The 144,179-nt window shown below is 37.8% G+C and overlaps 2 protein-coding genes across 3 annotated transcripts; one reads left to right on the plus strand and one right to left on the minus strand.

The window, feature by feature from the left end:
• Positions 1-7,010: 7,010 nt before the first annotated feature.
• Positions 7,011-93,443, minus strand: ITGAV (integrin subunit alpha V). 2 transcript variants are annotated; one of them, XM_082631096.1, is made up of 30 exons: positions 92,938-93,443; positions 83,371-83,498; positions 60,844-60,935; positions 58,281-58,395; positions 52,362-52,423; positions 50,322-50,367; positions 47,620-47,745; positions 46,711-46,755; positions 45,913-45,956; positions 45,769-45,825; positions 43,242-43,294; positions 42,638-42,840; positions 37,664-37,855; positions 36,105-36,150; positions 34,419-34,526; positions 31,268-31,326; positions 29,570-29,724; positions 26,269-26,406; positions 22,710-22,777; positions 21,955-22,102; positions 21,335-21,427; positions 19,176-19,255; positions 18,717-18,797; positions 18,103-18,208; positions 17,306-17,464; positions 16,231-16,344; positions 12,037-12,150; positions 11,827-11,934; positions 11,070-11,192; positions 7,011-10,810 (listed from the first exon to the last, which is right to left on the minus strand). In XM_082631096.1, the coding sequence occupies exons 1-30, from the start codon at positions 93,120-93,122 to the stop codon at positions 10,715-10,717; spliced, it is 3,144 nt and encodes a 1,047-aa protein (XP_082487222.1). In that variant the 5' UTR covers positions 93,123-93,443; the 3' UTR covers positions 7,011-10,714. The 2 variants fall into 2 exon arrangements, with proteins under 2 accessions (XP_082487222.1, XP_082487221.1); XM_082631095.1 differs by having other exon boundaries at positions 83,371-83,501.
• Positions 93,444-116,781: 23,338 nt separating this feature from the next.
• On the plus strand, positions 116,782-117,147 carry LOC309809363 (large ribosomal subunit protein eL31-like; the record flags this gene model as incomplete). Its single annotated transcript, XM_082630420.1, has 1 exon — positions 116,782-117,147. The coding sequence occupies one exon, from the start codon at positions 116,782-116,784 to the stop codon at positions 117,145-117,147; it is 366 nt and encodes a 121-aa protein (XP_082486546.1).
• Between the last annotated feature and the right edge of the window lie 27,032 nt (positions 117,148-144,179).

The raw sequence follows: 144,179 nt of genomic DNA on the forward strand, positions 1-144,179 counted from the left end.
ATAATTTTTTGAAGAGAGATGCCAAAGTGAGGTCCCTCACACTAAACACCACTATTCCATCATGGCTTTGCCTCGCCTGTGTGAGCAGGAATTATTGGGGGGAGGCTGAATGCAGAGAGTCTTCATTAGTTTCATCAAGCTGTTTTTGTTGCATTTTCCTCCAATTTACCTCTGCTCCTGGAGAGAAGAAAGGAGAAAATGGAAATGGCTCCAGAATCCTGACTGGCAGATCAGAAGGAAAGGAATGCTGCCAGTATTTCTGTCATCCTGCCTTACGGTGGCCAAATCATCTTTAATATATTAGAAGCTGACCTTCCAGAGGCAAAGTTGCTGATTTCACAGCCCTCAGTGGAGGGTAGATGTGAAATCCTTCAATACTACAGACTGTTTAAAGAAATAAGCTTTGCTAATCAAGATGGGTTTTAGATGGTTTTTAAATGCTCCGTTACTCATATAGTTTATGCTTAATTTCTGTGCAATATACAAAAGCCATATTATTGGATGCAATCAGGGTTAGTATTTGGTGAATCAAAAAAGTAGGTCGAGACAAAAAAATCAATATATTTTAAATATATTTTATGCTGCTTATTTTATCTTAAAATAGGCAAATATATATTCATTTACCAACCTTTTGACATAGGGCCAATAATTTTTTTTAAATCTAACCACATCCTAGGGTTTGAAGTAGTAAACCACAATTACAATGCATCCCTATTATTTGCAGTTTTCGATTAAGTGGAAGGAGTTCTTAAAAACTCTTGACAAACAATTCGAATGCCAAATGCTTCTATTTTCAATTTTTCCCCAATTTTACCATTTTCTCACCCACTTAGTATTAAACTTAGTTTTCATAGAAAAATATACTTCATTTAAATTTATATTTCTTCCATACCTTATAACACATAGAACTGCCAAAAACAACTGTGAAAACAAACATAAGTGACTTTCGGCACAGACACAGACCAACTGGTGGGGGCAAAACCAAGCAGATGTTCAGGAAAGGGTATCGTGCTAATTTCATGTACTTTACATGTCAGCCAGTGTGTTTTACAAAGGAATGGAAGATGCCGGTTGATCTAGGAAGTTATTTTCAGGTTCCTAATCCATGATACTGTTCATGCTTAATATAATGTAATCATTAATGTTAGAATGTCTTCATTTTTATAAATATACTGCAAGAGCCATCGGAAAGCAGGTTGTAATACCATACATATATAATAATTCTTCCCTGCTTAAGATCTACTGGTACCTCCTCATTGCTCTTAGCATAACATCCAAAATCTCCAACAGATTTACAAAGCCCTTTACAATATATCCTCTGACTATGCAGGCTCATCTTTTGATATTTCCTACATAAACACAGAGACGGGGGTTGGTGGGGGGAGGGAAGGGAAGGGAAAGGAAGGATTTCTTTTATGCCCTTGAACTAGACTTATTCCGGTTGCACATACTGATTTCCTCTCCTGGAACTACTCCCTCATCTCTAACTGACAGGCTCCCACAGAGCCTCAAGGTTAGCTTAGGTATTACTTCCTCTAGGGTACTTTCCCTGACACCCTTGGCTTTGATTAGGAGCCCTTGCTATGAACTTTCATGACCCTCGTATTTCCCCTTAGGACTCTGTTACTTAAAATGGATAGTTTCTTGCCTGTATCCTCACCAGTGTAGGCTCCACAAGGGTCAGGGCCATCACGTTCACAGCTGTATCTCCAGCTCCTGCCACAACACCCAACAGTGGCTGTCTGATTACTTGGTTGATTAAATCAACAAATCGATTTTAAGAGGCAGAAATGTTGGTTAATGGAGAAGACCCCAGAGTCAGACGGCTCTGGAATCCACCCCTCACAGCTACGTGATTTACAGGAGATTCTTGGCCTCAGTTTTCTCAACTGTATAGTGGGAGAAATAACAGAGCCTAAAGGAGATAACAAAATAAGATATAAATACTTAGAGCTTCTTGCTATAGGAACTGTTCAGAAAATGTCAGCCATTACTTCTTTTGTTAATGTTATGTAGTATTGTTCTTTCATTTGTGTATTTTTACAATGTATATAAAATTTTATTTTATATGTAATCAATTCTTATTTTTCTTGTTATATTCTATATAGTCACTGCAAACACTCAATTAGCAAATACTGAACCATTGTTCCTAGAGGAAGAGTGAGTTAGATTTAATAACATATTAAATATATTAGATATATATTTATGTAAGGGGTAAGAACGTTTACCTTTTTGGAAATATGATTTGCAAGGTTTAGTAATTGACCGTTTCCTTAAATTATGACTCCTCCTCCAACACTGCTGCCTTCATTTGATAGTAAGCCATTTAATTTGAGTTTGAAAACCAAAGGACTAACTGTTAAAGAGGGTTGAACAAGTTCAAATTTGTATTTCTTTGACTAAGAATCATTTATCCAGGTAGGGTTATCCATACAGATAGGGACAGTTTGGGATTATTAACCAAAGTGGGTCATATGGTTCAAATAGTCACTAAACTCTGGGTTTAGAGGTCCTTCTCAGGTACAGGCATGTAAATCATTAAGACTCTCCGGGGTCAGCATGCATGGATTACCTGCTGTGCAATTTTATCCATGGCATTTTAGGTACCTTCCACCTTCACCCCCAACAAGTTTGCTCCAAATATGGTGGCTCGGTAGAAAAGAGTTCATTAGGCACTCCAGCTAGGACGGCCCAATGTGTAGTGGGAAGTGATGGAGCCAGCTCAATCCAGATTAAAAGGCTCAAGCCAAAGTTTACTCCAAGACCAGATCTAGATTTTCAAAAGCTTGGATTATTTTAGGGACAAGACTGTTGAGGGCCGATGTGCCAAGCCCTCTGACCCCACTCTTGTGTGTCTTGACCTTAACTATCTAAATTCATTAAATAGATATGAATCTTTAAAAAAGAGAACCCAGGAAGCCAGGACTTTATGATCTGGGAAATTTTCAACATATCCAGATTGCAGAAGATGCTAAAATTAAGAGATTTAGAGATTTACTTTAAAGAGAGTTTGCTCTATAAAGAACACAGAGACTGTACAAACATTTGCTAAAATCTCAGAAATTTTTCTTTGAAGAGATTAAGTGTGTGACTCATAGATTCTCCTCACACAACCCAACAGAAGCCAAAAATAGAGATGAGATTATTTAGGAAAGCTCTGTGGAGTAGCCTCTAGTCTAATGGAGTGAAATATCCTTGACATACACAAGCGATCCGCAAGGTTCCTGCGAATTTTGTATCAGCAGAAACACTGCCAGCTCAGTCTAAAGGGATAGTGTACAAAATGAAAAAGCATACTGAATCCACACAGTCTTATCAGTAGGAAGATAAGCTGTAAACAGCTGTAAACATTTGCTACATTTCATGGGGGGAGAAATGATGACTCATACGGTGAAGCCATGAGCCACAGAGTTTGAGAACCACAGAGTTTGAAACCACAGAAATTCATAGACTTTGAAACCAAATATAGATTGCTCAGCTGGATTCTGGAATTGCTTGGGACCAGTGACTTCTTTTATTTTCCTTCTATTTCTTCCCTTTTTTAAAACCAGAATGTCTATAATTGTTATCATGTGCTTGTCTTACTGTGATATGTTGGGAGCAGAAAACTTGTTTCTTTAGTTTCACATGTTCACATATAGAGACAAATTGGACCCCTGGAGGGATCATACCCAAACCTTGCCCATAATTTAGATGATGAGATTTGGGACATTCGAGCTGCTGAGATTAAGAAGTCGTTTTGGACTCTGAGTTGATGTTGCAGTGGTTTGACTTTGGGGGGCTTTAGGAATGGGTTGAATGTATTTTGTGTGTGGGATTGATGTGAATCTTTGAGGGCCAGACCATGGACTGTGGTAGACGTAATAATGCCCTCCAAAAGATGTTCATGATCTAATGCCAGATTCTGTGAATATGTTACCTATCACGACAAAAAGGCTGCAATAATTTAAAACGAATTCACTATCCAAGGCATGAGGTCACTAGCCTCATGCAATGACCAAGTCTGCGTGGATCTAGGAAAGGCTATGGAGTAGATAATGTTAAGAACTGGATTTGGAGAGTTAGAGGTGAGAAGAGGGGACTATTTCTGTACAGTGTGTAAACCAGATTCTCAGCTCTGTCATTAAATCACTCCTATACTGCCGCTGTTTTAGGGTCCCCTTGAGAGGCTAGGGCTGTTCAGTGGGAATATGGTAAAAGTAGTTTCTGTTCTGTCATCTCTGTTACTTGGTAATCACTAAATACCTGTGGAGTGATTGAGAAAAGAAACTTCAGGTTCAATTTTTGCTAGTAATTTAGTACCACATGATAGTGAAGTGCTTCGCTCTGGTTTAGTAGTAAAGGTTCAGGTCAGAAAGTCAAAACTGGCATTACTAAGTAGGAAATTTGCTTATTCTTTAATAAACTCTTCCCTTTCATTTCCTCACTAACGTGTACTGAAAAATTCAAAATCATTCACTTGTCTGCCAACCAGGTGATGATATTTCTGAATTTTAAAGGGGTTTATGTCACTTATAATCTCAAAAAAGAACTTTAACTGCACTGTTGAAAGATGAGAAAATTTATAAGCCACCAGAACTTTCTTGCTTTCTATGGTAAACTTCCCATGACCCTATCCAAAATCAAGAATCACTTCTATTACTCAAGTGGAGAGCCTAATTCTCCACATTAAATACTGCTACATTTGTACATTACTTAGTGCTTTTTTGTGAATAACTTTGTAACGAGTAATTAATATTCTGACTACAAGATTGACTAAAAAGTAACCCTAAAGATTCCATTTCAACACTCTAATATCTGAGAAATGATGTAGAAGAACTTTGAGAATTGCTTCGAAAAAAATTAGGTTAATAACATGAAGGTAAGTTACTGTGTGAAGTTCAAAATCTAAGTCCTCCTATTAAAACAACACCAATTTATGTATTTGCTATGCTTCAGGAAGTGAGGTTGACAAGGAAGGTGAACCTGAGTGTAAAAGGGAATCTAACTATATAATTCTCTAGGCAATTCAGGACAGATTAGAAAATGAGTAAAAATATTCTGGTTGACCCTTGAACACAGGGGTTAGGGGCTACGACTCTCTGCGAAAATCAAGTATAATTTATAGTCAGTGCTCTGTATCTGTGGTTCCTCCATATCCAAAGTTCCACATTTGGGGATTCAACCAACCAAGGATCAGGCAGTACAACAGTATTTACTATTGAAAATACCCATGTAGAGGCGGAACCATGCAGTTCAAATCCTGTTGCTCAGGAGTCAGCTGTAATTGGAAAAGCACTGGTGGTGCATCAACTGATAGGCATCCCAACCTATCGCCTAGATAATAACAAACCTATTTTATAGACTGTGACCAGTGTTGCACAGCAGAATGCATAACGTACTAGGTGTTTGAATATGCAAGCTTTAGTCCCAATCCTGCGGTAACTTCTTTAGACAAGTAATGAACCCTCTGGGCATGGTTAACAGTACGAAGGGAGTGAGGTAAACCCCTTCCAATGTGTGCTTTTTAGCAATCTGACCATGACCTGCATAGATGGTGTTTTCTGCAATTGTCCTGTTTAGGGCTTGTTGAATTGCAGGTTGCTCTTTTTGATGAAATTTGGAAACTTTTTGGCTTCGAGTATTTTGTCTGTCCCATTTTTCTCTCTCCTCTCCAAGACTCCTTTTGCACCTAGATTTGTCCCACAGATCACTGAGGCTGTTTTTTGGTGTTTTTTGCCATCTGTGCTTCAGTTTGGATAAGTCCTATTGATCTAAGTTCATTGATCCTTTCTTCTGTCCTACCCAATCTACTTGTAATCCCCCTCCAATGAATTTCTGACTTCAGATATATTTTTTCAGTCTAAAGATTTCCACTTGAGTCTCTTTTGTTAGTTTCCAAACCTCTCTTGAAATGCCTGTCTTTTCATCCATAATTTTCATGTGTTCCTATAGACTCTTTAACATATTTATCATAGTTATTTAAAGTCATACCTGCTAAATTGTTTGTGGGTCTGTTTCTATTAACTATTTCTTCTCAAAGCCAAGCATCACATTTTCCTTTCTTCCCATTTACACACACACACGACCTTATGAATGATACACTGCAGTCTTTTGGTTGTGTTACTTTCCTCTGAAACTAACTGCCTTTATGAGCAGACAATTAAATTTCAGGTGGATCACCTTAAACTTGTGGAAGCTTGGTTACATGCTTTGTTAGGGTGGGACACTGGTTTTACCCTTCATCCTAGGGTGAATCAATCAACCTTGGGATGTAGTATTTATTCCCAAGGAATAGATCCTCTGGGGTTTCAATGGAAAGACTGGGGTGTTTCCAAGACTCTGTCACTGGGTAAGACTTGAACTCCGGTCTCTTGTTTCTCCTGCATTGGACAGTAGCTGGAATAACTGCTCAGTTCTTTCAAACTTCCATCTGCTGTTTTCCTTTTGGGCCCTCACTAGAGCAGAGTCAGGGTCAGCCAAGGCTTTGAGGGGAAAATGTTCCCCTTTCCCACAAAGTGGCTTCTCCCTCCCCCCATCCCTCAATTCCTAGCCATGATGGCAGTCCCATCATTCTAGGAAATGAGGGGGCACTTTTCCGCTTGCATTCCATCCACACAACAGAGAGTAAACTCAGGGAAAAGTGTGGTTCCCTTCCTTGAGACCAATTCCCTCCAGTTTCTGCCTGCTTTTAGTATCTGCAGTGTCTTTAAAGGTTTCTTTTTTGCTTCTTATTCCTCATTTCATTCATTGTTATCTGATACAAGCTACTTTGCCATTATTGAAATTGCAAGCCCCTTTAAAATTTTTAATGTCTATGATACTATGATTTGTAATTGGTGTATTTTAACATTAGTTTCCTTTTGCTCTGTTTGTGACACCTTTTTTCAAATAACTAACACTCCCAAGAATGCGGACTTTTAAAGAGGTATGTCACCTCTTTAAGGTCATCCTTTTAGTGCACTACTGCTAGCTCATGTGATCAAAAAACAAAACAACATAATAGAAGGAAAATATAAAGTCCTTGCACATAAGTGGCACCATATGCTCAAGTTTATTGAACAGACACAAGTTACACACTGGAGACTAATAAGCAGAACACTGTACCAGTTTTCACTAACTCAAATCAAGTTAGCAAATGACAGATTTTAGAAGACACTCATTTTATGTCTCACCCAATGTGGGTGATCACAAGAGAGCTAAATAAAGAAAATTACTTTCTATGTTACTCAGGTAGGAAATTAACTGATATACACAGCTTCCAAGTTACTTTAAGATATTGCAAAGTGTTTCAAAACTAGCGGGGAATAGTTCACGTCCAGCCTGAAATAAAGTGTAAAATGGACCTTTTAGGGGTAAATAACTTCATTTGTATATCCATCTCAGAATCATTCCTTCCTGCTAACAAAAATACTAATAAATCTCTGTTTTGATTAGGTTTACTAAGTTAATAATGACTTTGAAATATCTAGGTTTGGTTACATTGTTATATTGCACTTGAGAAGAATGACAAGAAAAATCAAAGATTCAGTACCTCTCCCAAGAAATTCATTATATGTCAGAAATTACAATGAAATACAAGCATATATGCATGCTACATGTCCATAGGTTCATCGTTCAAACTAGCCTACCAACAGGTTAAAAGAAATACTCTCCAAAACACTGAGTATTAAGTCATTTCATTCACCATTTTGGATCCTATATTCGATTTTCAAATTTTATACTTTTTTCTTATTAATCAAACTATCACATATACAAGCTATCCAAGAGCACTAACACAGTGACACTGAGATAAGCAACAGTCATACACAAGTATTCCACGAATGACTTATTCTTTGCTAAGCTCAACACTACATTCTGTAACACAGGAACATCAATCAACTTACAGTTGTTTGCCTTATAAAAAACCAGCAGATCTATTTATTATATACTACACTTTTGCCACATACATCTCTCTTAGGGTCATGATTCACTACGAAAAATCTTTCACATCCTCTTAAGGAAGCCAGTACAGTCTCTAATACTTGAATTTTCTCTTTATATAAAGTATCAATGAGAATTGACTATGACTAAGTAGTTTCATAACAGGTAGAATTGTGGCACTAATTTGATTAATTGTTTTACAATTCAGCATTAAGAACTTAATCAGAATTACAATAATCACCAATTACAAGAAAAAGGTAAAGGGAAGAAAAGGAAAGCGCCTCCCTCACACAAATGTTTCTCAAAATATCAAGTCTGAAATAAATGCCTATTTAAGAAATCAACAACAGCATCAATATTTCTTACCAATATCAAATGTTTTAAATATTCTCAACCCCAACCATGTGTATTTTCTTAAACTGAATCAGATTATAAGAATTTTACACTCAAAATCGCTTTCAATTCTCAATAAATCACAAACACAGCAGTGACTATTTTTTGACATTTTAACTAAAACATTCACATGCTACTTTAGGGTAAAAAGAAACTCAGCATTTCCCAAATATTTTCCTCAAGGACAAGGTTTTAAATTATACCCCTACCATATTTTTGTACCGATATAAATCTTCATTTTTCTTAAAGAAAATACTATTGCTTTAAACTACATTCCATAAGGGCAATTTAAAGCATCACGTTAATTTCCATGACAACACCCTTCAATCTCCTCCAGTCTCATGCTCTCCCAACTGAGCTATTTTGGCTCCTCCTTCAATCTCCGGTAAAAGATTATACCTTGAGATAAGAGGCCATAAAAGCAACAGACTGTGCAAAAGCGAATAGTAACATTTTTTTAAAAGAGTGACTTTCTACCCAACAGATAGTTTCAGGAATGACTGCTATTAGGTGGGAAAACAGGTAAGGTGAACATTGTTCTAGACCAACTCAGTGACTGTCTGGTGGCAGGCCCTAGGATAAAAATATTTTTTTCTTAAAAAACTTTAAATTTATTGGTAATAAAAATACTTACTGCATATGACTAAGATCTTTTGAGCTATTAATAAAATCTATATTACAACACCTATTAATTTTGAAAATCACTAAAGCTAAATATAGGGTCTTGTCAACGTTCTAACTTGTATAACTCACCTACATATGCCTCTATTTTATGAATATATTCTAGCGTAGGCACTTGTGAGGGAGTTATAACACAAGACATGGCAAGATAAATTTCAATTATTTTTAAAACACAGAAAAATATTCAGTTATTTAAGTGAAATATTTATCATTGCCTAATGAAGACAGTAGTTAAAAAGCTATCAAACTCTCAATTTCTAATGTACAACATGATGTAATTGCACAAAAATTGGTATAACTAATAGTTATCCCCAGGCCTGGAGGAACTGTGAATAATTCACATATCCCTCTAGAAGATTCATCACCCTACAGACTTATAAAACTACAACTTGCCACCTGTGCAGCTTTTATTTAAAAATCCTAGAAAAGTAATTTATATTAATAAACCTAAGAAAGTTTAAAAAGGTTTCCAATAACTTGAATTGCTTATAAAATAACCTCTAAGAAGTCATTTTGATAGCTGAGACTGGTTTTACGTGTTACACCTGGCTTCAACTGAGGTAATATCCATCTGAGCAGCACCACACTATTGCTAGAAGTAAACCAGTGAGCTACTTTAAGACTTTCAATTCCAAGCATTTCTTGCAGGGTTGGGAGGTTGAGTGCAGGTTCCTCTAAGTTGTAAAGATTCCTCATTGATCTTGACACATTCTCAGTAACAGTTTTGGAAACGTAAGGAAAAATACATATATAGGAGGAAAATAAATTAATCCCAACTAAAAACTCTTGCTTTAATCTAAGAACAAACTATTAATAAGCAACTCTGTCAAAGAACTATAAACATAGTCTTTTAATTTAAATGCTCCTTTTTCTTCTTTTGTATTGTATTGTATATAGCCAGACTAATGCAATGGAATAAATGTACTTTGGAAATGACTTCCAACTGCATATGGCTTCAAGCATCATGATGTTTACCAGAAATTAAATGACTACACAGAAGAGGCATTTTTGATTATAAAACTAATTTTTAGTATAAGGTGACTTAAAGGATTCGAAATAGAACTTAAACTTATACAAAATAAAATGTAATCAAATGGACTGTGGATAAAAATATAAATAAAACTTTAATAGCATGTACTCAATCTTCAGATTAAAACAAAAAACTGTACCGTTGCTATTACAGGAAAGAGTTTTGATGGGATCCTGCTTTTTTCTTTTTTTAAAGTTCTACCATATAGGTAATATTAAAATCCAAGTTTATGCAGTTATAAAGTTAGCTTGAAAACTCAACTGTAGTGTAATGTGTATTAACAGTAAGTATCTCTACAAAAGATGTGGATCCTAAGGTCCAAATTTGGATTGCTTTAAAACAACAAAAACAACAACAAACAAAATCCAACACACAAAATCAGAAACAATAATTGTAGGAGGTACTATTTTAGATAAAGTGGTAACTCAGGCACTACCTGTCTTATGTACATTGAAGAAGATCTATCACTTGAAATGTTATTATTTAAATACCTAAAAATACAAGTCAGTGGATGTGTATTAAATGTAGGTCTGAACTTAATTATAATGAAAAGGTTGACAAATATTGCTCTCACTTTGTGGTTAACACCAATGGGTACCATCAGCAGTACAGTCTTGGAACTTTATTCCTCATGAAGGAAATTTTAAAATCTATAGTGAAGTTGGTACTTCTAATGGGACAGGATGTAGCACAACTTGAAAATCACAGTTAAGTTTCTGAGTTTCCTTCACCATTTTCATGAGGTTGAAGCTGTTCCCTTTCTTGTTCTTCTTGAGGTGGCCGGACACGTTTAAAGAAGCCCATCTGCCAGTTGAAAAAAAAAAAAAACTCACATTACTGCCACATCAATGAAGAATACTGAAAGTATTCTGAGTGACCATATTATGACCAAGAAAATTTAAATGGCACTTAGTTGAATTTTTCTTCCTTCAAATGATAAGGAGTGCTCATCATGCATCATCATTAAAGGTCCCTTTCCTCTTTCCCTCCCTTCTTTTGCTCCCTCCCTTCTCCTTTTTTTCTGCTTCCCCTCTCTCCCTCTCTTCCTAAGTCCATCACTTACCCTGTACATTACAAACACCAAAACAGCCAGTAACAACAATCCTGCTAGAACTGCTAAAATGATCACCCACACAGGTACAGGCATGGGTGCTGGCTGAATGCCCCAGGTGACATTAGTGGTAACCTGTTGGGGGAAAAAGTTCTTGAGTTTTAAAAATAGTTCACTGAATCATTCAACAAATATCTGAATGTCTACTATATTTTATGTCAATGTTACTCACATTATTTTGTTTTCTAGTACATGATAATTTATGATTACACATTTGGTATCAATAGCATACACACACACACACACACACACACACACACACACACACACACACGAAACTCTCAACAGGTTAACCTCTGACTGACTCTGAAATGATTTTTAAATAATCCAACCCGGTTTATGATGTGTTGATCCCATTTTAATCCTCAAATTAAAGATTTATAAAATGCCCTCACTTACTGCAGTTAATTTCCAACTTTCTAACTCTGTGGGGAGAAATTCCCAAAATTTTCCCTCATGAAATTTAGTGATGCTAAGTATCTTACATAGGACAAGATGCTAAAGTAAAAGGTCTACCTCTAATAATTCTGGGATGGGGGGAGGAAAATAGTAATATTAAACTAGTTTATACTAGGTTATAATCCATTCAAATAACTCAAGTTACTTTAAATTATCAAAATAATTAACTGCCATTATTTAAAATAAAATAAAAATATCTATGGTATTGAACTGAGTGCATTTATTCCACTTCCCCAAATCAATGACTTACCAATGTGGAGTTGAAGAGGTCCTCAATTGGAAGGTTCTTATAAGGAAACTCTATGACATTAAATGAAGCAGATGACTTCAGAGAATATGAATGATTCTGGTTTTCCTTCTATATGGGAATAACAATAAAATGATTTTCTATATGTCAGGCCTTTTTAATTTCTTCGAAAAAAATGGATAAGTTCGCTGAATGCTGCATCTGCCCACTTACATTCATAAAGGTCTCAGTCCACAGCAGAGACTTTACATACAGGATTGCACTCTTTCCTCTGTCCAGTCGCCCCACCTGGCAGACAATCTTCAAGCATTCAGCAATTCCACAACCCTGCCAAAAAATTACTTACTTAAAAGAAAAGATCATTCTATCATCTCTTCAACATATGAAAAGCAGACAATTGACTTGTTTTATGTGAAGGCTAAAGAGATGATCTAGATTCTTTTGCCTTAACAGCAGTAACGTTTAAAATGAGTAGGTTAATAGTTGAATCTATGAATGCTTCTTGTTATGAAGGGGTTGGTTTTAATGTGATTTGTTATGGAAGGATAAGTGCTATAATATTAAAATATTTATTGTTATAGCTAGAACTCAACATTCTTTAGGCAAACCCAGAGCATGGTGATTTTAGTAATACATGAAAATCAGATCACAATATGCCTGTGGAAAAGAAAAAGAAACAGAGTGAATCTTTAATAGCTATTCCACATCAGACCTGTAGAAATCAAGTGGCATGCATGGTTTTTTTTTTTTTTTTTTTGCATTACGTGGGCCTCTCACTGCTGTGGCCTCTCCCGCTGCGGAGCACAGGCTCCGGACGCGCAGGCTCAGCGGCCATGGCTAACGGGCCCAGCTGCTCCGCGGCATGTGGGATCTTCCCGGACCGGGTCACGAACCCGTGTCCCCTGCATTGGCAGGTGGACTCTCAACCACTGCGCCACCAGGGAAGCCCTGGCATGAGTGTTTTTATCAGTAACCTGAAGGCAGACAGTCAAAAGTAATAAATATTCACCACCTTCTACGTGCTGGTCAAACTGCATTAGACATGTCATATGCATATACCTCACAACAGTGTTATCCAGTAAGTGATACCTCCAGTTGATGAATAGGAGTAGAAGTGAACTCCCTTGACCTGGTAAGGGGCATCTATGAAAAGCCCACAGCTAACATCATACTTACTGGTGAAAGAATGGATGCTTTTCTCCTAAGATCAGGAACTGGACAACAGTGCCCACTCATGACACTTCTATTCTACAGTGTTCAGAAGGTTCTAGCCAGTGCAATTAAGCAAGAAAAAAATTAAATAAACGGTATCCAGATTGGAAAGAAAGAAGTAAAGCTATCTCTATTCAAAGATGATACAGTCTTACTTACAGAAAACTTTAAAGAATCCACAATAAAACTATTAAAGCTAATAAACAAGTACAGAAAAGGTATAAAATACAAGATCAGTATACAAATATGAATTGTTTTTCTATACATTAGCAATGAAAAATATGAAAATGAAATTTAAAAAACAATTCTATTTTAAATAGCATTTAACAAGAATAAAATACATAACTAAGGAAGTGCATGACTTGTGCACTGAAAACTACAAAATGTTTTTGAAAGAAATTAAAGAAGACCTAAATAAACAGAAGACAGCTCATGTTCAAGGACCAAAAGACTTAATATTAAGATGGCAATATTACCAAAATGATGGACAGATCCAATAAAATTGCTATCAAAATTCCAAAAAAAAAATTCCAACTACCATTTTTGTAGAAATGGACAAGCTAATCCTAAAATTCATATGGAATTGCCAGGAACCCCAACTAGCCAAAACAATCTTGAAAAAGATGAAAACACTGCAGGGCTCACACTCCCCAGTTTCAAAACTTACTGCAGAAGGACAAAATCAAAAAAAATAGGATGCATGTATAGATCAATGGAATAGAACTGAGAGTCCAGAAATAAACCCATACATTCACAGTCAATTCATTTTCAACAACGGAGCCAAGACCATTTAAAGGGAAGAGACAGGTCTTTCCAACAAATGATGCAGGGAGAACTAGAAAACCACATGCAAAAGAATGAATCTGGGCCTCTACTTCACACCATATACAAAAATTAACTCTATATGGATCAGAGATATAAAAGTAAGAGCTAAAAGTATAAAACTTAGAAAACCAGGGACTTCCCTGGTGGTCCAGTAGTTAAGACTCCATGCTCCCAACGCAGGGGGCCTGGGGTTTGATCTTTGGTCAGGGAACTAGAGCCCACGTGCCACAACTAAAGATCCTGCATGCCACAACTAAAGATCCCACACGGCACAACTAAAAGATCCTGCATGCAGCAATGAAGATCCCACACACGGCAACGAAGATTGCGCGTGCACAACTAAGACGCAGCCTAGCCAAATAAATAAATAAATATTAAAAAAAAAAAAAACCTTAGAAAAACAGAAAACTTGTGTGTAAATCTCCAGGACTTTGGGTTAGGCAATGGATTTTAAAATATGACAGTAAAAATATAAGCAACACAAGAAGAGATAGACTTGAGAAAAGAAATTTGGACTTCTTTAAATTTAAAACCTTTTTTCCATCAACAAATACTATCAAGAAAGTAAAAAAGACAACTTACAGAATGAGAGAAAATATGTGCAGTAACAGCTCTGATAAAGGCAGTATCCAGAATGTATAAAGAACTCCTCATGACTCAACAACAAAAGGCAAACGACCCAATTTAAATATGGGCAAAAGGTTTGAATAGAGATTTTTCGAAAGAAGATATACAAATCAAAAGACGCTCACCATCATTAGTCATTAGGGAAATCCAAATAAAACTACAATGAGATGCTACTTCACTCTGATGAGGATGACTACAAAAAAAAATTTTTTTTAAAGGCAATAGCCTTTAAAAAAAGGCTTGTGACCTGTTGGGCTTGAAGGCTTTGCAGGCTCTTGGTTTTCTCTCTGAGCTAGACAGGAAGACACTGGAGTGACATGACCTGACCTACTTTTAAAAGGATCATTATGGCTTCTATGTGGCAAATAGTCTGTCGTGGTGACAGGGGCAGAAATATGGAGTCCAACTGGAGGTTTGGCAATAGTTCAAGTGAGAGAGGAAGGTGGTCTAGGTTAGGTCGTGGCAGTGGTAGAGACGGCAAGAAGGGGCCACATTCTGGCTATTTTGAAAGTAGATAATGACAGAATTTGCTGATATGTAGGATTATGAAGTTTGAGAGAAAGAGGAGAGTCAAGCCCCATGCCAAGGTTTGGGACAGAGAACAGAGTTGATATTTACTAAAATGAGGAACACCATAGAAAGATCAGAGTTGAGAAAACTCAAGGATATGTTCTTAGAATTAAGTTTAAGATTCCTATTAAATATTTAAGAGGAGTTCCAGAGGATAATGGAGTCTGGAGTTCAATGCAGAGGATCAGGTTGGAAATATTAATCAAAGTCATCTACATAGAAATGATACTTACCAGCCATACAAATGATTAAGATCATCTCATATGGCACTGTCAGACAGAACCTTCTACAATGACAGAAATCATCAGTGTGGAGATACCTGTGCTTCCTGAAGTGGTAGCCACTAGCCACATGTGGCTACTGAACACTTGAAATGTAGCTGGTGTCTACAACGCTGGACTGCACAGATCTAATGAATGACCATAGGTGGAGCAGATGAGAACTCTGAGATCTGAGCCCTGGAATACTCTCTAGAGCTTAAAGGTCTGGAAATGGAGATTGAGACAAAGTAGCCAGTTGTGGTAGGTGGACAACCAAGAGAGTAGTGCCCGAGAAGTGAGAGAGGAGTGTTTCACAAAGGAGGAAGTGATTAATTGTGCCAAAAAGTCACTGTGCAGTTGAACTGAATGAGAACTAAGAAGAACCATGGAATCTGGAGATGTGAAAGTAACTGGTGATCACTAATGAACATAAACACTATACCAGGTTCTCTGTTAGTTGATGGTTTGCAGATCCGTTAAATTTTAAAAACTTAAGTGACAAACCTCTTTATAACATTATAGTCATTAGATAGGCTGACTCAACAAAAGTTGATCATAATGCTAATTATTCTTATATTTCTGTTGAGCCCTTCTGTTTTTTTCTGCAATACTGAACATAAGCTTCAAAGGTTAGGGTGAGACCAAGAAAGAGGTCAGTTAAAGGAGTGCAGTCAGAGAAATAAGTTAGAACATAAAATATTTTTATTAGTAATCTACACAAAGACAGATCATGTGAAGAAAATGTGGCATTAATTCAATTAGGAACAAGGAAAGTAAGAGGAGTGAATGGTATAAAAATATACAGAGTTCTTTCCAGCACAGCTGTTGTTACTTTTGAAATGTTCTTTGGCATCAGTTCTATAATCACATATTTTAAAATATTTAAAGTGCTTGTTGTTGAAACTCCACTTACCAAAGTGTGCACATCTCCTTCACTGAGGGTGAGATCCCGCTTAGTGATGAGATGGTTCCGGTCACCTTGCCCACCAATTGTGTCATTCTTTTCAGTTGTTTGCGAATTTGAGATCTAGGATTACATAAATAAACTGGTGGTAAATAACAATGGAAAATATTTTGCACTGACATTTTGGCATAAACTGTTATACATGATTAAAATATAGTGACTAAAAATTTGGTATGACAGAAAATTCACCACTTAATATATGGCTAAAACTAAGCAAAGGAAATAAAGATTAGAGTCCTTAATATGTGGGAAAAAAATTACCTCTACCTAGCCATCATTTTCTCCCCTTGCATAGCTAGAGGGGAAACTGATAAAATACTGAGAAACAGCTTGAAATTTCACAGTATACATCTGTGATGTATGTCAATCATGAGTATACATTTTTTGCTTTGTTTTCTTAACTTTCCTTACTCCAAACTGTGAATAGCTTCTTATCCAAACATATATGCTAGGATGGAGAAGACTATATCCAAGTAGAATTCCATAAAATGACATTCTTCTAGGTCAAGTCAAAAGAGCCAAGAGTAAAATGTTATATTTTATCCCAAAGACAAAAATTTCACATCCAAACACCCTTGACACATATTACATGTGGATAAACCACTCTGCGATAAAACCAAAGTCAAATTGGGTCACTTAAGAATATCTCCGGATGGGAATTCCCTGGCGGTCCAGTGGTTAGGACTCCACGCTTTCACTGCCGAGAGCGTGGGTTCGATCCCTGGTCAGGGAACTAAGAACCCGCAAGCTGCGAGACACGGCCAGAAAAAAAAACAAAGAGTATCTCCGGAGGCTCACTAAACACTACATAAATAAATGGTTTACTAGGACTTCACAGAATTCATCCTTACTCACTACACAAATAAACAATTTAATTCATAGTGTACTGGTTATGAACTAAAATATTTTCGCAGAATAGATTTATTATTAAAACAATTGTTTATTTCATGCATTTCTTTTATAGATTTAGAAAGAAAAGCAATAAAATATCATCATAATAAATGGTTGCTATTAAGTACATTACCTTAATTCTCAAAGGGTTGATCTCCATATCTGAAGTGCAGTTCATTGGCCCATCAATATCATATTGAAGGATGTACAACAAAGTGTTATTGTTATATTTGTAAGGCCACTGAAGATTTAGCATTGCCTTGCTGAATGAACTCGGACCGTTATTTCTCAGCTAATGAGGAGAAGGAAATGTAAATACTTAGGGCAAAAATCTATTCTATAATCCTTCCCCTACAACTTTAGGAATCATTAAGCAACACGATTTGAATAACAGTTTGAATAACAGTTTCCATAGTTACTCTAATATTACAACATGATCATTATTATGCAAAAGAATCAAACTCAACATCTGCCTCTGCGTAGGGCAGTATAAGTCAGGATGAATATATAAACAAAAGAGGAAAACGTGAAAAAGTTACTGATAAGTGGCATAGAAAATTTTCTTCCTGCAGAACCAAAATTTTACTCAGTGACCTATTCCTTTTACTCAAGTAGAACTAACTGGTTTTATTTTATTATTAAAATAATAATAATAAAATTACTTTTAAGTTAATTTTTATTATTATTTTTTTTACTAATTGGTTTTAAACAACAATTTGTATAAACAGCTTTCTTTTACTACTGGAAGCTACTTGTCTAATAAAAATGAACTTAAGAATAGGGAAAAAATTCAAAGAAATCTCTGGTACATACTTAAATTATGCAGAGTTTACATAAAAGTTAAATAGACTTGTTTTTTAAAAAGAGCCTATCTCTTCCTCTCTTTGTTGGCTGTCTACCAGGTATCAGTTAAATCCAACAGCTGCAAACCTCGTAGATGTGCTGAACAACTGGCCCAACGTCTTCTTCAGTCTCAGGGTTCTCCTTGTGCTCCCAATTTGGAATCGGAAGAAAGATATGATCAGGACTTGAGACTCTAAACAATGACCAAAGAAAACCTACCATGAATATCAAAATGATATGGTCAGTTCATTTTCAAAAATACCTAGTGTCCAAATGAATAAAATCAGAATTAATTTAAAAAAAACCCATACATTTAACAGACAAAACAAAAACAGAAACTATACTTGTATGTGTACATGCACAGATGGACACACAAACTACTCTTTATTGAATCTAATGTAATAGGTGAATTGATAACAGGTGAACTTTTGCATAAAAGTTCAATAAATTTATTTTGTGCCACTTTTGCCATGTCTGGTTTATTTCCAAAGGATTATCAAATAAATATTTGGGGCTTTGGAATACACCCAGGAACTTCTTCTTTCTACAGAAGCTACAGCTCTAGTAAAACGACACCGAAACATGGAGTGTCTACTGTCCAAAAGAAGCTAGGGGCCCTAGGACTTACTTTTAAGAAGTAACTACTTTTAAAGTAGTTTAAATCATGAGAATGAGATACTCAACTGGGTAATCATACTGACCCTCTTATCTCAACAGCAGCTAAAACAGCAAGGTCAACTTTGTAAGATACAACCGGGCTTACTTTGTCAAAAAGATTGGAGCTGAAAAAGAAAAAATTATATTTAGGACTGACTTGAGCATAATGGTCATCAATAGCATACAGAGGCAAATGCAGTGAAACTAAAAGTAAACAAATTAAAAGCAGTAAAGAAATGACAAACTACAAATCAAAATAATTATTTTCATTAGCATTTAATTCCAAGAAGATGATTTTTATTTAAGTTTTAGTTTTGTTTTACAAACTCAAAAGCAACATAAATTATTCTTATGATGTAAATATTGATTTTAAAATGCTATAATTAAGTACTAAAATTTTAGTCTATCCTATTCCAGAATATTTAAGTATATTGCATAATATATTTATAACAAATAATATTTCCTCCATAGTTATTATAAACGGGGAAAAGTTGTTTTCATACCTTTGGATTTGTAAGTCAAATTTCACGGAAGTATCCATCTCTGATTGCTGGTGCACACTGAAACGAAGACCAGCTAGGAGCTGAAGGAGGGAAAGATGGCAATGTTAGTTAGAACAGTGTCAAATTCGTGAAATTCCAAATCCAGCGTCCAAAGAAAAAAGAATAGTGTTTCTCTGAACTTACAATAAAACTGAAAGTACTCTAGCAAAGGTAATTAAGTCTGATCTTCTATCAAATCTCTATTATTTCAGATACTTGGGCCAATCCATAATGGAGCCTGTTTAACAATGATCAACCATAATTATATCTCCTTATAATATTAACTAATTATCTCCTTATTATATTAACTAATATTAACTTTCTGAAAAATGCAAGAGGAATTGTTTGTTGACCCAATGACAGTATAGAAGTTATGCACAATCATTTGGTGACAGGAAGTTAACACATGAACTTGTGTTAATGGGGCAGGAAGGAAGAAACAGATGGCTTATAAGAGTGAGAGAACTTGGCTAAAAAGGACAGATGTGGGGCCAGAAGCAGAATTTCTCCACGTCACCCACAACTCCATCAATAACAAACATCTTAACTTCTGCAGGAGGAAAACTGTTATTTTAAAGAAAAAACTGAGCTACAAGGTAAGGGAAAGCAGCCTTCTTGGGGGGTCACATAAATGACATCTAAAAATGGCCCTTCTAGGGGACCTTGTGAAACTGCCTCCCACTTTACAAAGTTTGGAGCCGGCCACAAGAATCAACCTGGAATTATCTATACTGAGTGAGCAGTGAGTGAGAAAGAGAGAGAGAATGAGAATATAAGGAAATAAAAAGCACGCTCACTTGTTAATGAAACATTGTAGTTAAACACTGTGTTAAATACATGTGAAAAAATGCAACTCTGGGTACTTTGTTCAAGCCCTTTTCCCTAAGAGACCTTATATCTAGAAATAATAATGACTTTTAATGGAAAACATATTTAAAGAAATATGAAATATTTATTTTTATTGAAATATATTTGACATATAACACTGTAAATTTAAGGTTGATTTGATACATTTATACACTGTTATATGATTGCCACTGTGGCAATAATTGCACCTCTGTCACATTACATAATTATCATTTCTTTTTTCTGGTTGGAATTATTAAGACCTAGTCTCTTGCAAGTTTGATGATTATAATATGTTACTGTTGTCTATAATCACTATACTGCACATTAGAGCTTTAGACTCACTTGCAAGTCTGTACCCTTAAACAACATCTAATAGGAGAGATGTTGTTTATATGGGTAGATATGGGATATTCAGCCCCATATTATCATAGATCTTCAAATTACTAATATCTATGTGCTTATTAAATTAAATTCTATTGAAAAGGTGACATGAAATATACTGCTGTTTTTTTTTTTCCTTGATAATAGGAATTCTACAAGGTATATTTTTGTTTCCTTTTTAGAGGATTTGGGAAGCAACGCACTGAGTGCTTCTTCTCAAGCTCCTGGGCTCCCTTCTCCACCCCCGAAGGGGAGCCTGATCCAACCACTGTGCTCTTAGATCCTATTGGGGTGACCATATAGGTTTCAAGTTAATGAGATCATTCTAACTCACTTAAGAATGACAGTCTTGGTATCTGTCAGAGTAGCTTTGAGGATGCATTAAAGTGTTAGTTGAAAACATCAAAGTTACAATCTCAGTCCTTAGTTTCAACCATGTTCTCATCCATTCACCAAATTGAAGGTGAAGAGTAGCTGACTGAATACAGGTAATAACACAACCCATTACTTTAGTATCTTAATCAAAACTAAACTCTGATAATCATTACATTCTAAATCAAAGCCAGTTTAGACACTATTTTGAAGTGCTTATAAAAAAAATTACTATGGGGCTTCCCTGGTGGCGCAGTGGTTGAGAGTCCGCCTGCCGATGCGGGGGACACGGGTTCGTGCCCCGGTCCGGGAAGATCCCACATGCCGCGGAGCGGCTGGGCCCGTGAGCCATGGCCGCTGAGCCTGTACGTCCGGAGCCTGTGCTCCACAACGGGAGAGGCCACAACGGTGAGAGGCCCGCGTACCGCAAAAAAAACAAAAATTACTATGGACAAACCCACAGAAAAATATGCTATTCTCTATAAAAGAAAAAAAATCCATTTTATTAAATGTCTTACTTGAGTTCCAGCCTTCATTGGGTTTCCAAGGTCACACACCACCTGGCGTGTTTGGTTTTCTGTCTTAAAAGCACAGGAAAGTCTTGCTAAAGCCTTTGATAGACAAAGAAAAAGGATTGAAAGGAAAATAAATTAATGACCAAAAAAATGCAGAAGCCATAATAAGACTTTAAAGTTCCTAGACAATATCATGCAGTTGGATGTTTAGGTTTCTCGCTTTACAAAGCAAATGCATCTATTTGAGCAACGAGGGGTACAGGGGAAACCAGAATTGTGTACAGTTACCACATGTAAAGTCCAAGTGTTTCTGAACGATCCCTAGAGGACACAGATACATAACCATATTACCTCTGAAAAATTATCTGATGGCCAGGCTTAGACACTTTATCCATCTGACCCTGTTTCAGGCACGTAGCTAGCAGTTTTTTAAATGTCCTATCAATGCATTATGCAAAGTTATTAGGCTTGAAAGGAATTATGTAAGATAGGCACTCTATTGTCTAGCAATTTAGCCTTAGGTAGAACGGCTAAGCTTGTACGACACTAAATGGGGGAGCAGCTCATTAATGTTACTGAGAACTATGAGTGCATTTCGATTTTTGAAGAGGCAGCTTGCTTACTTCACTGTTGCGGACCACCCCGATGAAATCGGCCTGCGGTGGGATGGAAACGATGAGCTCAGCTTCATAGGCACCTTCCCCCTGATTCTGAGCCTTAACAATCAAGGTCAGAGGGTTGTCGTCCCCAATATAGATCTTCTTTTGATCACTACGAGTTAATACAAATCTAGACAATGAAAAAGGACTGCACGGCGAGAGCATGACTATTCAAAGCACTGACATGTTCAACAGCGTCTCGAGATCTGTTAAGACTACTCTACAGCTCAACAGAAAACTGGAAATAGCACACTGGGTGCAAATCCAATGCTTCTCCCAGTAAAAGAACACTGATGCCTTTAGCATATCACTATCTCTCATATGTATTAAGGAAGTAATTTTATATCCCTTTGTACTTATTAATCCCCTGATTTTTTTCTAAAGGCTGAATTAATCCTTTGTCATGATACTCAACAATATTCGCTATAATTTATACATCATATAAAATGGTAATGAGTCCTTTAGTTAAGAGTATCTTTAAGAGGATATAATGTTACTTTGTGACGCTACTCAATGCTGAATAGGAAGAGATCTGTTAACCTAGGTAGCTAGTGAAAACATAGCACCTATTTTTTTAAAGCTCAATATTTATAGCTTTACTGAAAACCATGCATTATCCTCTAACATAACTAATTCTCATTACTATTACTTTAATAGAAAAATGTGTTCTTTCATTTAAATTTCTTATTACACAGTCTATTATTTGGAGCAAAACTTACCTATCTACAGAAACTTCCAGTTTGGGTTTACAGACATTGTCTTCACCACAGTCAAGCAGAATATGAGCCTAGAAAAAAATTTTATTTTTCTCTACATGGATAAATACCAGTACAGGTCACACATGCAGTGTATACCAATATACGTGTGGATGTATATGAATATATATTTATGCACACATGTATATATTTATATATACTCTAATTGTATATATACCTGAATTCAAAAGGGATCATGGCTGCCTGTTTTTAAATAGGTCAGTCTTAGCTAGTAAGAATGAAAAGGAAGGAAAAGATTTATAGGGTATAATACAATTAGTTGGAACCTTTTAGTTCTACCTCAAATTAAGCTGTTATGATTTTGGAATGAAGTATAGAAGAGAAAGTAATATTCAAGAAATGAGGGTTCTACTTTACTCAGCTGCTGCTAGCTAAGCTGTGTGATCTTAGAGGGATCAAGAGGGATCTTAAAGGGAAAAAACAGTGACAGGCTTTCTTAAAAAACAAAACAGAACAAAACAAAAACTGTATGTTTCCAAGTCACAAGGGAGGCACAGCTCCCCAGAATAGAATTGTATGGTAGAGATCTTAACTGTCACCTTAATTGGGATGAAACCCAACAGTACACGTAAACTAATTCAATGACCTAGATGTAAACAGTTGCTATGCGCTTCAAGAAGATGTGGGGAAAGGCCAGGACCAGTAGAAGAAATCTGAGGTAACTCCATAAGTGATACCAAATACAATCACTGCTAATTTAGTTCATGAACAAAGAACGGATTTAATGATATGTGATATGGTGTGTGTTAAAAGTCCCAGTTAGAATGATGAGCATCTGAAGTTTGGAATGAAAAGTATTTTGAAATATTTTTTTCAACATCTTTATTGGAGTATAATTGCTTTACAATGGTGTGTTAGTTTCTGCTGTACAACAAAGTGAATCAGCTATACATATATCCCCATATCCCCTCCCTCTGTGTCTCCCTCCCACCCTCCCTATCCCACCCCTCTAGGTGAACACAAATCACTGAGCTTTTGTGTATATATGTCAACACAACTCTCTCACTTTCTCCCAGCTTACCCTTTACTATGAAATATTAATAAACTATGCTAAAGGGATATCTGACTAACTACCACTCTACATTGAAGAGAGAGGATTAAACTGGCATTGGTGCAGCTATAGCCTTACAATATGCTATCAGGAAAGATAGTTTCAGAGATGGAAAAGACAAAGCAATGTCTTCCATTCACAGAGAACTAAATCTCTACAGTTACATACTTAATATCTTGTACAGAGTAAGAACTTAATACAAATTTGAATGAATAAATGGAGGGTGGGAAAAACAAAACTCTCTTTCTTCAGGAAGCATGAAATCTCTAACTCCAAAGGATTAGGGTACAGAAAGGGAAACTCAAAAGCTGCCCTGTCTGATATAGTAGCCACTAGTGAGCCACACGTGGCTTTTGAGCACTTGAAATGTATCTAACGCCACTGGGGAACTGAGTTTTATATTTCATTTAATATTAATTAATTTAAATTTAAAAACTGATACTTGATTCTGCTACTGAAAAACTTTTAGTATGTTTAGAACAACTTGGCTATGTGAATCTACTTCTTCAATTATAAATTATATGAGTTCTAAATATAGAAAAAATATTTCTGATGAAGCTTTAGCATCTGAATTGAGATGTGTTGTAAGTATATAATACACTCTGGATTTTGAAGACCGTAAAAAACAGAACTTAAAAAATTTCACAGAAAATATGACTATTTGGAAATATGATCTTAAAGAAGTAATTAAGTTAAAATGACATCATTAGGGCGGGCCCTAATCCAATACGACTGGCACTTCATAAGGAGATCAGGACATAGACACAGAGGGGAAACGATGTGAAGACACAGGGAGAAGATGACCACCTACAAGCCAATGGGAGAGGCCTCAGAGGAAACCAACCCTGCAGACACCTTCATCTCAGACTTTAAGCCTCCAGAATTGTGAGAAAATAAATTTCTATTATTTAAGCCACCTGTAGTATTTTGTTATGGCAGTCCTAGCAGACTAATACAGATATATTATTAAAATTAATGTCACCAGTTTTCTATGTTTTTTTTAATGTTACTGACCAGTATATTTAAAATTACAAATGTGGCTAACATTATATTTCTAACAGACAGCAGTACTTCGTAGAGAGAGTACAGTAAAAAAGTTTGTAATATGACCAGTGAAATAAAGGGCCATTTTAGAGAGAAGTAAATAAGAATGATGGGATAGGTAATTAACATCAAAATGAGAGTACATAATAAAGCTAAGAAAACAGAAAAAAAGATGCCTAAGAGTAGGTAATGTCAGTGCTGAAACAAATGTAGAACACAAAGGAAACAAAGATTCAAATAATGAAGAAAGTGGGATGGGGACAGGGAAGAAAACCAAATATTACTGAAGTTATTATTCCCTCAAAGTGGTTTCAAAAGTTAACCAATTTGATTAGCTGGCTTTAAACTGTATTGGTATTAAAGAGATTGGTGATCTCAGTAAACTAAACAAAAGTCATGTTAACACTAATAAATAGTTTCCAAAAAATTCTAAAATTATAAAGAAAATAATCATAACTCCTATAACAAAACACATAATGTAAAAGGACAAGTAACAATTAACTTTTCTAAAAAATGTAAAATTGAATGACAGACTCTAAGAGGCTCAGCTGTTCATTATTAAATTATTAATCAACATAATATTGTATATCCCCTAAAAATAAAAAATGTAAGAAATATAAACAGAGCTATGTTTTAAAGTTCTATATTAATGGGTAGTAGAAAGTAGCACGTATACTATTCATGTGCAAAATGAAATATAAAATAAATTGTTAAAATATAAAAATTACAAAAGACTTAAAAAAATTTTAATTTGCCTTATGCTGCTGTCATTTATAGTCTTCTCAAATTACGAAAAAAAAATAGTTTATGAGATCTTAGCAAGTTAGACAAAGAAGTAACAACCTAAATATAGGGTAAAGCATTCTATGACAGCAGAAATATTAATCTAAAAATATGAATATGTAATAAAAGAGGAAAAAATAGGAAATACAATAACATTTGAATGCATGGGTTTTACATAGGATTTTCTAAAAATATTTTAATATAGCCTTTATAAAATTTTATGTTGCTATATTTGGTTTTATGAAAAGAATGATTATGTACTATATATGCATATATGTGTGTACATATACTATTTTTTACAATTAAAATATAAGTCAAAGGTAATATAAATAAACTTGTTTAGCAAAATATAAAATACTATGTAAGTAAATTGGCATTTTGTTGTTTTCCTTGAATTATTTTACTGTTTTATGTGTATGAAATGCGACCCTGTCTTCCTCTGCATATCTCTAAGTTCTGTGTGGCTTTAAATGTCTTTGACCTGAAAATCCAGATTCCTTCTCCTCTGACTTCTCTGACCCAACATTATAAAAGCAATCCCTTATGCTATTTAACAATATGAACTGTAAGACTTTAAAAAAGATAAAAGTATAAAATTAATGATAAATTAATAAAGTACAGTACCTGTCGACTAATATTGGCAGGAGTGAATTGGTTAAGAATAGGCTGCAAGCCTGTCCCATCAGCAGCTGTTCTATAATCCAACTGATACTCCATAAAAATAGTAATTGGAGTGAGTTTGTCTCTAAATTCAGATTCATCCTAAAAATGGAAAAGCTTTGAATTAATGTTGACATCAACCTATGACATCAAGCTATCTGGAGAAATCCATAAGTGCACAATACAAAGCCAGCTGTATTCACCCCTTGATCAAATTCTACAAAAACTCTTTGAAAAACTACACTTACATAAGAATAGAATATCCAAAAAGAAGATTATCATTATCCAGTGAGAACCCTTAATCAACTTTGTTTTATAATATTTGGTTCACACAAAAATATGAGGCATGTTAATAAAATGAGCACTCAAACACACACCCAATATAAATAATAACTAGGACATAACCTATATTGCTAAAGCTACCCACATGCTCTTTTCTCTTTTCATCCCTTTGTCTTCCTTCCAGAGGTAACCATTCCCTTGCTTGCTTTCAGCAGTTTTACTCTAGTGTGTGTGTCCCTGAACAATATGTTCTTCAGATTGCTTTTCCTGTTTATTTTAATTGATTTCTCACATGAGATTAGCCTTGGCCATCCCCATTTTTTTTTTTTTTTTTTTTTTTGCAGTACGCAGGCCTCTCACTGTTGTGGCCTCTCCCGTTGCAGAGCACAGGCTCCAGACACACAGGCTCAGCAGCCATGGCTCACGGGCCCAGCCGCTCCGCAGCATGTGGGAGCTTCCCAGACCGGGGCACAAACTCGTGTCCTCCGCATCGGCAGGCGGACTCTCAACCACTGCGCCACCAGGGAAGCCCGTTCCTGTTTATTTTAAAATGAGACTATACGTATTCTTCTGTCATTTGCTCTCTCTGTTCAATACTTTTTAAGATTCATTCATGCTGTTGCATGTAGTGAGGTTAATTTTTACTGTTGAGTAATATTTATCATATAATAATTTATTTACAATTTATTTATCAATTCTTCTGTCAAAGGTTATTTGGACTGTTTTGGGTTTTTGGTTTATTTTTGCTATTACAAAAAAAAATGTTGTAATGTATTGTTCTACATAGTGGCAAGGAGATTTGTCAGCTCTGTAAGATACAATATTATTTTCCAAATTCTTCATATTGGCAATTTACACCACCATGAGCAATGTGTAAGAATTCTGATTAACTCACATCTTGACCAAGCAATAGATACTGGCAGACTTTGAGTGTAAAATGGTATTTCTTCATAATTGTAACTTGAGGTATTTGTCTTGTTTGCTCACATCATGAATAGTTATTTAATTTCATCAAAAACCTTTCCCTGCACTTAAGTAAGATGGCCATGTTTTCAGTCTATTCATGTGTAAAGTTACATTTCTATACTTTCAATATTAACCCACCCTAGGATACATCCAAGTTGGTCTGTTTTTTAATCTTTTTTATAAACTCCTAGGATTTAGTTTGCTTATATTTGGTTAGTAATTTTACATCTGTGTCTTTGTATAACACTGTCATGAATTCTCCTTGCTTATACTAGCCTCTGTCAGTCTGGGTATCAGTTACACTACCTTCACAGAATAAGTTGGAAATATATTTTATTTTTCTATTCTAAGAGTTTAACATTGGAATGTCTCATTCTTGACAGTTTGGTAGATGTTGCCTATAAAACCATCTAGGTCTTGTGATTCCTTTGTGTAAAGATTTTTAACTGCCAGTTAAATTTTTTTTAATGGCTTATATGGTTAAATGAATTGTTCGGGTTCTTCAAATGACAGCTGTGTTGTGTTTTTCTAAGAATGTCTGCTTTCTCTCAGTTTTTCTATGTCTTAGCACAAGGTTATTCATAATATTTTATTACTTTAATTTCTCCATTATCTATAGGTACATCCTTTTTCAATTCCTAGTTTTGTGGAGGTTTCTGGGGGTTTGTTTTTCCTTCATCTTTTTCTCAATCTTTCATTTAAATTAAATAGCATTTAAGGCTATACATTTACCTTTACATTCTGCTTCTGGGACATCCTACACATTTTGATATGTAGTAGTTTCATTATAATTTACTTCTAAGTAAATTCCTAATATGATCTCTTTTTTGATCAGTAAGTTACTTAAAATCACAATTCCTAATTCCCAATTTATCTTTGTTATTGATTTCTAAAAATTGCACTGTAATCAAATAGCATATTTTCTATGATTCCAATTGTTTCAGATTTGTTCAGACTTCCTTTATATGTATATATGGGGAAATTTTATATTCTCTAATTGTTGGATGCCAAGTTCTATATAGGTATATAGGTCTACTAAATTGAGCTTGTTAATTATGTTGTTTTCTAAATCTTTACTGATGTTTTTGGTCTTTTTTTTTTTGCCATACCATGGGGCATGCAGGATCTTAGTTCCCCAACCAGGGATCGAACCTGCGCCCCCTGCAGTGGAAGCATGAAGTGTTAACCACTGGACCACCAGAGAAGTCCTGATGTTTTTGTCTTTTAAAAAAAATTTCATCCTTCATTTCATTAAACATTTTATACACACATATTTTGTAACTGATAATTCTAACATCTCAAGCTTTTGCAGGACTAAGATTTATTTGCTGTGTCTTCTAATGGCTTATTTCCTGGTGTGTTTAGTACTTTTTTAAGAAATGAATTCCTATTTGATTGAACTTAACCTATGGGACCCATACTAGATTGCTCCAGTGAGACCTTGTATTTACTCTTGCAGGAGTCAGGGCACATCTTTGTTTTGGGAACACTTTAGCCTTGTGGAAGACTCTGGACCTAATGCAGGAGGCTCAGGTCAGACCCCTGGTTTGCAGAAGGCCCCAGGAGAGCCTGAACCCCTGTGCTGGTGTCTGCAAGTACAGCTCACCCTCCGCCCAGACTCCATCCCTCCCTCCCTAGCCATCCTGGCTCACACACTTGTTTACAACTCCCAAGTCAGGTTTAGCCAATGTAGTTTTTTCATTGATTGCTTATGGTGGGGGGCGGGGGGGTGGGGTGGATTTCTTTTACTGTCTCGAGAGTCCAGCAATATTTAAGAAATATGTTTGTCATAATTTATTCAGTAGCATTGTTGTGGAAAGGCCACGTGTAATATCCAGTCTGACAAGCGTAGAAGTCCATTACTCAAGTTTGACTCTTTAAAAAGCCCAATTTCCTCAAATGCATTTCTCTGTCTTCTTTTTGATTTACTACCAAAAAAATTTACAGAAAGTGAAAATCATTTAGATGAAAAGAAAAAATAATAAGTAGAAAGAAGAGATAATGGATAATCTCTTACCCGCAGATATGCTATTAGTTCTTCACATTGCATCTGTCCCCCCCTTGAGATGGTCATGTTCTTGGGGTGACCCGGGGACCTGTTATGGAGAAACAGTGCTCGTCGAATGGCTCCTTTTTGCTTGAGTTTATCCAAAAGAAGCTCCACCTGGAAGTCTATACAAACCAAAGGATTTATAACCAACATAATCTTTATGGACACCTATCTGTCCTAAATATCTCAAGTTTTCATTTAAACAGAGATACATATTTATCCCTTAAGAAGTAATCTGCTTCTAATTCGTTAAAAATGTCTATACATTGTAGTGAGATGACAACATATTAATTCTGAATAAATATCTAATAATTAAATAACTGATCCAACTATCCCCAAATTAATGTCATCTATTAAATTGAGACAATAGATAATGATGGTAATAAAACAACTATCAGATAGAGGGGAAATTTTTTCTTTTAATTTAAGCTGAGAGGAGGAAGTTCAGAAATAAAATGTATGAATTAAGACTTTTATCACTAATGCAGGTAGCAGGACTCTTGCTGACTGTGATTAAGAAATGTTTACTAATATGCACCCATACCCCATACCATTACATTCACCATTACGACGAATGAGCGGTTTGCATCACTTGCAACTCCTACTTCTAATGAAGCTACTGTATCAAACTATCAGGTAAATATGTCCCTCATGAAGCAAATGACCAAATATAGCTGACTGGGTCAAGAATCACCTTAAAATGAATGTGCAGCCAGTGAACAGTCTGAAGCACAGTTGCTAGACTACTGCCTGCTAACATCAGTTCTTCTTTAAATAGCTTCTTCAAAGGAGATACGAGTGCAGATCTTTAAAACCACAAATCTCTTTCTAAGTTTCTCTAAATGTTGAACTTCATGTCAAATTTGAGTGAAAAGCCAGGGTCATTTTGCTTCTCGTTCTGTTTCACCCACCCTGTGAGAAACAGCAAGCTCCTGCTTCTGGCCTCTTGAAATTGCCATTTCGCCTGTGCAAAATACTCCTCCAGACATCGTTTAGCTCCTTCATTTCCTTCAGGTCTTTACTGAAAAGTTACCTTCCAGAGAGACCCTTTCTTGCTACTCTATGTGAACTTTCATGCACAAACACACCCCCAGCAGACTCAGTCCTCTGTCCGGAGCTTTACTGTTATTCCTTAGCACATATACCGACAAATCTCCACAACAGTTACTTAACTCTCCTACCTTGATCTCAGAATCACATAAACCATTTTCTGGAATGGAAGAGTCAAGTTAGAATTTGCTGCGTGTGCTAAATTTAGTGGTCTAACTTTCCTTCTCTCTATTTCTAAACCACCTCTACTCTGGAGATTACTGGGGCTTCTCTAAGACATAAAGTATAAACTTTTCAGTAGGTCATTGACTTATAAACAATGATACTTATTTCTCCTAGAGTTCATCTGTCTCACAATGATAACTGTTTATCTTTGTGAAGGCCATATTTACCACTAATTGTTCACAATGTCAATAAATGTATTATTTCTGAATTGGCTTAAGAGTTGCCAAACACAATAATTACGTTGCAATATTAAATGTCTTTAAGCATAAACATTCAAATAAAAAAGCAATAACAACTATTTGAATAGCTATTCAAATGTCCTAAAACATTTTTTAAGTGCTGTGTATGCAGCATCATTAAAATAATATAATTTTTCCATAGAACACTTACTAAGTTTCGTGGGAAGTGCTCCTTTGCCATCTGCCTTTAAGCAGAACCTGACATTAAAACTGTAGAAAAATAAAAAATACATACAAATCCCATAATCCAGGTTAGACATTTTTCCCATTTATATAGCATTATTTATTTATTTGTTTGGTTGTTTATTTATTTATCTTGGAATTGGAATTACAATTCGAACTTTTTGGTATTTTAAAGTCTCATCACAATGCCTACAATTAATTTTTTTAAAAAGACAGTAGGGCTTCCCTGGTGGCGCAGTGGTTGAGAGTCCGCCTGCCGATGCAGGGGACACGGGTTCGTGCCCCGATCCCGGAAGATCCCACATGCCGCGGAGCGGCTGGGCCCGCGAGCCATGGCCGCGGAGCCTGTGTGTCCGGAGCCTGTGCTCCGCAACGGGAGGGGCCACAGCAGTGAGAGGCCCGCGTACAGCAAAAAAAAAAAAAAAAAAAGACAGTAAAAGAGATTATCTATGCCTCTCTTATTCTCTTATTTATTATTTGAAAAACTCACTATAGGTGACATAATCTGATATTACCATGTAACAGTTTCTCCCTTTCCCCCCAAAATACACAACGTAGATGAAATTATAGTATATTGCTTAAAAAATTAAATATTTACACTATGCCAGTTTAGGATACCTAATACACTCTCATTCTTCATAATAACCTATTAGATAAGCTATCATCCCTATATTACAGATTGAAAAACTGAGGCTTGGATGGTATTAATTTTCCCATTTTCATGGAACACATATTGAATAGAATTCGAATACAAACTCTGGTCTGTACGATTCTAAAACTTTTGTTGTTGTTACACTTTTGTTACACTGATAATATTTATTTTTTGTTGTTGTTGTTACACTTTTGTTACACTGATAATATTTATTTAGCTAGACATTTTTTTATTATCACCTAAATCTCACATTTCTTTTTTTTTAAATCTCATATTTCTAATACTTAGTTCACATTGTGAAACCTTATATCTTTCTTTATGTCTTAATATTATTTTTAAAACATGAAGCTATACAGAATAATCTAATTCATCCTTCAGTAATTTAGGCATGTTTCCTTTCATGGAAAGGAATGAGACAAAAAAAAAAAGAGAGAAAGAAAAGAATTTCTTAACCTCCTCTCAAGCTTACAGAATCTTTTGATAAATTTAAATGGGGGAAATGACAATCCAGATTTAAAATAAATGTCTCACTTATGAAAAAGCCCCATAGGGCTTCCCTGGTGGTGCAGTGGTTGGGAGTCCGCCTGCTGATGCAGGGGACGCGGGTTCGTGCCCCGGTCTGGGAGGATCCCACGTGCTGCGGAGCGGCTGGGCCCGTGAGCCATGGCCGCTGGGCCTGCGGGTCCGGAGCCTGTGCTCCGCAGCGGGAGAGGCCACAACAGTGAGAGGCCCGCGTACCACAAAAAAAAAAAAAAAAAAAATAGCTCCCCTGTTGGCACAGTGGTTGAGAGTCCGCCTGCCGATGCAGGGGACACGGTTTCATGCCCCGGTCCAGGAGGATCCCACATTCCGCGGAGCGGCTGGGCCAGTGAGCCATGGCCGCTGAGCCTGCGCGTCCGGGGCCTGTGCTCCACAACGGGAGAGGGCACAGCAGTGATAGGCCCGAGTACCGCAAAAAAAAAAAAACCCATAAAGCTACCTCTAATTAGCAAGCTCCTCTAGAACAGTATTTTCACAATTTATTACTAGGTTATGACATCAGTTTAATGGGTGTGTCCAGCATCTTAAAAAAATGAATATGTAAAATTGACTTAAGTATCAAGGGTAAGATTTCATGAAACTTTTGTTTTAATTACATGCACGTGTTTACTGGATTATGATGTAAAATGTATTTCATCCTACACGCCATATTCGAAAACATATGAAAGCTACTGCTCTAGTTAGTGTATTCAAAGCCTCCACCTTGTTGCCATAATCATAAGCACATCATCAGCAATGTGCAGCAACTTCACCAGGACACAAAGGGTGAGTGAAGGGATGAAAGTCAGTAAAACTTACAAAATCTTGAAAACAACTTCACTGCCAGTCAATGAAAATGAAGACTAAATATTACTGAATTTTTAATGCAATCCAATGAAAGAAATAAATTTTTTATTATATACATGTTTTTTATTTAATATATTTTATTATAAACAAAATTTTGAAAAATGATTTTAATAATAATACATAATTCAAAAACAAAATCAGAAAAATATCTTTTCATTAGCTCTTCTGAAGGAAAATTTTCCCAGCTTCCAATCAGTTTACCCTTCTTATGTAAGTTCTCTCTGATTTTTCTATGTGAGCAAGGAACATGAAGTGAACAGTGTTTCCGCCATGCGGCTTGCGGGATCTTAGTTCCCCGAGCAGGGATTGAACCAGGGTCCGTGGCAGTGAAAGCGCAGAGTCCTAACCACTGTACCACCAGGGAATTCCCCATGGTGAGTTTATATATGGGTTAAGACTTTTCATTATTAACTTTATGTTTATTTTAACACGTATGAGAAAGACACTGGTTTCTCTATTTTATTTTAATATGTTTTAAAGTAAATCACGAGTCAGTTTAAAGAAAAAAGCCTTAAGAAAATTATAAATACAGGGAGAATGAAAACATAGCAAAAAATCATACAACATAGAGAAAAGTAACATACAAATAATGGAAACTTAAATACTGGACTAGAGAAGAATTCAGACCTGAAGCTTACAAAAACTATATTTTTCTTTAGAAACTAGTAAAAGAACAAATAGAAGACCAACATGTTAAAGCAAACTTTTTTCGTACAGTTAGTCACAGATATCAAATCTGAAAAAGACCATTAGTTTTTAAAAATTAAAATCAAAATGTTCACAGGCTTGTTTAGCATTTAAATGAGTTCTAAAATCTTACTGGCTTTATTTTTGAATATATTCACTGAGCATGCATAATTTTTTAAAATTAGCTTTATACTAGTTTAGAGCATATTTCTAGAGCCTTCTACATATCTTCTTTGGAACAGTATTTCTATAATTCAGTCTATGACAAGAAAATAGAGTGTACCCACAGAAACTGCTTTAGCAATATTTCAGCCTCCCCCTCCATTTTCAGTTGTTTTTATAATGACTGAACCAATAATCACAATAATAACTATTACGAAACAAACATCCTTACCAGGAAACTTTGAGATCTGTCCCAGGCAGTGGGCAGGTTTTATTGTCTTGATTTAAAATGCTAGGATACACTTCAAGGCCAGCGTTTACAGTGATAACTGGCCTGGCCCTGGTTTAAAAAAAAAGAAAAGAAAAAAAAGTTATTTAAAATGTTAGATTGATCTAAGCATTTCAGGTTCACATTCATTGCATACACAGTGTGATGTTCACTAAAGCAGTGTTTATAATAGCAAAAAGAATAGAAACAACCTAAACTTAGCATGACCAAATATTCCAGTTTGCCCAGGACTGTCTTGACTTTTATCAGTGAAAGTCCCATGACCTGGTAAATTCCCCTCAGTTCCAGGCAAAGCAGGACCACTGGTCACAACCTATCTGAACGCAGCCCATTAAAGCAAGATGGTTAAACAAGTTGTGGGATATCTACCTAATGCAGTGCAATACAGTGGGGGAAATGAGTGCTGTAAAGCCATCTGTGCTAATATAGGATGATATTAGCCAAGACATGAGAGGAAAAAAAACACCATGTACAAAGGATGTATACACACACACACACATAATTTTTTAATGCACAGAATATTTGTGACAGGATATACTAATAAAACTAGTAACTGCTGTGAGAGGAAGTATATTTCTCTTATTGTATGCCCTTTTTACATTGCTTGAATTTTTACCACATGTATGTATTACTTTGTTAATAGCAATTTTAAAAACTGAAACAATAAATTAAAATAGTTTCCAAAGTTCAGATGCACAGGTTTACGCTCTGTACAAAAATACAGTAGCCTCAGGGCAGTGTATTTGTCTCAATCATGATAAATCCTGGAATCTGTACAGACACAAGCTGCCCCGAGAGGCACAATCAAGTTGACCCATCACAACCTCCACTACACAGTACCAGTGTTAGTTTTCCTGCCATGTATAAGCACAGTCCATAGAGGTGTAAACATCTTAATCTACTTGGGATGTTAGTTGATATTGTAAGGCATGAGGAATTGATGAAATTCAGATAAATACTGGGATTATGTATGAAGCTGGGAAATGGAGATATGGGGATTTATACATATTGCTCTAATAAAAATATTCATTTGGGGAATCATTACATACTGCCCTTGTGGTCACAGAATGCTGTGGCACAAACACCAAGTTCTTGTCTCTTAGAAGAAAATGTAAACTCCTATAATTTTAAACTCATATAATCTAAAACACAGGAGAGCATCTTTGAACATAATTTAAAGAACAAAAAGGGAAAATTCTGAATGCTTTCCTAAATAAAAAAATCTAGGGCTTCCCTGGTGGCGCAAGTGGCTGAGAGTCTGCCTGCGGATGCAGGGGACACGGGTTCGTGCCCTGGTCAGGGAAGATCCCACATGCCGCAGAGCGGCTGGGTCCGTGAGCCATGGCCGCTGAGCCTGCGCGTCTGGAGCCTGTGCTCCGCAACGGGAGAGGCCACAACAGTGAGAGGCCCGCGTACCACAGAAAAAAGAAAAAAAAAAAATCTATAGCTTTCTCTACTTTGGGATCTCCTTGTATCATTACTACTTGCCTGAAGCAAATCTTGAATAGAAAGAACAAATTTTATCATTACTTCAAGAAAATTAAACTGAAATTCAAATACTGGTACTTAACTATAAAACTTTCATATAATTCATAATATTCCTATATTACTAGATATGGAAACGCTTACCTGTATAATACAGCTCTATCTACACCGAAAGCTCCTACAATTAAGTCTTAAAAGAGAGCAGAAAAATATGTTAATAATAATTATTTTTTAATTCACATATCATTCCATAAAGCTCTCAGTGTGTATAATAAAGATATAGACATAGTCTCAAAACTATTCTTCATTAAGTGGTTGTAAGACAACATCTAAAAGGCTAAAATGTATATGAAAACTTTAAATATGCTATCATCAATGGCAAACACTCATCATAAAACTAATTTTTTCATCCATCCAGGTAGACAAGACTCTTTTTAATGGATACATAGTAAAAATCAGCAACAATAAGGAAGTGTATACCATGCAAACACACACATCCCCAAAGGAAAAAGCTTTATAGATGCCTGTGGATTTTACAATTTCATTGTAAAATTTCTTTTTTTTCATTTACTTATTTTGTTTCAAAAACAAAACAAAACAAAAAAAGCACAATACATATACACTTGATCCTTGAACAACATAGGTCTGAACTGCGCGGGTCTAGAACTGAGCGGGTCTACTTATAAGTGGACATTTTTCCGCACTGAATACATACTATAGCACTACACAACCTGAGGTTGGCTGAATCCGCAGAGGTGGAACTGTGGATAGAGGACCAAGTGTACAGTTAGTTATATGTGGATTTTTGACTGTGCAGAAGGTTGGCACCCCTAACCCTCACGTTGTCCAAGGGTCAACTGTACTTAGAATGCTTAGAATGACAGCAGATAGCATCCAAATCAACAAAAATAGAATGCATTAGTTTTTATACGTAGCTGGTACCACTGGTTCACAACTAGGAAAAAATGAAATCAGAACTCTCTCTCTCAGTATACCCAAGCTAAATTTGACGAAGCCCTTTCTAAGCAGAAAAGTACATGAGAAACCATAAAGACAGGTACAACGGATTACATAAAAATTAAGAATTTCTTTATGCCCAAAAAGAAAACATGACAAAACTGAGAAATATACGTAAGAGTTAAGGAGTTAAAACCCTCAGTATCTAAGGAACTGCCACAAGTTAAAAAAAAATGAATGAAAGAAAAGAAAAACAACATTCCAATAGAAATGGAGAAAAAAAGATGTAGAAAGGAAATTCACAAAAGTAAATATATATATGCAAGTAAACAAGCCTTATTGTGAGAATTTACTGAGATAATATATTTCATAAAAATCATGATGATTAGTCAAGTCCATAAAACTGCTAGACCATTAAAAACAAAAAGAGATGGCTGACATTTGAAAACTTAGACTGAGCTTTTGTTTATAGCTTCCACATTCTGACATTTCATTACAGACTTCAAGACAATAAAAGAAGAACTACGAGTACGTGCTTTATATTGGAAGCTCCCAGGAAACAGCTGTCTGTGCTTTGTATCCCCTCAATGACGAGAACAGTGCCTTGAACAACGGCAAGGGCTTGAACAGTAGTTGAAATATTGAATTTAAATGATTTATAACAGAAATCAAGAGAGCAGTAACTAATACTACTTGCTATTAGGACCGAAAAATCTAAGACGCTCTTTGTATTTCTAGGAAAGCACCTGGATATCCATTCTTGTCTATATCCGTGGCTCCTTTCATTGAATAGCCGAAGCTTGGTGGCATGCTCCGAGCAGCCCACTTCCCTTCAAGGATCTGAGATGGTACCGCATTCAAGCCTGTAGGTCTTCCATTGAAAATATAAACAATTCCTTTTTTATCTTCACCCCCATATGGAGCAGCGATTGCAATATCTGAGGGGGAAAAGGAAGAGGGGAAGAGGGAGGAGAGGGAAATGAGGGAGGGGAGAAGGTGAGGAATAAAGGAGGAAAGCAGAGTGGGAGGGAGGAGGGCAAGGATGGAGAGAAGGAAGTCTTAGTGCTCGTCATTATTTCTGTGGAAAAGGTCTTAACATCTTTAGAACCCATGTATCATGTTTATCAATTCCAAGTTCAGTAGGGTACTCTTTTTTCTTTTCTTTTTTTTTTTTTTAACCAATGCCATAAAGCCTTTATTTCCACGGGCATCGCATGTACAATTCTCTTCTCTTTCTGGGAAAGAACTTTTCCCATTCCCCATTCCAGGACACATCCTGGCCATTCTCTCCTCTCCCTTTGGCTGGACTACTCCATGGGACCTAGGAAACTTCCTGTGGCGGGGAGTTGCATGGGAAGCAGAGGCAGCTGTGGTCCCACGGCACCCTCATGTGGTGCTGTCCAAGATGACAGCCTGCTACTCAAAGTAGGAAGCCCTCCCAAGAAGGAATGAGTCCTCTGGGCAGCCAGGCTCTCTACTTCAGGCAAAGCAGCCATGCGTGGTGGCAGTAGGGTACTCTTAATTCAAAAGCAACAACCAAATTCAAGGAGATTCAAGCAAAACTGTATGGAAATGACATTAAAATTTGGAGCCAGATATTCCGGGTATGACCTTGGACAAATCACTTAACCTTTCTGGACCTCAAATGCCTCATCCTTAAAATAGAGGGGAAGGGACATGTAAAAAGATTCATCTAAGGTTCATTCTAGCTCTTAAAATTCTAGTTAATTTAGTTGGGCATGGTTTTCAGGTTTTTTTGAGAAGTCAACCTGACTCAGAAAGTTGAAAGTTATGATTTCATCTCTATCTTGCTCAACTTACACTGAAATGAAATAAACAAATAAAAAGTTTGAAATGCTTTAAAAACAAAACAGTACACCAAATAGTCACTATGATCTTTCCTAACTCTAGAATATATTACAAATAACTATGCCCACTTCCTTCTACCTTTGCTGGTCCCACCCTGGACAAGGCCATTCTCATTCTTTGCCTGGACCCCTAAAGCAGCCTAAGGGGCCTCCCACTTCTACTCTTGCCCCTATAATCCATTCTCTTCAAAACTGCCAAATGTTGGGTTTCCCTGGTGGCGCAGTGGTTGAGAGTCCGTCTGCCGATGCAGGGGACGCGGGTTCGTGCCCCAGTCCGGGAAGATCCCACATGCCGCGGAGCAGCTGGGCCCGTGAGCCATGGCCACTGAGCCTGCGTGTCCGGAGCCTGCGCTCCGCAACGGGAGAGGCCACAACAGTGAGAGGCCCGCGTACTGCAAAAAAAACAAAAAACAAAAAACAAAAACCCTGCCAAATGTTAATATCATGTTATCTTCCTTCTTAAAATCCTTATTTCCCAAAGCATTTACGTGTTACCTGGTTTGTCCATTCATCACCCCACTCCCAACCCCAAGTCTACCCTCACTCACTCTTCCTACCAATCCTGGCCCTTTTCTCTGTTTCTTAAACTCAGCAAGCGAGTCCGCATCTCTGGATTTATACTTGCTGTTCCCTCTGCCTTAACAGTTCTTGCTCCAGAGCTTTTCAAGCTTTGCTCCTTCTGTTTGTCCAAATCACAGTTCAAATGTCATCTTGTCAGAGAGGTCTTCCCTGGCCATGCTATGGAGCAATGCACTCTCCCCTCTCCATCTAGGTACTCTCTATCATGTTACCTTGCCTTTTTTTGTTTAAACGCACAGCCTTTATCACTATCTGAATTTCCCCTTGATGTGTTTACTCTATGGCTCCTCCACAAAACATAAATTTCATGAGAGCAAGGATGTGTCCATCTTGCCTATGACAGCCCCTATGTACCAGCCATTCCAAACTGACTCAATTTACTTAATATACCCGAAATGTTTTCAGCCCCCTCAATGCTGCAACCCCTGAGACATCAAACATACCTTGGTCACTCATCTTTTCTTTAAGACCATTATGCCCAAGAATATCTCAAACACTGTGATGACTACATTCCAGTGTTTACTTGTTCACATTAAATTTGCTCCTACTCATGCTAAATTCCTTAAGGACATGGATGGGCTCTAAGTTATCCTCTCATTTTTAGCAGTTAGAACAGTGCTTGGCCTGCAGTAAGCGCCAACTAAGAATTTGTTATCCTTAAATAAAAAGTAGTATTTAAATTATGTAAGAGTCCTTCCTTATCTTTTTTAAGTTTCAAAAGATAAATATAACTTCTAAATTGACAAGTGCATTAAGAAAGTTTTTATTAAAATACAATTTTCCAACAGAATATGGCTCTACTGTTGAGAGATGGTTTTAAAAAATTCTCCTTACCTTTTCTAAACCTTTCATTATTTTGTACATTCTAATCATCTTTTCTCTTGGCTGGTATCTGTCTAGTCTGGAGAGCCCTACTTTTCCATGTCATCAGTCTCTTCCTTTGATCATTTTAGTTTCTCTTTTCTGTGTTTTTTCCCTCTGCCTTTCTGGAGAAGTATTGACAAAAACTCCACATAATTGTGGAACATAATTTTATTGTTTTGTTTTCGGCAACCCTCTTGATGATATCTAGGGTTTTTCCAGAGGGTGTAAGTGGAAAGGGAGGAAAACAGCAGCAAAGACATAACAGAGAGTCAATGTCATCAGGTCTGAACAAGGAAAAGATCCAGGTTACAACCAATACTTCATTATATGTATATATAAACTATATATACATATAAACTATAAATACATATATATACACATATAAACTATATAAATATAGTTACATAAATAACAGCTCAGATCATTTTCTCCTGAAGACACTGTCATTCACAATCTACTCTTTGGGACAATAAGACCCCAGGAGACACTTTGGAAGAATAAAATCATCCTCTATGGTATCTATCTCTAAAAGTAAAATCTCTTTGTAAAATCGTTGTAAAACTTCGATATTTTTTAGCTGTCACTGCTTATAATTTTTGTGTTCACAGATAATACATTTTAATAGAAATAGGGAAAACAGGATGAGATGTTATCTGGATCCTGATATTAAAGAAACATTCTTTAAAGTGTGTGGAATATCCTCAAGACAAGGTGACAGCAAACACGTCCAGGCTTTACCAAAACACCTGGAGACAGGCCCAGCTATAGCAACGAACTCAAATGTGTTCAAGGTAGAACCTCGAATCTGGCCCTGTGTTTTCTAGGTAGTCTTTGTTATCAATAAGTAGTGATTTGGTCTGTTCTATAGTATTCTTTTACAGTTCTATGTTGAACTTTATACCAGAATTCCATTTGATTTATGTTAAGTTCTCTTGGTGGTAAAAAATCTTTAAGACTATTTTAGGAAGCAAAATGTCCCCTTGAGTAGTTTTTCACTAACAATGAAAACTTCTAGGGTGAGAGATGACACATCTAGTGTGACATAAAACTACCCACAAGGCAGGAGTGGGGTCTTGAGGCCAAACAAACATTTCCCTTTTCTACTACTAACTGGGAGATTTGAGAGTCATCTGCATTTCTGAAGGTTTCATCTTAATTTATAACTTTCTTTACATTTTCAGGGGCATATCCCTATATATTGTTGATTATACAAACACACCAACAGTTCAATTCTTCATTTTGTGACCTCTAGAAAGGTTTTTAGCAGTATTCTTTTAAAAAAAAAAAAAAAACTTGGTAATCTTTAAAAAAAAAAACTTGGTAATTCGTAATCTATATTTCACTCTATAGTAGAAGCCAACTTTGATTTTTAAAGATATCTACAGCTATTAATTAAATTTTTAAATGGGACTATTATAAAACACTGAGCTTATACCTTTTTACTTGTCCCCATGAAGGGAGATATAACCTCCCTCAGAATATTCTGGACAGCCACAACAATAAAATATTAGTGGCAAATAATACCTTTGAGGGATGCATTAGGGTCAGCATTGCCTTGACAATTTGCCCGGGAGCATTTTTTACACTTGTATCCAAATGGACAGCAGAGGGCACTGCCGCTAAGCAGGACAGAGACACAGAAAATCACCAGCTCACACTGGGCTCCCTGGGAATGCAAGCTCCTTTCTAAAATGAAACACTTTGATAAACTGGGAGATTGGGATTGACATATACACACTACTGTATATATAATAGATAACTAATAAGGACCTACTATATAGCACAGGGAACTCTACTCAGTACTCTGTAATGAACTATATGGGAAAAGAATCTAAAAAAGAGTGCATAAATGTGTATGTATAACTGATTCACTTTGCTGTACAGCAGAAATTAACACAACATTGTAAATCAATTATACTCCAATAAAAATTTTTTTTAAATTAACCACTCTGACGCTCTAATTTGAGGCTGCATGAATAATAACTCATGAGAATCAATTTTTGAAAAGTTTGCTCTGATTTTTTTTTTTTTTTTTTTTTTTGCGGTACGCGGGCCTCTCACTGTCGTGGCCTCTCCCGTTGCAGAGCACAGGCTCCGGATGCGCAGGCTCAGCGGCCATGGCTCACGGGCCCAGCCGCTCCGCGGCACGTGGGATCCTCCCGGACCGGGGCACGAACCCGTGTCCCCTACATCGGCAGGCGGACTCTCAACCACTGCGCCACCAGGGAAGCCCTTTTGCTCTGATTTTTAAGGAAAACGAGCAACTTGTCATTGAACCTGGTGCGTCACTCAAATCCCTCTTTCCAGGAAGGAGGTTTGCTCATGTGAACTTCTACGGGTGGGGTACAGGACTTTTCCAGGCGGACACAGAAAATCAGGACACACAGCTGTTATAAACTTTGACCTTACCATTGAAGCCGTCCTGGTCCAGATCTCCCAAAGGGGCTATGGCGCTGCCGAACCTTGCAAAGACCTCAAACCCATTCAGTTTGGTTGTCTGGAAGTCTCCCGAAGCTCTTTGGAGAGACACTGAGACCTGCCCCACTTCCTGGAGTTTGCCATCGGAACCACGATCCATGAAGAGAGGCGCTCCAATAAATACGTCTGCGTAACTGAAAAACATAATCTGTTTCACCAAAAGCAAGATCGAATTCCATGTGATTACTAATAATCATTTTCTTTCTTATTAAAACTCAGGTTTTCCTCTTTCTACAGCTCGCATAGCCACACTTGAAATGATCATTTCTAATTCAAACCTGCCTTCAGCTCTTTTAAGAAACTATGAGTAATTCATAAAGTTACTTTATTCCTTCATATTATAAAAGCTATTGAAAGAAATTATTAACAACATAAAGGTTTTCTAGTATTCGTGATTAAGGTTGCTTCAAATTGGTTCCTTAAATAGAAAGCTTAGCAGGAAGGGGAGCGAGAAACAGAAGAAAAAAATGTTTAGTTTTAGTAAAGCTCATAAACACAGAGGAAACTGTTTCTGGAAACATTTTGTTAAACTTACTCATCCCCATTAATGTCAGTGGCAGCGACAGAAAATCCAAAATATGCGGCCATCTGGATAATAAGATGAAAATGAAATGTTTACATTTCATCCAACTCGTTGAGACAGTTAATATTTGTTGTATATTTATCAAATAGAAAGGGTTATTTTTTTTCTCTGCATATAGTGCTTCAATCTAAATTTCTTCTTTTGCTTATCCTACCAAAACAATGACAATCAGTTAATGAGGCTTGTATACTCTCCTAGATTTACTGGCAAGACATAGCCCATGGATATCATTTCGGTGTCTTCAGCACATGCCATTTAAGTCCAAGTACAATCAAGCTTCCTTCCAGGGCCCCACCTACTGTCTCCCTTCCTCTCCATTTACCCAAAGCATGCCAGACAAACACACTACCGGAAAGAGAGACAGTCACAAACAGCCGTTTCAACTGAACCCAAGAAGTTATAAATGACGCCTATGCAGTAAAAATAATAAATAATAATTATTAATAGGTCATAAATGGTTCTTCCTATGTGAAACCACTATAACTCTAAAGAAATTACTGTTCGGAAAGATAGAGACTGGAATTCATTTTTGTTTCACATCTCAATCAACTATGTGCCAGTGGTTTTGCTTTTGAATTACACACAGTACAAATGTACTTGGTTTTATCCTGGGCTTGTTTTGCAGAGGGAGAAAGAATGTCCTCTCCCCACCACAGGAGACTGCTGGCCATCACAGACAGAGCAGCCTGGCTGGAAATACACGTGAAAAAGGAAAGTTCTAAAGAGACTCTGACATACAAAACTAGGAGAGGTGACAGACTAAAGACAAACTAAAATGAAGGATGAGTCAACAAACCAAAAAAAGTAAAGTTAGCAAAGCTTCCAAAATCTGATTAGCTGAGCTATCAGGAGAGAATGATATGGGAGATTAATATGTTAACCTATTTTGAATTTATACAGTGTAATTGAGAAAATGAAAAGTGCAATCTGTGTTCAATCACAACGTAATCAAGTGCATTCTATTTGGGGTACCATGATGAAGTGCTGACTGGAATTTAACAGAATACTATTCTTGGGCCTTGGGCTCTCAGGGCATCAGGTCTGAAACTGTAAAGAAAGGATGGCATTTACTGAGCCAAGTCTTGGCCTGGGTATTATCACTAAAATATTTTCCTTTGATTCTCACCACAACCCCATGAGCAAGGTACCAGTATCCCTATTTTTATACATGAGCCACCAGATTTACAGTGGGAGACACCTTGCCCAATGTAGCAGTGAGTAGTGAGAGGCCAGGTCTGTCCTAATGGAAAGCCCGCGCTTCCCCCCACAAAAGAGCTGAGGAGGAACAGAGAAAGCATCAAGGATCAAGTACAATGAGATCCAGAGACACACGTGGTCATCTGACAGGAGAAGCTGCTTGAGATGAAGAAGTCACAACAGCACAAAGGGACAGCCACCCCTGCCACAAGCCTAATGGCTGTCAACTGCAGGTGTCAACCCTGACCACCACACAAACGGGAAGAGGTTTACTGGGGACCTCGGGTCTAGTTTCCCATCCTATCAATCCTCTCACAAAGCCCAACAGAGTCAACTGAACAAGAAGTGGGCTTAAATCCCAGATACGCAAACTAGGAGACTTTTTTCTCTACCTATTGATTAATTTTTCCTTTATCATTACAGGTGTACCTCGGAGATATTGCAGGTTCAGTTCCAGACCACCACAACAAATCAAATAGCCTAATAAAGTGAGTCACACAAATTTTTTGGTTTCCCATACATATAAAATTTACATTTACACTATACTATATAGTCTGTTAAGTGTGCAATAGCATGATGTCTAAAAAAACAATGTACATATCTTAATTTAAAAATACTTTATTGCTAAAAAATACTAACCATCATCTGACCACTCAGGGTTGCCACAAACCTTCAATTTGTAAAAAATGCAGAATCTATGAAGCGTAATAAAACGAAACGCAATAAAACAAGGTATGTCTGTACTAATTTACCACTTCAATCTTTGAGTCATACAATACAGAATATTATAAAATGCCTGTAATTGTAGAGAATGTCTAGTACTAAGTTTTAACTGAAGAATGTTTTATTTCTTGTAGCACAAATGAAGTTTACTTGTAATATCTATAGTAAACATATCTGGGCCATGCTTTGTTTTACATCTAATAAAATTAAAAGGCATAGATCATTCTTTAAAAGAGAATTTAATGTCATCAGCAAGGAAAAAGGAATTTTTTGGTTTTGTATGTGTGCAATTTGATTCTGCATTTCCTTTAAAAAAAAAAAGCTACTAGGGCAATTACAAAAGTCTTTACCTCAACAAATCACTTCGGTTAAAACAAAGGAGAAATATTTAAAGCTTATTTTACATCTATAATATCAAATATTAAACAGGTACTATATATTGACTATTAAACCATCAGAATATTACCAAGAAAAGTTTTAAAGACATTAGGAAGTGCTGGTGTTAAAATGTTAAGTGAGAAAACAAAACAAAACACAACACAACACTTTAAAAGCATACCTGTTCTCCAGTAAAATTGTGTAAGGAGGACATGTTTTTCCCATCATAAATGTAAACCTGCGCAGGAAAAACAAAAGCATATGAAATAGAGTAAAATATAAAACAACCCAGATATTTTTAGAAAACACCTTTTAACTTTCCTACCATTCCCAAAGTCCTTGCTGCTCTTGGAACTCCTGAAACAAAGTCTGAAAAGAAAAAACTTAATTACTCATTTTTAAGGTCAGTATTGGCAACTGCAGGAATAAGTGGTTATGTCAGAAAGCTTTAAGTGTTATTTCAGTAGACAATGAGCAAGAGATTTTTAAAACTTGGTACTCCATAATAAATGACCCCAGCATTTTTTAACCACAAAATCAAATCTTTACGAAACATGGAAAGATTCTTGAGAACCTCAAATAAATACATGTGTGCCCTCAAGGCATTCACAGCCTTGTGAAAGAGAAGAGACAAGAGAAAAGGGCTTAAGAATGAAGAAAAGCTAAACATACAGTAATGAAAGATAATTCAGAGCAAAGTGAAACAGGGTAGAGGTGGCACAGAAATGTGATTAAAATCAGGTAGAGTCTAGGATCCCCAGATTGAGCTCTGAAGATGAACAGAGAGAGGATGGGGTAACAGCCTTACTGACAGAGCTTGGAAGGATACAAATTACGGGCCTGAAGAAAGAAGAAACTATTAAACTATGCCTCTCCAAGAGAACTGAATCTGCTGAAATCAAGAATGAAGGAGCTGAAGAAATAACTGAAGTGCTGGGGGCTGGCAAGGAGCAGACAAGAGGTCACTGAGGCCCTCAGCCCCCTTGGCTGCTAGAGAAAGTTTACCAGAGAATAAGCTCAATTTCAAAATTCTTTAATTGCTGAAATTTTTCTATGCCACTTGTTTCAAATGCTTAGTCTAATTTTTTTAAAGAGGATTAAATATAGTTCAAGTGCGTCATACCATCTATGCCATCACCATTGAAATCTCCGACGGCCACTGAGTAACCTAAGGGGAACCAAAGGTAAGACACCATCAGGGCAGGACTGGTTATCTTCAGCGTACTTGCTGACTAAGCTTTCCTGGAAAATATCTTCAAGTAATTCCTTTAATTATGTAATATTTTGTCCTCTAGAAGTAATAGATTCATATGTGTATGGTAAATACATCTTAAAGAAAATAATGGAGTTAAATACTTAAACAGTATATCTCTGTTAGAAATATAAACCTGTTTTATCAACTTTACAAAGGAGTCAGTTAAAAACAGGGTAAATCTGCATTCATCATAAAGAAGCAACAAATAACAGGTTTTCTCAATCAGCAAAATACTACTTCTGTCATGTATATTTGGTTTAATGAATATGAGAAATTTAAAGAGAGAGAACAAAAGTTAATAAATCCTAAACCAAAACTGTAGTTTAACATAGTGAATAAAAGTTCAGGAGTCAGACTGCCTGTGTTGGAATCTCAGAAAAGCAAGTTACAAATGAGGGGCTTTAGGCAAATTATCTTGCCTCTCTGTGCCTGTTTCTTTATCTATAAAATGGGAGTAAAACAGTAGTACACTTTCATAGACCTGTTGTGAGGATTAAATGAGTTAATACAAGTAAGCACTTAGAACAATGCCCAGGATGGACCAAGCGTATCTTAAAGGTTATCTATTATTATTATCATTGTGTTAATAATCATGCTCTTAAATTTCAGTTACTGACATACAACATAACCTAAGTACTCATAACAAATATGTTCCTTATATTTTAAGAAAATCTCAATCTATTTCACATAAAAGATTTTCCTACTGAAAGCAGCATATGTAAATACAGGACAAATCCACCACACCAGAAAATGAATCCATATTTTGATTTTACCTACCCAAGTAACTGTCATCAAAAATAGCTTGTGCAGTCCGAGTTGCTAACTGGTTATTATACTTGATGCTATAAACTTTGGGGTCATATTTAGATACAATTTCTGCTATTTGATCTGAAATGAGCTGACCTGAAATAAATACATAAAATAAATTATAATGTGAAATGTGTGGACCTGAAAAAAATATATAAAATAAATGACAAGTTTCTAATGGGAACTTTATGACGTAGATGATGGATAGCACCTCCATGAAAGAAAATAGATTAGATATGTCTTTCTAATTATTAGCCTTAAATAACTCTTTTCATAATACTAAAACTGAAATTTGATTATTTTTTAAGTCACAATTATTTCTATTCAAGCTAGTACTTAAAATTAGTCTCTGCCAAAAAACAAAATTTATAAATGCAGAATTAGTTTTAATTCACTCAAAATCAATAAATCAATAAATCAATAAATGGAATCATAAAATCAAAGATTGTTTCCAAACCAAATTTCAAATTAGAACTTGAAAAATCTACTGAAATAATTACTTTTACCTTCATAATAATTTGTTAAACTGATTTTTTTAACAAGTTATTTGGACACTTTTATGAAAGCAGCCTGAATGAGTGAGTTCACTTTTCTTCTCAACCTTAAGTTATTAAGTACACAAGAAATCCAGACAACTACATAAAAATCGACTGCCTCCCTGCCCCAAGAAAGGTTGATTTATCAAATGCCATCTCCATAACATATGAAAAATAATCTCTTCATTTCTGCTATTTCAGAAAGAAAATCATAATAGCTAAAGATATTAATCTTGTTCCAATTTTTCCAGTCACATAAGCCGAGTTTGTAGGGCAGAAACACTTTCGTCTGGGTCACTACTTTACCCTGTGTGCCTAAACAGTACCTAACACATAGGAGGGATTCATTAAATATTTCTTGAATCAAAGAACACAGGAAAATTTATCATGTCTTTGGAATAAAACACCATTATCATTTTCTCTATTCTTACAGAGACAATTCTGAGATCTATAGAAAAATTCATCCTAATATCTTACCTATTCACGGTGAAACGTGCTGATTTTAATCTTATTAAAACAAAATATTCTCCGCCCAGTCACTGAGTTTTCAGTTACATATTATATACCATTTATAATAAATCTCTAGTGAATATTAATAGTATATGTCCTAATTTATAATAAACAGGAATGCATACATTGTGCATACTCAAGGTATTAAAAGAACAAGTCATTTAAACATATTCACAGCTGTGTCTCTTAAAAAGGCAGAGTTAACAAGGAGTCCTGACTGAGAATCACAAAATCTATCTTTGGTTCCCTCACATGCTCATCAGACACTTCCCTCCCTTCCACTGAATGACGTACCTAGCAGTAAAGAAGAAAAATAAATCCATGTTTTATAGCTAATTAGAAAGTATTAATATCTATTTTCTTACACAGAGTCAGAACTGCTATTTTAATTTTTATTGTAAAACTGTAAAACTCAAGTATAATTTTCCTAAATCATTGCATTTTCCAATAGAGGTACAATTCACAGAAATTCAAAATTTTCAGTTTTAGTATGTTTCTCATACTGATCCTCTTTGCCTGATTTTTCTTTTTCTCCTTTGCCATCCCTTCCAGTTTTTCACTTATTCCCATTTCTCATTACTTCATATTTTCCTTCCATCCTGTTTTCCTTCAGCAAATCTCTTTTTTTAGTTTCCCTTTCTATAAAGCAAAAGCATGGGTTTTCCTACAAGGAAGCAAGTAAAGAAAGCAGAGTGCAGAATACAGAAGTAAAATTCAGAATCAGAAAGTACTTGCAAATCAATATAGTCATAGATTTTCCAGTTCTTCCAAATATTGCCAATGCTTGAATAACAGAATCTGGTAAATGGCACTTTTTAGAAGAAAATAAACATGTGACTATGTTGACTAAATAAATGTGTCTCTAATGATAAATGAATCATAAATTAAGAAAATAAGCAGATATAGTTACCTATTTTCAAACTGTCAGAAAATAATGATCTGTTATACATTTGTTCAAATGGTAATTTTATTAGTCCTCAGAAAATGACTAAAGAATGTAGTGTTTTATCTTTACATCAATCGTCAATGCCAGTTTAATATATTCTTTTGAAACTTAATAAGATCCTCTATTTTAAAAACTCCCCAAACACAAAGAAATCATTCTTGATGTCCGTGATTAATGAGAAAATAACCATTTAAATATTGTAATGTGCAAATTCAAATTAAGTTTAAAACCATGAGCTTCTGGAAGGCCACAATTCACCTATTACAAATCAGTTCCACACACTTCCTAATGCTTAATTACATCATTTCCTCTAAAGTACAGAGATGAAAAAGTACATATCATAAACAATAAAAATAAATTATTTTATTAATTTACTTTATAATTTACTTTTAAACTATTCAGTTTATTTTCTACTAGGAATATATATATATATAATATAGGTTATATATTATGTTATATATTTATATATTTTATATACACCTTATATGATGTTATAGTCCTTTTAAAAAAAAACTGTATACAATTTTTATACAATTTATACAAAGATAGTGATTATACATTTAAATTTTATTTTTCCATTTCTTTGTTTAAAATAATTTGAAAAGTCTCATAGGCACATGATAAGCCAGATGAGTCTGAAACACAGTCATTATTGGGTAGTTTTTGAAAGATTAACCTACCTTGCCAATAAAAGCTACCAGGACCACCAAGAAGTACTCTGTCAGCCTAGATTAAATCAAACAAAAAGATACATATTTTAAAACAGGTAGCTTTAAAAATGGAGAGCAATGTAATAAACATAAAAGCTACATATACAAGTATATATGTATATATGACATATATATGCAAATATTATATGCATATATTAAACATATATATATTAAAGCAAACAAAATTATAAGTCTTAAACTCATCTAATTCAGTAATTTTCACTATACTTTTTCTAAAACACAATGCAATAAATATCAAAAAGGAAACTTATAATATGTTCACTTAATATGTGAAAATATACAAACATATATATACATATAGATTTGTAGGTCTTGGCTGCTTCACACACTCGGTATGAAGTGCCATCAGCATAGTATTATTGGTTACAGTAAGAAAAAAAGTCACTCCTTAATTCTGTATATTACCTTTGTGACTACACAGGCAAATTTCCTTTCTAATAATCATTAAAAATTTTTCAGCTAAAGGAAAAATTTTAGTGTCCTGCATATCTAAACAAGAGTGAGGTTAGAGGGTAAAATTTTCAGGGTATATTATATATACAAATTATACTTGACTAGCATTTCTTACATCTGTAACAAACTATAAGTATCTAATTCAAGGTAGTTAGTGTTTGAACATAATATTTTTAAAATTTCCTCTTGCTGGAGGTAAGAGAAAATTTTTCTCTCTCCAAATGGACATATAGCCTTTCAAGTTTTCAACAACCTCTGGCCATGGCTATGTAAAAGATATTTCTAAGTTGTCTGCTTTAAAATGACACCATTTTTCAGAAATGAGTTGAAGAAAGCAAACAGTTAATATAGCAATGACTGTTCACAGTATGGGAATATTTCTGGGGTTATAGTTGTACTGGCGTAAGTACAGAAAATAAGGACACTTTTTGCTTTAATACAACACCTATTTGAAAACACATCATATGAGTTGAAACCTAATATGCATTAATATACTTTACCTCTCTTTGTTTTGCTTCCTTAAATTTTAAATTATAAGTAATTATGAATAAGTTTTGAATTATGAATTTCAAATTGAGTGAATTAAAATCAATTACTTAATAAGGAGAGTGAACTATAATTACCAGTACCTAATCTAGAAAAAAATTTTTAATAGAGATAAAATACAAATTTAAAAAAATAAAATGCTTTATTAGTTTTTCTGAATCATGATTATAGTTTCTGTTGTTTTAATAAATTTAAGGCACTTCTGTTTGCATTTCCTAAGAAAGCCATATTAAGCTTTCTAAGGAAGCTCTACTTTTAACCAAGCAATGTATTTTTGAGACTTCTCTAGGAGTAATTAATAGTCTCAATTTGATATTCAAAATGTGCATATATCCCACAAAAAAAAAACCCCACACACAAAAGAAAATTACATAAAGAAAAGTACTTAAGAAAAATTTCCTTTGAAAATATAAATGGAATTCTTATTTTTAAAAAATAGATTAAAAACTATCAACTCTAGAGAACATATCAGCTTAGTTAAAAATACATAGAGCCCTACATATGAGATTTCTTACAATAATTAAATTGCTTCAACTTTACTTGTTGCCTGTAGGCACATAATAGATGGCAAATAAGCATGTTTTTCAACTTTTATGTAACTAAACTCTGATTTTATAAGAAAGCTCCCATTGCTAGCTTTTACAAAAACTCAATTTCAGTCAAAAATAGAAAGGTTTAATAGTCTATAAATTTATCCAACTGGAAATTCTAATATTAATATTAAGTCATAACAGCTATCTATCTTCTACTCAGGAGATTTTCTACTGTCTTTCATTCCATTTTGATGTCTATTTCAAACAAGCAATGTCTCCTAGGGAGAGAATAATATAAAGCAACGGATATCAAAATGCATGGGTCATTTTTATTAGCTGTTTTCATAAAACAGGTAATAGTTATAGAGAATCTGAAGTAGTAACCAGTTAATTTTTAACCATGTAATTAGATAATAAGGTAGATCTGAATCTCATTCAGTCTTAAATGAGAACTTACTTTAGTAAAATCAATGCTGAATCCTCCTTGACAAAATCCCTGTCCATCAGCATCAATATTTTCTAAAATAAAAAGATTGGAAATATACACAAACCCCAAGACAAACACCACAAAACAAAACATGAGAAAAATCTGATATCACTGTAACTGTAAGCTAATGTACTGGCCTCTGAGAGTGTTCATTCTCTCAGGCACTTAATGAGTTATTAACACATTCTAAAAAAGTTAGTATGCATGTTTACCAGCACCCATCAATCAGAAATGGCAACAGAGAGAGATTAAAGTACCTGGACCAGTCAGCAGGGGACAGAAAGATCACCTAAGATGGTGGATTTCAAACTTTTTATTTTTAACCACAACCCACAAGATTATAGTTTATATCATAGCCCACACAACCCAACATACACACATTTCATTCCATTTTTAAAAAATTACTGGTTATGACTCATACTTCGATTTCATAAAACAATGATGAGTTGTAATCTTTGAGTTAAAAACTCCAATCTGAAATTTCTATTTCTTACTATTACTCTCCTACAGTTGTTAGGTCTTCACTAAGTTATTATGAATACTTATAAGGAGATACCTACATTCCTGATACATACATTTCCTATATATACATTTATATCCAACAACAACAACAAACCTGAAAAAAAGTAGTTCAGAATTTTGGGAGATGGCCAGACCCTAATTTAATATTCTGCAATGAGCAAAATACGAAAACTACTCTCACAACACATTTAGAAAGTCAACTTTTTTAAACATGACACTTTTAAGTATTCTCCAAATGATAATAGACTCAATTGTTTTACTCCTTTATACTCAATTATTAAATTGGCCAATAATAATTAACTCTAATTAATAATAAATTAACTCTAATCACGAGTAATACTGTACCTAGAAGTAACAGTGAGCCTGAAGACTCTTCCTCGTTTTATTTTGAGGATAATAAGCAACAATGAATAGCAGCTGTTCTTCAGTCATCAAGGAATTCTTGTAGTCAATGTCACAATACCGAAATAATTTTGCTATAGTATTCCTGTATTTGCCACCCAAATACAGGAACCAAAAATATCTACTTTCAGTCATGAGGACAACTTGCAAGAATTTTTGTCAAATACTCCCATCTAAAATTTTGAACCCATTTAAAAACCTGGGAACTGCCCCAAGATTACACACTTAATATCTAAATTTAGAATTTTTTTTTAGAAAATAGCCTCAAGAGTATAATGCTACCCCAATGTAAATTTTTCTAACCAAGAGGCAATGGGAAAATGCAGGGCTGGGGCTTCCAGTGTCTGGTGAATCATACTAAGGAATTCTGCTCTGACCTCAAGTCAGCCGTTTATTTCCTTTATTCGAGTTGCCTCTGGGGAACTATTTCAAGCTATTTATAAAGACATCCTTTTTTGATTAGCATACTGTACAATTATCTACTTTATTTGGTTTCCCAGAACATCCAGTTAGAAACATAACCGTCCTTTAAAATTTTAACAGGTACCTATTAAACGGTGCGAATGTAAAGAATTTTATGTTGACTATAATCTATTTCAGTGAAGGCTTTTGTTTTTATTTCTATGGACAATTAATATTTCTGCTATTTGTTAAGCCTGACAATATTATAAATAATGTTATTGGTTATGATAGTAAGAACAGCTAATGTTTATTAAGCCCTTACTGTGAGCCCAGTACTCTACTAAAGCATTTAAAATCTTTTAAAATCTATACAGCAATTCTATGAGAGATACTATTATTAGTCACAATTTACATATAAGAAAACTGAGGCTCACAGAAATTAAGGAACTTGACTATGGTAAACCACCTAGTAAATAAAAGAGCATGGATCTGAGGTGAGGAGTGTCTACACCACCAGGCTGCACTACCTCAAGCTAGCAGTGCATTTATAATTCCCTAAGCAACCATCAAGGGGAAGAAAAAACAAACTAGAAATCATAACTGAGAAAAATCTATGTGCAAATAACATTATCATCAGGAAGTTGACAGAAAGAACAAAGACTCAGTCTGAGCATGGAGATGAAAGAGTATTTAAATCATATGATTTGTGGTTCAGGCACTTTTAGAACAGAAAGACATTTAGCCTATTGTATAATGCCAAGAATGGTCATAGATACAGTAATGAGAAGCCAAAAGCAAACATAATCAGTAATAAGGTAAATTTTTATAGAGTGACGTTCCACAGATCCATATAGGTCACATTAAAAACAAAAGCACAAGGTGGATGGACCCAGAGTCTGTCATACAGAGTGAAGTAAGTCAGAAAGAGAAAAACAAATACTGTATGCTAACACATATATATGGAATCTAAAAAAAAAAAAAAAATTGGTTATGAAGAACCTAGGGGCAGGACAGGAATTAAGACACAGACATAGAGAATGGACTTGAGGACACAGGGAGGGTTAAGGGTAAGCTGAGATGAAATGAGAGAGTGGCATGGACTTATATATACTACTAAACGTAAAATAGACAGCTAGTGGGAAGCAGCTGCATAGCACAGGGAGATCAGCTCAGTGCTCTGTGACCACCTAGAGCGATAGGGAGGGTGGGAGGGAGACCCAAGAGGGAGGAGATATGGGGATATATGTATATGTATATGTATAGCTGATTCATTTTGTTATAAAGCAGAACCTAACACACCATTGTAAAGCAATTATATTCCAATAAAGGTGTTAAAAAAAAGAAAGCAAACAACAGACAAATGAACAACAACAAAACCCACAAACTACCACCACCAAAACAGGCAGTTATCAAGAAGTTGGCAATGTAGCCCTACAAAACTGGCAGCCTCAGGTAAAATCAGCCATTGGGTTACACAATTTATTGAAGTATGAAGAAGACATAAAATACAAAAATTGCACCTCTGAAGTCTTTTGCCTAAATCAGCATTTTACCAGTGATGAATCACCCATGACTACAGATACACAGGTTGTTGGCAGCGTGCAAGAATATAACCCAAGTTCTGAGATTCCCACTCTTGAGTGTTCTTCTCTGGGCAGGTTGCCCCTTGCACTTTGGGCCTGCAGGTAGCTTAATACTTCAAAGGTTGAGCCCTAAAGTACATACAATGATCAAGAGATATCGAAAGCCAGCTTATTAGGAAGAAAGGCATTCACTTTGATTTTTTTAAGATTGTTCTCTCTTCTTTTTCTAATATTTGAGGTATTACTATTGAGATCAGGGATCAGCAAGCATCTTCTGTAAAGGGCCAGGTAATAAATGTTTTAGGCTTAGGGGCTAGACAGTCTCTGTGGCAAGGACTCAACTCTCCCTTCAGAGATAACATGTAAACAAATGGGTGTGGCTATGTTCCAATAAAACTTTATTTACAAAAACAGACTCACAAGCCATAGTTTGCTGATCTGATTTGGATGTTAAATACTTCAGAAAATAAGGTTAAAATGTCTGTGCTTAAACCAAATAAGTGAAAGTGTTATGAGCAGCTACATCACGCAGTCTTAATCCTTTAAATACATGTTAAGAAGAGAACTGGTCGTTACTGAAGAGGCAAAATGATGAAAAATACTAGCTGAACATGGCAGTATATCCTCAAGGGATCATCGTAGAATGCTTGTTTTCAGAAGGGTTCTTGTCCTCTTACATCAGGAATTATCCAAACCTGCATTTTTTCTTTTTTTTTTTTTTTAAAGTGTTTCCCTTTTAATGTTTAGCAATTTTCATGACATGTGCATAGTATTCTAAGCTGTTAAACTGTAGAATGGGAGCTGCCTTGTCCTGTGACTTTTTTTTTAATAAATGTATTTATTTATTTTTGCTGTGCTGGGTCTTCGTTTCTGTGCGACGGCCCTCTCTAGTTGCAGCGAGCGGGGGCCAGTCTTAATCGCGGTGCGCGGGCCTCTCACTATCTCGGCCTCTCTTGTTGTGGAGCACAGGCTCCAGACGCGCAGGCTCAGTAGTTGTGGCTCACGGGCCCAATTGCTCCACGGCATGTGGGATCTTCCCAGACCAGGGCTCGAACCCGTGTCCCCTGCATTGGCAGGCAGACTCTCAACCACTGTGCCACGACGGAAGCCCCAAACCTGCACTTTTGAAAGCAGTATTCTCTGTAGAAAAGTTTTGCTTAATACAGAGGAAATAGAAATGGAAAACATTTTCTATTGTTAGTAATACAGGGAAAAGATTCCTTTGGAGTAAGACAGACCTGGGTTAAAATCCTCATTCGATCACTCACTACCATAAGATGTAGGGAAAAAAATGACTTCAATTGTCTGGATCTCAGTTCCCATATGTATCAGAAAAGAATAAAGGTGATTTTACAGGTGTGTCCATCACATAAACAATAGGTTACAAGCCTGGCACACAAGGGTTAGCTCATCCTTCAGAGCTACGAAATTATCTTCTCACCATAGGAACATTTTTGCAATACAGAAATTAAAAACACAAATTTAGTCCTCACATTTTCCACATGCCATCAAAGACAACAGTACTATGAGAAAAACACCAACAGAAGGTGGTGTGGTCAGACACCAAGGATACAGCTGCCCACCTCCTCCCTTCTCGCAGGGTGTGCTTTCTGACCTACTCTAATAAAGTGGTTATGGGTATGTATCATTCTTTTCATGTCTACCTCCCACTTACAACAAGTAGGGCCAGGGCAGTGGGCTAAGAAATAAGTGTTTAATGAAATCATTTTGTAATTTCTCAGAGGTTCAACTGCTTAGAATTTTGAAGACTAAATAGATCCTTTGGTGTCACAAGTTGCCTAACATGGAAAAAAAGTCTAGCAATAAGAGTCTTACATGTTGTACTTTTGTTATTAATTCTCTCTACTACACTACCTGTTGACCAGTGGAACAGAAAAAGTAATGGCCTAAAAAGTGCTCCAAGTATAAACACCACACTGCATTTCAAGAAGCTATTTTATGTTTCTGATATAAAGAGGATCTGGAGTGGTGGCCAATTCAACAATAGTGGAGAAGCAAAAGGACTGCTATCTCCAAGAAGGAAAAAGTATACAGAGTTTGGAAAAGCTTAAACAGAATTACAAGTGCTCAAAATCATCATTAGTCACAATATAAATTTCATTGGAAATTTCAAATAATATTAGAGAACAGGGTGAGATCTTTTAGATCAAGAGGAGTGAGCTTAGTCGACAGACTGACAAAGAGACAGATTAAAAGCAAGGAAATTCAGACTCCGACTCCTGAGCCCAATGTCTCACCTTCCTATAAAAACTCTGGCTCCTTATGACAATTATTTTTTTACTTTTAACATCATTATTAATATAGAGCTGCAGTTCTCAAATTTTGGTATCCATCAGAATTACCTTGTAGAGTCTGTTAAAAATGAAGGTAGGGCTTCCCTGGTGGCGCAGTGGTTGAGAGTCCGCCTGCCGATGCAGGGGACACGGGTTTGTGCCCTGGTCCGGGAAGATCCCACGTGCCGCTGAGCGGCTGGGCCCGTGAGCCATGGCCGCTGAGCCTGCGTGTCCGGAGCCTGTGCTCCGCAACGGGAGAGGCCACAACAGTGAGAGGCCCGCGTACCGCAAAAAAAAAAAAAAAAAAATGAAGGTAGCTAGGCCTGACCCAGACCTGCTGAATCAGAATCGTTAGCTGTGGGGTCTGCATCTCTGTTAGAGAAGCTCAAGGGAGCACCTTTTGACTAACAGTGACTAAAAATGCAGATTTCCAAAATGAAATATTAATTATTACTGACCAAGGAAGATGAAAACTAGTTCTTAGGGAGAAAGATAAGCCTGTTGACTGCATATTCTAAATTTCTTTACATTAATAAAATTGCCTTCATTTTGCTATCATCAAACAGCACCGTATGTCTACAAATTTTAACACACACACACACACACACACACACACACACACACTTTTTTAACAGCCTAGGCTTCCCAAACCTCTTTGTAGAAGCTGGTCAATTTCCTATACATACTTGATCTGCATGGAGCATACTCAACAGTCTTTGTACCATCCTGAAGAAAGCATGTTCCAACAGGCTCTCTCTCCTGTTTCATTTCAGTCCTCCAGTGGTACAGCGGGGCACAGGCCTGAAATCAAAGGGGATAGTCCACACATAAAAATTCTCTGAAAAAAATTAGTGTTTCATATAATCTATACTACCTCAGATTACAATATCCCTTTATAAGCATTTATAAAATTAATCAAACCTATCCTTTACCTTAAATTCCTTATCACAGTAGTGGATAAAGGTTTTTAAAGTACTCTTCTCATATGCTTCTAAAGGCCATATTTGTAGTCTAGGTATTTTTTTTTTTCAAAATAGCAAAATCATTATTTTGAGTAGCACCCTTCTTGACGTTAGGTGCTAAACTGAAGGGCACAGACCAAATCAATATTTTAACTAACTAACACTCTCATGTGTGTAGAGTATACCCCTAAGTTATAAAGCAAATAATTTATCAAGTAAGAAGAGAGTAAAAGAATTTGCAGTGCTTATTTATTTACTTTCCAAATAAACTATGACCTTTTTACTTTCAGAGTTATAGTTATAACACCATGTAAAAATGGTAGAATACATGTTTTTTAACAGCATAGTAATCTACCAAAGTATAATGATTTAATTTGCTGGAAAAAATTCCATGAATTTTCTATAATATCCTTTGAAGCAAAACATTTTAATACAAACACGCAGATAACACTGGGCTATTTTATATTTACCCTAAAAACTAAAAGTAAGAAATCACTGCCACTTCTCTACATGTACCTGATGTTCCAGAGTGGAGTATTTGCCACTTCTGCATATTTTTGCTTCCTTGTACCTCCTTCTGCCCAGAATGCCACCATTCTCAACCTCTCCCTTCACCTCCAATTGCTAAAATTTGACACATTGTTTGAAGCTCTGCCGAAATTTCACTTCCTAAACAAATCCTTCCCCGATGCCCCACAATCCGATGGAAAAAAGAAGAAAATAATAAATATTATGCAAGTAGTTAAAATAGGGAAGGGCTCTCTGAGGAAGTGAAAGTAGAGCTGAAATCAGAATGACAAGGAGCCAGCCCAAGTGAAAAGCAGTAAGATGAGCATAAGATAGGCAGAGGGACAAACACTAAGGATCTAACTGAAATGACTTGGTATGGAAGGAATAAAAAGACTAGTATAGCTACACATGTGAGGTGGAGTGAGATGATACCAAAGAGACAGCAGCTGGTGACTGGATTATGCAGATGCTTATAAAAACCAGGATGAGCATGAGATTTGTACCCTGAGAGTGATGAAAAGCTGCTTGACTGTTTGAATCAGGCAGGTGAAATGCTCTGGTTCACTCTGGTCCTTCTATAAAGAATGGGTTGTACCTGGGGCAAGAGAGGAAGCAGAGAGATGAGAACAGCCACTGCACTGACCCAGGTGAGGAACGATGGCTTGGTACAGGGTAGAAATAGTGGAGATGATGGTTTACTGAGGGCCGTGGGACATATTCCGGAAGCTGGAGACAGAACTGACAGGGCTTGCTGGTGTTTGGGGTAGAGAGTTGTGCCTCTAAGACGGGAAAGTTTATATGGAAATACTTATTTTTGTGGTTTTTCCTTTATGATGGAGGGTAACAGTTCCATTTTGGCCCACATTCATTTTGAATCATATATGAGATACACAAATGGAAATGTCAAATTGGTAGTTTGGAAATACAACTTCTAAAGATCCAAGAATTAAGAGCTAGAGCTATAGATTTGGGGATTATGATATATAGATTGTATTCAGAGCCACAGGATAGGATAGGAGCAGCTAGGAAAAGGTGTAGTTGAAGACAAGGGCCCAGAACAAAGCTCAGACACACCTCAACATTTAGAAGCTGAGCAGTAGAGCTATTAAAGGAGATGGCAAAAGAGCAAACAGCGGTAAAGGGGAAAACCAGAAAAGTACAGAGTCCCAGGAGGCAAGGAAAGAAAAGTATTTCAAAAAGCATGGGTCAAATGACCTTGTTGAATGGTTTTGAGGGGGCAAGAAAAGTATTCTTGACCCGCAAGTCAAGAATGACCTTGCCCATGCCTACCTGAGCCTGACAGGAGGGGTTGGGAAGAGGATGGGAAGTGAGGAAGTGGAGATGGTTACTATAGAAACCACTTTCAACAAGTGTTTGAAAAGGGGAGCAAAGGAAGGGGACTGTAGCAGAGGGGACGATGAGGCAAAGGCAGGGGTGTTTTATTCGTAAGAAGAGGAGGTACAAGGGCATTTGATTAACAAAGGCACACTATTCCTAAATCTGGCTGGATAGAAACAAACTGATGGGAACCATCGAGTAGGGCAAAAAAAAAATGGACAATGTAGGAATGAAGGTGAAAGTAGCAAAAGCCAAGTCTGTGAAGGGTGAGAGAGAGGGTATCCTTAGAAGGGGTGGCCTTTAATCAGAGCTAAGTTACCTGATTAAACTCTCTGCCCTTTAGCACACTGAATTTTACTATCAGCTTTCAAGCATAAAACTTCCTGTTTTCCCACATAAATTGACTAAAGTTAACTTATTAAATATCTAAAACACTTACCAAAATTTTATCCTGTTTTGACCTCACAGATGCTCCAAACCACTGATGGGACTTAAACTCCAACGGATCATCCTTGGCATAATCTCTATTGCCTAAAATAAAATAAATTAAGTTAAAAAATAATTTAAAAAAAAACTGTGAGGGGTGAGAAACAAAATATTCTTACTTAGTATAACATAGTTTCTTTCAATCCAACTGGGTTTATGACTAGTGTGCCTTTGATTAATCAAATAGTACACTGGCTATTTATCTCATATACTTTACACACATCGGGGATTTTCAACTAATCAGAAAAAATAAAGTACAGGATGACTTAGAAGTGTCTCAGATTTGTTAGTAATACTACCAATTATCATAATGCAGAAGTGAAAGAGTATGTGAAATTGTCCAGTTGCTAAATTGTAAGAAAATTAACTATTAAACAAACACTTATGATTACCTTCTGTACTCCCAGAAGTTCTTTCTGTGGCATGAAGATATTTACAAAAATAGAAGGCTATGAAACACCTTTACAGAACACTAGCTAACACTTAGTAAAAGACTAAAGACTTAGTAAAACACTTAGCTAACACTACACTATCACTTAGTAAAAGACTAAGATCTTACCAATGACATTATAACGTGAGTCAGAATCCAGAAGACATTATTTGGCTGGTTGGAAAAAGAATTCGATTTGGCACACTACATGCAAACATTTATTTTTCAGCCTACATTATTGAGGAAATTATTCCTGATATACCAGGTACTCATGTAAAGCACTGTAGATTTAAAAAGATAAAGATAAAAATCTTTTCCAGGGCTTCCCTGGTGGCGCACTGGTTGAGAGTCCGCCTGCCGATGCAGGGGACACGGGTTTGTGCCCCGGTCCGGGAGGATCCCACGTGCCGTGGAGCAGCTGGGTCCGTGAGCCATGGCCGCTGAGCCTGCGCGTCCGGAGCCTGTGCTCCACAGCGGGAGGGGACACAACAGTGAGAGGCCCGCGTACCGCAAAAAAAAAAAAAAAAAAAAAAACTTTTCTATGAGAAAGCTCTTGATCTGGTCAATGAAAAAATTACAGAAATATATGCATAAAGTATTTGGGGAAGGAGAGACTATTTTTAAAGTCCAGTCTGTTCCTCTTAAAATCTGTTTATAATAATCATTCCTTATAAACATATATTTCAATAACTGTATTGGACAAATACATCAGACAAGTGTCAATTTTAAGAATGCCAGACAACATGTTAATATCATCAAAAGGTTTGGTTAAATCTACTCCCTAAACCCCACCCATCTAAGGTAGTGCTTATGGTTATTCATTTCCATTCTGAGGACTTAAGACCAACTGAAGAGTTATACATAATTAATGATCATTTCAATAATGCCAGACGTCATCTAGGCAAGATGCAAGGTGTTAACATATTAGTTGTGCTATTCTTTGAACATTTTCATTGTTTTGCAAAAAAATTTTAACATGTCTATTTCCAAAGTCCTCTATCTGTAGTCTAAACACCACTCACTGTTTTTTGTCAGTGGTCACAAAGGCACCATTTACTAGTAAAGGGAGGGAGGAAGGAGGAACAAATTAGCTAGTACTTGCCTTTTACCATGTGAATCAAGGTTTCCCAACAGTAGCTGGCTTGCCTTTGAAGCCTGTGTTCACATGCCGACCTCACACATCAGTGACCTATAGATCACCTAACAGTTCACGTGCTCCCTTACATTTCCCATCCTCCCATAGTTAGGTTAAAGCCACATAACTCATTTTTATCAATAAAATGAGTTCTGCTAAGAGCAGAAGTGGCATGTCTCCCTTCCAATTCAAGTCAGTTAAGAGTGGATATGAGTTCAGTAGTCATCAAGGAAATGCAAATCAAAACCACAATAAGATATCATCTCATATCGATTAAGAAGGCTATTATCAGAAGATGTGGAGAAAAGGGAATCCTGATACACTGTTGGCTGGCAATGTAAATTGGTGCAGCCATTATGGAAAACAGTAGGGAGGCTACTCAAGAAATTAAAGACAGAACTATTGTATGATCCAGCAATCCCACTCCAGGTATATATCTGAAGGAAATGATACCACTACCTTGAAGAGATCTCTGTACTACCATGTTCACTGAAGCATTATTCACAATAGTCAAGGTGTGAAGCAACCTAAATGTCTATGGTCAACTGAATGAAAAAAAGAAAATGTGGTATATAATTAAAATGGAATATTATTCAACCTTAAGAAAAGAAATCCTACCATGTGCACCAACATGGATGGACCTAGAAGACATTATGCTAAGTGAAATAAGCCAGACACAGAAAGACAAACACTTCATTATATCACTTATATGTGAAATCTCAAATTGTAATTTCATTTTAAAAAACAAAATAAAACAAAAACAGTGGATATGTTTTCTCCATGTTTTCTTTCTCCCAGCCATGAGGTTGAAAGAATAGATGGTGTGGAATCCCTTAATGGAAGTAGCCTCAGTCCAAGTTTCTAAACCACCAAGAATAGCCAAATGACCCACACAAGATGATGACATGAGCAAGAAATTATCCTTTTTTAAGTGATTGAGATCTGGGTATTTGTTTGTATATTAAAAAACAAAACAAAACCATGTTGCTACTGCAGTATAGCCTAGCACAGTTTGAGTAATGTATGTTCTAAAAACAAAATGCTATATCCAAAATGGACTAACCTACAACTACAAAGAAGCTCAGCCCTTGGAAGAATTGGATTCAATTAATAGTTTTTTCAAGGATTTTAGCCATAAAATATACGCTTACAAGTTATTTAATAGGATTTTTAAAAAATTCCACTGCAAGCTAACTGTGTTCTCTCACTGTGTTACTGGCTTTCTATTCTATTCTTTTCTACAAAGGAAATAAAGGCATTTCCCCCCCCCCGCTTACATTAATGAAGCAGGAGAAATACAGTGAAACAGTCGGTGCTTGGAGGGATTCACTTCTATTCATTGTCCCTTGAGACCATAAGCATCATGATAAACTCAGGTAAGCTTAGCCTGAGGGAACTGACTTTATGATCTAATGTATCTGAACAAAAAGTACAGCATTATCACAACTGCTACCTCCTGCTTCTGCTTTCATTTAAAACAGCCTTTTCAGCAAGACCCTAAAGATGTCAAAGCAGAAGCAAAACTTTTCTACATTAGAGGAAATCTTCCATGAATGAAAGTACCATATTAGAGAGGTGGTACTCAAACTAATTTAAGACTCCATGTATTTCCTCATACTCTAAAACTTCGATTCAGAAAAAAGAGAGAGACATGTAGGGACTTCCCTGGTGGCACAGTGGTTAAGAATCCACCTGCCAATGCAGGGCACACGGGTTCGATCCCTGGTCTGGCAAGATCCCACATGCCGTGGAGCAACTAAGCCCATGCACCACAACTACTGACCCTGCGCTCTAGAGTCCGCGTGCCACAACTACTGAACCCACACGCTGCAACTACTGAAGCCTGCGCACCTGGAGCCCGTGCTCCGCAACAAGAGAAGCCACCGCAATCAGAAGCCCATGCACCACAACGAAGAGTAGCCCCCGCTTGCCGCAACTAGAGAGAGCCCGTGCACAACAACGAAGACCCAACACAGCCATAAATAAATAAACAAATAAATAAATAAATAATAAACAAACAAATAAATAAATTTATTTGTTAAAAAAAAAAAAGACACGCAGACCCAACATCACTATATTCTTGCCAATACAATATTCCTGCCTACAAGACACCTGGTATAGTTTCCTCAAAAATATCAATGTCATGAAAGACAAAAAAAGTAAGATTCACAATTAAAAGAGAACAATCTATGGCAACCCAATGCAAGATGTGATCCTTGATTGAATCTTGTGTCTGAAGAAATTTTTCAAGTTACAATGGACTTTATTAGATAACAGTATTGTAATAATGACATATTTCTAGTATGTGATGATGATAGTACTGTGGTTATATAAGGGGAAGTCCCAGTTATGAGGAACTGCCTGCTGAAGTGTTTTGAGGGAAAGTTTCACAATGTCTGCAAGAACACTTGAATCTAGGTGAAGGGTATATTGTTCATTGTATTACAGTTTCAAATTTTCTGTAAGTTTAAAATTTTTCAAGATAAAAGTACAGCAGTTAGCAAGTACAGATATTATGTACTATAAGGCCAACAACAGAATATCTTCTATTTCTCTTTATTTGCACTCTTTATTATACTTACTCTAATAATAATCATTAAAAATATTACAAAACAAATGAAAACATAAAACACAAAATAAAGCCATATGTAAAGATGAATCTAAATACCACCATCCCACCATAAAGAAATATCCTCTGCTCACATTTTGGTGTCTATTCTTAAACACTTGTTTTAGGAATACATGCATATCCTTTTATGCAAAGTAGATATTTTAAGCCAATATTAACAAAAATTCAAGCTATTACTATATATATAAATGTATATACTTTTTTCCCTGTAACAATATGTCAGTAAGAGTAGACCTACAGCACCGTTTTCATTGTTGTTGAGTACAACATTACATAGCTGTACAGCAGTTTATTTAATCAACCCCCTGTATCTCCTTCAGTTTCAAGTTTAGGAATATTTCTATTTTGATTTAAGAGACTTACATATTCCCTCAAAGTCACATCTACTTCCTCTTCCAATATACATGGAAGTTCATCATAAGCTATCTGAGCATGAGCTCTTTGCTAAATGATGATGATAAACCTTCTGGAAAATGGTATGTAATAAAGAATATTATTCTAATGGCTAAATTTTAATCAAGGTTCCAAGATAAACTTATTTCTATATGTAAGAGTTCCCTTACCCTGAGTCCCCAGTCCCTTACACAAGCCCTGCTCATTCCCACCTGTAGGCCTCTGTACCCAAGGGCCTCTGACCTCGAAAACCTTATTGCTTCCATGTTTGATCCAAACCCTAACTGAAAAGTCAGGTGTAGCTGTCCATGACCCTAACGCATGATGAAATGGTAGTCCACCCCAGAAGGAAATATCTGATACAAGGGACAGTCATGGGAACAAGTAATTACAGTGGAGCAATGGTAAAGGACTGTGTAAAGAGTAATGGGAAAAGGGTGGCAGAGTACAAGTGAGGGAATGCTTTCTGAGCCAAGAGAAGATCCTGTGCAAAGAAACAAAGGAGTGGATACTCTTGGATTTTTTAGAGACTTGTGAGTTGTTCACTGTGACTAGAGAAAAGGGTCTAGAGGGGAACAGTTGTCAAGAGCTTTCATGCAACGCTAAGAGTGGACTTTATGGCATTTCTGAATTGCCCTCTATGCTAAGCAATTTTTCTTCAATTATGTTTCTGAAAGGAGGAAGAGAAGTTTCCTCTGTAAAATGTTATCCCGTTCTCTTCCTACTACTTTGAAAAATTGCTTCCATAGATTTTCTTTTTTCCTAAACAAATGGACTTTTCTCTAAATTTGTAAGTGGTGGCATAGGACGCTGCTATGCATGGTCAAGTAGTATGTGCTTCTCATTGCTACCATGTTCTATGTCCTGTTTTTTTTAAAAAAGCATCAAAAACATCCCCTACCATTATGATTATGGTTATCTGCCTTTGTGGACATCAGGTTTAGCTTAAGCTAAAAAAATGTCCTGGAAAATAAGTAGAAATTTTACATATATTTTGGTTTTATTTTTATCATCAAGTATTATGGAGCACAAAAATCCATAGTTCTTTCCAACATGGCAAGCAATTTACCCACAGCATTTAAGAAAAATGAAGCAGCACCAGTCAAAGGTGAAAAAGCACCAGGCAATATGGCTCTTTTTGATTAAAAAGTACATTTGAAAAACCAAGACAACAGCCATATCTTATAGCATCAAGTGATTAAAGGTGTTTTCAATTACATTAACAAACACAAGAAGTCAAATGTACTTGGCTATAACGCGTTGGCATATATTGGCATCCAAAACTTAGTCAACAGTTTTCCAAAAAATATGTCATCATCACCCATTGCTTTGAACGCCTTCAGCTTCAACAGGGTCACAACCTCAAATTACCATCTTTTTAAGAAGTTTGCTCAATGGGAAGTTCTTCTTTACCAATCAGAACTTTTTTTCCAGAGACCAAGCCTTAAAATACCCAATTCAACCTCAGGCAGAAGTTTCACTCAGAGGAAGTGTGAATAGAGGTGGGTGGGGAGAAAGAAAAGGAAAGCCTGTTCTCCAAACACACTGACAAGAAGTTCATTCATGACCTGGCTAAAACTGGCAGCTAATCCAGGGCACATGACGGAAGTAAATATTTTGAGTCACAGCCCTGAGTCACCATTTCGAGTGATGCTGGAACTCCCCAGGCTGCTTGGACCACGCCACCAACCTTGAAAGGGATACAGAATACAGACAACTGAAGAAATTCCAGTGCTGAAGGAAATTCTTCCTCAGGGAACAGTCAAGAAAGAACAACGATTTCTGTCCATAATTCTGTAAAACACCTTCAAATATTAGCTGTGATCTCCCAAGTAAATTAAAAGGAAAAAGAGTGTCTCACACAATGGCAGAATTGAGAAGAAATTGCCCCCTATTACGTAAATTAACATAAGACTCCATACTATCACTTTCAGAAATTCATAGAAGAAAATGCTGCTAGAGAATCTTAAACTTAATTAGCAAGTACATCACCAGAGACTTGAAAATTTAACACCTATTTTGGTCGGCTTTTAAACTTGCCAGTTGCACTTTATCAGACTCCCATGATTGAAGACTTCAGGACAGAAGCATATTGGATAACGCAAACTGTCTTAGCTTTAGACTCTGTCCGCTGATTAGTGACCAACTCCTCTCATTTTTTTCTCATTTCCTCCAAAGTGTTTGAAAAGATACTGTTGAACATTCAACTTGCTGGAGAATTACAGGAGGTGCTTATTTTTAAGACAAAGTTACCTTATCATCCTAAAGCTACATTTTTTTTATTTCTTCTTTTCATGCCTAAAGAATATCCTTGGGGGCTTCCCTGGTGGCGCAGTGGTTGAGAGTCCGCCTGCCAATGCAGGGGACGCGGGTTCATGCCCCGGTCGGGGAAGATCCCACATGCCGCGAAGCGGCTTGGGCCCGTGAGCCATGGCTGCTGGGCCTGCGCGTCCGGAGCCTGTGCTCCGCCACGGGAGAGGCCACAGCAGTGAGAGGCCCGCGTAATGCAAAAAAAAAAAAAAAAAAAAAAAAAAAAAGAGTATCCTTGGGAACAAGAAGACTATGTCACCTTTTTTGAAAAGTCCAAAGGCCAGAAGAATGCCAAAACATTAGAAAAGCAAAACAGTAAACTTTTATTTGGAAGTGACCTGTGTATCAGTCATTCAGCTCCCATTTGTTACTTTACAAATAATGATGTAGGTCCTCAGAGGGCTTATATTTTGCCCCCAAAAAGTGGCTATTAAAATGATGTAATGTACAGCATGGTGACTATAGTTAATAATACTGTATTGCATATTTGAAAGTGGCTGAGAGCAGATCTCAAAAGTTCTCACCACAAGAAAAAATATTTTGTAACTATGTACGATGATAGATGTTAATTGACTTATTGTGCTCATCATATTGCAATATATATGAATATCAAATCATGATGTTGTATACCTGAAACTAGTATGTCAATTATACCTCAATTAAAAAAAATGCCATCCTATATTCACCCTTTAATAAAATAGACAATTTGCAGTCTTCCTTAAGCAGCTTTTTACCTCAAACATCACTTTTGCTCAGTCACACTTCCTATAACAAATTTGCCTGAAAGAAAAATCTCCCAATGTGGTTTACTTATTTATGTGAAAATTAACAGGACAGAGAAAGAAATCTCTTTGATCATTCATTTAAATAAATAAATCATGGGTAACTCCTATGTCTAAATGAATGGAATATAGCAGTTCAATGAGACAGATAAGGTCCCTGCTTTCAAGGGAGAGAAATAATAAACAATTACATAAGATATTTTCAGAGAATTACAAATACTATAAAAGAAATATGAGAGAAAATGAAAAAGTAGTCAGACAGCTGCTAGTATCATGTATTTGTAATATAATGCTATTGTGAAATAATGTATTTCATTGACTCAGCTGCAAATATTCAGATATCAACATCTTTGAAATATGAATGTGTATTACAGTCAATGGTGACATAATTATAACTAGCAGCATTTTTCAGTAGTACCTAAATAGCACATTTTAACATCAGTGGGGGTGTAATTGGGTAGTGGCTGGCATTGAACATGAGGTTTCTTTTTAGAGAGTGATAGAAATGCTCTGGAATTAGATTATAATAATATCTGCAAACCTCTATAATTATGTAGCCTTAAAACAGGTGAATATTATGTTTTTAAAAAATGACAAACCTGTCAGGTAGAAAAGTAGCTGCCACATAACAGAAATGCATATATATAATAAAGACTTTTTCAAAATTAACAAAAAAAATAAACATATGCATTCAGAAGGGAAACAGACCAAGAATACAAATAGACAATACAAAACAAAAACACAGAAAGAGCTAATAAACATATGAGAAAAGACTTAACCTCATTAGAAATCAGAAATGCAAGTTAAGACAAGATAAATGTTTCACCCGCCAAACTAAGAAAGATTATATCAAGTTTGGTTCAGAGATAGGTTGTATCAATGTTTTCCTACTTCGCAAATATTTATCAAATGTACGTTAAAAAACACACATCCCTTTGACTTCCAAATTTCATTTTTAGAAATTAATCCTAATAATTTAAAATATGAACAAACACTTAATAAACATGTTCAAAGCACTGTTATAATAGATTTTAAAAACAGCAAAAAAAATCTATCTCCAACACAATAGGGCATAAATTGAGTGAATTATAATTTTACATATTTATACACACAGACGCACACACACACACAAACAGTATATACAAAGGCCACAAGGTACGTGCACAAACACGTTATACACACCCATCCAAATATATCTTATGGCCATTGATTTCCTGGGTGATGGGATTTGGGAGATTTTTATTTCCTTTTGGCCCCTCGAAGTTTTCTCATTTTTTCAATCAATGAATATGCATTATTTGCATGTTTTAAAAGGTAAAAAAAAAAGTAGTGTGGATACGTATCCAATAATCTTCTACAAAAGCTTAGTTATGAGCTTCCACATCCCCTCTTAATTAACTTTGTTTACATTTTCATCTCCCACACATAAAAGAGTTTTAGTTCATGAAATTCAAGAACATTTAAATTGAGCAAGCTCCTCCTAGCAATTTTTATAAGCATTATTCTTCCTATATTCAATAAGCATTATACTTCCTAGTACTCAAACTACTAGAGTAGAATACCGTGAAAAATAATTCATTAAAAAAATCAAAATTCCAGATATTACTGAAGATCAAAATGGAGGTTAATAACTTCTTTAACTTAGTAAGAAAATACAGTTTCTTAATTTAAGAAACTCTGAAAGACAATATGCAGTGGTTAGGTATCAGTATTAATGCAACGATGATTTGCTGTATAACTTTAAAGTGTCTTTAAATGTCTCTAGAAACATAATTGCATTGACTTAAGATAAGAGATAAAGGACATCTTTTATATAAAATTAGATATAACTGTTTTCTAAAAGCAAACAAGAAGAGTCAGAAAAGTAGAGCCAGAAGAAAATATGATGAAGCTCACTTCACTGGGGACTGGCATTTATTTATTTACTGAATTATTACCACCACAGGGAACAGAGAATCAAAATCTCCCTCTCCTTCCGTGAGCAATTCTGATGCTTCTCATGGAGCCAGCACAAAGAATACAGGCCCTTTGAAAACACTCACTGCTCCATCAATGCTGGTTTGTTTCCTCCTAGTGATGAGAAGGAAATGATCCTGAAAGCATCTAACATTTTAAAACAAAAACTCTTTACTAAAGTTGAAAAAAAAAAAAAACCCAAGTCAATGTTAAGTCTTAAAATAATGGGTGTGAGTCAGGTCAAAATGGGCCAGGAAGAGGATGAGTTTAAAGGAATATATGAACTCAGTGTTGGTAATACATTTAAAATGTTAAAATACCAACTAACTGCATGAGTTAAAATAACAACTAACTAGTAATAAAGGAATTGGATTAACTGATTTCTAGGTTGCCTGCCAGTTCTCCAATTGTATAATTCTCTACTGGGGAACAACAGATTATATCAGGAGAAACAGTTTCATTAAAAAAGCACACATATATATAATTCTTTAGTATAAATTTATTTTGTATTAACAAGGGAAGGGAGACTATTTTTCTCTGTGTTCTTTAACTTTCTAATTTGCAGGACTGTTGCAACTGGACAGACATCTAGACACCACTCTGAAAGACAGAAAATTCACCTAGAGGACAAAAGCAAACTTCGGAGGCTGTTTTTGAGATGGTCTGATTGTTTTAATTGCAATGAGCTGGCAACTGTATGGCAGAGAGGCCAGAGAGCAGCTAAGTTTTCTATTTTCTATTAAATACAAAGCGCAGTAATATCCAGAAAATACTCCACAGCATTTTTCTTGACTGGAAAATTGGCATGGCCAGGGTTTGCCCAGCCTATGGCCAAGCCCTTAGGGGAACAGGTAATAAGTGTTCCAGCAAGCCATTCGGGTGGCAGGGCAGTGATCTGACTTCTGACCTTCTCTAGAACAGATATTGTGGGAGAGAAGGGACATCCATTCACTGAATTTGGAACATAAACATAGGTGCTTCTCCTTTTATTAAGGGACATATTTAACAATCATGCAGGCAAGCCCGTCTTTCTACACAAAGAGACTTTGACCGTGCCAGGTGCTACATGTTCTCCTCTGTCAGTGCACGTCATCAGTCTACCTTTTGAGAAAAGACTTACTATTAAGAAAACTGGGCAATGGTCAGTCTGTTAGGAACATCTGCTCCCTAAAAAAGGAAAGCATGCTGCAAGGAGAAGATTTTCCCAAATGCCACCATAACAGAGGTTACAACACAAACCAAGATATAATCCATTTAAGAATATCCACAATTATCTTTAGTTTTTTTCCTTTTCCATAATCATTCACTTCCCCACAACTGTAGTATGGGCATGATGTAAACTATCCTTTCTTCATTTGTACACTGCTTCATCGCTTATAAAGTACCTTCATAGACATTATCTCATTAAACGCACATGACAAACTTGAAGGGTAGGTATTATGCTTATTTGACAAATGGGAAAAAGTGAGGCTGCCAAACTTAAATCACTTGCCCAAGGTCGCATCTAGTACGTGTCAGAGCTTGAATCTGAGCCTTCACCTTCTAGTTTGCATTCCCCATAACCACACAACCAAAGCAAAAACAACAAGAGAGGGAACAAGGCCGACTTACATAAGCATGGTTGTGCCTAAAGTAGCTTATAGTATAACCAATATCAAACAAAATATTTAAAAGAGCACTGTGGTAACAGAATAATCCCCCCCTCCACCCCGCCACCCAAAGATGTCCAAGTCCTAACCCCTGGAAACTTACATTTGAATATGTGACCTTACATGGCAAGAGGGACATTGCAGGTGTGATTAAATTAAGGGGCTTGAAATGGAAGGTTACTCCAGATTTTCTCGGGAGGTCTCATATAGTCACAACAGGGAGGTAGAAGAGTCAGTGTCAGAGTGGTGTAGCCTGAGAAAGATTCAACCAGCTACTGCTGGCTTTAACAACAGAGGAAGGGGCTACAAGCCAAGGAAGGTGGGTGGCCTCTAGAAGTTAGAAAAGGCATGAAAACAGATTCTTCCCTAGAGACCCCAAGAGGAATGCAGCACTGCAGACATCTTGATTTTGGCCCAATGAGACAGCTGACATTCAGAACTGAAGATAATAAATTTGTGTTGTTTTTAAGCCTCCAAGATTATAGTAACTTGTTATGACAACAATAAGAAACTAATTGAGGCATGAAGACAAAATTGAGATAACAGACTACCCCTAGCCTGCTACATAAATATTCTTGATATTGTTTTGCATACCAACATAATACAGTTTTAGAATATTTTTACTTCCTAAAATACATAGATCATTAATCCTTAAACTAAAGCAGATTTGCTTAAGTTCTACTTTTCCACATCTACATTCAGATAAATTGTGTTTTCTACATGACAATCATCTTTTTTTTTAGGAGTAGGGGAAATATGATACAACCAACTATGTATAAAATAAATAAGCTATAAGGATATATTGTACAGCATGGTGAATATTGCCAATATTTTATAATAACTATAAATGGAGTATGATCTTTAAAAATTGTGAATCACTGTTATACACCCGAAACGTATATAATATTGTAAATCAACTATACCTTAATTTTTTAAAAAAAAATCATCTTAGTACAAAACAAACAAATCATACTCTAAAATGACCTTTTAATTTTCACTAATTCAACAATGTTTCCAAGTTCAGATTATTCTGTCAATTTAGGGGAAAATCAGTTTTCAGCCATTATGCAAACCTTGGTTAAAACCTACAAATTTTGTGGAGTCACTAGATGAAGGGGTTTAAAAATCCAAGTGGGCAACTAGTATTTTGAAGCAAGATATAATATTTCAATCACTATACAGGCATGTAAAATAAGACACTAGGTTTTCCTTTTTACATCCTAGTTGTGGTTTTCTGTACACATTACATCAAGAAAGTCAGCAGGAAAAAGAAAAAGAAGACAAGTCACACAAAAGGACACAACTAGAAATATAATAAAGTTTATGTTTAGAAGTTAACAAAACAAAACAAAGAAGATAAGCAAAAGTCAAAAGCTTGAAAGAAAATTAACAGAGAGTATGTCTGGGAACTAAGTTTCACAAATCCATGAAATAAGAAATTTTAGACTGAGGTTTCCTTTTGTTCCTGCAGACTCAGTAATGCACAAATACCATTCAAACATCAAAGCACTAAGTAAGCTTACCATCTTGGATTGAATTTTCTGCTAAATTAAACTGTTCGTCGCAGAACCCTACATTTTCCCTTAATTGTTTAAAAGGCATGTCTACAATATTTTGGAGATATCCATATGATAATATTCATTATTTCATGTAACTTGCATAATTCTACCAGAAATAATGACTAAGAAAATTAAAAGAATGGGTACTGAAAGTGTTACTTTCTCTGTAAGGTCACATCAAATCTACTTAGCATGGCAAGGAACCAAGATCTACCCAGAGCTCTAGATCCTTTTATTTTTAATACAATGTTCTTATGTGCGTTAGGCTTGACGGTGAATTTATTTGATTGGACTGCTGGTTTAGAATATCTCTTTAAAGTTCATTTAGATCTTCCCTCAGTTTACTTCCAGCTTCATTTCTCAACATGCTCTCAACTCCCTCACATTGCACATATAAATCTTATAGGTAGATGCATATATGCAGGTCACATGGAATTATTGATTTTCCTTCATAAACATCTTTTACTAATCTATGCATACATTGTTTCCTCTGCCTGGAACCCTCTTCCACATCTGGTGAATTCTACCTCATCTTTTATTAGCTACCTAAAATATCACCAACCAATCTGGGAAGCCTTCCTCAAAGGCCCCAAGCAGAGTTAGATACTTTCCAGGTATGCCTCCTTTATTTTGGTATAAATCTATTTGTGTCTACTTCTCAGAGTTAAAATGAAGTAAATTTAGATTGGTCTTCCAAACATATTTCTGAAATCTTCCTTCCTCTCCCTCTACCCAAAATCATGCCCTGGAGTCAGAAGAAAAGCACACTGAAAGTATTCATCTTTCCTCTTTAAGAGCTAAGAAACTAAGTGTTACACTATCCTAATACCAAAATCCAGACTTTCTTCCTTAGCTACTACTACATGTCTTAATGCATGTGACGACCCACAGTACAATGGCCTAATAAATTATACATCGTCTAATATCTAGGTATATCTTTGGTAAACAGAACATAAAATTGGTCCATGAATTATTGATCAGTAACAGATACACACTGGATTTGTAAAGGATGTTTTCTGACTATTATCTTTTTTTCCAGCCCAAAAGAGAAAAAGGTACTCTCTTACTACTATTCATTTTCTTCTTTTGAAGGACCCTAAGTTTTAGTTCTCTAAACAAGCTCTAATCTATCATTTCTTAGCTGTGCCAGATAAGATAGACTTTCTCTGACTTTCACAGGCATATGGCTTAGACTCAGTCAGATACTACCGTAAAAGCTTTGAATCTCTAGCAAGTGATGCAGAGAGCCAGGGATGGGTAAGAAATTATTCCCATGGTGTTGCCCCATAGTCAGTAACAGCAATTCCAATAGCAATAAAACCCTACACTACTGGTCCCTGTTAGCTTCTCTTGCCCATTTTTCAGAAAGCTATCGAGTTACCAATATCCTGCCAATATATTCCTATTCGGCAAAATTTAGCCAAAGTCACTTTTTATTGCTTTGCACGAAGAACCCAACACCTGCATGCAATAAACACACATATACAACCTACCATATGCCAGGCGCTTCTCCATACACTAGCACACAATGGTGAGCAGAAACACATCTGCTCCCTCCCTGGAGAGTTTACAGTCTAATCAGGAAAACAAACACATCATAAGATAACCAGAAAAAAAAAAAAAAAAAAAGAAAAGAAAACGAGTGTAAATTTCAGCTAAGTGAAGAAAAAGAGCTGTACTTAGTGCACAGAACCTGATCTAAAAGGAAGAAGAAGGAAATGGGAAAGGACATTGATAATACACTATTTAACGCCAAGCATTTATAGTATCTCCAAAAAGTACCTTACTGTAAAAAATTTTATTGTGATCCTGGAGCTAGCTGAAGTTTGTTCTTTTTACAGGAAGGGATAAAGTCATTATTCTGTTTTTTCTAAAGAGAAATAGCCCAAGAAACAAATGAGCCTAGAGCAGTACTTCGAACAGTTACAAACTTCAAATGTTGATGCAACAACTATCAGGAAGGCTTCTCGGGGCTCAACTAAACTTTCAGACTCACAAAACTACCAAAGGCCACACACAGCACCAGTCTATTTAGAGGCTATAGGACAGAACCAGGCATAAACCTCCCTGATGAGAGTCCTTACATGAACTTCCCTGTGCAGCAGAACACACAGCTGTCCAGAGCTCTTCTCTCTGCCTCATCAGGAGACAGCTCAGATATGCAGAAACAAGACCTGGTGGGTACAGCAGCTACCCATGCTTCAAAGCCTCCTGCCCCAAAGGAATGGTATCTCTTGTAATGACCCCATAGCCAGAGCTTTTAGAGTTCCCACAAAGGACATGCCAGTTGTAAGAGTCACTGCACTCAGGGAACTCCAAAGCTATGGCTTCCCCATCAGGTATTTATTAGTCTATTTACAGTTTCTTTCAGTCTAAATGCAATATACCAACCAGGGGCTTATTCTTAGCATAAGCAATGATACCTAGTCACTTAGCCACTCAGGACCCGGTAAAACAGAACAAGAAACTTAACAGAAGATCGAGTTGGCATACAGAATAGGAAAGGGTTTTAATAACCATTTTCCAAAAGCTGACTACTGATAATTTTACTCAACTTTAATATCCCTACGAGTATTATTCAGTTAGGCTGCATTACACTATAGTAACAAGCATCCCCAATACCTATTAGTCAAAAATAACAAAGGATTATTTTATGCAAATACATTGTGGGTCAGTAAGAGTCTAACCTTCATGTCTTCCTCACTCAGGGACCCAGGCTGAGGGAGGTTCTATTATTTACACTATCACTACTCACATGGCATCTGGTAAGAGAAGAAGCAGAACAATGCCCCGACTCCTAAACACCTCCACCCATAAATGACACACTTCTGCTCATGTTTCATTGGCTAGCAAAAGTCACAGGGGCTTACCTAAATTCGAGGTTATTCCCAGAAATATGATACTAATGAATAGTTGTAATAGCTACCATATCATGTAAGAGCTAATTTAAATAAAATAATTTTATAAATTTTACTTCCCAAATACTAAAAACATAAGGATGGAGCCCTTTTAAGCACTAAAGTCTCCTCTGGACTCAGAAACACAATAAAGTAGAGAAAATAAAATAACTAATTGAAACTTTTCATGATCACCCTGGGAATGTAGTACAGCTGTGAAAAGGTAGGTAATTTTCCCAAGGTAACATTGGAAGAATGGCAGAGTCTGGATTTGAACTCAGGCCTGTGTGACTCCATGGCCTATTTCTTTTTCATGACACAACAATGCATAGCAAATATGGATGGAGTGAATGAAGAAAGAAGAGTTAAAGGGTAAACTCCACAAGAGTATCAAGAAGGTTAGGAGGCAGGGAACTATATTCAGTATCCTGTGACAAACCATAATGGAAAAGAATATGAAAAAGAATACATACATATGTATAACTGGGTCACTTTGCTGTACAGAAGAAATTAACACAATATTGTAAATCAACTAAACTTCAATAAAAATTTTTTTAAAAAGGTTGGGAGGGGGCTTCCCTGGTGGCGCAGTGGTTGAGAGTCCGCCTGCCGATGCAGGGGACACAGGTTCGTGCCCCGGTCCAGGAAGATACCACATGCGGCGGAGCGGCTGGGCCCGTGAGCCATGGCCGCTGAGCCTGTGCGTCCGGAGCCTGTGCTCTGCAACGGGAGAGGCCACAAAGGTGAGAGGCCCGCGTACCACACACACACACACAAAAAACAGCTTATACTAAGTGAGCCATGATAGTGTGCCAGTCCCTACACTAAGCACTTTACATGTCTTAACACATGTAAATCAACTCATTCCATTTAACGCATTCCTATGGAGCAGGGTTGATGCGTCAGTCAGGGAGAGGGTAGTAACCTGTTAGTAACTTGTGCAAGTTAAACAGCTGTAAAGGACAGGGCTGGGGCTTAAGTCCCAGGCAGTTTGCCTTCAGAAACCACATTTATCCACTCAGCTACTGTCTCCCAACACAAGACAGGGGTGAGGGAGAGAAAGAGGGAAAAGCCACTATCTCCCTCGAGATAACTGAGAAGATAAAAGGCATCAGTGGGGCAGAGATGTTTATGTGTTTGGGCTCAGATGGGACAGAGGTGTGAGAAAAGTTCAGGTGGATTCTGTAAGTTGTAATCATTTCTTCCACAGTCAAGACACAGTCTAATGGTGCTGTGTCCAGATATATGTACATGTTCATGACTAGATTATTGAAAACTATATTCTCCTCTTAAATTCAAACACTATTTGGATAAAAAATCCAATGTAAAAAATGCAGTCAATTTGTATATTCTTTTCATAAGAGAAGTCTCAGAGGTTATACAAAATGATTAGAGAAATATCATAAGGACAAAAAGAGAATAGAACAAAAAATCCATATTTGTAAACATATAACGAAAGGACTTTAGTTATTTCCTCACTATAGAAAAAGCTCTTATGATTCATTCATCCATCTATTCAATTTATTGGGTACCACTTGTGCCAGGCACCGGGCATTGTTCTAGGCCCTGGGATTTCAGCAGTGAACAAAACAGATAAAAACTATCCCGGTGGAATACATATCCTAATTGAAAGAAAGAGGCATTAACTAAAAATAAATAACTTCTATAGCAATGTGAATACTAAGGAAAAAATAAAGCTGAAAAGTGGATGGAAGCACAAAGTGGGAAAGGGGGAACTGGCATTTTAAATAAGCTGGTCAGAGCATTACTAAGAAGATGACACTTGAGTAATTCCCACGTTGGCGGCGGGGGGGGGGGGGGGGGGGGGGCGGGGCAGTCAATGCTCCAGGCACTGGGAACAGTCCAGGGCAAGGCGAGTGGGAATGTGCCTACTGTTCACAAGCCACTGCAAAGAGGTCCAGTGAGGCTGGAAGAGCATGAAGGAGGGGGGAACACTAGAAGATGAAGGTAAAGACAGAAATGGTGGGCTGGAATACTCAGTCCTCTCGGCTACTGCGGGACAGATGGGGAGATATTAGGGGAATCTGAATGGGAGTGTCATAATCTGAATATTTTAAAAGAATCACTCTGGCTGCTCCAGAGAACAAACAGCAGGGGGTACCCAGGGCAGAATCGGGGAGAACTGCGAGGCGGGTGCCGGCTCTCTTCCCTCTGCCCCTCCAGGTCTCCTCTCCACCATTCCCCACCCTGCTCTTTGCCCAGGACGCTGACCAGTGTGAACTCATGGGCAGCCGGGCCCGCTGGCTCCCACTTGGATTCAGCCAGTGGGGAGCACGCACAGAGATGAAAGGGAGGAAGGAGAGTGAGGCCAGGGTTTTATTCCCATGTTCCTTCCAGTCACCTTGGGCTGGCTACTGTCCTCTGACAAAAGCCACAGTTCCCTCACGTGGCTCTCCCCACTGCCTGGATTCTGGTAACTGCTCCCTTCCCTTTCTCCCTTCAGGCTCAGAGGCCAAATTTTAACTAGTGCCCACTTACTTTGTAAATAGTCCCCTTATTAAAAGCTCCTCAAACTATCCCAATTTAAGTGTGCCATCTCTTTCCTTTACTAATTCAGGAGCCCAGGGCAACAGTCCAGGTGAAAGACAATGGTGACTTGAACTAGGATGTTAGAAGCAGAAGGACAAAGAAGCAGTTAGACTTTGACTTGCTGAGATTTTATGTCAAGCATGGCTCCAAATTTTGGCCTAACTAACCAAAAGGATGGAGTGCCATCAACTGAGATTCATTTTTTTTAATCCACTAATCAACAGAAAATACGTGCAAATATATTAAAAGTGGCTCAGAGGAAAAGGAATACTATGGCTTACAAACAAATGCAAAGATAAGTCTTACTGTTAATTAAAGGAATACAAATTAATATAATATAAAATAATATAATAATACATTACATATATAAATTATACATATATAATACATAGAATAATGATATGATATATAATATAAAATTGACAAAGATAAAAAATATGGTGATAAATGGTATTGGCATGGATGTCAGAAAACACTGGAGGGGTGTAAACTTCTGTGAAAAATAATTTGCAACTTCTATCAAAACAGTACATGTACTTCTTTTTTCATTGAAGTATAGCTGATTTACAGTGTTGTGCCAATCTCTACTATACATACAGCAAAGTGACTCAGTTCTACACATGTAGACATTCCTTTTTTTATATTCTTTCCCATTATGGTTTATCACAGGATAACGAATACAGTTCCTTGTGTTATACAGTAGGGCCTTGTTGTTTATCCATCCTATATATAACAGTTTACACCTGCTAATCCCACACTCCCAGTCCTTCCCTCCCCCAGCCCCCTCCCCCTTGGCAACCACAAGTCTGTTCTCTATGTCTATGAGTCTGTTTCTGTTTTGTAGATAGGTTCATTTGTGCCATATTTTAAATTCCACATAAAAGTGATATCATATGGTATTGGTCTTTCTCCTTCTGACTTAACTTCACTTAGTATCATAATCTCTAGTTGCATCCATCTTGCTGCAATTATTATTTCATTCTTTTTCATGGCTGAGTAGTATTCCATTGCATATGTGTACCACATCTTCTTTATCCATTCATCTGTTGATGGACATTTAGGTTGTTTCCATGTTTTGGCTATTAAGAATAGTACTGCTATGAACATGGGGGGGGTGTGTATCTTTTTGAATTAAAGTTTTGTCCAGGTATATGCCCAGGAGTGGGATTGCTGGATCATATGGTAATTCTGTTTTTGGTTTTCTGAGGAACCTCCACACTGCTTTCCATAGTGGCTGCACCAACTTACATCCCCACCAACAGTGTAGGAGGTTTCCCTTTTCTCCACACCCTCTCCAGCATTTGTTATTTGTAGACTTTTTAATGATGGCCAATCTGACCAATGTGAGGTGGTACCTCATTGTAGTTTTGATTTGCATTTCTCTAATAATTAATAATGTTGAGCATCTTTTCATGTGCCTACTGGCCATCTGTGTATCTTCTCTGGAGAAATGTCTATTAAGGTCTTCTGTCCATTTTTCAATTGGGTTGTTTGTTTTTTTGTTGTTGAGTTGTATGAGCTGTTTGTATATTTTGGAGATTAGGCCCTTGTTGTCGCATCATTTGCAAATATTTTCTCCCATTCTGTAGGTTGTCTTTTTTCTTTTTTTTATGGTTTCCTTTGCTATGCAAAAGCTTGTAAGTTTGATTAGGTCCCATTTGTTTATTTTTGTTTTTACTTATATTGCCTTGGGAGACTGACCTAAGAAAACACTTGTACGATTTATGTCAGAGAATGTTTTGCCTATGTTCTCTTCTAGGGGTTTTATGGTGTCATGTCTTATGCTGAAGTCTTTAAGCCATTTTGAGTTTATTTTTGTGCATGGTTTGAGGGTGTGTTTTAACTTCATTGATTTACATGCAGCTGTCCAACTTTCCCAGCAACACTTGCTGAAGAGACTGTCTTTTTCCCATTTTACATTCTTGCCACCTTTGTCGAAGATGAATTGACTGTAGGTGTGTGGGTTTATTTCTGGGCTCTCTATTCTGTTCCATTGATCCATGTCTGTTTTTGTACCAATACCACACTGTTTTGATTACTGTAGCTTTGTAGTATTAAAACAATACATATACTTTGATCTAAAAGATCCTGCTAGGACTTTATCATACATATTCACACACTTGCACAAATACCTGTGTATAAGATTTTCACTATAGCAGTGTTTAAAATTACAAAAAACCCAGAAACAATCTAAATGTCCATCAACAGGAAATATGAGTTAAATAATTTAGGCTATATATACTATAAAACAGAATACTATCAGTGGTTTTCAAAGAATGAGGTAAATCTATATATGTCTACGAGAGATTATATTGGGCAGGGAGGGGCGGGGGCTGAGTCAGGTACCTAATAGTAATATTTAGTATATTCCTATTTGTGAGTTGTTTTTTTTTTAAGGATATACAGATATATAGGAATAAGAAAATTCTAGGAAGATCAAAGAAACTATTTAAAGTGATTGCCTCTAAGCAGGCTAATGTGAGCAAGTCCTATTTTTTCATTGTCTACCCTCTTGGACTGTCTGAAATTTTTTCAATAAAAATAATACTAAAGCCAAATTTCAAAAAAGACCAGTAATAAATTATCTGGCACTGCACAAAATCTGTGGTGTTGAATACAGAAATATATCTGAACAGTTCAACATTTTTTTTATTACTGTTCACATGTTGTTAGAAGATATAAATGCCCTGACCCATAATATCCTGAATCACAGGTATATTTCTCTATTTGTGGTAAAATTGAGCCTATTTACATTCTCTTGGGGTTTTCCAAATGCCGGCCATATATGGAAAAAACAACAAAGTTTAATGTAGACAGTTTCAAATGGAAAAAAGCAAACATGTGACCCAACCCCTATGAAGAACTGGCTTAACAACACTCATTTTGGTACTGGTCATGATATCAAATGTCCACAACAGTCCACAACATGATTTCTGTTTCACTGGTATTATAATTCCCAGAATGAATATGTTTTAGAACTAGCAGGAAATAACAATATGGAAAAAAATATTAATTTTCTTCAGGCTTATCTTAAAATATTTTGTCAAAGCCAGCAAATCAAAAATGGTAAAAAATTTTGCAGAACTATTGTACCAGAAGAATGTCACACTATTTCTTTGAGGAGTCTCTAAACTTTCACAAATGTAGATAAATATATCAATACAAATGTATACAGGATTACATATATTTTATTTTACTGATGTAAATGTAAAACTTATTTCTTATTTCTCATCTTCCTTATGCTATTTTCCTCCTTACCACCACAATCTGACACTGGAATTTATCTCTGTTAGATAAAACTTTAATGTTATCAGAACCATAACATATTATTTTCCCAATAAATCTTGGATAAGAATTTGTTTTTTAAGTCAACCAAATCTACTTGAATACAAAATATTCCTCAACTGGTTTTGACAGCACAACCCAAGACTTTAGATTATTTCACGATTAAGGAGTCAGTGAGTCAATTTTGCTGACAAGAGAAAGGACAAAAGCCTTTCTCAGAAGAGGTGCAAAAACATTTTAACAGATTTTCCCCAGACTTTTGCAGATTGACATTATCAGGGAAGTTGAAGACATCCAAAGCAGTGTGGAAACACAATATACTTTTAAGGCTTTTATATGCCACGAAACTGTACAAAAAAATCATATAATAAGTCATTTGTCTTTATATAACTTTCTCTGGGGATCTGAAGTGCTTACACATATTATTTCACTAAATTGTTACATTTAAGCTAAAGCAAGCACTTTGAAAAATTAAATCATATTTTGAAACATATCAAATGGGGAGGGACTTCCCTGGTGGCGCAGTGGTTAACAATCTGCCTGCCAATGCAGGGGACACGGGTTCAAGCTCTGCTCTGGGAAGATCCCACATGCTGCGGAGCGACTAAGCCCGTGCACCACAACTACTGAGCCTGTGCTCTAGAGCCTGCGAGCACAACTACTGAGCCCACGTGCCACAACTATTGAAGCCCACAAGCCTAGAGCCTGTGCTCCACAACAAGAGAAGCTACTGCAATGAGAAGCCCGCGCACTGCACCACAACGAAGACCCAACACAGCCAAAAATAAATAAATAAATAAATTTATTAAAAAAATAAAATTCTATTCAAATGGGGAGAGGCAAAGGTAGGGGGAAAATATCAAATAACAGAAATTAAGAAAAGGGACCACTGCATCAACATTTACCTGTTGCATCAAATTCAATCGGCTGGCACCCACGGTGAGAAGACCAGTCACACTTGAGGACTTGCCCTCCTTCCACGATCCCAGGCTGGGTAGTGTTTGCTTTGGGAGCTCCCACCAGAAGAAACATCCTGCTAAAATACAAAAGGCAAGACAAGACTTTAAGCGACACAAAGCATAAACAATATCTTATGATTTAGGAAGAGCAATCATTCTCTTGATTTTATCCACAAATATTCTTTAAAAACCACTCACTAAGAGCATAATCCACCTTCATTACTCATTTGGTGCTCTTTTACATACATACATTATTCAATATAGTTTACTCATCCTAGTAACACATTATAAGTCAACTTCAGGGTTACATGTCATTTAAAAATTTATGCTGGGGCTTCCCTGGTGGCGCAGTGGTTGAAAGTCCACCTGTTGATGCAGGGGACATGGGTTCATGCCCCGGTCCGGGAAGATCCCACATGCCGCGGAGCGGCTGGGCCCGTGAGCCATGGCCGCTGAGCCTGCGCATCCGGAGCCTGTGCTCCACAACGGGAGAGGCCACAAAGGTGAGAGGCCTGCGTACCGCAAAAAAAAAAAAAAAGAAAGAAAGAAAAAAAAAGAAAAGCGAGAGACTTTGAGCACCTGAGGGAGGAGGTGACGGTAAACTAGGTGGTTTTTAAAGAATATTTGTGGATAAAATCATCAGTAAACTAGGTTGGGAGGACAGATGGGGAAAGAGATGGATGGGCAGATTGGGGAAGTATCTGGAGTAGAATGAACAGGAACAGCTGGACGCTTGAATGTGGCAGAAAGGGAAGATTAGAATAAAACACGTCACCTAGGTTTCTTTCTGGAGTGCAGGGATGGGAGAACCACTTACTGTGCTAGAAAAGCCCAGAGAGTAGGGAAGCAGAAGGCAGACTAAGTATTTACAGGAAAACCAAGAGTTCAGTTCCCAACATGTTAGCTTGAAATACCTGTGAGACACCTCACTGGCGGTCTGTTGCTCTGAGCAGAGTTCTGCCCTGAGAGATAACGTGTTGAGAATGTCAACTTGGAACGGATGGGTTCACACAGGGAGAGGCTTCAGAGAGAAGAGGAGGAAAGAGAGGAAGCAACAACATTTAAGAGTCAGAGAAAGAGGACAGAGAAAAAGAGGCTGAGAAGAAGGTAACTGAAACATAGGAGAAGAAAGCAGGATACAGACAGACACAGAAGGCCCTCAATAAATGCTACCGCCATTATCATTTCATTTCCTTGTTAAACACTAAGCCACTTACATTCTTCTAGCAAAGAAAATACTCATAATTGCTTTTCACTTTTTTGTGAAGTTATGAACAAACCTACATCTTAAATATGGAATGCTTTCGTTTTAACTTTTATTTATCAATTTCATTTCTTCTGGATGTATCTGCTAAATCATATTTAGACCAGTCGAAAGACGGCTGCATGAAATGCTGGAACCCTGTTTTCGTACACTTATCTTAAAACTCCATACTCAAAATAAAGACAAAACTCCCAACCAAACCACACCCTGTTTAATAAAGCTTTATGCAGTCATAGTTGGCATCAGTAAAACACCAATGCTGGCTCTTTCTCCTCATAGCCAACTTAGTTTTCATTCAGCAAGGAAGAAAATAAAGCTGAGTAAGACAGCCCTCAGCCCCCATGAATAAGAGAGCAGCAGAGCTGGTTAACAGCTAAATTATACACACACACACACACACACACACACACACACACACACACATATGAAATTTACCTTTTTCAACAGGTCAAAAATTTGGCCACAAAATCACAAAACTGCCCCTCCTCATCTGGATTAAATGATTTTTTAGTACATGATAGGCAAAAAAAAATATTTCAGATAAGTATACTTTTCAGGTCTACATCTGAAGAGACATAGGCTCATTCCTGCAATAGCCCTAATAAGGGTAATACGAGCACAGGCATGTGTATGATTTTCATATTGTGGATAACGGCCAGTTCTAGAAGATCAGGACAGAGGAGCTGATTCTCAGAATTTGCCTAGAAACCTACAAGCAAACTCATTTCTGGACTGTCCTCACATAGCACACTACAGAATCTTTAATAATTTTTTGTCAAAGCACTTCTTCCTACCTTATGATAAACTGCTTCCTTGAATGGAGGGGACCCTCAGTCATCTTTGTGCTGCCACATAACAAGCACTCAGGAAAAGCTTTTTAAATTGACAACTGAGTAGCAAGTAAATTTGATAGTTATAAGTCTCAGTCAAAACAGCCATACATAGGGGCTTCCCTGGTGGCACAGTGGTTGAGAGTCTGCCTGCCGATACAGGGGACACGGGTTCGTGCCCCGGTCTGGGAAGATCCCACATGCCGCGGAGCGGCTGGGCCCGTGAGCCATGGCCGCTGAGCCTGCGCATCTGGAGCCTGTGCTCCGCAACGGGAGAGACCACAACAGTGAGAGGACCGCGTACCGCAAAAAAAGAAAAAAAAACAGCCATACATAAAAAGCCATCTCCACTACCACCAACCCCTGTAGAATGCAGAAATCATCCTCTAATAAACGTCTGATTATTTAAATTATCCTTAAAATAATTTCTTTCTGTAACGTTTCTCTTCTTAATTTTGGATTTCAGATACTTTCTTTACTTGGCACTAAAGACAGAGAGGGCTGGAAAGTTATTAGGGGGCATGGACTTCAGCAAAGACAGAAAAAAGGGCGTCGCAGGAGAGTTCTGAATGGAAAGTGCACTCACTATTGGCAGCACAGAGCTCTAGTTCCTTGGACAGGATCAGGAACAAGGCTGCTGCTTTTCATCAGACCATTTGCACATTATAGGCATGAAATGATGGTAATTAGATGTACTAATATGGGTGTTCATCAAGTTTTCCTAAGCATACCTTCATGTGCAGTCTTGCACATTGGTGAAATGCCACAGAAATGGTAGAATAATATAAAAGGAATGTGTGAGCATTCTCAGTTTCGAAGTGCTATAGGTTAATGAGGGGAAAAGCTGAGAAATAAAGTTCTTCGTGCGAAGTGTCAACATGATATTTAAGCTCCTTTTACGAGTGTTACAGAAAGTTTTAAAAGAGAAAAATGGAGAGATAAAGACAGTAAGACTGCTTAGACAAATGTTAAGTCCTAAGAGGGAGGTGTGGAGAGAAAAATTAAGTATTTGTAGAGATTAAAGAGTACGGAATGGTAAAAGATGCTATATGAGAAAATTAAGGACTATAAAAGCAACACATATTACAGAAAACAAAAGCCTGTTAATGTGTTGGGAGGGTGAATTTTAAGTCTTGTGTCTTTCTGCCACAATAGCAAAAAACAGCCTGTTAATGAAACGCCTTACAAAAATATTAAATCATTACGACTTGAAGTTCATCTAGGAATGTCTAATGAATGTCTACAACAGCTTAATTAAAGTAAAAGAAGTGACAGACCAGAAAAAATTTCCCAATATAAGCAGCATTGTCTAATAGGCAGTTTGGGACTAAAGTTTCCAGTCACCATATAAATCAATTGAGAAAGTCACATAAAATCTCTGAGCCTCAGTTTCCTGTTCTATTGAATGGAAATAACAATGCCCACTATAATTACTTAAAAAAGAAAATTTCTGAATGTGGATAGTATAGATAAAAGTAAACTTAGAAAATGTGAACGCATCATAAAAATACTAGATGATGACAGCAGAACTAAAAACAATAAAATACTCCTTAATAAAGTAGGAATAAAAGTTAAAATCTGTTTTCAAGGGCCATTAATTAACCCAAACGCAAGCTCTCAAGAAAGAAAAAAAAGAAGAAAAAAAAAAAGGATAGGTAATAGTTGGCTTGCAACATTTCCTGACAATGGTGGAGAGTTGGGGAAGATACACAGAGTTAGCTGAGGCTGACAGAGATTTCTCTGGGACGCAGCAAAAATCTGAAGCTGAGCAACTTAGTTTCATATGCTTGCAACTTCCTCCTGACAGAATCCATCTCCCTTCCAAAAAGTTTGCCCAAGAACAATATCAGGATCCCCATCCTCACCATTCTTTTTAAATGATTCGAATCATTTTCATTAAATGACTTTAAAATTAAGGTTTACATATATGAGCAAGCCATTAATATCATGCCAAGAAATTCTGAAAGATAAAGAGTAGCAACGTGTGTTTGGGGGAAGAGGGGGGTAAGAGAAGAAGAAAGAGGGAGGGAGGGAAAGTGGGGGAGAAGGGAGAGAGGGAGGAACAGAATGATGGAGGGAGGAGAGGTAGAGGAGCAAGGGCAAGGGAGGGGGAAGGAGAGAAGAAAGGGGAGGTGGTAAGGGAGAGGGGGAGGAGGGGGAAGAGGATGGGAGAGACAAGAGGACTCAAAAAGCCAACCAGGAGGATGCCCTTCGGATGCACTTTCAACCAAAGTGTACTTTAAGGGCAGCTGCTTCAGGGAACATGACCTTGACTACCAAGGAGAGACAACCAGCCAAACAATGACAAGTACATTTTTTAAACTCTCCAAATGAACTAAGTTATTTGGCTGCTTTCAGCACTGACTTTTCCAAGATAAAGCATGGTTAATATATTTTGGCTGACTCTGGCTGACCAGTGAGGCTTCACCAAAAGGAAATTCTGAAAAATTATCATATACGTACATAGAAAGAAACATGTTACTGAATATTACTTAAGAGCTATAATTCGTCTCATTTACCTTTCACTAAAAAACAAAAGCTACAGTCAACATTTATGTGATGTAAAACAGATGCATTAACTATAAATCCTATACATTTTCCCTTCTCTTGTATAATATCCTATAAACCTTGGGCCTTAAGCAGGAGAAATCAACCTAGGATTTGCCTTCTAAATATATAATGATGATAGAATCTATGCATATATATTATTTATGATAAGAAAAAAGAACGAGGGGCTTCCCTGGTGGTGCAGTGGTTAAGAATCCGCCTGCCAATGCAGGGGACACGGGTTCGATCGCTGGTCCGGGAAGATCCCACATGCCGCAGAGCAACTAAGCCCGTGCACCACAACTACTGAGCCTGCACTCTAGAGCCCCCGAGCCACAACTACTGAGCCCACAAGCCACAACTACCGAAGCCCATGTGCCTAGACCCCGTGCTCCACAACAAGAGAAGCCACCACCCAGCAGTGCAACTAAGAGAAGCCCCCGTTCTCCACAACTTGAGAAAGCCCGCGTGTAGCAAGGAAGACCCAACGCAGGCAAAAATAAATAAATAAATTTTTTAAAAAAAAGAAAGAAGAACCAATATAGCCAGAGCCACAGTAAAATAAGCTGGTGTTGCCTTGTAAAGGGTTGTGAAGATAGTTACAAAGGTGAAGAGAGAAACGGGACATAAGCTTTTAAAAGTAGATGCAGACCGGGACAGACTGAAAGGGGCCTTCATCCAGTTTAAGCAGTTTGGACTTTATCTCTGGACATGAGAACATTTTCGAGGAAATTTTAGCAGCAGAATACCAGGATCAAAAGATGCTTCAGAAAGATAAAACAATTAGAAACATGTAAGACGTTTTGCAGGTCTGAGAGCTAAATGATGGGCAGAGGGGTGATGACCTGAGTGCCACAGACTACGCTTGTAACGACTGGTCAAACTACAAGTGGAAAGCAGAGATGGATGCAAGAAACATTAACAAGGGCTTCCCTGGTGGCACAGTGGTTAAGAATCTGCCTGCCAGTGCAGGGGATACAGGTTCGAGCCCCGGTCCAGGAAGATCCCACATGCCGCGGAGCAACTAAGCCCATGCGCCACAACTACTGAGCCTGTGCTCTAGAGCCCTCGAGCCACAACTACTGAAGCCCGCGTGCCTAGAGCCCGTGCTCCGCAACAAGAGAAGCCACTGCAATGAGAAGCCTGCGCACCGCAACGAAGAGTAGCCCCCGCTCTCTGCAACTAGAGAAAGCTGCACCCAGCAACAAAGCCCCAATGCAGCCAAAAATAAATAATAAATAAATTAATTTAAAAAAAAAAAGAAACATTAACAAGGAAGAATTTCTAGGACCTTCTGCCTGGTGACTAATCACTGACTAATATTAGGGGTGTCCAGTAGGAGAGACAAAGAAAAATAGAAAATGAGAGGGAGGAATATGAAATTATTTCCAGGGCGACAGAGAAAATGATGGTACCATTAATAGAAACAGAGGTACAACTGACATCACTTGGTGAAAGAGTTCATTTTTTGTCAAATTGAGGTAAGACAGGCTGGTCAAGAAGAAATGATCCACAGGCTGTTGAATATAAAGTTAGAGCTCTACTTTTAGATCGAAGATGAAGCCAGGGCAGCAGTATCGTTTTAAAAGCTCTCCAAGTGTTGCAAATAGGAAGTTAGGATTGAGAACCATTGTATGTTCTGTGGGACCTTCTGAGACCAGGGCACACTCACCCACACCTTGTCTTTGGGGTCATATGACATGAAGTAACTGTAAATAAGGCTCCAATAGTGTTTAACAGGGGAAAAAGCAAGCCTTGTAATCCAGTGCTGCTCACTATAGCATTATTTTAAAATAAATATATACGTAAAATGAGAACTGTATAACATATCTTAAGAGTAAGAAAATTATTCATTTTCTTCTTAAAATTTTAAAATCTGAATACAAAAATTAAACGGAATTTGAATTTCATTTCCTCTGCGCTTTGTTCCCATCTTTTCCCTTACCCCACACCATCCCACTCAAACAACTAAAGGCTGCAAACTCTTCTGGCCTCAGTTTCCTGTTCTGTAAGAGTGAATTTATCTGCTTCCCTATTTCCCCTGATGGTCTGTGGTGTAGAGTAAAATGAGATATCACAAGTAAAAGTGCTTTGTAAATTATAAAATAGGTCAAGCAATGTAAGATATCATTGTTATAACTAAGCCTAGGGTGTAATTTTTAATTTCTCCAATTATTCTCCACAAGAAAAACATGCCTTTACTTCTTTGCCTGTATACAGTATTTAAATTTTATGTAAGTTTGGCAATATAGTCACCATAAATTAATTCATACAGGAAAAATAATAGGGAGTGCTAATGTTTTATTTTTCACAATTTTTTTCCTTTTTTAAGTATAGCTAATTTACAGTGTTGTGTTAGTTTCTGGTGTACAGCAAAGTGATTCAGTTATACATACATATTCATATACATATATATGTTCTTTTTCATATTCTTTTCCATTATAGCTTATTACAGGATATTGAATATAGTTTCCTGTGCTATACAGTAAATCCTTGTTGTTTATTTATTTTATATATAGTAGTTTGTATCTTCTAATCTCCAAATCCTAATTTATCCCCCCCCCCACTTTTCTTCTTTGGTAACCATGTTTGTTTTCTATATTTTTCAAATCATAATTTTTGTGACTTTTCACTTCAAACCTAAGACTCATTTCTGGAGGAATTTTATTGTGGAGTCACCTTAATATTTTTGCTTAGTACTTTCTTTTTCCTTCTTTTTAATTAACATTGATTCATTCGTTTTCACAACAATATGGAGATAATTCAATAACAATTTTCTGTAACAAGAAAAATGAGACAGAAAACAGTTCTATAGCTTGCCAGAGGTATTTAGACACCTATAGAAACCGGAAGCAGCAGGAGACCTCATTACTCTTGCTTCCTCATTAATGCAGGCACTCTTCCTTCCGAAGAAAGGAAACTTTAATTAGCACTTTTCTATTATGTGAATTTTTTTTCCCTTTAGAAGTTTATTATCACACCAAACAACAACAATAAATGCAGCTGGTAATATTGTAAATGGCATCCCCATGCACCCTGGATTCCAATGCTTGTTAACTTTAAAAGTACCCTTTTACAAAATTAAGCATAAGTTTGTATTAATCTTTGTTAAATCTGAAAAGCTCAGAAGTAGAAACCTTTGTTTACATATATTTCGGGGTTTTTTAATCTCAAAGTTGATTTATATTTTTTATCTTAGGCTATACCTAGACCTCACTAGTGTATCAGTAACAAAGTCACTGAATAAAGTTTCAAAATGTTATATGACACCAAACCAAGTTCAATTTTACCTTACCATTAAAGGCCCACGTGGGAGGTCATGTAAACAAACCTGTGAGGTCATAGTATATTCAACAACCACAATGACTAATCACAAATTAGCCATCCAGCCTCGCAACCAAAAATAGGAAATATCTCATGCTAACAGCTCAGTATTACTGCATTTTCCACAGTAAAAACACTTAAAGTTTATCATTTTGTCATGTATCTTTACACTACAGAACTCAGAGGGTTGCCACCGAATTAAGAGCAACATTTGCAAACCACTCCATCAACTTGGAAGTATTTAAGTGCTACTCTGGCTACTCTAAGTACCAACTCTTGACAAAAGACAATATATATTTTCAAAATTATTACAATTTCTGTAGAAATTAAATCCGAAAGAGTACCCTTGGAAGCAACTAAAATCCTCTGCACTATAAAGGCATACATCCTGCCGAATGTTTTAACAGTCATGGAAAAATATTTAGATTATCCTCAAATTAGGCATGTATGAATAGGAAAAATAGTACTAAAAAGTACTGACCATTAAAATTATCCTCCCCCTCCCCCCCAAAAAACAATACTTTAAAGTATAGAAAAAAATTAAAAACAAAAATACGTTGTTACAATTTCTAAGAGCTTAGAAAGAACTCTAAGAACAGTTCTCCCTCTTGGAAACAAGATTTAAACATCAGAAGACATCCAGGGAACACATTAAATCAGTATTCCTAACGCTAAAAAAGGGGGTGGTGTGGTGAGAATGACGTCAGCGTTCGGTAAGGTCAGAGACAACTTTTAATCCAATAATGACAATAACTCTGTTCCAAATCCTGTGCAACGTGCAACGCGAAACGCTGGCAATTTGAAACATAACTGAATTCTTAAATACTACAGTATTCAAATGACCTTTAGTGAGTGAAAACTCAGCAAACATGCTTGTTCTTTCTGAACAATGACCTAAATAATGAATCAGTATAAAAAGAACAGATGACACATCCAATTCATCTGTTCACCCTCAAATGTGCAAAGGTTTGACAGTCTCAGAGATAAGACACAATGAATTTACTACGACAGAATGGTCATTTTAGTCATCAGAATGTCTGGAAAAGGAGATGAGGAGAAACAGAATCAGACTGAGAGGCGTAAAGAATGGGGGAGGGCTTGTTTAGGGAGAGCGAAAAACACGGGTGTTTAAGTCTGTGAAGCCAAAAACCAAAAAGACTCCAGGGAGTCTCTGGTACGGGAGAAAAAGAAGTTCGGGAATGAAATTGACCAAGTCCCGGACACCGGCAAAGGCGGCGCGGTGTCCAGCCAGACCAGCCTTTGTTGGTTTCCCACTTTCCCCTAATTTCAAGCACAGGTCTGCTTCAAAGCGCTCCCTCTGAGGAAAGGAGAAGGCGGAACTGGGTGGTGGGAGGCGCGCGGGTTCACCTCCCCCAAGCATTTCATCCCCCCAGACCCTAAATCGCCCAGTGGGGGGAGGGAGGGTTAGAGGGAACGTATAGAAAGGCACCGGGATCTCTTGCAGAGATCTCTCCCTGTGGGAAATCGCAGGGTGGGTGCGCGCGATGGGGGAGGGGGCCGACTCCCCTTCCAAGTGCGGCCACTTACGAAGACGCGCTGGGCACGAAGAAATCAACCGCGAAGCCGAAGTAACTTCCCTCGGGGCCAGAGTATTCCGCAGGACTGTCCACATCTAGATTGAAGGCGCCGCAAAGAGGCAGCAGGAATCCGGGGAGAAGGAGCAGGAGGCGGCGGGGGCGAAGGCGCAGCCGCCGCCGCGGCAAGGAAGCCATCGCCGAAGTGCGCGCGGGGCGCCGAGCCCGGAGACGCGGCCACCCCGCCCGCAGCGCACGGTGCCCGCGGCCCGCCGCCTGCGCGCGCCGAAACTTGCCAGCTGCTCGCTTCCCGGCGAGTCCCGGACAGCGCCGGGGGAGGCAGGAGGGCTGAGCTCCCAAGCAGCCGCCCGGGAAGTGGGGCGCAGGGCGCGCGGGGCGGGGACAGCAGCGCGGGCGGCCCCTCGTCTCTCTCTCGCTCGGCCGCTCAGCGCCGCGCCTCGGGCTCGGGACTACAGGGCTGGGCGCCGCACCCCCAGCCAGAGCGCTGCCGCGGCCAGTGGGAGGAGGCAAAGCAGGAGGAGGAGCCGCCCCGGAGGCTGAGCCAAAGCGCAGGAGGAAGTGGGGGAGGAGAGTCGGCCTCGGCCTGGGGCAAGTCAAGCGCACTTCCGTGCGCGCTGTCGCCTCCTGTCCCAAGAACGGAGCTCCTGGACCGAGGCCCCAGACCCTCAGAGCCCTCTGGGAGCACTCCTGGACTAGGGCCTCAGGCCCAGGACCGGGAGGAGGGAGGTGGCGGGGTGGGGGGAGATGCTCAAACGTTCCAACCCGCCCGCGTCCAACAGAGCGCCAAGGGCACCCGAATGCCGCCGGCAACTCCTGTGCGACTTTTATTTAAAAGTGAGGAAAGCGTTATCCGTTTCTCGTGTTTCTGCTACTTAAAAGCCTGGCAGGCACTCACAACCGAAACTCTATAATTATGGTCGTTTTCCTCCCCACTCTAGCCCACACGCAAACACTGAACTTAATTATAAACTTTCAGAATGCTAGCACAGCCTCTTCCAGGCAAGTTGTATTAAAGCTGAACTTCAGCCGTCCACGAAAGGATGGGCAAGGCAAAGAATCAGCAGAAATCGTTTTAAAGCACATCAGATTAATCGAAACCTTATTCCTAGTTTATTAGAGGAAGTCGCATGATTCGGATAACTAACTGGTTGATTTAGGACATTTGGGTAGAAATACGATTCTAGGGTTGGAAGAAGGAATATGCACCTTGGGGTCCCTTGGGGCTTGCTTGCTGCTGGTGTTTTCCACGCCTACCAGGCTCCCGCCAGCGGGACTGAGGAAGGAACCTTGATCTTTTCCTTTATATTCACAAGTGCTAGCACCTTGCTGGGCAGACAGTAAGCAATCATTAAAATGTTGAATGAATGAATGGAGATGAAATGATGAGTAAACTTTGCCCACAGAAGTGACTTCCCCATATTGTGTATCACGTGCTAAAGAATTTGGTGAACAAAACAGTATAAATGGCACTTTTTGGATCTTAAAAACTTACAAGTATTAGAACAGTAATTTCGAATGTAACTATTAACACTCAGTTACAATGCACATTAATTGAGTTTAATCCTGTGAAGGGATATGTATGTAAATTGAAGCCTCTAATTTGAATATATAGTACTTCATTGCATCATATATTTTGATTTTTAAATGTGACTAAAAGATATGCAGCAAAACCTCAGGCATGTTTTACAAGATATGGTCCAGCACTTGCCTAAAGGAAATTACCATGTGAGACAGGCAATCCTACACAAATACTTACACATAAATACAAGTGTACCTTTGTCCTCACCATGTTCTGTGGTACACGGAGAGGCCACGGGTATGTGCACACAAACCCAAAGGGTCATTTATGCCTTAAAAGCCTGAGAACCAATCCCCTTGGAAATCCACCCAGATAGGGAGGGCAGAAGAGTGTTTGAACGCTGGCTGGACCCAGTAAGCCCTCTCACTCCTCAACATCTGATCCAGGATAGAGGTCCAACAGACCAGAGGAGTGGAGGGAAGAAATGAGAAAACCAGGAAAAGGAAAAAGCCAAAGCCATGGCAACATGCATGTGCCCCCTGAAACTTGAGTGAATGAGGACCACATTTCTATGAGGAGACTGTGAACCAGGATAAGCCAGTATCTTAAGGCACCCAGGGTTGTAAATGCAGGCATTTTTGTAACAGAGTAGTCAGGCTTGAGCAGTCATCTATCCAGCACCTTGCAAATTGAGGGAGTTTATTACAGTACATGTCAATTCAGCCAGCGCTTATTCAGAATCCACAATGTGCTGGGTACTCTATGCATAGGAGAGGGAAAGAGTGTATTTTATGCTACAGATGAAAACCTGTGCCCCTCCCCCATTCCCATGGCCCTCTTTAAACTACATTATAACAATTTTCCAATTTCAGACAGCTATATAATATATTGACATTAAGTATAATCACTTTTTTACAGAGAAAATAAAATAGTAAATAGTAAAAGGATTTTGACTTTGAATTTTACCCCCTACTGCTTTATCCTATGATTAAAATCTTGATTCTACTGATTTCTATAAATTCAAATGCCTGAGTTCAATTAGTTATGTGACCCTAGGCAAATGACTCCAATCATTATGTGCCTCAGTTTTCTTATCAAAGGAGCTCAGTCTAGTTACCATAAAATAATTTAAGAGGAATTTCAAATTTTTATTTTTCAGCTAACACCAAGGAGGATTCAGTTCATAATCCACAGAAACCCTTCTGAAATCCCCTTTTTCCACTCTCCATTTCTCTAGAGCCCTTAATCCACTAAACCCAACAGACCCTACAGTGTTTGTTGCATTGCTTTTTTGTCCAACTCTCGCTTGCCTCTCCTCTCCCAGCTATTTATTAGGGAGATTTACTTGGCCACATCACCCCCAGTACTGCCTTTCTTTTTTATATTTACTTTTATTGAGATAACATTGGTTTATTACATTATATAAGTTTCATGGGTACAACATTATATTTCTACTTCTATGTACCCTACAGAGAGCTGCCTTTTCCTCTCTGTGTCACAAAAGATCCCCAGCCAACCCTTGGGTGTGTGGAAGAGAAGAGAAGGAAGGCAGAAAACTTGTCTCCTTTCTGGGCTTTGTTTCCTAATCTACTCCTTCAGTGTTAGGGTTGTCCTGGTGTCTGTGTTTGATTCACTGCATTTCTCATCCGACACATCCCCAGCATGATCTTACTCATTGTCATGCCCTTACCACTCCCCACGTCACAAAGTACTTTTAGCCATATTAAATCAATTACATATTAAATTATTTATTTACAGTGTCCCCAGAATGCCATCTCTGTTCACAGGTCTCTATCTTCCTAGAAAACATTAGCCCTCCCCCTCAATCAGCCTTCATCCTTCTGCCACATACAAACCTACACAATGCCCTCTACCTGGCTATTTCTTACTCCTCTTTCAAGATGTTTATCAGGCATCATCATGTCCTCTAGGAAGCCTTCTATCAGGAACCATGCCTTTGCTTTTGTATCCTCTGAGCTCAACACTGAGCACAGCAATGGAATTAATTCCATTGTTCAGAGACAATAATAACTAACATTTTTATTAAGTATATTCATTATGTACTGGGAACTGTGCTAAGTATTTTGTGTATATATTAAGTCATTTGTTAGGTAGTTACTATTAATATGCCCAATTTAAAGATGAAGAAACTGATTCTCTACTAGATCGAATAATTTTTCCAAGGTCACAAAGGTAGTGTGGCAGAGGCAGATTTTGAATGCATGATGGTCAGACTCCAAGCTCACACCCATTAGCACTAAGTTGCCTCTTACGGTATAAAGATACACAATATAACAATACAAGGATAACAAAGATAAAAGAGTAATATATTCAAAGTGATCTGAAAGTTTACTTAAATTATCTTTACCCTTAATCCATGCTGTAGCATGTTTACCAAGAAAATATTTTAATCAAACTTTATTATTGGTTGTATTCATCACTAACTTGGCAAGGCTTATCTAAGAAGAAATTATAAAAGAGTAACTGAACAATGGTAGTAAAGACTAGAAATCGTCTTAATCTATTAAAGTTTTATTATGAAGAAAATAGTTGTTAAGTGAATTTTTTGTGATGTTAATACGAAAGAGAAGAGACAATTTTGTATGTATATTCCATCCTCTAATCTCTTCACGTCTTCTGACCTCCATATCCTTGTGGTCAAGGAAGGGCACTGGTGATGATCTCCAAGGTCCTCCCCACCCCTGAGAACCTGGGGCCTCAGTGACCTCCCCAGAGTAACTAGGGTGGCTGTTGACAGCCCCCATGGTACAAAGTCATCTGGTCTCATTCAAATCTCCTTCCCCCACACTAGGCAGAATAATGATGTCCACTAAGGAGAAATTGGCTCACATCCATGAATATCAAGGAGGAGAATTGTTTCTCATCCTCATCTATAAGTAATATATTTATATTTTCATAACAGTAGGAAATCAATTATTTGTGGCATTTAGAACACTTTTTCCATGTACTAGGAAAACTTAGTTACAAACTTGAGAAGTTTGAGATAAATGCTGGGAAAAATGCGGAAATATCTTCATTCCCTTGTTTAAAGAACAAGACATGGATAACTAATCTTTCGAAGTTTCAAAAACAAAAATGCAGCTCTCCTCTAAACTCTTTTTTTTTTAATGGATTTAACTTAAATGGACTATTGCTTAATAGAAATATTTGCTATACAGGAAATTTCTTTGGATTTTTTCCACTCATGACTGAGTATGTTGGTAAGCCAAAGAAAATATGTATTGTCAAAAGATTAAGATCTGGCCTGATTAATAGGTAACATTTCACCATCTATATATTTCTTTTCTCTCCAACATGCATTTAGTTTATTCATCTCACTTATACAATCTGGTTTTTAAATTTTCATCTTTTTAATATCATGGGACTTAAAGGTCAAACTGAAAAGACCATATTGATTACTTGTGTATAAAAATCCTAAGAATGTACATGTATGAATGCCAAAATTGAGAATAATGACATCACTACATAATCTCAAGTGTGAAGAGAAAGTTAGTGAATGGATTAAGAAACTATACATAAAGCATATGGTTTCTATTAGATTCAAACTTAGATTTAAAATATCCAGCCAGGGGGCTTCCCTGGTGGCGCAGTGGTTGAGAATCTGCCTGCTAATGCAGGGGACACGGGTTCGAGCCCTGGTCTGGGAGGATCCCACATGCCACGGAGCAACTAGGCCCGTGAGCCACAACTGCTGAGCCTGCACGTCTGGAGCCTGTGCTCCGCAACAAGAGAGGCCCCAATAGTGAGAGGCCCACGCACCGCGATGAAGAGTGGCCCCCGCTTGCCACAACTAGAGAAAGCCCTCGCACAGAAACGAAGACCCAACACAGCAAAAATAAATAAAATAAATTAAAATTAAATTAAATTAAATTAAAATAAAATATCCAGCCATATTTCCTCCTGAAAATGCATATTTATTGAGCACCTTTTTCCTGGTTCTATTGCCTTAAGAGTCCGTTCTCAAACAACTTTCAGGGTTTGAATAACCTATGATAGAAGATATCCTAGAAAACTGAGATTCAAAGCACCAAAATCGAAATCACAAAACAGGTAACTTTCATGCCTGTGGACAGAACAAGCTCTTGTTCTGTGCCTGAAGGGAGCAGAGAACTTTGGGCAGGAAGCTTCGGCACCAGTACGGTCGGTGCGCACCTGTGCAGATCTCCTCCAGTCTTATAAATATGCCACACTCACCCCTTGCTCTGTGCCTCTGTTCCTGAGGTTCTGTTTTCCTCACCCTGGAATATCATTCTTTCACCTGCTCTCCTACCGCAGTTCCACCCAAACTTCAGCATTCAGCGCAAGACTTCTCCAGGGAGCTTTACATGGCTTCATTGTCTCCCTTTTCTTTAAAATGGCTTGTATTTCCAAGTCTAATCCACTCACAACTTAGCATTTAATTATTCCTGTGTTAATTTCCTGGTATTTTTGACAGTATTTGAATATAATTCTATTTAATATTAATTCTTGATATATTCAGGCATCTTAGATTCTTCCTAGTGAAATGATCAGTTCCTTAAAAATAGCTATGTTTTCATAATTTATATATTCTTCTGTAACATTGAATACGGTGCTGAATTTATATTTCAAAAAATCACAAAGAACCTGTTGATGAATTTTGTCTGTAAATTCCGTGGGAGAAGCAGACATGTTGATCTTTTTCCCCCCAGCTTTATTGAGGTATACTTGACAAATAAAATTGCAATGACTGTGCTGACCTTACCCATCATTAAATGCCCAGTGCCCAGCACAGTTCTTATTGAATAGAAAGAAACCAAGAAGTATTTGTTGAAGGATAAATGAATGAAGTGTGAATAAAAAAGGAATTGTGACCTTAAATTGAACACACGAAGGTAATAAGTCAATAAATAATCTTGCATAAATGAATGAATGATGTACTTTTCAAGAAGTAGGAAAGTCCAAGGATATCTAATAGATTCATTGTATAAGTAGCAAGGAAATGGGATTAAGCTACTAACTGCATCTAGAAGAGTAGCTGTTTTTCATTCCTTGTTGCAGTTTGGAATTAGGATATGGAGCTTATGAAGGAGACAAAAATTAATCATGAATAGCAAGAAACGTCCTGTGCACTCTTGGAGTTCTCTGCATCTCTTTGTGAAAAACCACTTTACTTTCATGATAGGCATTCTTTACTCCAAGGACACGCCTGATGGTTTTCAGAATTTCCCTTCAAATGATCAACATGTAAAAATGTAAAAGGAAGATCATGCATATTATTCCATTTAAACTAATTAAATATTACAGACTCCTCTTACATTATAACTACTTAAGGGGATTTAATTTTTTTTTTAAGGCTTAAAGTGTTGATGTGTACTCTGATGTGTGCTGAGAAATAGATCACACTTCTCAGGACAGCACATATAATACAAGAAAAAAAATCCATGTGTGGAAGAGGGTAATGCTGTCTGCTACTCTTCAATCATTGGAAAGTCAAATTAGAGGCTTAGATATAGAGAGCAAAGTGTTTGTAGAATATTCAGAATTAGCAAACATATTTTTAAAAAATAACACATAAAAACCATAGAATTTTTAATAAATCACCATTTTTTTTAATGTCATGAGTCATAGAAGGAATCGTGGTATAAGTTTAAATGTTTTTGGCCCTTGATAGATGATTGCTAATGCTTTCTTCCTACTAAACATTTAGTATAAATGTAGCCTTACTTTAATGGAGATTATAAACCAAAACCTCTAATTCTTTTTTTGCTTTTTTGGGGGGCTGTGCCATGCAGCTTGTGGGATCTTGGTTCCCCGACCAGGGATTGAACCAAGGCCCGCCAGGGAATTCTCAAAACCTCTAATTCTTTTTTCCATCAGATTTATGATAAATTTAAACACTCATAATCAGAAGATCTTTAAAAAATAAAGTCTACAAAGTCACGCATATGTTTATTTCTTGGAAAAAATGGCAAAAAGATGTGTCATTAATGACAAAACACAGTATTTGTATAATACATATGTATGTATAGGTCCTGAAATTCTTTTCCTTAGATACATGATTTAATCCTACTATTGTTTAGTAATGTCATCTAAATGATTGTTATTTTCTTATTAAAAATTATCTCCAAAATAACGAAAAAAAAATCATCTCCATGTCACTAAAAGACATAGCTAGACATATGTCTACATAACACAATTTTGCAGAAGAAACTTTAATATCAAACACATAAGAAGGTAATCCTACAATAGCATTTTTTGTTTTTAATTTTTTAATGTTTTTTTTGGCCACACCACACAGCTTGTGGGATCTTAGTTCCCCAACCAGGGATCGAACCTGGGCCCACGGCAGTGAAAGCACCAAGTCTTAGCCACTGGACTGCCAGGGAACTCCCGCTACAATAGCATTTTATATTAGTGAATAATATTAAAATTATGTAACAGTACACACTACGTTAGTATGCACTTTTTCATGTTCTATTATATAAACAGCTGTGAAAATCTGATTTTTAACACAAATAAAACATAAATTCATTCACATGACTATTGCATTTTCTTTCCACTTTCAGAAACATTCCACTTAACTAGTCTTATTAAAGACTAGTTAATCATTCATTTATTCATCAAATATTTATTATTAAGTGCCCTCTATATGCCCAACACTGCAATTGGAGCTTGAATTACCAAAACAAAACAGACATGAACCCCCCTGCCAGGAACCTACAGTTTAATTAGGCAAATACTCAAGTAAGTTAGCTAACAATTAAGGGACATATTTCACAACTTGCCAAGTGCTGTATTAAAATGTTTTATATGGATTACACCTCTTCATAACAATACGATTACTGCATGTGGGTAATTTTACCCCATTTTACAGAGCAAAACAAGGGTGGCGATGTTAAAGTATGTTCCCTTCAGGAGGTGGAGCCTAATACCCCATCCCTTGAGTGTGGTCTGAATCTTGTGAATTGTTTTCAATGAATAGGATAAAAAAAAAGTGACCGTGCAACTTTGTCGACTAGGTCATAAACGGTGTCCTTTTGCTCTTCCAGATGGGAAACCAGATGCCTTGTGGTGGGAACTTACAAGTTGCCCTATGGAGAAGACCACATGGTAAGAACCTGAGGCCTCTTCCCAACAGCCATGTGAGTGAGTCACCTTCAAAGTGGCTCCTTCTTCCCAGTCAAATCCTTCAGATGCTAGCAGCCCCTGCCAACATCTAACCTGAAGAGAGACCCTGAGCCAGAAACTATCCATCTAAACTGTGGTATAATTACTAACCCACAGAAACTGTGAGATAATAAATATTTGCTGCTTTGAGCCAATACATTTGTTACTCAGCAATAGATAACTAAGACACAGAGTTTAGAGAAGTTATGTAATTTGCTAAGGTCACAGAGCTAGGAAGTGTTAGAGGTGTTTCAGCCAGTCAGTTATAGTTAAAGTAATCATAGAATTTATTGTCCAACAGGGACACTTTTTAGAGAGTAATGGGGATAGTGATAATAATTATACTGGTTCAACAGCTACGCACCAGAACCATCTAGGGCAAACTGGGACACAGGATCTGTCTAGTTACAGTCTATGCTCTTTACTGCAACACAACTCTGTCTCCTATATAAATAACTGGATAAAGTGTGACCTATCCAACAATGGAAGTATAGCACAGGGAAGGGATAAACCACCTGCTCCAGCAGAGACCACTATCTACCTACCAAATATTTGTTGTCCCCTTTGGTAATACTCCTATATTGTGTGATGGCAATAATGTGTCTAACTGGGAAAAACAAAGACAAAAAACCCTGCATTTCCCACCTCCCTTATAGATGACCAGAAGATGTCAGTAGGAGTTGTCATGTGGAGCTACTAGGAAACCTCTTAGAAGAGGGCTAGCTTAACTATCAGGAGCCCTTTTTCCTCTACAGTTTCTTTACAGCTGATGCCTGGGACATGGGTGTGCTGGTTGGAGCTGCAGCAGCCTCACTGCAAACAAGAGGAGGTATATTTGGTAATGAAGGTCATGATTTAAGAATTACAGAGCAGAAAGTCTGGGTTTCTGATAACCACGGACCCATCATTTCTGTCTTAGAGAGTAAACCGCTCTATTACGTGAGAGAAAAAATATGCCTCTATCTTTGTTTAAATAGATATTACAAGGGTTTTCAGTTATACTGTGATTAACCTAATCCTAACTGATATACCCACATTAATTCCTCAAACAACAGATTTAAATTTTGAGTACCAAACATTTGGATTCTTACCCTATTTTGACAGAAATTGTTCTAGATATATTGACCACTCTTCCTACTTTTTAAAGTAACTAAAACAAAAGCATTGACAGCTTTCTTGATGATACAAGGTTATTATTATTTATAGAAAGCAGAGTTTGTTCACTTTTTTAGTGCCTAATAGAGTTTTGTATGCCCTGTGGAAGCTCGTTCAACTGTTGGTATTAATAAAACAAGTATGAACTAAGTTCTTGTGAGCAATACTCTTTTAGATGGGCTGGTGCCCTCACCTATTTTGTTCTTTTTAAATGAGTCATTTGAGGGTTTTTCTAAACTCTCCACTCATACTTCCTCTAAAAACTTGAAGACTAATTAAAGATTTCCACCTTTCAGTCATTACAGAAATGTGCCAGGGGATTTTCATGAAATGTTAAATATCTGGATTTAATAGGAAGTGATTGCATTCAGAAAGGAGTTAGATGCAGAGCTCTTAATCACATAATTGTATTAGGTTTAGCTCATAGAAACATAAAAGAATTAAATAAAAGCTTTGGTACATGTTCAGCATTTTTGTGAAGCATAAAGGCATTTCCATAGTTTTTCTTTTGAGTTTCGAAAAAATAAACTACTATTAAGGAGATAGTTACGATAACGCTACTCTTTAAGCAGCAATGAGATTCTTTAAGAAACTGAGTTAACTTTTTTATTCTAAATAGTTCAGGTTAGTTATTCTATTTCAGTTCAGAATATCCTTATCATTAACAAAAATTTTGAACAGTTATTGTAATAAAATGCTTCCTATAGAGAATAAATATGTTCATACATGTAAAATATCTAGGATAAATATATGGAAGAAAACTTCAAGGACAACCTAACGATTATGTCTGACCCAAAATGCAATAGTGAATGATATTAGTAAAAAGAATTTAAGCTAAGGCTGGATGATCATTTGATAGGGATATAATAGACCTTTCTGCAATTATGGAAATATTCGACCTTTCTGCAATTATGGAAATATTCTGTATCTCTACTGTCTCAAATACTTACATTAGCCACATGTGACTATTGAACTCTTGAAATGTGGCTAGTATGACTGAGAAGTTAAATTTCAAATTTTATTTAATTGTAATAGCCACATGTAGCTAATGGCTCCCAAACTGGATAGTATAGTTATAGATGGTATTCACGGAGGTGAAAGAATTGAATTTGATGGATTCTAAACTCCCTTCCAACTTTATATCGCCATAGCTGCAAAAATGAGCAGTTAAACTTTATTTCTTCTCAGTCTTCTTCTCCATTCTGCACCAAAATTTCCCTGTTTCTAATATCTGGAATTAACCAAGGCATTAATTTAGTCATTGCAGAACTACAGTGTGCCAAATGCAGTGAAAAAAAAAAAAAACCTGAATCTGCTCTGGCATTAATATTTACAACCTTCTTGATTTTCCTCTTACTACCTTCAATAACCCTTCCCTTCTGGGACACCTCTCTAGTCTTCAAATATGATGTCTAGGTAGCAGGCTGTGGAGACCATACCTAAATGCTGGAACTTCCAGATTCACCAGAGATCTCTCTGCTTGGATGGAGCAAAGCCACAGGAATTGATGGTGTCATGCAGGAGCAATAAGGGTTCTGAATCAGATTCAAGTCGATTTTAAAGTAAAGTGATATCACGTGCACATGTGAGATGTGCATCTGGTGAGCTATAGGTAATTCCTACTATTGCCAGCCTCTTTCCCAACGTTTCCCAGGATTCTCAAAGGCGTTTCAGCCTACATGGAGTTCTCAGTCTCACTTGTACCTCAGTCCTGCATCTGTTCTGTTCATTCATTCAACCCTGCATATACACACAAACATGGAACACAGTCCCTTTTACATTGATTCCACACAGCAACCTAAATGCAAGGTAGTTACATGTAGCAGAATTCTGTAGAAAGTTGGAGGGTAATAGTGGAAGGGGCTGTGTTACAGGTGAACATTAAATAACCCTGCTCTTTAAAGCCCTCAGCATTCCTACTGTGGCTTCTTCCTACCTGTGTTCCCTTCTCAGATTCCCAACCTCCCATCATGTTCGCACCCACCTCCACCAGGCCCTCTTCTTTCTCTTTGCCTCATTCCCAAACTGCCATTTCTTCACTCTGGGCCAAGGCCATGTCTACATCTCCCTCATTTTTTCATCCTGAGCAGTTCAGTCTTCTCTGTTTTGCCCTAATTTTTCAGATGTTTGGGACTTATATTGCCAGACTCAAAATTTCAAATAAAAAAGTAAGTATAAAAAACTTCTTACCCTAAAAAAGGATTCTACTTCCACATTTTGAAGTAAAATTTTCTTTTTCATATAACTACATATGCTATATAACTGTATATTACTATAAAGTAGTTTCAGAAAAGACTTGGCCATGGTTGTAAAATTAATAAAAGGTGTTACGGCGACTAGAAGGCAAAACTCTTGAAGAGAATTTATCCTTCCATTAAATTATAGCCATAAACAATATGGGTTAAATAAGATTTTATAAACATGTATGAGAACCTCACAACCACTTACAATGTGGTCTCCAATCGGAAAAGTTCACGAGCACTAGAAAATGGCATGACAGACACAGACATTTGGGGGGAAAAATCATATAAAAATGAAAACTGTACAGATTTTAAAAGTGATTGAAAATAGCTTGAGATATATATATATATATACATGTATATATATATATACATGTATATATATATACACACACACACATATATATATATATATATATATATATACACATGGGGGAGAGAGAGAGAGAGAGAGACCGACCATACTTATGCTATTTCCCATGGGTACATTAATTAAGAATTCAAGATATATGTATATGTATAACTGATGCACTTTGCTGTACGCCTGAAACTAACACAACATTGTAAATCAACTATACTCCAATAAAAATTTTAAAAAAAAAGAATTCAATTACACTGTGAGGATCCAATGTTACACCAAGGAAATGGAACTTTAAAGAAGAAAATAATTTTTTTTCTTGAAGTTGAGTTAAAGAAGCAAGTAGACAACAATAATTATTTTCACAAAATTATGTGATGGCACCTACCACACCTTTCAATGATGCCGGAAGATAGATTCATCGATGCTTTCATTGAGTTAAAACCTTTACTGACTCAGCACTATATGTAAAATACCATGGCCACATGGCATATCCTACAGGGCTTCTAAAAATCAAGTGTTTGGCAGGACCATTTCAACTGCAAGTGACAATAACCCAGCTCACATGAGCCAAAGCAGAAAGAAAATGGATTGGTTCACGTAACAGGAAGCTCAGGGTTGGTTCTGGCTTCAAACACAACACAATTCCCAGGGAATGTGGTGTTTTCCCTGCACCCCACCCTCCCTTTTTTCTGCCTCTTCCTTTTCCAGCTCTACTTCCTTCTTTGTTTTAGTCTTCTCCTCTCCTACTGCTTCAGGCTCCCCAGTTGATGAGGGAAGATAGTTACCCACGGTCTCAGACTATGTGTCATAGTTTAGCAATCCCATCCTAGGTAAAAAAACTGCCTACTTCTCAAACCAGTATATCAACTCCATGCAATGATTCTTATTGGCTCTGTTTATAATAATTACTTACCCCTGAACCAATCACTGTATTCAGAGGAGTGAGATGTTAGGATCGGCCATGCCTGGGTCACGTAATCACTCCTGTAGCAAGGATGTGGCACAGCACTGTAGTAGATAGGATGTTCTTAATGATTCAGGATGGAGGAAGGGTAGTTCTGCAAAGAAAGGGATACAACCAGCATATAAATACATCTGCCCACTGTGGATTGATAAGTAACAAGTCTTGTCCTTAAGGAGTTTGTCCCATATAAATCTTAGTATTTATATACGGGAAAATATCCCCAAATGTGCCCCCAATTTTTAATTCCAATATTAATCAGTTATCTCAATTATAAAATTTAAATATTCCCCCAGTCCTTATTGTTATATAAATCTGGTTTTGTTAGTTTTAAACTACATGTAAAAATTACTTGATCATTGGCGTAATATTTTTGTGGTGGTCAAAGGCAATGTTGGTTTAAAACTTTTTCTTTATATGATAAATGACAAATTTGTCTTTAGACACTGTGAAAACTATGTCAATCTAACAAGTCATTTCCTCAGTTAATCTTAGTTTTGTGGTTATGATGGCTTGAAAATTGTTTCTTGTCCTTACCACACATTGGTTGCTACTATATTTAGAGACAATTTATTTTAGACTTGACAGAAAAACTTACCATTATTTTCATAGGCATTTTATTGGCTAGAAAGCAAAATTTGTGTTATTTTCTACTCATGCTATCTTGGTATATAGAAAGAAATAAAAAACCTGATGTTTGTATCATATTTTTACCAAATGTGTCTCATGCAATAGAGTGAAATACAAGCTTTTGCTGGGTTAAGTCACTGAAATTTGTGAGTTAATTTGATACTGAAATATATCCTAGCCAATCCTGATAAATAGAGATGTGTTAAGTTGCAAGTTATCATAATTTATAAACAAAAAGATTCTCACTGTAATTACACAAATACTATATATTTTCCCTTATTACAATATGTATAATTTACGTTCTAGGCAAACACACACGTATGTTTATGTGATTTCCTAAGAGTGACAGTTAATTCTACTTTTTCCCCAAGAGAAAGGGGGAAAAATCATAATTTGGTGAGTGTCAGAGAGCCTTCAAGCCCATAAAAAGCCAGGAAGGATCTTCAATGACAACTTTCTGTACGTATCTATGATTTTTTTCTTACTCTATTTCAGCAACTTAAGTTTCACAAACAGCTGCTAAAAAGGGAGACTTCTGAGGAGAAGTTATGTTACTACACAAGAAATTGGGGTTTTCACCACAAGTTATTTCACTTTCACTGTGGCAAAGAAAATGCAGGTTGAACTCACCACAGGACCCGGGCAGATGGCAGTTGTTGAAGGTTTTCTGGGTTCCCCTCACCTCCTGAGAACAAAAGAGAACCATAGGAAGACTGAATTTGACTGTATCTGCCACTGAGAAGCAGTGATGTCAGAAACGAAAAGATCACTGGTCTGATACTTTCTCTTCAATTAAATAACATTGCCTTCATGCTTTAACTCCTTGGTTTTCAAATGTTTCCTGGCAGTGGAACCCTTTCTTCCAATGGCACGTTAGCAGAAATCACATATATGAGACGGATAAAAGCAGGACCCAGATGCTCCGAGGATCACCATCATCCAGCACAACCGAATAAAGCTAAGGCTTTAAAGACTCACACCTGCTAGGGCTCATGATGCACCCATCACGGGACGTACACATAAGCAAAAGACTCAGCTGTTTCTGTCTAGCAGATTGGCCTTTGTCTTTCTAGAGCAGCTTCAGGATGTTCACCTGCAGCTGGTCTTGCCCCTCACTCCCCTGAGCATCTGTCTTTCCTATTCTCCTGCCTCCTCCTTTCACGACGCTCTAAGAAACCTGCACACTCTTTTTCTCTTTCTGCCTCAATTTTGCTGCTTTTTAAAAAATACCTACCCTCTTACTTCAAGACTTTAGCCCATATCAATTTCATTCAAAAATCTCCCACTAAATTTTTGTTCCCCCCGGAGGTCTGTGCTATTACTGCTTCCCTATTCAAGCCCTTCCTCAATCAATCCATATTAGGCAAATGGGGAAGCTTAAAAATAACATTTTTGATTTCTATTTTATGTTATATATATAACAAATATATGTATATATAGCTATATATATATAGTCTATCTTTTTATGCAAACATTAAAAAAAGTTTCCTTCTGCACCTGGCCATTGCATGTGTTGATGTAAATGTGCGCTGCACAAAGGCAACAGCACCATGTGCAGGGCTGACGCACAATTGTGTGGCCACCTGCCTCAGGCCTGCTCTGTGCTGAAGAAAATCTCACCAGGACATTCTCTCAAAGGCTGGTCTGAGGATCACCTCCATCTGGGGTCCTTGTGTGAAAAGTGTGATCAGAATCCCAAGCCAGGCCTACTAAATCAGAATTTCTGGAAAGGAGACCTGGGATGTGCCTTTTTAACAATTTCCTTTGGGAGTTTTAGTTACTTACTGTTAAGTAGCAATCCTCCCCCTCCCCCCAAACATAGTGGATTAAAGCAATGATTTATTACTTCTCGTGATTCTATGTGCGTTGACCAGCAGTTTCTCCTGGGCTCACTCATGCAACATCACTTTAGCCTGGAAGGTCCAAAATGGCCTCACTCACATATTTGTCAGTTGGCACTGGCTGTCAGTGGGGTGCCTCAGTTCTCTTGTGGCTCCTCAAACTAGGGGTGGCTTCTTTACATGGCATTCTCAAGGCAGTGTTCCAAGAGGGCACAAGTGGAAGCTGCAAGCTCTCCTGAGGCCTAGGCTTTCCTGGCACATCATTTCTGCCACTTCTATTAGTCAAAGCAAGTTACAAGGCCAGACCAGGTTCAAAGCATGGGAAATTGATTTCATTTTTTGACAGAAGAGTTGCAAAGCATTTATAGCTATATTCCCCAACACACCATAGTGTATTGCTAAGTATATTTGAGGTACTTCATACTTTCAGCCTTCCTCATCATGTCTGCAGAGATTGAAACTTCGGGAATATGTTATTCTTGGGCTTTGCTTTTAAATGGAAGTTTCTGCCTGCATTTGCTAGAAAAATGTTGCTTTGCTTTTGGGTCCTGAAACTAGGATTGTCAAAAAAAAGTGTTGGTATCTACACTCATGTTTTCAACCTACTCAAAATCAACAATGGAATTATTTTTTAAAAATCATTAATATTGCATATTTTTCACAGCTATTTTATTCAGACTTTTCTGATCAAATTTTTTCCAAATTAAAAACAAAAAGGTCAGAATTGGCTAACATAAATTTAGTTTCCTCTTCTACCAAAGCTAATCTTTCAGTGATTTTGATAACAAGTGGTCTTAATTTAAAATAGTAAAACTGTAGGACAGAATAGAGAAGGATTAAAGACAACCTGAGAAATTAGGTACAGAGTGTAAAACTAAATAATCATTCCAGGAGGAAGGACTGAGATATCAGCTTTGCCTATAGTTGCAAAGCCTATTGTGAGTCAGTGACAAAGGGAGAGTAGCCATCAGATCCACACCCCCATCTCTGCTCAAAAATGTGCTACTTTATTTGCAAACTACATGCAGTATTGAGAAAACGGATCTAAAATGTATTCTTGGAGAGTGGCCTCTGAGGGGGCTTAAGTAGCAATCATTCTAAAGAAAAATACCAAACTCTGAGTGCAATGGTGGAACAAACCATGAAAATGTCTTTTAGTCAACTAATGGAAAACATGCTATTACAAGCCCTTGAATTTGCTGTTGCCTCCAGTTAAAGTGTTTTATGTATTGTACTGTATTTAACATTTGCTTTGGAAATCTTTTTCTTTTGGTTTAGGCTGAAGGAAAAGTTTGCCAAGTTTTATGTCTTCCTGAATCAGCAAGTAAATTTCCCATTACTCTCCCAGTTGGGTGAGTCATCAGTCCAGTTTAAGGATGTCACAGTCCTGGCTGTCTGGGCGGGATGAGAAACAACATTACAGTCAATCAGTCTAGACAGCCACTTGGCCATTTATGGTATCATTTCCCCTTTATTACTGAGAGCCTAGAGAGCAAAGAGACACTCCTGGGAATATCTGTCATGTTACCGGCTTTAGCAAATAAAAATACAGGATGTCCGGGTAAAACTGGATTTCAGATAAACAATGAATACTTTTTTAGCATATGTATATTCCATGCAATATCCGTAACCCACTTTCACTTGAAAAAAAAACATTGCTTATCTGAAATTCACGTTTAACTAGGCACCCTAGATTTTATCTGGCAACCCTACAAACATGGATCTTACTTCATATCATCCACATTTTATTATCCGCAGAATGTCAGAGATATGAAAGTCTGTTTCCTGAGTTTTTGAGAAGAAAAGTTGAGCCATTTTTCTTTCATCTTTTATGAATCATGTAATTACTGTCTAACATTATAGAAAGAAAAAAATTATCAAAGACAAGAGTTCCTTCGAGCATTGATTCTCAGACTTCATTGTACATTTAGGCCATGTGGGGATCTTGGCAAAATTCAGATTCTAGTTCAGCAGCCTGAGGTGGGCCTGACATTCTGCATTTCTAACAAGCTCCCAGATGATAGCTGGTCCCTGGGCCCACAGTGGCAAAGTTTTCAGTGTTTCTCAAACTTTGCTGCACATTAGAATCAGCTGAGGAGATTTGAAAACTCTTGATGCCCAAACTGTATCCCATCCAAGTTAACTCCGAATTGTGGGTGGTGGGAGCCACGTGTCAGTATTTTTTAAAGCTCCTCAGTTGCTTCCAGTGTGCAGCCAGTGTTGAGAACCACCGTCTGATGCATCCACTTTGATGTTGGTTAAGTTTATTATCAACTACCTGGAAGGCAAAGCTTTTTTTTGTTTTAAATTGACATGGTGCTTTATTACACATTAACTGTAATCTTGAGAGACTGATGTGTGGAAGGATTGTCACCACAGTCTTTTCAATGTGTCCACTTTCAGTTATGCTTTCTAAGCAACTGAGGAGAGCAATAGATTTTATTATTTTAACTATTAGATCACCAAATATTTTCCAAATTTGGAAATTTTATATCTGTAACACACATTTTCCCATGAGTCCAAAATAATTTATTTCTCTTAATGTTTCTAATGGAAACCAAACAGCCACCACCTCAGAGTCAGTCTGGCTTGGAAAAAACTGGAATTTATAGTCCATTACTTTTTGTGAGGCTTGGCTAGAGTCAGGAAATGTGACTTAGGGAAGAAAATCAAATCTTTACAAATCTTTAAGTTCTTGTTGTTTTTCACACAAAGATGTCAACAAAAATAAAAGCATGCCTTCACAGCTACTACTAAGAATATAGCATGGATATAACACATGTTTACACAAAACAGACAGGTGCTGACATAAAGTTAGCTGTGGAAAATGTCTATAAAAAGCCTTGCTTCTTAACCAAACACCCTCCTCTTTTTTCTTCTAATTATGTCATTTTAGTGTCATCAATTTTTATGCCACCTTCCTTAAATCACGATCTTTTCTGCAGTATTGTTTAGCTCCAAGAATGCTTTTTGGATTTCTTGTACCTTACACTGAATTGTTTACTGACAGATTTTTTTTTCCTTTTAAAACTTTATCCTGGTGGGGTTTTCTTGTTTTTGCTTTTTGTTGTTGTTGTTGGGTTGTTTTGGTCCACTTGATTCATCATGCATCCTTTTCTCTTGTTCATGCCTAGCTTACACCCTCCATCACTTCTCTGCTCCATTCCTTCCCTTGGGCCCAAACATTCTAGAATCTGTGAACAGACCTTTACTTAACCTGCATCCCTCACCAGCTCCAGCAGTCATCACCATGCCCTGGGAAACAACCTTAAGAAGCCCACACATGCCCATGACCCTGGGTGGGCCCACCTGCCGAGATGAAAAGTTGGCTCAGAAGAAGTACAACAAGACAGTTATCGGGTGGGTGGCAAATTGCTGTGCAAACATTTAACTGTGGGTTCTTGGTGTGCCCTTTCAGAGAACTTTTGCCTGTGGAGGGAAAGGTGGAAAGTGGCTCTTAGGCAGCAGAAGTCTCCCATGAAGAGGAGGAAGTTAACCTGATCTGTCCTGCATACAAAGTAGCTACCTAACAATGTTTTTGTTCTAAATTACGGTAATTTACTCTTTCTGCCATGAAAGGCTTATATACATTTTCTTACTGGAGCCCACAGTATAGCATTGCAGTGTACAATACAATAATAACTAAGCTAACATTTATTAAGCACTCACTATGTGTTTTTATATGCATTCGACCTTTAAAGCTTTGTAACCACCCCAACAAATACTATCAGTACTCCAATTTTTTTTTTTTTTTGCGGTACGCGGGCCTCTCACTGTTGTGGCCTCTCCCGTTGCGGAGCACAGGCTCCGGACGCGCAGGCTCAGCGGCCATGGCTCACGGGCCCAGCCGCTCCGCGGCATGTGGGATCTTCCTGGACCGGGGCACGAACCCGTGTCCCCTGCATCGGCAGGCGGACTCTCAACCACTGCGCCACCAGGGAAGCCCACTACTCCAATTTTAAAGATGAAGAAACTAAAGCTTAGAGAACAATGACTTGTCCATGGTCACACAGATAATTGGTAGTAAAGCCAGGATATGAAGCCAAACAAATCAAATTAGAGGTGAAACCCTGCATATACCTTAGCTACCAAGTATTTAAATATATCCAGGGACTCCACTATGTGATACTGCCTCTTATAGTTCTTGCAGGGAATAATAGAATCCTAAAGGACCTTAATTGTAAGTATTAATGGTAGTAAATGCATTTACTGTAGTAGTTTTCTCCAAACTAAACCAATGGTTAAAGAGGTTATTTGAAGTGTTATCTAAGTGAATCACAGTAAGAATTTTACTCCCTTTTCAATTTTTTTTCAGTCTTTCTGATTATAAAAAAAGTTAAGTCTCAGATTGGTGCTAATTTGTATTAATTTTCCTTTATTAACAAAAAAGGCAGGCCTTGGACTAGGGGAGACAACAGTATCTACTGAGAATTTAGTAACATTGCTTTGTATTCATTTCTAATGTTGCCTTCTACTTATGGCAAGTGATTCTGTTTTCTTTCCTTTTGTTTTCCATTTATGGTAGGGATATATATCCTCTTATAATAAAATTTAAATACTTTTTTTAAAAAGTACATAGTAGAGTTGATATGCAGATATGTCAAAAATCATGCCATTAGTACTGTGATGGCTAAAGTCTAGAATACTTTAAACAAAACAACAAGAAAGGGCTTCCCTGATGGTGCAGTGATTGAGAGTCTGCCTGCCGATGCAGGGGACACGGGTTTGTGCCCCGGTCCAGGAGGATCCCGCATGCCGCGGAGCGGCTGGGCCCGTGAGCCATGGCCGCTGAGCCTGCGCGTCCGGAGCCTGTGCTCCGCGGCGGGAGAGGCCACAACAGTGAGAGGCCCGCGTACCGCAAAAAAAAAAAAAAAAAAAAGAAAAAAACCAAAAAGACTCTGCAGTCTTACTTCCATTAGCTGCTTGAAAATGTCTGAATCAAGGAAGAAATGAAAAGTCTAACCCTAAAGAAAATAGAATGTTAACTGCTTTTGAATTCCCCTAGGCTCTAGATTCTAGAGTTCTAGACTATGGAAAAATTAATTATTCCTCATTCCGTGCTATGAGGGTGTATTATATTGTAGAAAGAACTCTTGATTCACTTTCAGAGGCTCCCGGTAGGATCCAACCTCTGCCACTAACCTTATGCAGGTCCTAATACCTTCCTTGAATTCAGTTTCTCCAGCAAAAAATAAAAGATCAAATTAAGTTGTTTCTTCTAGCTCTTTTATTCTAGCTTTCTTCAATGTATCTGAAATGGTCTGCACATTTATTTGCCTTTCTTCCAAAGTGCTTATCTAGGTGAAGCTTTGTGTAGCCTGTACAACTCATACACTTTTTGAGAGAATATAAGCCACGTTAATGCTTTATTTTGTAAAGCTTCTGTTTTTGTTATGAAAGGTTACCTAACTTAAAGGCTCATTTGGGGGTGGGGGGAGGGCACTATTACAGGTCAGCTGCCTGTTACAACTTGATATCATTCTGGAAGAAAGCGAGGCTTCCACTTCCTTTGCACCATTTAAAGAAACTATTCTGAATTCCAAGAATGCCCGTGGCATTTACCAGATACTGCGCTTTCTCCTGTATGTGTCTATTTTTACACTGGGCACAAAGTACAATTAATTACCACTGGTCACTGGAATAGAATGTAATTATGGCCTGAAAGGGGGACCAAACTGCCTTCTCTAGTGGATGACTAACTTCAGACGTTCTTCCAGAGCTGCTTATCTGTGTGATCAGCTTCACGCTGATGGCCCAGCTTAAGCTAGTGCCCTTAACTCTCCCAGGTTCTGGTTGCCTGACAAAAAGTAAAATCAAGTCACACACTCAAAATACAAAAAGCAGAAAACACAAGGCCAGTCCTTGTTAGCTGTGTGAGATCACTTAAACCCCTAGTTGCATAATTCAGATTTTAATAAACACCTTTTCAGAGGTTCTAGCATATTTGGAAGAAAGGAGACACAATCTGCCCTGTAATCAGGATTAGTTAGAAAGACAGATGTAGCACGTTCATTTCACTACAGTTTACCATACGGCATCAACCACATAACTCTCACATTCTATTCTTCTTTGTGTTTGCTGACATTTTAAGCACTTTATGCATGAGATGGCTTTCATGAGACATAACAAAAAGTGGGGAAGGAACAATATGAGTATAGCTGCATTGAGATCCTGGGAATGCAGAGATAAATACCTGCTAAATAATGTTAATCTACAAGAAGGGCAAAATGATAAGTTTTTATTAACAATAACCTTTACAGGTCCTTACACTGGAGACTGTATTATCGGAAAACAATGAAGTATTTGTTAAATGTCCAATACAACAAACCTCATAAGAGAAGTTTGATATAAAAAAAATCTAGCTCCATGACCTGGATATGGCACAGAGTAACAGTGTTTCCGTAATCTGGTTATGGACAGTCCTCTAGAGCAATAAACCTGAGCAAACTCTCAGTTGTCCTTGTTGTTCAGTTTGGGGTAATCATCTATAAAGTGCCTGTTTGTCAGGATTGGTGGAATAGTTAGGGAGGAGAAGAAGAGAGCCGACTGTAGCAGAATCTGAATAATGTAAACCTTTATTGGCTGAATGCTATCACTGGTATTGTCAGGATTCACCTGGGATTGATCTCTGACATGACTGTTGACACTTCATGACAGCAACAATTTGACAGGGCTACTGCAAATCACCACATTACCGTGGTGATTCTCTCCCTGCTAGATGCAATAGCAGCTTTGGTTGTCATGGTTTGCTCCTAGCAAACTAGAGAGACCCAGGGATTGGGATCTACCAATATACCTCTCCCCTGTAAAGGTGGCAAACTAGTAAAAAGCTAGCAAGATTGGTGGTAAACTAGGACAGGTTTTCAGTTTCCAGGATAAAGGGTCATATATCATAGGCTAAATTTGGATATTGCAGATTCAGTCTCATGAAGGCCAGTTATGCAAAGTCCAAATCAAAGTCATGGTTTAGGAGAATGGAAAGAAGCTTTCAAAGTGCAGAGCATAAATGATGGTCAAATAGGACACAGAGTCCAAATATTCTAGAAATGTCATCTGGAAACAAGGCAAAGCAGCGTGTGAAAAGAGGCCAGCCCCTGGAAAGTAGTTTTGAGCAACCAGAACAAGTAGAATATGGCTCTCCAGCCAATAGGAAAACAGTGAAACTATCCCCAAAATATCATGCTTGGTGTTAAAGGCCTGAGAGTCTGGAAAATTCAAGTATGGGAGACACTTGAACAAAATTCATCCAAGTAAGTAAAACATACTACAGGAGTTCTCAGGGAGATTACCTGGTGTTATACCTGGAATGGCCCATGTTCGACACAGGAGTGGGCTGACACTGGCACCCAGGCTGTAAGAAATGCAGCAGACAGAGATACAGCGTCTAAAGGAAAATGAAAATCCAGGCAGACAGTGCAAATGAGTTATCATCAGAAGAAATCTGGCAAATAGACAAAATCTAGTCATCAAGCAAAAGTCTGGAATCAGGAATACTAGACCAGAAGGTTTGAAATAGCACCTGGGTAGTAGATCACAGAGAGATGCACTGAGTGGCTGTTGAAGTAGAATGCAGTTGCTTTTAATAGGGTACCCACGTTCTCATCCCTTAGCAGGTGGAGAGGGTGCCTCTCGCTGCCCTACATTTATTCAGACCCAATTTAACTTTCTTCATGAAATAGCCTGGTATGACAAAACTGAAAACATGAGAACTGTGAGTATTGGTAGGATATGACATGTATAATAATCATACTTGAATGTAGGATACTTTTCTAAATATGGATTAGAATGGCAAGTAAATGAAAGAAAAAGTTGTGAACATCTGAAAATGGGGCCCTGTATATTTAAATCATGCTGCACCTATGCAATGAACTACGATGCTGGCATTAACAACAATAATCACAAAGAATTTTCGATAACTTAAAAATGTTCTCCCTCTCCCATAATACCTCACTCTCTTCCTTTCCAACCTGGGCCCAGAGAATGGCTCAGGCAAAGAAGAGTGGTTCTGCCATCAAGGAGGTAGAGACCAGAAGATACAGCCTTGACATTCACCAGCTCATCCACGAAGTGGGTTTCAAGAAGTGGGGCCCTCAGGCACTCAGAGAGATCTGGAAATTTGCCATGAAGGAGATGGGAACTCCAGATGTGCACTTTCACACCAGGCTCAACAAAGCTGTCTGGGCCAAAGGAATAGGAATGTCCCATACTGTTTCCATGTGTGGTTGTCCAGAAAGCGTAAGGAGGATGAAGATTCACCAAACAAGCAAGCTCTATACGTTGGTAATCTACGTACCTATCACCGCTGTCAAATATCTACAGCCAATGTGGATGAGGACTAACAGCTGATTATAAAATAAAGTTGTAAAACCACAAAAAAGAAAGCTTTTAACCATGATTCAAAAAGACACGTGCACCCCAATGTTCATTGTAGCACTATTTACAATAGCCAGGACATGGAAACACCTAAATGGCCATCAACAGATGAATGGATAAAGAAGATGTGGTATATATATACAATGGAATACTACTCAGCCATAAAGAGGAACAAAACTGGGTCAGTTGTGGAGATGTGAATGGACCTAGAGACTGCTATACAGAGTGAAGTAAGTCAGAAAGAGAAAAACAAATATCGTATATTAACGCATACATGTGGAATCTAGAAAAATGGTACAGATGAGCCTGTTTGCAGGGCAGAAATAGAGACACAGACATAGGGAACAAACATATGGACACCAAGGGGGTAAAGGGTGGTGGGATGAATTGGGAGATTGGGATTGACATATATACACTAATATGTATAAAATAGATAACTGATGAGAACTTACTGTATAGCACAGGGAACTCTACTTAATGCTCTGTGGTGACCTAAATGGGAAGGAAATCCAAAAAAAAAAAAAAAGGGGATATATGTATACATATAGCTGATTCACTTTGCTGTACAACAGAAACTAACACAACATAAGCAACTATACCCCAGTTAAAAAAAAATAGGCATAAAAAATAAAGGAAACGAAAGCTTTTGCTGTGTTAGGTGGATACAGAAGATTCTTTACAGAATTGCAGATTTTATGTTGTAAATTTTATTCAGCTGCTAGAGTACTACAGAACTGAAATACTAGTGCTCAAGCAAGAGAGAATTTTGTATTTCTCTCACAGAAAATAAGTCCAGAGCTGGCAAGGCAGTTCCAGTCATCAGGCACCCTGTCTCTTTCTATTTATCATCTTCAGAGTTGGCTAAAATAGTTGCCAATGCTTTGGCTCTGGTGTCCACGTTCCAGGCAAGAAGTAGAAGAAAAGAAGAGCAAAAAAGCTGCATGCTAATGATATGTCCTCTTCTGAAGGTGTATTCCTAGAAGTGTAACAGATGTGCATAACAACAGTGGCTTAAACAGGATCAGAGTTGTTTTCCTTAGGGAGTTACACAGCCTAAGGTCATTACGGCAACTCTGCTCCAAAACACCCTCAAAAATTCAGTCTCCTTTTTTTCTTGTTGGATATCTCCTAGCGACTTCCATTCCAAGATCACCTCAAGGATAAAAATAGCTGCTCAAGCTCCAGCCACCATGTGCTATTGTGATTCATAATAAGAAATATATATATTTGGCCTTCCTCCTGGTTTCTGCCACAGAGCTCCTAAACCTTTGGAATTTCCTAAGTGATCAGAGAGATAAAGGTATCTTTGGTTATTCACAACAATCACCTTTCAGCTCCATCAGAGTTTATATTAACGAGGTGACTTTGGAAAACCCACAACGATGGGAGCTGGTTGCCAGGGTAACCAACCCTGACTAGGTGCTGGGAGAGTGGCCTTTCCAGAGAAGGCATGGAAGCTCTTCGCCCCTTCCCACATACCTGCCCTGTGCATCGCTTCCACTTGGCTGTTCCTGCAGTGTTTCCTTTTATAATAAACTGGTAATTTAGTAGTACACTGTTTGTCTGAGTTCTGTGAGTCACTCTAGCAAATTAATTGAACGCATGGAGGGGGTTGTGGGAACCTCTGATTTATAGCTGCCTGTCAGAAGTACAGATGACAACCTGGGCTTGCGACTGGCATCAGTGGGGATGTGGGAGTGGCCGTCTTGTGGGACTGAACCCTTAACCTGTGGGATGTGACGCTATCTCCAGGTAGTGTCAGAATTGAGTTATATTTTAGAACACACAGCTGGTGTCACAGAACTGATCGGCATGTGGAAAACCCACACATCTGGTGTTACAAGTGTTAAGTGTGCCTAAGTAGAGCATTGAGAGTTGAGAGACACAGAAAGAGTAAGAGGAGTGTGTTTTTTCAAAAACTTTACTTACAGTATCAATAATCTAGCCAGCTAAAAAAGAGAAAGAGATAGGAAAGAAGGAGAGGCAGAACAGCCCACACTTGCTGCCTTTTCAGGAAGTCTTCTGGGAGCTTTCATGAAACCTTTCTGCTTATATCTCCTTTGCTAGAACTTAGAACTCCCACACACAAGGGAGGCTGAGAAATACAGTATTTTCAGGTAGGCACATTAATAAATCAAATAAAGCAAAAATTCTAATACTAAAGAAGAAGGGACCAGCAAACATTGGCCGGGCAGTTGGCAGCCTTTGCCACATCTGTACAGTGATTTTAAAACATAACCACATGATTTTAAAACAGAAAAAGCCTTGGGGAATGGGACAAAGACATAAAGACATACATTTTGATTGGGACCAAGGTTGGAGACTTGGAGCTTGAGAAATGGTATGGAAAGGCAGGCACTGTGAGTGTGGGGTTGTGGGAAAGTGCGGACGTTCAGTGCAGAGGATGTAAAAGTGTTAAGAAGTTAAGGATAAGATGGGCTTCCCTGGTGGCGCAGTGTTTGAGAGTCCGCCTGCTGATGCAGGGGACGCGGGTTCGTGCCCCGGTCCGGGAAAAACCCACATGCCGTGGAGCGGCTGGGCCCGTGAGCCATGACCACTGAGCCCGCACATCCGGAGCCTGTGCTCCGCAACGGGAGAGGCCACAACAGTGAGAGGCCCGCGTACCAAAACAAACAAACAAACAAACAAAAAAAAAAAGAAGGATAAGAAAGAAAATAATGAAGGGGAGTGTCTCAACTGAAACCAACGTGAGGACTAAGAGCCTGAACAAATGTCCTCCAAATATACATCTTTTACTTTTTTCTTTCTCTTTTGCTTGGCCTCCTTCACTGGGCACATCTCCTATCCTAGGCTCTCATAGATGTGACCATCTGTCTCTCTTTCATAAGCTTATACATATTTGTATAATATATATAGATTAACAGTGTAGCTCCATTAACGCAGGCACACTAACCCTTTTTTGCCAGAGATTTTATCCCCATGCCTGGCGTGGTGCCTGGTACGTAATAAACTAGCAACAAACATTTGCTGAGTTGAAATAAATATGTAAGGATGCAGTGATAGGAAAAGAATGTTGATAGAGCACCTATCAAGATAAGGTTTCCAGAAAGGTGCCTTTCAAAGATAAAAGATACATGAATTTGTGAGGCATCACATCTTTCCAGAATAGTCTTTGCTATGAACAATTACAAATTGGAAGTTATTCCATTATTATTGAAATGTTATTTCCATTATTATTCTGTTCTTTTCCACCCCAGATAGATCTTACATATATACTTTTACTTTATCTCTACTTAATTGAATCATCTTGTCTCTGCCTGACCCTGGGCTCCTTCTCCCACATTCCCTTCCGGTCCTGTGACATACATGAATTATCAGTATCTGGGTGGAGTCCAGAAAAGCACACCAAGATTCACAAGAGGATGTGATATTCCTTCCCATTTTATGCTTACTGGTTGTGTGACCTTGCAAAATTTATTTAACTGATCTATGCCTCCACTTGCCGACCTGTAAAGTGGGAATAATAAACTGACAGGTCAGGGTTGTTGAAAGGATTATGAGATAATCTATGTAAAACTTTTAGCAGTCATAGTCTCCTAATGTGCATTCAACATATGTTAACAGTTACTACTTGTCCACAGAACAGAATGTTAGGAGATGATGCTCACATTTTCCATGGGGAGGCAAGACACTTCCTCAACAATCAGTGCTGAGAGGAAGGACCCCAGCAGGGTTGGCAGTGAGAGAGGAGAAGGGAGAGGCAAAGAGAGGGTTTTCCAAGGCTCCACAACAAGTAAGGGGCAGTACCAGGAGGGGGGAAGATGGGAGAGGCTGACAGAATCCCACCTATACCGGCTCTTGGGGGACTTCCAAGGTCAAGTAGGTGGTAAAGAAAATCTGACTTGAAATTTCCTCTCTGGGGGAGCAACAACCTTGGCTGCAGCCATGTGAGTCATGGGTTCTGGAGAAGAAACAGCACTGACTCAGTGGATTTGAGACGAAGGGAGTTTCCTTAAGGACTAGCTCCTGAATCAGCCACTGTTTGCCTAAGAGAAAATAAACCACACTTGCCAGTTGCATTAGGTAAAACCAAAACACAAAATTCTCAAACACAAACTAACTAAGAAAGGAATTTACTGGCTTGCATAACTGAAAAACCCAGGAGTAGGAAGCTCTTGGCTTCTGTCTTTTTCATCTCCATATGAAGATTCATGTGTGACATGCTCATGCTCCATTCTAAGTCTCCCCTTGGTGACAAGAGAGCTGCAGCAGCCCCGGTCTCACAACGCTTCTGGTTAGAGTCCAGCAGGAAAGAAGAAGTTGGCCACCTTGATGGCTCCAACAAAAGTCCTGGAGTCTCATTAGCATGATTGACCTGCTTGTGAATTAGTAACTTGGCTCAGGCCAAGTCTGGGTCACGTAACACCCTCCGGAGTTGAAAGTGGAATTATCTGCACAGGAACCACATGGACTGAGGGGGGAGGGGAGGTCAATCCCCAAACATAAATTGTGGGCTGTTACCAGAGGTAGCGTAAATAGATGTGCATAGCCAGAAAAAAATGTTTACTACACCACACCTTATTTTATCTTGCCATGTGTTGTAGGCACTGTTGAAATGCTACTGTATTATATACAGTGGGAACCCTGAGAAACATACCCTTGCTTTGGCATTAAGTGTGAAACTTCCTTAGAGGCTAAAGGGCACTAGTAACTGTTCCACACTCCAGTTTAGAGAGTCTTAGCAGTACTGAGTGATCCTACTCATTGGATATAATTCAAACTACTTTTTAGTGTCAATGATGTTGTTCATATCAACGCATTTGTCTCCCTGTTACCCCGGAAGCTGCTAGAAGGCAGGGGTCTAGCTGATTGCCCCACATAATGTCAGTATTAATAAATGATTTATTTACTGATTCATTCACTGTTTCCAGTCAGATCTGACACAGTCAGAAGTGTTTGAGCTTCCACTGGCTTCAAAACAGGAATTATAATTCTTTTTGGCAAGTGTGAAATCATTGTAACTCGTGTTCTTTAGAAACACATTTGAACAACATCCTGCTGACTGGAAAAATGTATACAGTCCTTCAACAGAACCATTGCTCATTCACCACTCCCATTTTAAATAGAAACAAAATTTCAAGTAATTAATTTTAATCATTTACCAGTCTGTTTTTTAGCAGATAGGCTCATACTATTATTCTTTTGGGCACAGACAATTTTTTTCCAGAGCAGGACAGAGAATTTTTTTCCCTTTCAATTGGAACTAAGGTGTAAAGTCATCAGTCTAAAGGTTGAGAAGTATCCATTTAAATCTGAGGCACTGAACTTGAGCTCTGATCCTCTGGCAGGATCCTGTGTGTGTGTATTTGAGAGACAGAGAGATAGAGATGGAGAGACATATGGAAATTGACCAACTGTCTGGGAAACATGGAGGTCAGGGTGATACAAGACAATGCCAGGAAGCAAAATCAGAGTCCAGGGGCTTCCCTGGTGGCGCAGTGGTTGAGAGTCCGCCTGCCGATGCAGGGGATACGGGTTCGTGCCCTGGTCCGGGAAGATCCCACATGCCGCGGAGCGGCTGGGCCCGTGAGCCATGGCCGCTGAGCCTGCACATCCGGAGCCTGTGCTCCGCAACGGGAGAGGCGACAGCAGTGAGAGGCCCGCGTACAGCAAAAAAAAAAAAAAAAAAAAAAATCAGTCCAGGTGTGTTGCTCTCTTCACCTTACCCTGATTCCCCTCCCTATCCGATCCTACTCAGGCATCCTAGGGTATTCTGCGACTTCTCAAGTGGAGGCAGCCACATCCCTGCTTGCAGTAATGCTGGGCAGAGTTTGTTATCTGGTGTTAGGCTTGTGTGCCAGTGTCCTTCTGGAGTTTCATACTGGTTGCAGCACAGGAGGCAACTGACCTCAGTAACTGGGAGCTGTGGACACCTACTTCTTTTCATAGCATATTGCCCTTGAGTAGCGCTAACTCAGCAAGTCCCAAGAGACAATCAGTCTAGCCTGTCAGGTCTGCATGTAATCAGCAAGGAATTTTTCATTCCCGGGCTAATGCCTACATGCCACACAGTCTCTATCATGTGTTCTTAGTTAAGCGAAGTATCTTAGTAGTAAACTGAACTTCTAAAAACCCAACACATTCATGTGCTGGAGAATGGGAGTGAGGGTAAAGAGGGGGCATCTCCAGACAAGAGATTTTATCACTTAAAGACACATTTTACAATGGAAAACCAGGGCAGTAAAAAAATAGAATGACTGGAGGATGCCTTTTGCTACTTGAAGGGCATCTAGATTCTGGAAACCAATCTGGGGTTTCTTTATTGATGTAACCGTTTAACGGTTTGATCACACAATAACAGACATTCTTCATTTGCAGACTACCAAACCAACGATAACCTAACTGTGACAAAGAGAAACTTCGAGTTATTGGAATTGCTGGGGGTAGGGAAGTGGCGTATGAGCTGGGGAGGCTTAGGTAGCACAGAAATATGAAAAGTGTCGTTAATATTTCTCAGCTTATAAACGGTTGGGTTCTAGAGGTAGACTGTGTTTGAATCCCAGCTTTACCACTTACTGGATGTGTGAGCTTGGATGAATTTTTAGACCTCTCTATATCCCAGTTTCTTTGTCTGTAGAGGGGAGATAATATTAGTACATTCTTTCTAGAGGAATATGAGTACATTCTTTCTAGAGGCTTGGAAAAATGTCCTAACTCATTGTAAAATTCAGCATATATTGCCCCCCAGCCCTATCATTATTATTACTTTCATGTACTTCTCTAAGTTTCTCTATATTAAATCATTTTTGTTCTATTCCTTATTCCATAAATCTGGCTAATCTGGTTGGGTGTTCGTTGAAGATAGACTGTCCTTTCAGTTTTCATCATTTCATCAAGGCCAATCCTCAAGTTGTCATGTGGAGGGACTTCAACTGCCAAATACCTCAGGTCTCTGCCTTGTCACTCACTTCTCACCCTAGAGGGTTTGGGAGAAGGACCTGGGCTGTGTGGTCAGGGGATCTGTCATTGTGCCAACCAGATACATTCTGGTGTGGCGCTCCACCCACAGTCAGGCCTGGCCCTGTGGGGAAGATGTGAGTTTGTCTAGCTCTTCCATGACAAGGTAGATGATAAGTGTACTATTTTAGAGCTATGATATCCATTATTTGGACCTATTTTCCAATCTACTTTTTAGCAGTAACAAAGCTTATATTTCTCCACCATATGACTAGGATGTCTTTTTCTCAGTTGGTTTTGACTCAGAGGATGAATAATAATATTTTATTTATTGGGTCCCCAAATTCTCAAAACCTACTATGTGTAAGGTTCGCAGAGGTTTCTGTAGGTGATACATTAATGACTAAGGCAACTTCTTTTCCTCAGGGAGCTTGAAATCTAGTAAACAGAATGATAACTTTTCATAAGTAACTATAACACAGGATGAATAATTAAAATAAGAAAAGCAAATTTGGGGGACTTCCCTGGTGGTGCAGTGGTTAAGAATCGCCTGCCAATGCAGGGGACACGGTTTTGATCCCTGGTCTGGGAAGATCCCACATGCCACGGAGCAACTAAGCCCATGCACCACAACTACTGAGCCCATGTGCCACAACTACTGAAGCCCACATGCCTAGAGACCGTGATCCACAACAAGAGAAGCCACTGCAATGAGAAGCCCACGCACGGCAACGAAGAGTAGCCCCCACTTGCCGCAACTAGAGAAAGCCCGCATGCAGCAGCGAAGACTCAATGCAGCCATAAATAAATAAGTAAATAAATAAATAAAATAAGAAAGAAAAGCAAATTTTGTGGGCAATTCAAAGGAGGGAGAAATCACTTCCTTCTGGAGGCAGCAGGAAAAAATACTCATGGAAGAGATAGTATTTAATGTGGTTATTACTTTGACAGATTGAATGGGGGAGGGAGAGAGTATTTTAAACATACAGCAATGCCATAAAGGCAGAAAAGCATGAGTATGTGTGTCAGGAGAGGGAGGGTGGCAAGGAGATATCTGAGGAGAAACAACAAGTAATTCATTCTGGCTGAAACTTAGAGTATAAGTAAGTTGGGGAAGAGGCTGGACAGGCTTTGACCATACTGTGGAAACACATGGAAAATTTTTGAACAAGGTACTCACTTTAGAGTTGCTTTTAAAGAAGATGAATCAGGCAGTGATACATAAGGCAGTTTCAATTCAGAGATAAGGGAATGGGAATAACTGAGGTGGAACTGAGATTCAATTCCCTATTTGTATGATTCTAAGCCTTGACTTATCCGAATAAAGCAAATAAAAAAAGATTTGTGTTAGAAGGATAAAACAATGAGCTCAGACTTAGATACTAAGTTTGAGGTGTTACTGGGACATTCAAGTGAATAACTCTAGTCACTTCTGGCTCCATTCTGTCCTTCAGTTGGTAGGGAAATAGACTCCACCTCCAATTCTGCAAAGAATTTGTTGCCACCTTGAATGTACTACACCAATTTTACAGCGTATTAGCCCTGTAACCTAGGGCTTTTACCTTAATCCTTCTCAGCCTTAGTTTCCTAACATCGCAAAAGGAAAACCTATGTCATAGACTTCCGAAGTTAGATAACATATGTACCTACCTTACACAGGTCCTAACATGTAGTTGGTGCTAAGAAATGATAGCGATCACCATCATCATCACCCTTACAGAGTCAGGTCCAAATACTGGCTCTGTCATTACTAGCTGTGTGATTAATCTTTTTAAACCTTCGTTTGCTCATCTTTAAAATGGGGGATAATAAGAATAACTACCACAACTATGGTTGTTGTGAAGACTTATGAGATGATCTGTGCATAGAACTTCTTAAGAGGATAGCACTTGTAGCTCCCAAACAGAGCTGTTGTGAAGATTCAACAAGTTCTTGAATGTATTCAGCATACAGTCAAGATTCTAAACGTTAGGTACTATTATTATAATTACATTGCTACTACTAATACTACTACTACAACTACATTGCATTAGGTAGATATTTGGTTGTTACCTCTCTATTAATTGTGGGTTCTTTAAAGAATTTTCTCAATACGTATTTTACCTAGAAAATAGATAGATAGATAGATAGATGGATGTTTAAAAATATACATTGAAGATATCTAGAGGGCACTTTGCTCTGTGTATTAGGAACTTAGGGTTTGGGGCCTTAAGGTATGGATTTTAGAATACATGCGTAGAGATAATAATTGAGAACCTTGAGGGAGTATAGGGAATAAGGAGGCCTGATGAACCTTACCAGGTGTTTGCTCATTGAAGATGGGAGGAGGAAGAGAGGCCAGGAAGGGATTCATAAGAAAAGATGAGTGACGCAGAAGTAGAATGATAGCCGTCACAGTCCCAAGAAAGGAAAACACTGCAGGAAGGACAGGGATGTTCAACATTGCTAAATGGTACATAAAAGCCTGAGAAAAACTGTAGGCTTTGCCAATTATGGGGTAATTGGTGACCTTGAGAGAACAGTTTTAGAAAGAGAATCAAGAGTAGAATCCAGATTCTGAGGAACTGAGTAGTAGGAAAATTGAACACTACAATGGTAGCCTGCTTTTAAAAGATATTTTCCAAAGAAGAGAAGAAAAAACAGGGCAGTAACTGAGGCAGTAGTAAGGTCAAGAGAAGGATCATCATAAGGAGAGAGAATTTTTGTAGAAACTCAAACAGGGAAAGCAAATGAAAACATCATCAAGAGAGATCCTTGGTGGAACAAGGACCCAGAGGAAACAGGGAAGAATGGGAATAGAGGCTAGGTTGAACTTTGTAAAAGCAGAGACATAAGCCTCTCTTGGAGGCCAGAGTAAAGCAAAGGAGTAGGCAGATTAAAATTACCAAGAGATAATAAGATGGAGCAAATGGAATTGCAAGAGGTCTCCATCAGATATCTTGGATCTTAATGGTAAACAAGAAAGTGACTATAGTCTTCTGAGAGATTTCCAGAAGTGGGTGGGAACTGAAGGACAAGGAAAGCCGTATGGAAAGGCTGCTGTGCAGAGCTGACTGTAGCTGAATTCAATAATTTCTGGGGCAGTAGAGAGCTTAGCTGAAATTAGATAATTAGTTTAGTGCCCTTGGTTTAATGATATCCTGTAGACCCAGTCTATTGACTATCCCTAGAAAGGATCAATCTTCAGGAGGAAGAGTAGGGAAAGCATATTTTGCATTATATTAAATTTGATAATGCTGAGGCAGAAATGAGGGAACATAAAAATGGCAAGGGATGCCATGTGGTAATTAATAGTAAGTTACTAACATGGCTTGGTATATAACTGACATAACAAATGAACCCAGAACAGAGAGAATATATTGAAGAAAAGAGAGAGTTCAAGACACATATGGATACCATTAGGATTAAAAACAGGTTAGGTGATCATGAAGATATGGAAGGAATTGAAGTTGAGATTAGAATGTGGATTCTCAGGGGTTTTAAGATCTTAGAAGTGGAGCAACACCAAGTGAGATGAAGTCTAGGGGGGCCTTGTCAGGGGGGTCACCTCGTGGAGTGGAGCTCAGCTTCCAAAGTCCAGAAAGCAGTGAGGAAAGTTGGGTAGGAATACAATCCAGTGGGTCAGTCAGAGTGGTCTGGGTTCTAAGTCCCAGCTCTATCACTCTTCAGTTGGGTGACCCTGTGCAAGTTACTAAACCTTTCCACGTCTCTTTTCTCATCTGTAAAATGGAGGTCATATTGGTTCCCAACTTTTAGAATTGTTGGGAGGACTAAATGGGATAATATATATAAAGTATCTCACATTTGACACCTGATGAGGGCTCAGAACATACTTTTATTAATATTTAGTGTTAGCTTTCAGTATTTTCATGAATCATACCTTAGTGTCTATCCTTGGGAGGATGACAGAGCTTAAAGTAGAGAGGAAGACTGTGGATGGAATACTAAAGTCAGTGAAAAAGACACTGTATCAGGTTTTAGAGGTTAGTGGATGATTGGGTAAGGACGGTTAGAAAGCCTAACTAAAAATGCCTTCAACAATACCGACTACCTCAAAACAACAAATCCCCAGGCAGAACTGCTCCAGAGTTTAGTGCCATTGGCTTAATGATATCCTGAAAGACCCAGATGCTTTCTCTGCTTGTTGGCTTGTACCCTTGGACTATTTCTCAACATGGCCCCAATATCATGGCTGAAGTTTCAGGTACCGTTAGGCACTCAGTTTGACGGATGCCTAGTGGATCTCTCTACAGTGTGAGAGGGCTAGCACCTATTGATTTCAGTTTGGGGAATAAGACAACAGAGAAATACCATTTAACATTTTGTTGCACAAATGATGCTGCAGTGAGCACCCTTGTAGATGCCTCATTATGCATATGTGAAGTATTTTGCAGGATGAATAGGGAGATGTCAAATTGCTTCCACAGAGGGCAACTTTTAAGTGTTGCAGAATCTTACAAATGCCATTACCACTTTACACACTCAGTAGTACAAAAAATATTTCCTTACTTCCTATCCAAAGTTTGATAAGATTAAACTTTTAAATAATTGTTAATCTGGCAGATGAAAAACTTATCACATTGCTTTTTCAGTGTGCATTTTCTTGGTTACAAATGAAGTTGACTAGCTTCTCAAATGTTTGGATTATTTGCACTACATTTTCTATGAGTTTCCTGTTTACAACTTTTGCTTGCTTTTCTATTAGGTTGTTCATGTTTTCTTCACTTATAGAAATTCCTCATATAGTCTAAATACTATATAACAATCCTTTGATTGCCATTTATGTCTATCTTTTGTCTTTTAGCTTTGTTTAAGGTGTCTATTGTAGGAAGCAACTTTTAATTTGCACAAATTTTTTGTATTCTTAAGGTTCTTAGGTTGTACTACTGGCAGTAACTATGCAGTTGTTTAATCTCCAGGTCAACCCTGCCCGAAGTCAAGTACAGGAAGCTGTCTACACAGTGTCATTTAAATGATAAGGAGAGAAAGGCTCAACTGCTCAAATATATTTCAGTCCATGAGTCTGATGACATGTCTGAATTTTCCCACCTGAGTCATTCCCAAGGGACTTTCTGGGAACTTGGATTTTAACTGTGTGAAGAATGTTATTATCTTGTTGAGACAGGATATTGGCCTATTAACAATAATTGTGCTCTCTGATTAAATTTTGCCATTTATTTATTTATTTATTTATTTATTTTTGCGGTACGCGGGCCTCTCACTGTTGCGGCCCCTCCCGCTGCGGAGCACAGGCTCCAGACGTGCAGGCTCAGTGGCCATGGCTCACGGGCCCAGCCGCTCCACGGCATGTGGGACCTTCCCAGAACGGGGCACGAACCCGTGTCCCCTGCATCGGCAGGCGGACTCTCAACCACTGCGCCACCAGGGAAGCGCGCCATTTATTTTTATCAGAGGGAATGAGATGTACAGGGAAAGTAAAGAATGTTTGAAACAGTGCATGGCTCATGTGCTTGAAGAAATTTTATGGAAGAATTCGGGTAGCAAGGAGGTAGCTTCAAGAAAACTTTTCTCTTTCTCAGGAAGGAAGAAAAGAGAAAGACGAAAAGGGAATACTCTCAAAACAAACCTTGATTTTTTTTTTTCTCCCCTTAGGCTAGAGTCCTCTTAACATTTGGGTTACTTGCTAGGTCAATATCAAAATGTGACAACTTTCCACTGAAAGTAGATGCTACTTTGATTATTTCCTTAATTAAAGCAAACTTAAATAAGCAGTTCCACAGTTATGATTCAATAAATCCTTTCAAACATTCCTCACGAAAGAGTCCTGTGATAGTCATTTCAGATGGAAAACAAGGGAATTAAAAAAGAAAAATGGCATAAAAGACTTCTCTTTTGCCATGTGTTAAGTTGGTGGAATTTTTTCTATCCTTGTAAGCGGTTTTTAGTCTCTGAGGAAAAAAATACTTAAAGGAAGCAGATGTTGATGAGTCACATTTAAGCTCTTATAGTTTGAAACATATTTTTTATTTGTATATGAAGCTGTGGTCTGGAAGATAACTGGCTAAAGTCCTTGACTTTAGGGTTTTAACCCTATGTTGTCAAATACCAAAGAAGTTGGACTAGAAAATGTCTACGAATACTCCCAACTCTTGTATTCTACACTTTTTAATGAACTTTATGCTTTTTTTGCCTTTGCCCCAGTTATGTAGCCACAAGATATGATATATGATATATATATGATATATATGATATAGCCCCAGCCCCTTTTCTCTTCTGGCTATTTCTTTAAGTCACTGTCCAAGAATGAACAGTGAAGGAATTAGGAAGGAGGAGAAAACTTTCAAAGTGTGAGAATGGGAGCAGCGGTCAGTCACTGTTCAGTAGATTTTTACAGATTGCTAACCACAGGTAGACAGACTAACCAAATGATCACAAGCGTGATTACAGCTGAAGATAAGTTTCTTTATAACAAAGGACTGAAGACCTAACTGAGAAGTCAAAAAACCCACTTCTCTCCGGAAGAACCAACACCTGAGCAGAGATCTGAAGGAGGAAGAGGGGTGACAAAGTGAAAGAGGGGTGGGTTGCCTGTGGTAAGAGCATGCCAGGCAGAAACAACTAGCACCTACAGGGTCCTGCAGCAGGGGGCGCAGTGTGTTCAGGGACGTTGGAGGTAAGGGGGTACATCCCCAAGGTAGTTAAGGGAAAACAGACAGGATTTAGAATTGATTTGGATCACTGGAGCTAGTCTCCCTCAGAGCCCTTGCTACTCTCTTCCTCCTCTTTCTCTCCTAGCAGATAAAAAAACACTTGAGCTAGGCATTGTTTTAAGCACTTTACACATATGAACTCCACTCTAACTCAACAATAACCCAATGAGTATATGGTAGAATATATGAACTCATGATCCTACCTGAAAATCTCTGCTTTGCCTTTTTCTTCCATATATATATATATATCTTTAAGATAGCAGCCTTTTTTTTTGGTAGGGACAAGCTCGGGGTTATTTGAGAAAAGAAAACAAAAACAAAAAAAGGATGGGAGTATTCAAATGCGGTTTGGACATGCTCAATCCCAAGGCATGGGACTTAGGAAGAAAACTACAGAAAACTACAATCCATTTCTGTGTAATTTATTTAATTGAAATATATAATATCTATTGAGTGCATATTGTATCAAGTACTATTCTGAACATTTTATATATTCGTTTATTTTATCTTCACGCCTAACCCTATTGTGATGCCCATTTTACAAATGAGAACACCAAGGGAAATCTCCAAGAATGTACAGCTGATAGTAGTGAAGAGAGGTGGGTACTGATCCTGGGCAGTCTGTCTTCAGAGGCCACACTCTTAAGCACTAAATATCACTTGACTTGCTCATCTGTATGACTGCCCAATGCCTTGCTATCTCCTAAAATGGTTCTCTTCTTTCTTCTCCACTAGACTCCCTTATGATACATTAGGAAACAAAGGTCCTCACGACAAACTTGATATAGTCACTGAATTAACAGAAAATAAAGAAACTGGTGGAACTCTTTAAGGACAGCTATCAAGACTGCTTTTTCTTCAACAAATGAGAATATGGAAGTTATTTTGTGGCCAGTGAACATGAAATACTTAAGATATGAGGCAAGCCGCCATGTAACTCTAGATTCCTGAAACTGGTAGTATAAAAACTACTCTAAGGCTGCTTTTGAGCAGGGATTATAGTCAATCCTACACCACTAAAGTAATTACAGCAGAAAAAAGAAAGACCATTTTCAACAAAGCTGCAGAATTTCTCTGATTTGCATTAAGAATTTGTCATTTTCTTGGCACATGTTTCTCCTTTCATTATTGAACTTTATGAGAGATCATGTGTTTCAAGTCTGCCTCACTTTCATTTAGGCTCAAATCAAATTCCAGAATGTTCTTTTGGATGAAGGGGTTTCCCTAAAGCTAACCGGAGTTTCCTGCACTTTTGTTGAGATCTAAACTAGCAGGATTTCAGTACCTCACTCGTCACTCATCACTTTAATCGTTCCGTTGTATATATCCTCAGCTTTCTTGCTACTTTATTCCTCCATCTTACCCTCTTAGAAGATAATAAAGCACTTCTGTTGTGTTTGCTCTGTGCCCTTCCCCTGTCCTCCCCTCCCTTCCCCTTGCCTCCTCTTCTTTCAGTGCTTAGAACTGTCCATCTATTCACTCAACAACACCCTCTGAGTATACGGCAGAGTACGTGGGCCCAGATGCAGGTAGGCTGAGAGACAGGGTGGTGGAAGCATGTAAAAGATCTCCTCTAAATGCTCCTAGTTCCTCTGTAAATGGGAAACAGACTATACTCACTTTACAGGTGAGGAATCTGAAGCACAGAGAGAGTAAGCAGTTTGTTCAAGACCACCTAGCTTCCAAGTGGCCGAACCATGATTTAAATCTAATCAGTCTGACTCCAGAGTGTATACTCTTCGCCTTCATGCACTGCTGCCAAACTCCTCTCTGGTTAAATTCAACTCTGCACTTCCCTGCCTGACCCACCAGGGCCCTTCTGACACTGCTCTGACAGCCTTCCTCTGCACTCTCACCTGACACACTAGGTGCTATAGGCGCTAATTCAAGGAATTTCCTAACTTCTTGCTTCTTTCTGAAAGAGAAACAGTTGGTAACTTTTGTGAATTAGGCTGTAACTGCTTTATAACTAACATGTCCTGCCCATCATCTGTCAGCTGCAAGGTACTCTGGTGAGCCACCACTTGAGAGCTTTGCTCATTTTAACAGATTTCATTGGCATAGCTCTGGGTGGCAATCCAGGTTTTTGAAAATGTGCTCAGCCAGAAAGGCCCAAGTCCACGCAGCTGTGGCAAAGTTACAGTTCTGTGGTTTCATGTTAGTTACCTTATAGCTGCTGTGTAATTAGTGCCGCTTAATGTATGTTACCAAAATAAATATATCTACCCCAGGAAGAAAAAAAAAGCTGAACATAACTGAAGACAATGACCATGCTGATTATTCTCCCTTCAGATTCATGCTTTGGCACAGCCCTGAAAGCCTACTCTACTTTCCCAGTCAGTTCATTTCTTAATTACTTTACCTCTTACCTCTTTTCAAACTTTTGTTGTCACTTCTCCAATCTTCACTCTGTAATGACTTGTTTCCCATTTCATTGAGAAAATGGAAGCAGTCAGAAGAGAACTTCCACATACTCTCCACACCACATCTACTGACCTACCTGCATTGGGCCCCATGTACTCTGCCTGACCTTTCACTATGGATGAATGTCTGTGTGCTTATCTAAATCCAGTAGCTCCGTATTGAGCACTGGATCCCATCCCCTCACCTTCTCCAGGATCTCTCTCTTTCAAATATACCCTCTCTTCTGTATCATCAATTTTCCTACCCCCATAAATCATTTCCCATCAGTAGACACATATTCTGTAATATTCTTATCTTAAAAACAAGAACAGACTTCTGGTTTCTGATCTGGCCTGTAAGGAGCTTGGCAATTGTCATTCTGTCTTAACAGCAAGTAAAAAGCTGAACAAATTGGAAAATCAACAATTTTTCTTAGCTCCATCAGAGAAGTGAGGTCATAGGCAAACCACTACCTCCCAAACTGGAGAGACAGGTAAATACAGAGGATCACAACTTACTGGAGCAGAAACCTTCATGAGAACCAGTGCTGGGATATGAAAACCTGAACTGTAATTGACAAATTGCTGGAGGCTCAGTGTGCACAAGCCTGAGAGTTAAAAACTCCAGGAGGACCCAGTCATCAGCAGGTCCCCACAATTTTGTGAGTTTTATCTCCAGGAGCTTGAACTGGTTCTTGCAGTGAATATCAGAGGAAAATTCGCTTGGGTTTCTGGAAGGAGGAGGAGAAAAGAAATCATTTTGAAATACGTAAGAGCATTTTTTTCTTAACAAGTCCTGCCCATAAGAGAAACTATTTTACAGAGCCTAAACTACTGAGATTTTTTATCAGAAGGGAAATACCCAAGTCTAGCCCATTCTAGCTTTCCACATGGGAGAAAGGAAATACCCAATCCCAATCCCTTTTAGCCTTCCATTAGAGGAAATGGAAGTAGCTAACTCCATCCCCCTCTAGCCATTCTGTCCCACCTGGGGGGAAAACACTGAGACACACTTGTGAAGTTCACCGTTCAGAGGCACAGGCTCTCTGAAAGACTGAGACCTGAGAACACTTTCCCTTCCCCCACACCTTACTACCACATTACTAAAGGTCTATTTACCACAGTGCCTTTTAACCAATATATTATGTCTGGTTATAAAGGCAAAACATGCAGTTTGAAGAGCCAGCAAGCACTAGAACTAGACTCAGATATTGCAGGGATGTTGGAATAATCAGACCAGGAATTTAAAACAACTATTATTAATATGCTAAGGGCTCTAACAAATAAAGTAGACAACATGCAAGAACAGATGGACAATGTAAGCAGAGAGGTGGAAATTCTAAGAAAGAATAAAAAGGAAATACTAGAGATAAAAAAGCTGTAATGGAAATGAGGAATGCCTTTGATGGGCTTATGGGTAGACAGGACACAGCTCAGAAAAGAATCTCTGTGCTTGAGCATATGTTAATAGAAATCTCCAAAACTGAAAAGGAAACAGAAGACTTTAAAAAAAGACAAAAAACCCCAGAACAGAATATCCAAGAACTGTGGGACAATGATAAAAGGGGTAACATACACATAATGGGAATACTAGGAGGAGAAGAAAGAACTGAAAGAAGGGACATCACAAAATATTCCATGAACATTTTAAGGATAATTATGCCCTTCACAAAAATTAATTCAAAATGTATCATATAGAAATGTAAAATACAAAAATTATAAAACTCCTAGAAGATAACATAGCAGAAAACCTAGATGACCTCTGATATGGCAATTACTTTTTAGATGTAACACCAAAGGCATGATCCATGAAAGAAAGAATTATAAGGTAGAGTTCATTAAAATTAAAAACTTCTTCTCTGCAAAAGGCAATGTCAAGAAAATGAGAAGACAAGCCTTAGAGTGGGAGAAAATATTTCCAAAAGACATATCTATAAAGGACGGTTTTCCAAAATATACAAAGAACTCTTAAAACTCAACAATAAGAAAATCAACAACTGCATTGAAAAATGAGCCAAAGACCTGAACAGACACTCTATCAAAGAATACATACAGATGGCAAATAAGCATATAAAAAGATGCTCAACATCATATGTCATTAGAGAAGTGCAAGTTAAAATAACAATGAGATACCACTATATATCTATTAGTTTGGGCCAAAATCCAAAACACTAACGACAGCAAATGCTAGTGAAGACGTGGAGCAATAGGAACTGTCATTGCTGGTGGGAATGCAATATGGTACAGCCACTTTGGCAGACAGTTTGGCAATTTCTGTCAAAACTAAACATGTCTCACCATAACATCCAACAATTGCACTCCTTGGTATTTACTCAAACGAATTGAAGAGTTCTATCCACACAAAACCTTGCACATAAAGATGTTTACAGCAGCTTGATTCATAGTTGCCAAAACATGGAAGCAACCAAGATGTCCTTCAGTAAGTGAATGGATAAATAAACTGTGGTACATTTAGACAATTGAATATATTCAGAGCTAAAAAAAAATAAATTATCAAGCCATGAAAAGACATGGAGGAATCTTAAATGCATATTACTAAGTAAAAGAAGCCAATCTGAAGAGGCTACATATTGTATGATTCTAACTATATGCCATTCTAGAATAGGCAAAACTATAGAGACCATAAAAAGATCAGTTGTTGCAAGGGTGGGGTGGGGGTGAGGATATGAATAGGCAGAGCACTGAGGATTTTTAGAGAATTTGGTTCTGGAAAAGGCAAAACTATGGAGAAGGTGAAAGGATCAGTGGTGCGAGGGTTTGGGGGAGAGAGGGATGAACAGGTGGAACACAGGATTTTTAGGGCAGTGAAACTACTAGGTATAATACTATAGTATACTATACTGGTGGATACTATAGTGGTGGATACATATTATACATATGTCAAAACCCAAAGAAAGTAAAACACCAAGAGTGAACCCTAATGTAAACTATGGACTTTGGGTGATACTGATGTGTCAATATAGGTTCATCAATTGTAACAAATACAGCACTCTTGTGTGGGACTTTGATGGTGGGCGAGGCTGTATATACATCTATGCTCAGTAGACATGTGGGAAACGTCTCTTCTGCTCAATTTTGCAATTTTGTGCACTAAAACGGCTCTAAAAATAAAGTCAATTTAAAAGCAAAACAAAACAAAAATAAGAAAACCTTCCTGGACCTACATTCGCTTCCAGCTGCGACCTTATTTCTCTGCTCCCTTTAGAGAAAAACTCCTCCAAAGAGTTGCCTGTACTCGCTAGCTGTCTCTATTTCCCCTCTTCCCATCTCTCTTGGATCTATTCCCACCAAGCTTTTGCCCTCACTATTCCACTGAAATGTGGTCAATTCTCAGTCCTCATGTTACCCGAAATATGAGCAGCTGTAGACACAGTGATAATTTCATCTTTTTCAATAGACTGACTTCACTTGGTTCCTGGGATGTCCATTTTTTTTTTTTTTTTTTTTTTTTTCGGTATGCGGGCCTCTCACTGTTGTGGCCTCCCCCGCTGCGGAGCACAGGCTCCGGACGCGCAGGCCCAGCGGCCACGGCTCACGGGCCCAGCCGCTCCGCGGCACATGGGATCCTCCCAGACCGGGGCACGAACCCGTATCCCCTGCATCGGCAGGCGGACTCTCAACCACTGCGCCACCAGGGAGGCCCAAGGGATGTCCATTTTTAATGTTCCCCTTCTCCCCTGTGGGCCACTCTTCCTTAATCTCCTTTGCTGGTTTCCCCTCATATGTCTAAATGCTAAACACTGGAGTGTACTGAACTCAGTCTTTGGTCTTCTTTGCTGTATCTACACTTACTTTCTTGGTGGTCTCATCCAGACTCATGGCTTTAAATACTATTGATAACCGAGGATGCCTCAAAAAACAAAAAAAACCCAATTCATGGGGTTGTAATGAGGATTAAATGAGTTAATGCACACAGGCACTTAAAACTGTCTGGAACACAGTAAGCACTTTATATAATCAGCTAAAAACATGCTGGCTGTCTACTAGGCATCACAAACATCACATGTTTAAAACCAAATTTCCAATTTTTCTCCCTTAAGTTCTCACTCCTGTAGACTTTCTTAACATCTTTAACTCCTTGCTTCCTATCATATTCCCCATTTAGACTATGAGAAAATCTGGGGGGTTCTACCTTCAAAATATATTCAGAATTCAAACTTTCCCAGTATTTCATCACTATATCCTTGTCCAAGTTACTATTACCTTCTGCCTGCCCTATTGAAAATTTGCTGATCTGTCTACCAGGCTTTCTCTTATTTCCCTTTGGCCTAGTTCAACACAGCAACCAGAGTGAACCTTTTAAAATGTAGGTCAGGCCGTGCCATTCCTTTATTCTAAATCCTCCAATGGCTGTGCATCTTACTCAGAGCAAAAGCCAATATCTGTGCAATGGCCTGGGAGGCCCTAGATTAATTGGCTGCTTGCTGCTTCTCTGATTTCATCGCTTACCACTCTGTGTGGTTCACTCTGCTTCAGCACACTAGCTTCCTTGCTGTTTCTCCAGATATACCAAATACACGCCTTTCGCCATTAATTTTGCATTTGATTTCCCTCTGCCTGGAGTGTCCTTCCACCAAGTAACCTGCTCAGTGTCTCTGCTCATCCCCTCGTGCCTTCTCCAGTATCTCTCTCAAAGAATTTCCCTCTCTCTCCCACATAATCAGGGCCACTAGGGGAGGACCTAGCCTGTATATTATGTAAAAACTTCAAAACCAGGTACTTGATGACATCCTTTGAGCCTCTAGATCAAGCCTGGCCTAATGATAGCCCTACTCCTGAGCTGTTATATGAGGCAACCATGCCCTTTAGAGCTCATTACAATATGTGGCAAATAACTTGGAAGGTGTTGTACATAAAAAATATCATCGTCAGTAGTATATTTAATAATTTATTGTTCATATTTTAATGTGGTAGAATTGTATGAGTATTAGCAGAAGGATAACTTTAATTTGTCTAAATAAAGGATGGAGAAATGTATTGCTGGATCTTTTCTTCTGGAGTCATTATTATGTTGTACAACATGAAGAGAAGAGAGAAAAGAGAGGGGAAGGAGCTGACAGTTATAAACTGTCAAGTTTTGTGCTAAGTGCTTTTTTCACATGCATTTTATTCTTCAAAAACTCAGCGTCCCCAGGACAAATCTTTTTCTCCACATTTTACGGATGAGGAATGTTAGAAGGTCAAGGTCATCTAGCTATTAAGGGGAATAGTCAGGATTTGTGACTAGGGCTGTGTTACTTCAAAATCTGTTCTCTTGCCATTTTCACCACACTGGGTTTGGTCTTTAAATCTTTCTCCAATAAATAAGTCCTGTTTATTGAGTCAGTGAGTGAAGCCAGAAACCAAGTGGAAAAAAGAATTCTCTTCAGTCTGCAAATGTCAAGGGTGATAATATGTAGCTGTGTTCTTACCATTGGGCTTAAAATCTTGCAACTCAGGCTTTGTAGAAGTATGAGGAAGAAATTACCCATCAGCACTTCTAATGAACTAGAGAATGATAAAATGTTACTGCACATAGTGACACCATCCCACTTATCTCCTGGAACCCATTCAATGACGGAGAAGGATATGAATCAACTATAAATAGAATATATCGGCTCATCTGTTCTTACCGGATGCAGTGAAATTTAGTATCTAGGGCAAGGGTTGGTTTAAGGGTGCCTCTGAGCTTGCTTTCCAGTGAGCAAGTTTTTTTGAATAGCATATGTTTAAGAAATTATGATTATTGGACTTCCCTGGTGGCGCAGTGGTTAAGAATCTGCCTGCCAATGCAGGGGACGGGGTTCAAGCCCTGCTCCGGGAAGATCCCACATGCAGCGAAGCAACTAAGCCCGTGTGCCACAACTACTGAGCCCACGTGCCACAACTACTGAAGCCCGCGCGCCTAGAGCCTGTGCTCTGCAACAAGAGAAGCCACCGCAATGAGAAGTCTGCGCACCACGACAAAGAGTAGCCCCCCGCTCGCCACAACTAGAGAAAGCCCACGTGCAGCAATGAAGACCCAACACAGCCATAAATAAATATAACTTATGATTATTTACTTTTACACTGTGATTTAAATAGTATAACATTAGAAACATTTAAAGAAAGATAATTTGATATTTGTCCCAAAAGAGACTGATTTTAAACTACAGTAAAAAACCTAGTTAATCCATTCAAGTCAACATTATTTATTTAGTGCCTATTTGTGTTCTGAACTCTGCTGGATACTAAGTACAAAGAGCGCACGGTGTACTCAAACTAGTCCACAGCCCCTAGAAACCCTTGAGGAATCCTTCTTCTTTTTCTCTTTTGTGAGTTAGCAATGCAAAAGCTATTTGGGATGTGCTATATCCCGGGCACAAAGTAGTCATTTAAATGGTTGGCCAGTTCACCTCCTTCATGGAACAAGGAGAATGGAAATAAGGGCAGAGTATTCTTTGTCAATCCGTTTCATAATCAACTTCCATTTAATCCTCTAGATGTCTTCTAAATCTGTCTCACATATTTTTATTGCTATTCTTTGAATCTATGCCAAAATACATTACATATTCCCAGTATTGAGATACTGAGAAATGGATACAAAAGTTTTCCAGTACTGCTTGTGAATACATATATATTTTAAAACTCTACATTTGGGGTTTTTGTTGGGACAGCTGTTCTACCAAGGTTTATGGTTGATATTCTAGCTGTATTAATTTGATATCTACTTTCCTTTTAGAGTCAATGTTCAGTTCATTTGTTGCTAAAGATGTCCTCATCCCCATGAGCATTTTATACTGTGCCAATTAAAATAATATTTTAATCTATAAAACATTTGTTTGTTTCTGCTCTCCCAACAATCTGCAATAGCAGCCAATCTCCATTTGGGGCCACCAGTGTGTTATCATGCTTTCCTTTCATATAACAAAGAAGTTGTTCATGGTGTTATATCATACAATTAGAAGATTCCAATAAAAAGTTTATTCAAGTCCAAATCAGCCACACCTTTCAATACACATATACAGCAGTGTCTGTAAACAGATGGGAAAAACACTTGGCAAACAAGACTCCAATACAGCTGGGGAAGGAGGAGGGATGACACACTGGCTATGAATTTTTACTTCTGAGGCCAAGAGGGCCCTTGTGCCTACACTTCTGTACTCTTCAACCCACTTTGGGTCCAGATTCAAGAAATCCTTACTAGTGCTGGCAACCATGCCTTGCTTACATGGTTTCTGGCCATTGGGTGAGGCATCTGATGCTATGAATGTGCTTAGACATGAGGTAATTTTCAGGGACCCTAAGAAGCAAGGAATCATGACTTCTAGGTAAGCTTCTTCTTTCTTCTTTATCCAGTTTTGGGATATACAACTTTTGTCAGTTTGTGGTCTTGTGCATAAGTATGGGGACCAAGGATGGAGTTGTGTAAGGAGAGAGAAACATTTCTTCTTTCTATGTTCAAACGTGGGACTCCAAAACATATGTATAGTAACACCTTCCAATTTGCAGGAAATATTAAGCTCCAATGTGTTATTTTGCTATTTTTCAGAAAGAAAAACCTAAGGGAATTGTTGAAAGACTTACACAGTTGATAGAAACTAACTTGAAATTTGGGTAAACTCTGAAAATAAATTTTTTTCATTTTAATATTGAATATATGAAGGAATTCAAGAATAAGTTTTGTATATTAATACCAGACATGTATAACTTAATCCATTATTTCAAATTTTTCATTTATCACGTTAATTAGAGATTATTTAATTCTTTTTTTCTGGGTTATCTAATTCAATAAATATTAGAGAATTTGGTCAATGTAATTAAATCAAATCTAATTTATGCTCTAAATGGGCTAATGTCTATTGAATTATAAACATATTAGACTGAGACATTAATAATAACTATACTTGAAAGTTATTTTTGAGTAATTCATTAAGAACTGGAGGAAACTGGGGTGAGTGGGATATGCAAGTAAGGGGGAAAGTCCACAATTTGGAGATCAAAACCTGGCTCTTTTTTTTTCTTTGCGGTACGCGGGCCTCTCACTGTTGTGGCCTCTCCCGTTGCGGAGCACAGGCTCCAGACGCGCAGGCTCAGCGGCCATGGCTCACGGGCCCAGCTGCTCCGCGGCATGTGGGATCTTCTCGGACAGGGGCACGAACCCGTGTCCCCTGCATCGGCAGGCGGACTCTCAACCACTGCGCCACCAGGGAAGCCCCAAAACCCGGCTCTTTGATGGCATAACATAGTAGAATTAACTTGGTTACTGCCTGGGTTTGATTAAATTGACTGCTAAAGGAGATGACTATCTCTGGTAATATTCAGGACTCAGTAGGCAGCAAAAATTTTTCAGCCATTTTAAGAAGCAGGAGGTGATGAGCTCTTTACTGTGTGGGCTCTTTCTCTATCTCAGGTGTAAAGGCTCACTGTAGGCTTCATTCCCCTGCACAAGCCCCCTCAGTACCTCAGGACTTCAAATCTCACTTTCTAGACTAATCTAAAGGCCAGAAATACTAGTTTACTTAAGTCATTAAAAGTCTTAGAAGAATCCAAGAATTGAGCCTATAATATTCCCTTACTTTAAGCAATGTTATTATATTTGACTGTAAACTTGCTTTTGGATTTTTAAGATCCTGAATCTTAATTATGGCTTCCTATGCCTAGAATGCTTTCAACCATGAAATCAGAAATCTCCCACGACTCCTCTTTTCATGTTCCAATTGTACTGAACTATGATCCACGCTTGCTCACACTTCTGTAGATTTAGTTAAAGTATTATTATAAGAAGGTGTCTGTGGGAAACCTTCTTGATCTTCTCTCGAGTTAAGCTCTTCCCTCACAGGCTTTCATAGTGCACATGCATATCTCTATTACAATGTATTCAATATTAAAATCATCCATTTATTTTCCCATCTTCCCCATGAGACTGGGGTCTCGTGAAGACAGGTGGGTTGTTTTGTTTTGTTTTGTTTTTCTACCTCTGGTATCCCCTACACCTAGTGTAGTGCATGCACGTAGTAGCTGCTTAAGTGTTTACTGCATAAATGAAAAAGTTGAGATGCTTAACAAAGGCACAGAACTAGAGGGATTTGACTACTTTTTCCCCTCCATATTTGGCTGAACTAAAGTCATTGCTAAGAAGACACAGCACGCAAGTGGTCCCTTCTCCTATAATGACTTTAAATGAATTACTCTGTAGCAACAAGTTGTCCATGTGAAGCAAGCACAGCAGCTTCACACAGTAAATGCTATGTATAATGACAGCATGTCGTTCTAACTAAAAAGTTGTTATAAGAACTGTTGTGAGGGAAATGCCATGTGGAGAAGGAACGAATGAGTAGGTCCAGGAATGGAATGAATAGATTCATTAAATGGTTAAGCTTTTGCTTCAGGAGTTCACTGGTATCATTGCATGATCATTTGGATCCCAGGGTTCAGTATTCATTCTGAATGGCTCTGCTGTGCCTTGGCCCAATTAATTCATCTTGCAAATCCATTGCCCAGAAGTAAGCTGTCGAATAGACTCAGATATTCTTCTAGTTAAATCATAGTGATGCTGATTTTCATATTGGTGATCACAATAGCCCCACAGTATATCAGCTAAGGTTAAGAATAAAGAACTATTCATAAAATAACACCCTTAAAAATGACTGAGCTTTGATTCTGCTCCTGACACTTATTGGCTATTTGACCTTGGGACATTTTCTTAACCTCTCTGGAACTCAATTACCTTTTATGTAACATAGGGATAACAGCACCCAGCTCACGTGGTTGTTATGAGAAATATATGAGATGACCAATCAAGTTGGTGTGGTACAGACATAAAAACAGATATATAGACCAATGGATCAGAATAGACAGCCCAGAAATAAGCCCTCACGTAAATGGCCAAACAATTTGTACAAGACTGAAAAAGGGAAAAGGAGAGTCTCTGCAACAACAGTGTTGGGAAAACTGGATATCCACAAGTCAAAAGTGATTTGGAAGCTTACCTTATACCATATTAAAAATTAACTCAAAATGGATGAAAGACCTAAACCATAAGGTCTAAAACTGTAACTCCTAGAAGAAAACTAGGGGAAAAGCTTCAGGACATTAGATTTGGCAATGATTTCTTGGATATAACATCAAAAGCACAGGCAAAAAAAGCAAAAATAGACAAATGGGACTATATCAAACTTAAAAATTCTGAACACCAAAGGAAATAATCAAGGGTGAAAAGGCAACCTACAGAATGGGAGAAAATATTTGCATATCACATATCTGATAAAGGGCTAATATCCAGAATATATAAGGAACTTCTGTAACTCAACAACAAAAAGCAGATAATTTGACTAAAAAGTGGGCAAAGGACTTGAAATGATAATCCTCCAAAGAAGCTATACAGATGACCAACAAGCATATGAAAAGATGCTCAATATCAATAATCAATCATAAAAGAAATACAAATCAAAATCACAATGAGATATCACCCACACCCATTAGGATGGCCATTATCAAAAGAACAGAAATAACAAATATTGTCAAGGATGCAGAGATATTGGAATGCTTGTGCACTGTTGGTGGAAATGTAAAATGGTGTGGCCATTATGGAAAACAGTATGGAGTTTCCTTAAAAAAATAAAAATAGAATTGCTATATGATTAAGCAATCCCACTTCTGGGTATATATACAAAAGAATTCAAAGCAGGATCTTGAAGAGATATTTATACACCCATGTTCATTGCAGCATTATTCACAATAGCCAAGAGGTGGAAACAACCCAAGTGTCCACTGACAGATGAATGGATAAAGAAAATGTGGTATTTACATACAATGGAATATCATGCAGCCTTTAAAAATAAGGAAATCCTGTCCCATGTTGCAACATCAATGGACTTGGAGGACATTATGCTAAGCAAAGTCATCAGTCTCTCTCTCTCTCTCTCTCTCTCACACACACACACACACACACACACACACTGTATGATTCCACTTATATTAAGCATTTAAAGTCATTAAAATCATAGAAACAAAAAGCAGAAAGGTGGTGGCC

The sequence above is a fragment of the Mesoplodon mirus genome, assembly GCF_964341445.2.
Source record: "Mesoplodon mirus genome assembly, chromosome: 8".
NCBI classification, from domain to species: domain Eukaryota; kingdom Metazoa; phylum Chordata; class Mammalia; order Artiodactyla; family Ziphiidae; genus Mesoplodon; species Mesoplodon mirus.

Coding starts and splice junctions, on each gene's coding strand:
- ITGAV (XM_082631095.1), bottom strand. CDS start 93,122: ATGGCTTCCTTGCCGCGGCGGCGGCTGCGCCTTCGCCCCCGCCGCCTC. Junction 50,368..52,361: donor TCAGCATTGATTTTACTAAA/GTAAGTTCTCAT, acceptor GATTTAATCTAG/GCTGACAGAGTACTTCTTGG. Junction 45,957..46,710: donor CAATGGTGATGGCATAGATG/GTATGACGCACT, acceptor TTTTCTTTTCAG/ACTTTGTTTCAGGAGTTCCA.